The sequence below is a fragment of the Rhea pennata genome, chromosome 23, assembly GCF_028389875.1.
Source record: "Rhea pennata isolate bPtePen1 chromosome 23, bPtePen1.pri, whole genome shotgun sequence".
Taxonomy (NCBI): domain Eukaryota; kingdom Metazoa; phylum Chordata; class Aves; order Rheiformes; family Rheidae; genus Rhea; species Rhea pennata.
Genome location: NC_084685.1, coordinates 6,406,707 through 6,520,830, shown reverse-complemented (window position 1 = coordinate 6,520,830; position 114,124 = coordinate 6,406,707). Strand labels below are relative to the sequence as shown.

General features: G+C 55.0%; 8 protein-coding genes across 27 annotated transcripts; 4 read left to right on the top strand and 4 right to left on the bottom strand.

The window, feature by feature from the left end:
• Positions 1 to 2,316: 2,316 nt before the first annotated feature.
• On the top strand, positions 2,317 to 14,514 carry NHSL3 (NHS like 3). 2 transcript variants are annotated; one of them, XM_062594347.1, is made up of 7 exons: positions 2,317 to 2,517; positions 8,068 to 8,226; positions 8,480 to 8,535; positions 9,603 to 9,720; positions 10,094 to 10,210; positions 10,305 to 13,187; positions 13,504 to 14,514. In XM_062594347.1, the coding sequence occupies exons 1-7, from the start codon at positions 2,430 to 2,432 to the stop codon at positions 13,524 to 13,526; spliced, it is 3,444 nt and encodes a 1,147-aa protein (XP_062450331.1). In that variant the 5' UTR covers positions 2,317 to 2,429; the 3' UTR covers positions 13,527 to 14,514. The 2 variants fall into 2 exon arrangements, with proteins under 2 accessions (XP_062450331.1, XP_062450330.1); XM_062594346.1 differs by lacking the exon at positions 2,317 to 2,517 and adding an exon at positions 4,756 to 6,642.
• A 282-nt stretch (positions 14,515 to 14,796) lies between these two features.
• Positions 14,797 to 21,141, bottom strand: YARS1 (tyrosyl-tRNA synthetase 1). 2 transcript variants are annotated; one of them, XM_062594348.1, is made up of 14 exons: positions 21,081 to 21,141; positions 20,862 to 20,926; positions 20,423 to 20,569; positions 20,122 to 20,297; positions 19,715 to 19,844; positions 19,282 to 19,362; positions 18,857 to 18,949; positions 18,411 to 18,546; positions 18,068 to 18,153; positions 17,137 to 17,272; positions 16,561 to 16,691; positions 16,277 to 16,470; positions 15,983 to 16,124; positions 14,797 to 15,623 (listed from the first exon to the last, which is right to left on the bottom strand). In XM_062594348.1, exons 1-14 carry the CDS (start codon positions 21,094 to 21,096, stop codon positions 15,513 to 15,515), a joined length of 1,644 nt encoding a protein of 547 aa, XP_062450332.1. In that variant the 5' UTR covers positions 21,097 to 21,141; the 3' UTR covers positions 14,797 to 15,512. The 2 variants fall into 2 exon arrangements, with proteins under 2 accessions (XP_062450332.1, XP_062450333.1); XM_062594349.1 differs by having other exon boundaries at positions 16,597 to 16,691.
• Positions 21,142 to 38,847: 17,706 nt separating this feature from the next.
• Positions 38,848 to 57,153, bottom strand: FNDC5 (fibronectin type III domain containing 5). Its single transcript, XM_062594365.1, has 6 exons — positions 57,075 to 57,153; positions 45,625 to 45,740; positions 45,124 to 45,322; positions 43,479 to 43,571; positions 40,249 to 40,382; positions 38,848 to 39,762 (listed from the first exon to the last, which is right to left on the bottom strand). The coding sequence occupies exons 1-6, from the start codon at positions 57,151 to 57,153 to the stop codon at positions 39,721 to 39,723; spliced, it is 663 nt and encodes a 220-aa protein (XP_062450349.1). The 3' UTR covers positions 38,848 to 39,720.
• A 6,679-nt stretch (positions 57,154 to 63,832) lies between these two features.
• HPCA (hippocalcin) lies at positions 63,833 to 65,040 on the top strand. 2 transcript variants are annotated; one of them, XM_062593997.1, is made up of 3 exons: positions 63,833 to 63,992; positions 64,503 to 64,610; positions 64,929 to 65,040. In XM_062593997.1, exons 1-3 carry the CDS (start codon positions 63,833 to 63,835, stop codon positions 65,024 to 65,026), a joined length of 366 nt encoding a protein of 121 aa, XP_062449981.1. In that variant the 3' UTR covers positions 65,027 to 65,040. The 2 variants fall into 2 exon arrangements, with proteins under 2 accessions (XP_062449981.1, XP_062449980.1); XM_062593996.1 differs by having other exon boundaries at positions 63,833 to 64,210; positions 64,505 to 64,610.
• Positions 65,041 to 68,301: 3,261 nt separating this feature from the next.
• RNF19B (ring finger protein 19B) lies at positions 68,302 to 94,311 on the bottom strand. 2 transcript variants are annotated; one of them, XM_062593887.1, is made up of 10 exons: positions 94,239 to 94,311; positions 79,648 to 80,377; positions 74,809 to 75,014; positions 72,986 to 73,130; positions 72,369 to 72,531; positions 71,646 to 71,760; positions 71,001 to 71,141; positions 70,467 to 70,674; positions 69,562 to 69,693; positions 68,302 to 69,068 (listed from the first exon to the last, which is right to left on the bottom strand). In XM_062593887.1, exons 2-10 carry the CDS (start codon positions 80,217 to 80,219, stop codon positions 68,597 to 68,599), a joined length of 2,154 nt encoding a protein of 717 aa, XP_062449871.1. In that variant the 5' UTR covers positions 80,220 to 80,377; positions 94,239 to 94,311; the 3' UTR covers positions 68,302 to 68,596. The 2 variants fall into 2 exon arrangements, with proteins under 2 accessions (XP_062449871.1, XP_062449872.1); XM_062593888.1 differs by having other exon boundaries at positions 72,986 to 73,127.
• AZIN2 (antizyme inhibitor 2) lies at positions 80,567 to 111,736 on the top strand. 11 transcript variants are annotated; one of them, XM_062593895.1, is made up of 15 exons: positions 80,567 to 80,716; positions 85,469 to 85,582; positions 93,624 to 93,729; positions 103,397 to 103,592; positions 105,152 to 105,752; positions 106,430 to 106,544; positions 107,725 to 107,889; positions 107,993 to 108,118; positions 108,968 to 109,140; positions 109,245 to 109,394; positions 109,762 to 109,927; positions 110,070 to 110,232; positions 110,304 to 110,416; positions 110,884 to 111,049; positions 111,443 to 111,736. In XM_062593895.1, the coding sequence occupies exons 7-15, from the start codon at positions 107,791 to 107,793 to the stop codon at positions 111,706 to 111,708; spliced, it is 1,422 nt and encodes a 473-aa protein (XP_062449879.1). In that variant the 5' UTR covers positions 80,567 to 80,716; positions 85,469 to 85,582; positions 93,624 to 93,729; positions 103,397 to 103,592; positions 105,152 to 105,752; positions 106,430 to 106,544; positions 107,725 to 107,790; the 3' UTR covers positions 111,709 to 111,736. The 11 variants fall into 11 exon arrangements, with proteins under 11 accessions (XP_062449879.1, XP_062449882.1, XP_062449875.1 ...); XM_062593891.1 differs by having other exon boundaries at positions 80,568 to 80,716; positions 105,152 to 105,330; positions 107,993 to 108,166; XM_062593890.1 differs by having other exon boundaries at positions 80,568 to 80,716; positions 107,993 to 108,166.
• AK2 (adenylate kinase 2) lies at positions 84,035 to 104,282 on the bottom strand. Of its 6 annotated transcripts, none has more exons than XM_062593901.1 (9): positions 104,148 to 104,275; positions 103,444 to 103,569; positions 101,364 to 101,474; positions 101,162 to 101,256; positions 100,407 to 100,479; positions 99,617 to 99,812; positions 98,785 to 98,936; positions 94,239 to 94,662; positions 84,035 to 87,075 (listed from the first exon to the last, which is right to left on the bottom strand). In XM_062593901.1, the coding sequence occupies exons 1-8, from the start codon at positions 104,259 to 104,261 to the stop codon at positions 94,516 to 94,518; spliced, it is 1,014 nt and encodes a 337-aa protein (XP_062449885.1). In that variant the 5' UTR covers positions 104,262 to 104,275; the 3' UTR covers positions 84,035 to 87,075; positions 94,239 to 94,515. The 6 variants fall into 6 exon arrangements, with proteins under 6 accessions (XP_062449885.1, XP_062449886.1, XP_062449887.1 ...); XM_062593902.1 differs by having other exon boundaries at positions 84,035 to 85,376; XM_062593903.1 differs by having other exon boundaries at positions 84,035 to 84,436.
• Positions 111,737 to 112,584: 848 nt separating the features above from the next.
• NDUFS5 (NADH:ubiquinone oxidoreductase subunit S5) lies at positions 112,585 to 113,751 on the top strand. Its single transcript, XM_062594301.1, has 2 exons — positions 112,585 to 112,912; positions 113,423 to 113,751. The coding sequence occupies exons 1-2, from the start codon at positions 112,697 to 112,699 to the stop codon at positions 113,525 to 113,527; spliced, it is 321 nt and encodes a 106-aa protein (XP_062450285.1). The 5' UTR covers positions 112,585 to 112,696; the 3' UTR covers positions 113,528 to 113,751.
• The last annotated feature ends 373 nt before the right edge of the window (positions 113,752 to 114,124 follow it).

Below are 114,124 nucleotides of genomic sequence, written 5' to 3'. Positions count from 1 at the left end.
ATCTCAAGTGGGGCTTTTGTTACCTTTGCCTCGCCGAGGTTTACTTCCCCGTTACGGGAGCAAGGGCTGAATTCCTTTCTCATGCAGGCAGCTCGGCTCCCGCTCCGCGTTCGCCCAGAGAAGGGATCAGGTTTAGAAAACGCCCGGCCTGACGGCGCGGAGGGACTGATCCTTCCCCCGTGGCGGTGCGGAGGCGTCCTGCCGCCCGGCTGGGGCTTGCTGGCCTGACGGGGGAGCCTGCGACTCCGCGAAGATCAGATGCGTTGGAAGCAGTCCCGAAGCGATGACGAGATCTGTATCTCGTTACCGGCTCCCTTGACCCACCTAGTTCCCTGCTATTATCGGAGCCTTCGCAGTGAATGCCTGGGGGGGGCGCGGGGGCCGGGGCGCTGTGCTCCCCGCCTCTGCCGGCCTCTCTGCAGGGTGGTTTTGCGGCAAGGCGAGCGCGCCGGCTGCTGCAACGCTTTCCGAGGGGGCTGCGGGTGCAGAGCCGTTACACCCGAGTCTGGAGGGCGGGATGGGTGCAGCCCCCGTGGAGGTGGCCGCGGCGGGGTGGTGGGGGGTCTCTGGCAGGGCCCGTCCCAGAGCAGGACCCGAGCGGCGGGCGATGGCACGCTGTCAGCGGGACCCGCAGCCTTCCTGGAGCTAACGGCGCCGTTCGTTCCCGACCCGCATGGAAAACGGCCCCCGGAGGCAGCGAGGGCTGGGACGCGTAACCCCGGAGAGCCTGGCGCGGGGCGGGCTGCGGCTCGGTGGAGCCACTCGGTGTTCGTGGCAAACCTGGACTTTGCTCTTGGGCCCCGGCTCCCTCGCGGGGCCCCCCCGTGGAGCCCCCCCGGCGCGCTGCGAGCCTGCCGGCGGCGGTGGGCTCCGGTGCTGCCGGGGGCCGTGCTCGCCGGCGGCGCGGGAGCGGAGGGGGCAGTTTCTCGCGGTATCTAGGGCAGCGCCGCAGGCTCCGAGCCTCTCCCTTTCCTCTTGGGGAGAGCAGTCAAAAGGCTTTGCTGGAAAAGCTGTTGCACGTGGCTGCAGAGAAGCCCGAGAAGGGGGAAGGAGCGCGGCACGGGCGCCCGCTCCCTGAGCGTCGCCCGCAGCGGCTCCGCCAGCGAGTGCCGCGAGGCACCGAGGGCGGCTGCTGCTCGGCGCTGCCGTAGCCGGAGGCGGCCGCTGCCCCGCGGAGACCGCGCTGCGGGCGGCAAAGCCAAACCAGTGAGGAGCTGGAACGTCCTGAACTCCCCGGCAGAGAAGGGGGGCGAAGCCTAAAGATTAATTTATTGCAGCTCACGCAGGGAGGTCGGGACAGAGCTGCCGGTTGCCTCTCTCTTTTTTTCCGTCGCCTCCCCGGTCTCAGTCCTGCGCCTTTGCTGTAAAACCTTCCTTCCTATTTATCCGAGTCACTGGTGAATCACCAAAGGAACGTAGATGCCGCCGGTAGGAAGTGCCCACCGCCTGGCCAGCTGACCCCTCCCTGCCCTTGCAGCCTTGAATTTTCTAATTAAAAATCAGAAGAGGAAGCTGCACTTCACGCCGGGCCTGCCTCCGCCAGGCCGCTTGCCGGGATTAGCACATCTTGCAAACCTGCAGTCTCCGGGCTTGTCCGTACAGAGCCCGTCTCTGTCGCACCAGCGCTGCTTTGAGCTGCCCTCACACAGACCTCTTTATTTTTATTTTTTTTCCCCTTGTGCCAACTGCAGCTGGCTGCCTGCTTGCAAAACCACGTGCGTTTGGTGCAGGGTCACGAGGTGGGAGAGAAGCCGGGATGCACCCGGCGAGACGGGCGCCGTGCCGCGGCCGTGGCAGAGGGGTGCCGGCGGTGGGAGCCCTGCGCCGCAGCAGCGTCCTCGTGGCTCCCCCCGGCCGTCGCCCGCCCCGCCGGAGTCGGGAGCGTCCGCGTCGAGCGGGGTCGCAGCGACGCGCGGCCACGTGGTTTCTCGCCGTGGCGGCTGGACCCGGCGCGCGTCCGCGCTCGGGCGCCCGCTCCGGGCTCGCCTGCACCGCGTTACCGCTGCTGCGAGGCGGTTTGGGTGGGGGGTCCCTCTGCGGCTGGCTTTGGGGGCCGGGGGGGGGGGTTGTGGGGTTGTTACGGCGCGCCCGAGCTCGCAGGCTGGCAGGGAGCGACGTGAGCGTCGCCCCGAGCGCCGCGGGAATCGGCTGCGCCCCCGGAAAAGTTTGGAGCCGGCATCCCCCTCCGCCCGGCGCGTCCCCGCCGGATGCCGTCGGATCGGACGGGCGATCCCGGCGGCTCCCGGGAGGCCCCTCCTCTCTGCCTGTGCCATTGGCTCCAGCCTGCGAGAGCCGAGCTCGGTGCCGGCGCGATGGGAGCCGGGAGCCGAGCGGCGGCTCGCGGGGGGCCGCGCCGGAGCCCCCCCGGCTCGGCCATGTAGAGCGCCGGCCGCCTCCGCCCGGCGGCGGTGGAGGGCGAGGGCGGCGGCATGGGCAACGCGCACCGCAAGAGGAGCCGCGGCGCCGGCAAGGCCGGCTCCTCCTGGCTCTTCGGCCGTGCCGGGAGGCTCCGGGCCGGTAGGAGCAGGGGTGCCGGGGGAGCGGGCTGCGAGCCGGTGCGCGGCGCTGGCCGCGGGGACCCCGGAGCGCTGCTGGGGGGCAGCTCCGGAGGGGGAAGTCGGTCGCCTGCGCTCTCGCCCCGAGCGCGGGGTGCCAGAGGGGCCGGGGCCGGGAGCTGAGCCCGGGGACGGCGGCTGCCGGCTCCCCAGGGAGGGGGTGCCCGGGGGCCCCGCCGCGGCGCGGGGCCGAAGCAGCCCCAGGGTTGCTGAAGCTGAAAAAAGACCCCGGGGCGCTCGGCCCCGCGGCGCTCCCGCTCCGAGCATCGCGCTTCCGCGGCTCCCCCGTGCTCCGGCTCCGCGGGTGCAGCTGGGAATCCCGGGAGGAGGCAGGGGCAGGGCGAGCTCTTTTTCCCCCGGAGCAGGGAGGAAAGCGCCTGCCTCGGGCGCTCGCGTGCAAAGAGCGGCTTCGTCCGAAACCGCGACGTCGCGGCGGCGGGAGCCGAGCAAAGCGGAGGCGTCCCGGGGAGCCCGCCGGGATCGGCCCTCGGAGCGCCGGCATCCCCCCGTGGAAATTTCTTGCCGGTGGGTGTTTTTCCACCCGGGCTGTTCCGGCGGAGCCGGTCTGGGCCGTTTCTCCGCGACTTCGGTTGCTTCCGTAGGGATTTGGCGCGTGCCGCTGGGCCGGGGCCGTGCTCGCCGCCCGCCGAGGCCGAAGGGCGCGGGGCGGGAGGTGCCGAGAAGAACCACGGGACGAGTCCTGTTTGCTCCCCGCCGCGGCTCCATGGCGACCCGGCGGCGGCCGCAAAGCCGGAGAATTTGCATTGTGTCGCTTCAGCGTTTCGGAGGGCGCAGCCGGGACGGCTGGCGGGGGGCAGGGAGCGGGCGGCCCCGGCTCCCTGCCCCGGACCTCCGCGCTGGGACACGCCGTGCGGTGTTGTTTTTATTATTTTTTTTTTTTGGCTAGGGGGAGGAAGGGTTTTTTCCTCCCCGATTTCTTTCTGCCGGTCCTTGAGCGCCCGCGAGACCCAAGCCGCTTATCGCTTCCTTATCGGCGCGGCTGAGTCAGGGCGCAGGAACGCGGCTCCGGGCCGGCTGCGCCCCGCGGAGACGAGGTGCTGAGCGGAGGCCACGTGCCCGGGGAAGGGCGCGCGGCGGAGGCTCCGGCCGGGGCCGAGCGGGCTCCGGGCGGCCCAGCCCCCGGCGAGCGGATAAGGGCAGCGGCCCGCCCCGGCTCCGCGATTTACCCGGCCGGGGACGGGATTTGCCCAGGCCGAGGTGGACGGGGGCCGTCGTGGAGCTCCGGCCTCCTCGGGGATCCCGCTGCCGCTCTCGGCTCGGCTGCCCTCGCCTCGCCGCCGGACCCTTCCCGCCCGTATTTACCCTCGGACCTGTTCGGTGGCTTCTCCCAGGGGGAGCCGAGCCCTGCAGAGCCGGCGGAGCGGGCTCTTCCCGGCGGGATTTCGCCCCGTGCTGTGCGCGCTGCCTGAGCCGGGGCGCTCGGGGTCGTTGTCTGTTAGAGGAAGAAAAAGACCCAAGTTGCTTTTGCATTTGAAATCAAATTTGGCTCGTGCCCCTGCCTGGGACTGGACTGGAGCTTGGAGCCAGCCGTTCGGCCTGGGTCGTGGTTATTTACTTTGCGGCGCTGTTTTCCTGGCTGGAGCATCAGCCCCGGAGCCAGGATTTGGGCCGGCGGTAACCTGGGGAGGGAGCAGGGGGGCGGCGGGGCTGCGAGGGGCTCCGGGGCCGGAGCCACGGTCAGTGTTACTGCCGGGAGCGGGGCCCGGAGCTGCTCCGCTGCCCCGCGGGCCGGTCGGCCGGGAGCGGGGCAGGATCCCCGCGCTCTCCCCCGGGGCGGCGGAGGAAGCGACGAGCGGCGGCGGCGGCTCCCTGGGCCGCGGCGGAGCCGGGAGCCCCGCAGCATCGCCGTGCGCTCCGCGAGGCCGCGGGCCGGGGCTAGCGGTGCCGCTCCGGGCCGCCTGCTCCGGTTTAATTCGCGTATTTGCAGCTGGCGTTTCTGCAGCGGGCAGTTCGCCCGCGGGGCGCCGCGTGGGGAGGGAGCAGTCCCCAAAGAGCCGCAGCTCACGGCCAGCCGCACGCGAGCCCGTCCGGGTGCTGCTGGTCCCGGTCCCGGTCCCGGTCCCGGCTCGGGGAGGGTGAGAAGGAGGCGAAATCTTGGACCGAGTTTGCAAGAGCCCCGAGAGGCCGCGCGGCAGGGGCGGGCGGGCGGGCGGGTTCCTGCCCCGGGCCCCACGGGCGCCGCGGGGCCCCCCGCGCTCCCGCCCGCCGGCACCCCCCTCCTCCCCATTTTTCTCGGGTGAGTCAGCGGGGGCGCAGGGGAGCCGGGCCGGGCGTTCCTGCCTCCCGTGCGGGTCCCGCTGCCGCCGCGGGAGCAGGCAAGTCGGGGCATCGCCGCGCAGGCGGAGGTGGATGCTTGCAGCCGAGCGCGGCCGAGCCTGCAGGGGTGCAGGCGTCGCGCGGGGGGAGGCGGCAGCGGGCGCCTACCCCCGCGTGTTAGGAGCCGGCTGAAGGTCTATTTTTTTCCCCCCACTCTGGCTGAGCAAAGAGCCGCGTCCCCGGCTCCGGCAGCTCTGGCAGGGAGCTTGCCCGGCCCCTGCAGCGCAGCATCCCACCGGCACCGCGGATCCGGGGCTCTGCGGGCCCCAGCCAGCTTCCTCCGGGGGCTCAGCTCTGCCCCCGCCGCCGTGCAGCTCTTCCCGTTCCCGTCTCCCTGCCGCTGTCCCGGCTCTCTGCCGGCGAGCCGGGGCCGGAGCAGCGTGCCGGCCGGAGCCAAGCGAGCAGGGCTGAAGGCAGCGCGTCCGGGCTGCCCGTCCCCGGCGCCTTCCCGGGGCTGTGCCTCACCGGCAGGTGCTCCTCTGCCCGTCCTGGGCGCCTGCGGCGTACGGTACCGGCTCCGAGCAAGGCGCCCGGCCCAGAGAGGCCTGCGGTTCCTCTCCAGCAGCATCGTGCCGCCGCGTGCGGGAGAGACACGTGTGCTCGAGGGACGCCGGCCCCGCGCGGGCCGCGCGCTGCCGGCACGGGCTGCAGCTGCGCCGGCTTCCCCGGCCGCCTCCGCCGCGGGATCGGGCCTCTCCGTCCGGCTGCCTCTTCTCCAGGCCGTCTTGTAGCCGGCCGAGGCTGCCGGGACGCGGGGAGTTTGGGGAGGAGAGAGCCAAGGTCACAGGGGATGGAGGAGAAGAGGCGGCCTCGGTCCGTGCACTGCCAGCTCCCGGCACGAAGCTCGTCCGGGCTTCGTGGTGCTCTCCTGGGGATCCTGTCCGGATCGCCCCACCGGAGGCATCCTGCCTCCCCGCTTCCCAGTGATACTGAGCTCCGCTGTGCCGCCCGGCGCCTGGGGCTCTCGGCGGGTCGGGGGCTGAACCGCCCCGGAGCCGGCGCGCTCGTCCCTCTTAACCTGCCCCGGGTGCCGGCACGCAGCCGCCTGGCGCTGCAGGGGGATCCCTGGAGCTCCCGCGCCTCGTGCCTGAGCATCCCCGCGGGAAGGGGCTCCGCGGGGCTGAGCCCCGGCGCGGGGCTGGAGGAGGGGTGCAGAGCGCCTTCTGCTCCGGTGCTGGCCTCTCCAGAAAAGAGGCTATGTGGCGTCTTCCCAGTTCGCCACATAGCTGCGGAGGAGAGCAACTGGTTTGCATGGCTGGGGGGGGGGGTGGATTCCCACCCGGACAGCAGCTTCCCTGGGGGCAAGAGGCAGGAGTCCGGGAAACCTGCGGGTCTCTGCCGGTCCCAGCCTTGGATCCAGGCAGGATCGATCCCTCTGGCTGCGTGTGGGGCGGGAGACAGGGGCCCCGGGGGTGCCTGGCCCTCGGGAGCATCCGTGCGGGAGGGGAGGAGAGCTCCGGCTTTCCTCCTCCCGGGAAGGAGGCGCGTGGGGAGGGGGCGGCCGGGGCCGTCCCCCGGTGCCGCCGCGCAGCCTCCCCCCTCGGCTCCCTCCCGCTCCGCCGGCTCAGCCTTCCCCAGCCTCGGCCACGGCCGCGCCGCCGGCAGCGGCTCCGCTCGGCCGAGCATCCTCCCGGCGGCCGGCCGGAGCGGAGCCGCCCCGGCCCTTGGGACCGGAGCCTTTCCCCGGGCAGCATGGTGGTTTTCCTGGGCAGGAACCTCTCCTCGCTCCTGGCCTTCTTCAAGAAGAAGGGTGAGTGGAGGCCGCGGAGGGGGAGGCGGGCAGCGCCTCGTCCTCACGCCACCCCTGCCCGCGAGGACCCCGCACCGCCGCCGGCTCCCGGTGGCCCCCGGCGCGGCGGGGGGGCAGGGGAAGGTCACCCCGCTCGTCGGGACGTTAAGGGCGTAAATCAGCGCGCTCCTCTCGCCCGAAGGCGGCTCCGAGGGGGCTTGGTTGGGGGAGCCGAGGGGGGGGGTTGTGGGATGGAGAAAGGAGCAGCCGAAATTGCGGGAGCGAAGGGCTTCCGGAAAGGGGACGGATAACAGGATGGGAGCGGCGGCGGGGCTGCGGGTGGCCGGGGTGCGCGTGCGGGCGCGCGGCTCCCCGGTGCGGAGGGCAGAGCCCCGGGCTCCCCGCGCCGCTCGCCCGCGCCGGCCGGCTCCATTGTTCCGGCGGCTCCATTGTGCTCTCCCGGCCGGGGCCGGAGCCGGAGCCGGAGCCGCTCGGCCGCCGCCGTCGCCCCCGGCCCTGCCCCGTCGCTCGTGCTCTCCCTTCCCTTCTCCAGTGCAAAGCTGTTTTTCTGCCGGGCTGCTGCAGCCCGGGCGGGAGGAGCGGGAGGCTGCGCTCCGGGAGCAGGCTGGGCTGGCGCCCGCACCGCCGCGGCGCCCCGCTGGGCCTCGGCCACAGGCTCGAGGTGCCCCCCCCGCCCGGGCGTGGGGCGAATCCCGGCTCTTTGCAGCTTTGCAGGCCTGGAGGTGCTGCAAAAACACCCAGAGAGGGAAGTCGTCTGCCCACCCTCGTTTAATCGCCCCCGCTGCCCCCCCGGCGCGCGCTCGCTGGCTCGTTTGCGCCCTAGCGAAGTTGCCGGGGCGGCGGGCGGTGCTGGGCCCCCCGCGCTGCACCGCGCTGCACCGCGCTGCACCGCGCCGCGCTTTCGCAGCGCGAGACAGCCCGGCTCCAGCCCATCGATCAGCCTGGCAATCCCGAGGGACGAGGAGGCCGGCGGGGCCGGCGCTGCGGGGGGGTCCCAGGCCCGGCTCCGGCTCCCGCCAGCGGCCGGGCGGGGGGCAGGAAGGTGGGGAGGGGGCGGCGCGCGGGGCCGTGCCGTGCCGTGCCGTGCCAGGCGCCGCGGAGGCCCCTGTGTCCCTTTGCCCCGCTCCGTGGGAGGTGGTTTCCAGGGCTGGAAGAGCTGTTCCCCATCTAGCTCGGGCTCGGCGGTGCCTCGGTTTCCCTATGCATGGTGGGGCTGGGGGATGCTCCATGGGGGGGGGGGGGATGCTCCACGGGGGGGGGATGCTCCATGGGGGGGCAGATGCTCCATGGGGGGGATGCTCCTTGGGGTGGGATGCTCCATTGGGGGGGGTGCTCCATGGGGGGGACGCTCCATGGGGGGGGATGATCCATGGGGGGGGGGATGCTCCGCAAGGGGCCGGCGCTGACCCCGCTCTGCCTCCCCAGGCGCTGCCAAGCCCGACACCGACAAGCGGCTGAGCGCGCAGTATGCGGCGGCGGACGAATGCCCCGACAACGTCTTCTTCCCCAGCACGCCGCGGCCCCCGCACCTGGAGGAGCTGCACAGCCAGGCGCAGGCGGGGCTCAAATCCCTCCAGCACCAGGGTAGGTGCCGCCGGCCCCCCCGCTCTCGCCCCGCGGCCCCCCCCCGGGCACGTGGCTGCCGCCGCCGGGGCTGTCCGGAGTCCAGCGCCGGCCGCGTTGCCAAAGGTCGGCCACCCTTCGGCTGACTGGCTGCTCCCTCCTCCTCCTCCTCCTCCTCCTCCTCCTCCCCTCGGCCCCGCGGTGCGTCCTGCCCGGCCGGGCTCCCGCCGCCCCTCCGGAGGGATTTATCCCCCCGTTTTTCTTCTTTTTCCAGAAAAGCAGAAACATACCAAAAGTGCCTGGGACCACGGAGACACCAACAGCCTGCAGGTGAGCGAGGCAGCGCTCGCCGCCGGTGCCCCCCACCCCGGCCGCCGCGGCCCCCGGGGCGCGGGGGGCGGGAGACCCGGGGCAGCTCCTCGGCCCCGGCCCGACGGCGGGGCCCCTCTCTGCCGGCTGACGGGCGAAAAGCTCCCGCTCTTTCGGCGGAGGCCGGCTTGGCCGGATCCCGGGGCTCTGAGCCCGCTCCCTGCTCCTCGCCCGGGGTCTGTTTGCTTTAACCGCGGCCTCCTTAACCCTTTGGCAGCGGGAGGCGAGGGGAGCGCGGTGCCGGCGCTCGCCGGGGCGGCCGAGCGGGGCCGAGACGCTCGGGCTCGGCGCTGGGGGTCCGCGGCAGTGATCCGCACGGACGTGTCTGATCCCGACCTCCGGCTGGGCTGGGAGATGGTCCGAATCCCAGGAGGGGGGATTTCGGGGGGCCACGTCCGGAAGCGGAGCCGGCGCGGGCTGCTCCCCTCTGCCTCCGACGGGGAAACCGAGGCACGGAGCAGCACCGCGGCCCGGCCGGATTTCCCCGGGAGCGGCTGGAGAGGGGGCCCAGCTGCTTGGGCCTCGGCCACGCGATGGCTCATCCCGGCCGCGCGTGCGCGCTCCGGCCGGCGGCAATTCCCGCGGCGAGGAAGCGCGGGGGCGGGAGTGGGCGGCCCCCGGCCCTGCTCCCCTCTCCCGCGGCTCGGGGAGGCCGTCGCAGGCCGAGGGGTGGCCGCGCTTGCCGTGGGGCCCCCGGCCCGGCTCCCCTCTCCCGGCCCGCGGCGGTCCCCTCCCCACCCCGGGCCCCGGCGCGGCAGGGCTGGGCGAAGGCGCGGGGCGGTTTTGGGGCTCGGCTGCCTCGCCGGGGGCCGCCGCGGGGTCCCTGGGGCCGTTCCCGGCCCCGCTCCGGGTGGGAGGACTCTGGATGCCGGCGGGGCTGACTCAGCCTTTGGCCCTCGGAGCAGCTTTTGTCTCCGCAGCGCCGGGCTGTGGAGTCAGTCTGCGGCGGAGAAGGGGCCAGGCGGGGGCCGGGGCAGCTCCTTCCCCGCAGCCCGGGGCCCGCCTGACCCCGCTGCCTCCCCCCGCAGTCCGGCGCATCCTCGGAGGATGACGGTGTCTCCTTCCGGAGCCGGGCGGCCTCTTGCGCCACGGACAGCACCTCCGAGGACGCCCTGTCCATCCGCTCCGAGATGATCCAGCGGAAAGGTACCTGGCCGGGGGGGAGGCAGGGGGGTCCAAGGGGGCCAGGGCATCCGGGGCAGCCTGGGGGGGGACCTGGGGGGCTTCTGGGCTGCAAGCTGCTGAGGCCAAGAGCTGGTGTGGGGATTTGGGGGCTCCTGGAGAGAGGAGAGCGACTCTGGCTGAGTCAGAGGCTGCTGCAGGCTGGGTGGGACCGGGTGAGCCGGACAGACGGAGGGACAGACACTGTCTCCTCCCTGCTCAGACCGTGCAGCTGTTTGGCAGCTGCTGGTGCCTTGAACTTGGCCTGTCCCGGAGCATCCCTGGCGGCGTGAGGGGTTTGCTGGGGCTGGGGGCACTGCTGGGGACCCCCCGGCTGGACCCCCCGTGCCTCTCGCAGGTTCCACCTTCCGGCCCCACGATTCCTTCCCCAAATCCTCGGAGAGGGCTGGCAAGAAGAGGAAGGAGAGGAGGACAACGGTGCTGGGCATCCCCCAGCACGTCCAGAAGGAGCTGGGTAAGCATCGTGGGCAAGGAGGGTTTTGGTCCTGCCCCGTGGACGCGGTGCATCGCCCCGGGATCACGCGGGGGTTGTCTCTCCCTGCCCCCAGGTCTCAGGAACAGCCGGGAGCCCAAGGGACATCCTGCTAACGGCCAAGCGCAGGCCGGGCACGGGGGCAGCCGGGTGTCGCAGCCCTTGCTGAACGGCGGCCAGGTCTCCGGTGACTCCATCCGCATCCCCACCATCGACGGGAAGCTGCAGCCGCCGGCTGCCCCCGAGGGAGCCCGCGTCTCCCTGGGAGCCTTGGAGGAGGCGGACACGGCCCTGCAGAAGCACATCGACCGGGTTTACTACGACGACACGTTGCTGGGCAGGAAGACGGCGGCCAAGCTGTCGCCCATGGCGAGGCCCAAGTCGCTGGCCGTGCCGGGCATGACCACCAACGCCAGCCCCCCGGAACTGCTGAGCCCCGTCCTGTCCATCTCGCCCCAGGGCACCTACATGTCCAAGATCATCCCCAACGCCATCCTGCCGCCCATGGTGGACGTGGTGGCCCTGACGCGGAGCAGCGTGCGGACGCTGAGCCGCTGCAGCCTGGTGTCCAGCCCGGCCTCGGTGCGCTCCTTCGCCCGCTTCTCGGAGCGCAGCGCCCGCAGCCGCGAGCCCTCCTCCTCCAGCGACAACTGGAGCCACTCGCAGTCCACGGAGACCATCGTCTCCAACAGCTCCACCATCTCCTCGCAGGGCGGCTCCGACCGCCAGCAGGCCGAGGCGGGCGCCCGCGGCGGGGCCGAGGCGGGGGGCCACGCCGACGCCGACCGGCTCAGCGCCTCCGGCTCCGCGGCTCGCGGCTCGCCCGCGGCGGGACCCGGCGGCAGCGGCCGCGCGTCGCCCGCCTGCAGCGCCGGCAGCCGGGCCGAGGGCTCGGACACCGCCAGCCTGGCGAGCGAGCGCTCCTCCGCCCGCAGCGTCTCCCTCAGGAAGATGAAGAAGCCCCCGGCTCCCCCTCGCCGGACCTACTCGCTGCACCAGAGAGCGGAGGGGGAGCCCGCGGCGCTGGGGCTGCCCCCCAGATGCGAGCGGCGGCCCCCGCGGGACAGCGGCGCGCCGGGGTCCCCGCGCCCGGCGCCCCTCGGCCCGCCGGCCGACGACGAGGTCTTCTCGCCGGGCGACGCCGGGCGCCCCGAGGCCTCGCGGGGCGGCCCGGGGGCTGCGGCGCCGAGGGAGCCCCCGGCCCAGCCCGGGTGGAGCTGCCCCGACGGCTCCGACCGCACCATGTCCCCCTCCAGCGGCTACTCCAGCCAGAGCGGGACGCCCACGCTGCCGGCCAAGGCGCTGGGCGCCCAGCCCCAGAAGCCGGAGCGGGTCTGCTCCCTGCAGTCGCCCGCGCTCTCCGGCTCGTCCTCCCTCACCTCCATCTCCTCCTCGGCCTCGGACCCGGCGCCCGCCGAGACGCCGCCCTGCCCGCAGAGCCGCTCCGACCGCTTCGTCATCCCGCCGCACCCCAAGGTCCCGGCTCCCTTCTCCCCGCCGCCCACCAAGCCCCGGCTGCCCGCCGGCCCCCTCGCCGCCTCCCCGGACCCGCCGGCGCCCGGCCAGCAGCTCCCGACGCCGGCCAAGCCCGGCGGCAAGTCCCCGCCGCCGTCTCCGCCGCCTGCCTACCACCCGCCTCCGCCGCCGGCCAAGAAGGCCGAGGCGAGCCCCGAGCCGGCGTGCGAGGCCCCCGCGGACGCCGCGTGGCCCCCGCCGCCGCCGCCGGCTCCCGAGGAGCAGGACTTGTCCATGGCAGACTTCCCCCCTCCGGATGAGGCTTATTTCTCCAGCTTGCCGCTGCCGGAGCCCCAGCCGGCCGCTCCCCGCAGCGAGGCCCCGCAGCAACCGCCGGCCGCGCAGAAGCGGGCGCCGAGCCCGGGGCACGGCTCGGCGCCGGCTCCGTCTTTCTCGGCCATCGTCTCCTCCCGGATCCAGCAGCAGGGCCCGCCGGGCGGGACGGTGCCGCCGGCTCCCCCCGCGGAGCCGGCTCCCGCCGCGCCGCCCGGGAAAGCCGCGGGCCCGGCCGTGCCCCCCGCTCCGCCTCTGCCGCCGCCCGCGGCTCCGGCTCCGCCGGCCCAAAACGGCCTCAAGAAGGCGGCGAACGGCTCCCGGGCGGAGGCCAAGAAGGAGGCGGCGTCTCGGGCCAAGAGCGGCCCCGTGCCCAAGGAGGACGCCAGCCTGCCCATCGTCACGCCCTCGCTGCTGCAGATGGTGCGGCTGCGCTCCGTGAGCGTGGAGCCGCCGGCCGCGGCGGGCCCCGGCCCGCAGGAGCGGCCGGCCCAGCCGGTGCCGCAGAAGCCCGTCCGCCGGTCCCTGTCCACGCGGCAGCCCTCTCCTCCCAAAGACGCGGTGCCTTCCAGCCGGCTCCACGACGCCGTGCACGGCAAGGCCGCCGGCGCCGCCGCGGAGCTGGCGTCTTCCAGGCCGCCCGAGACGCCCCCGGGCAGCAAGGCGGCTCCGCCGGGGCCCGCGGCTGCCGGCCCCGAGGGGGCCCCCGGGGACGGCCGGGTCTCCCCGCTGCACAAGTCGCCAGCCTCCACCGCCAGCTTCATCTTTGCCAAGAGCGCCAAGAAGCTGGTGCTAGAGCCGCCGTCGTCGCCCGAGGCGCAGGCCGACCTGAAGAGGAACCTGGTTGCCGAGCTGATGAATTTCTCCGGGCAGCGCTCGGCAGCTCCCGCCCCGCAGGGCTCCGGCAAGGCGCAGGCACCCCGGAAGCCCAGCAAGATCCCCCCTCCTGTAGCCAAAAAGCCTTCGCTCGGCCCGGGGCCACTTCCGTCGCCCCTGAGCCCCAAGGTGCCGGGGACGGAGGCGCTGGGCTCGGCCTTGCCGGCCGGGAAGGCGAAGGCGCTCACGGCAGAAGAGACCGGGACTCGGAGCGAGGCGGCTGGGAACGCGGCCCCTGCAGCCGAGGGCGGCCCCGCTGCGGTGGAGACGCCGGCGCAGAGCCTCCCTGCGCGAGGTAGGGGGGGGGCGGCGGGAGCGCTGGGGCCCCTCGGGGCTGCCCGCAGCCTCGGCCCCGCGTGGCTAAAGCCGGCCCGGTTCGGCTGCCGCGGCCGCCCCGGGGGTGCTCTCGCTGTTTGCTTGGGGCTCCTTCGCCGCGGAGCGGTGGGGCCAGGGCTGCTAGCCCCACGGGGGGGACGAGCTGACCCAGCACACGGCCCGTATCGGGGCTGGGGTGACACCGGGACGGCTGGGCGGTGCTGGGCTGGGTGCAAGAGAGGGGCAGCACAGGGATATCCCGGAGCTCTGATGGGATCTTCCCTCTTGCCTTGCAGACGGACGGGGAGAGACAGCTTGAAGGACAAAGCTGCAGGACCGGTGCCCCCGCGGACAGGAATCCAAATCTCTCAGGGACCTGGGCAGGTCAATGGACGAGTGTGGAACTGGCGATTAACTTAATGCAGGAAGCAAACAGCCTTAGCCTCCACGGCCTTGATGATATTTATGCAAAAATGGTGTTGGTTTTACTTTCCTAAGTACTACAGCTTTATTTTGCATTTTTTTTTATTGGACTCGAGGCCTGTGCTCAGAGCCGGCACCTCCTCCCTGCCGGGCTGCAGCTTGGTTTGAGCGTGCGGAGCAGAGCAGCCGCGCAGAGAGGAGCACGGGGGGGCTGAAGACACCTCGCCCTGCCAGCCGGCGAGGCTGCGGGACGACGCGCGGCCCTGCCTGGCCGGGGCTCGGTTTCACACCTGGAGGAGCCGCTCTGCTCCCGGCTAGCCGGGCCTGCGAGGAATCAAAGCACTTTGGATGAGGGAACTGGAAGGCTTCAGCCACAGCAAAGCGGAGGCTCAGCTGGCCCTGGTCGGACTCGGACAGGAGCAGGGAGACGGGACGGAGGAGCCAACTCGAGCAGCGCTGGCTGGGAGGGAGCAGGATCTCTGCCTGGCGCACAGAGCCTGCAGGGGCAGAGGCAGCCGTGGTAAGGGGAGGATTTGGCCAGCACCTGGACCCCAGACACTGCCACAGAGCCAGGCTGAGGCCGCGTTCTCTCCAGGGCAGCTCTGTGCTTGCCCTGCTGCCAGGCAGGGCCAGGGCTCAGCAGCACTGGGAGCTCCCTGCGGTGGGAGCCACCCTGGGTGAAGCGGGAGCCTGGCTGCCCTGCGAGCTGGTGTTGAAGCCCTGGGCTCTGGGGTAGAGTCTCGATTTCTGTTTCTGTAAACTTGGGTCACGTTTTGATTTGATTGTAAAAAAAAAAAAAAGACAAAAAACAAAAAGCAGACAACCCTCTGCTACCGAGTAGCTGCTCAGAGCTCTGTACCTGGCTGGTAAAGATGATGACCAAAGCTTGCTGCCTCCTGTGCTTCCTGGCTTGTAGCCCAGCCTGTGCAAAACATGCTGTGCCAGCTGCAGAAGCTGCTGCTGAGCAGGTCAGAGACCCAGGCCAGCGCCGTTCCCAGCAAACTCGGCTCTGGGGCAGGCACGTCCCTGAGCGGGCCAGGTCCTGGCACCGCTGTCCGCAGGGGGCTGGCAGAGGGCTCGCACTCAGTGTTTGGCTTTTCCCAGCAGCACTGAAATGCAGCAGCGGAGACGGCTGCAGGGAGCACAGACAGAAGGGCACAGCGAGGTACAGTCAGACTGACACTTTATTTGGGTTCATGACAGACAGATGGTTCCGGAGTCAGTGTTTAGGGCTCCTGCCCCTGTGGCCATGCAGAGCCCACATCCCCCGGCCTCCCACGGGCTCGGAGCAAACCTGCTGGCATAGCCTGGGCTCCTGGCTGAAGAGCAGCACAAGCAGCAGCCCTGGCCTCAGGCGGGCTGACACGGAACAGGGGCGCTCGGGCAGAGGGGCTGGGGCCTGCCTGGCTGCCAGGCAGCTGCCCCCAGCCCCGGTAGCAGCAACACAGGTTTGAGTAAGCAGCCTTCCCTTTTAACCCTCACTGCTTCACCCAATTGTGCTGTCCCAGAGACGAGGACCAGCAGGCAGGGCTTCCAGCGTGCGGCACAACCAAGAGCGAGCCTGTGGCCCCAGGGGGAAGCTTGGGGACACGGAGCACATGTCACACAGGTCCCTTAGCCGTGGTGACACCACGAGTCCCCAGAACTGACCCAAGGCACAGGCCCGAGCAGGCCCAGGGTGAGAGGGGTGGCAGAGGCAGCTCTCCAGGAGGCCTCGCACTATTGCAAGGGATGGGGGGGCGTTGCAAATTCAGTCCCCAAACCCTTGGGTCCCTCAGGGCTGAGCCCCCTGCTCAGGGCACAGTGGGAGGAGAGATGGCAGCAGGCTGGGGAGGAGCCTGGCTGGAGTGGTGGAGGAGCCAGGCGGTGGCTCTGATGCTTGTTAGCCAATGCTTCCTCCCTTCAGAGTTTTACACGAGATGCTCCCCAGCTTGGTCAGGAAGTTCCTCTCCTTCCACTGGGCAACACAGTCCTGGGAGATACGGAAGTCGGCCTGGGGAGCAGAGAGGAGGGAGATGGGGGTCACACTTGGGCCATCCAGGTTAGGGTTGCCCCTGAGGGGGCAGTGGCGTCTCCCCCAGCTCACGGAGCCGGGGAGTATTATCTCCCCCCATCTTTGGCCTTCCCAAACCTGCCAGGGTGAGAGGGGAAGCCTTGCCCAAACTGCACCTGGCAGGGCCGGCAGCCCACACTGACGATGGCAAACACAGAGCTGAGTGGGGAATAGCGAGGCTGGGGTCACCCAGAGCTGGGGACACACGAGGGCCTAACTGGCCCAAACTCCTGCCCTGCTCCACTGCCAGAGCCCCTGCTGCTCCATGCCTCAGTTCAGCCTCTCGTGCAGCCCCTCACCTGCAGCTTCTCAAAGACCTTCTTTTTCGGCTTCAGCTCGTCGTCAGGCTCCCCGCCCTCGTAGCCCTCCACGTAGACGCGCTCCCCAGCACAGCAGCCGGCCGGTGGGTCCAGGGGCTCCACCTGCCTCGGCTCCCCCACGCTGTGGAGAGGAACGGAGAAAGCAGAGTCACCTGTACCCACCTGCCCCTCAGTGCATCCAGAGCTGGGGGTTCAGCTGGGATCACTGTGTATTCCTGCACCCTCCTGGCTCCGGGGCAGGGGTCTGGAGTGCGCCCTGGCCCCATCCCTCACCTGGAAGCGCACAGCACCATGCCCTGCGACTCCACACCCCTCATCTTCTGGGGCTTCAGGTTGCAAAGCAGCACCACCAGCCTGTCCTGCAGCTGCTCCTTGGGGACAAACTGCACCAGGCCACTGACCACAGTGCGAGGCTCGGGCTCACCCACATCAATCTTCTGCACGTACAGGCTGTCCGCATCCGGATGCTGCCAAACAGAAGCAAAGGCCCCTCAGCAGGTGAGCAGGGAAGTGGACTCGGGGTAGCAGAGAGGGAGGGGACAACCTTACGCACTCACCGAGTGCCCATGTCCTGCCGCCCGTTGTGCCCCTACCTTTTCCACACTGATCACTTTGCCAACGCGAATGTCCAGCCGGGACGGGACCATGTTCTCCGGCTCTGAGTTCTTGCTGCCTTTCTCTGCAGGCTCTGCAGTGCAAGGGGAAGAGTCAGTCAAGAGTTCAGTGTATACCCGGGCCCCCAGCCAAGCCCCAGGGAGCCCACAGGGAACCCCAAATGCTGAATCTGGGCCCTGCTGAAATCCCTGCTTGTCTCTGGCACAGAGCAGAGAGTCTCTCCTCCATTTTGCCAGCACTCAGGCAGCAAGATGCATGCTGGTATCTGTCCTCTCCAGAGCAGGCAAACAGCCCTTGCGTTGGCCCTTCCTCACCCCTGCTAATGCTCAGCTGTAATCAAATCTGACAGCCACCAGCCAAGGACAGGCAGGCAGAGCCATGCCAGATGCTCTCTGGGGCTACTCCCAGGATTCAAGTTCCTGGATTTCTCTCTAACCTCAGCCCCTGAAGACATCTTCTCTTAGTTTGGCTCTATGTGGCCAAGGCCCCATTTCCCTGAACTCCCAGCACCTCCTTACTGGCTTTGGATGGGTCAGGATATGCTGCATTGGTTAGCTTCTTCAGCTCTGGGTTGTTGAATTTTTCTCTGATGGGGTCAAGTAGCTTGTTTAGGGCTACTTCCACCGAGTTCTTTAGGTCTCCGGGATGTACGACCTGTATCGCGACAAAAAAAAGCTGTATTCCTGGATGGTTTCCTCCAGGGTAGAGGGAGAAACAGAATTTGATTCATTGATCTCAGGCCAGAGAGGTACTGTGATCTCTCGTCTCAGCTCCAACAGGCACAGACCTTGGCATTCTTCCCAGAACAAGATTAAAGCACGTCTTCTGGAAAGACGGCCCTCGCCTGAAGTGATGCAGTTGCCTGTGCCTGGACTCAGTTAGACACACAGGCATCTCAAAGGTGTTAGGAGATACCTTAGCTTAGAAGCTTTGATAAGGGCACTAGCTACAAAGGCCAGGGCTGACCCTATCTGGAGAGGAGACAAACCCCTGTGAAAACTCCTGCTGCAGTGACTCAGGGCTGGTCGAGACAGTCTTGCAGCAAGCACAGCCCAGTGTTGCCATTTCTCAGGAGGGAAGAACGAACACCTGGAGACTGGGTAGGAACAGGAGACCAGGCAGAGCTGGGAGATTAATCCCAGCACCTGGCCTGATTCCCTTTTGGACAAGTGTCCTCTCCTAGATACTTTTGCTCACATGGGGAACAGCTTAAAGTCCTGCAGCATCCACTCACCGCCTGGCTGCTCCAGGCTCTCCCAGCTGAACCGCCCTGGCACCTGCCAGCCACTGGACCACACTCTGCTCCCTGTCTCTCCCCCTCAGTTTTCCATGTCCCATTGCTCTCAGAGCTCTCCCTGAGAGCACTGGGGAGCCTCACAGACACCAGTATTAGGAGGGTTTCCATGTCCACAGCACCTCAGCGAGCATTCAAGCCATCCCTGTGCTCACCTGCTCAGCAAAGTCCTTCTCCAGGGCCTCATAGGCCGTGTAGGTTTTGTTTCCTCCCCATTTTTCTTCTCGCAGAATCACAAACTCTGTTATGTGGAGATTTTAAGGCTCAGATTAAATCAAGCAGAGATGAACTCAGCCAGATAAACCACCCTACTTTGCCCAGGAGCTGAGAGGGAACACAGCAGGACTGCGAAGCCACTGCGCCCCATGCCCAGGCTTTGCCAGCGTGGGCTGGGGAGGGGGCTCTCAGTGGGCAGTCTGCTCTAGGGAAAACAGGCTCCTGTCCCCTCCTCTTACCCTCAGGAAAGACTACGCCCAGTGCCCAAACAGGAAGCCTCACCTGACTTGAGAGGAAAGAGGACGTGTTTGATGAAGGAGAGGATGCCATTGTTCTCCACATTTCCTGGTTCACAGAAAGCCTTCTTTAGCTTCTTCTTCACGTCCTCCTTGCGGTCTAGGAGGTCAATCTTCGACTCCTGGAGGAAGGGATTCCCTGGAGTTGAGCTGTGCATGCACCTCCTCAGAGCACCCAGTTTAACATTCACTGTGAAGCTGAGGGGGTTTTCTTTACTTTTTTTTTTCCTTCCCCTCTCTCATCCACAACAGAGCTACCTCCCAGGTTCCCTGGGGACTGTCACCCTTTTTCCAACCTCTTGCCCAAAAGAGGCAACCATACTGGAGTTCTTAGACCCCAGCACAAGGGAAGAGAGAAGGCGCCTTCTCTCCCAGCCCTAAACCCCTTCGCCTTGCAGGATCCCTGATCACAGCCACCATTTGGGGACCAACCTCTTCCGATGAGCTCATTTTGCTGCCCGTTAGACCAGGAACCATTGGGTTCATCAAATGAACGCGCTTGGCATAGCCCAGAGAAGGAAGGTACTGGGGAAAAACAAGAAGGCAAGTCACAGGAGATCCTCTTCTGATCAGCTTTAACCCACAATCCCTGCCTGCTCCTAGTTCCAGATAACCTCGAGCATGGTAACGGGCCCAGAAAGCCACCACGGGATCACAAGGCCCAAGAGCCACAGCCAGGGCCAACATGGCAGCAAAACAGGTTTCACAAACACCAGAGCTCTGTGGATCGCGAGAGCAGCAGGATGAGCTGTGAAGAGCTCTGTGCTGCTAAGTGAAACCACGGCTGTGCTTGCTGTCCAAGCCCTGCGCCAGACTCCAGCACCCCAGCAGGTTCAGAAACAACCCTCGCTCCTGACCTTCTCTGCAAAAGTGAAAATCTTCCTCTGATCAACTCCTCCAAACTGCGCGTCGACCTTGAGGTACTCCTCATCCAGGGCCTGTGAAGAGACACGCAGAGCTGGCCTTGAGCCTGGCCTCAAGACTCCGCGCTCCAGCTGCGCTCAGCCTTCAGAGATCCTGCCCATCCCACAGGATCTGCCCAGCCTCCACCTGGCCCTCCTGCCTGGGGCAGGACTGCAGCTCTCTAGACTGCCTGCTGGCCGCAGGCCTGCAACCAGCAGGAGCTGCTGTAAAAGCAGGTCTGTGCTAGAGCCGTGCTTTGTGCTGCCGCCAAACAAAATATTGGGGTGGAATATAATGACCTTGGCACAGGCATTCAGCCTCACGCGTCCCTGCTTCACCCGGCACCTCCCACGTGAACGTGCTCTGCTAACCGGCCTCGCTACACACCTGCAGGCCTGGGTAGAGCAAACCACTGAGCAAGGGGTGCTCCACCTGCTTTACCACCTCAGCGCCTGCCTTCTTCGCATCGTGCTGCGTGACCACAGATGAGAGGCGGTACACATCCAGTGTGTACTCCCTGCGGGAAGGCACAGGTGTTAGCACTTTTAGCACCAAGTAGTGTGAAATCTTTTAGAAGCGCCTCATGCAAGAAGTGGTTCTGGCTACACAAAGAGGAACCTAAACTTGGAGACATCTTCACTGTGTTCCTTGAATAACAGAGTGGCAAGACAACAAAACATCACACTTCTGACACACTGCTAGCTCCTCTCAAGAGCAGAGGTGCAATCTCAGACACATCAGAGCACCACGTGAGGCTCTTCCTTCCCAAGAGGACCAAGTACCCTGAGACTCACTTGCTGAGCTGGTAGTCAGTGCCCCGGACAAACTTTAGCTTTTCCAAGGGAACTCCAATGCTCTCCAACATGGCTTTGATCACATTCTCATAGTAGCGGGTGCGCAACTCCAGCAGCTCCCAGGGGGCCTTCATATTGTCTAAGTAAGCGTGGAGATCAGCGAAGAGTATTGTCACCTAGTATAGAGGGGGACACAGACTCTGGAACGTCATGCATGGGGCCGTACCGGTGAGAGGAATTGCACATTTCCACCCAGCCAGCATGACGATGAAGCCCCCGGATTCCCAGTTAGCCCACGTACCTCGCATCCTGCTTTCAGGAAGTCTGCGATCTTGGACATTGGCACAAAGTAGGCCACATGCGGCTTGCCCGTGGTGGCTGTCCCCCAGTAGATCTTCAACTCTCGCTCCTTTAGGATGGACATGAGCTTATCCTCCCCCAGCACCTCCTGCGAAGGGCCCAGACCCACATTTAGTACAGCCATCCCCATGCCACAGAACCGTGTCGAGGGGGACTAGAGAAGGATGAAGGGCAACAACACTCCATGGAGAGGCCAAACCACGCCCGGGCTCGGGCTCACGCTGAGCGCGGCACGTCTCCTGGGCTCATCGCAGCTCCCAGGCAAAAGGGCGGTAGGGAAGGATCCCGCGTTCCGGGCCCAGGCCTCCTCCGCCAGGCCCAGCGGCTGCCCCGGTGCCCCGGCCCGGCCCGGCCCGGCCCGGTCGCCGGTGCCGCCGTACCTGCAGGTTCCGGGTGATGAGGTGATACTTCTCCTGCGGGCCGGGCGCGGCCTCCATGGCGGTGGCTGCGAGCAACGAGACACCGTCACCGGGGGAACCGGCACGGGCCCCTCGGGAGCCCCCTAGGGGCGTCCTGCCAGGGCTGAGAAGTCGGTTACCGAGGAGGTCCCGGAGGATCCCCCGCCTCGCCCGCCTCCCCGGTCCCGGGCCCCCACCGACCGTCTCCCGCTTGCATCAGCTCCGCTCGGCGCTCTCCTCCCCACCCTGGGCGTCACTTCCGCCTGCGGTGGACAGCCGAGCGCCGAGCTGGTGGATGGGGAGCGGGGCGCGCGGCCGGGGCGGGGCGGGGCCCGCGGGCGCGGCCGTTGGGGGCGGGGCCTCACTCCGCCAATGAGCTCGCGCCTCGCGCGGCCACCCGCGCCGGTAAGATGGCGGCGGGTGAGTGGGTGAGGGGGCGCTGCGCAGCTCCGGCCCGGCCCGGCCCGGCCCCGCCCCGCCGCTGGGGAGGCCCCCCCAGCCTGGGGGATCCTGGGGGAACCCCGGCGCTGGGCCAAGCCCTGGGCGCGGCTCCCCGCCCTGAGGTGCCCACCGAGGGGCCGAGCCCTGTGGGGACCTGAGAGGAACCGGCGCTTCCGGCCCGCCGGTGACCTGAGGCGGAGGTTTCGGCGGGCTGAGGCGTTACTCCGGTTTTCTTAAAAAAAAAATGTATATACACACATATGTCTTTATTTTATTCTTCTATTGCTCTGCGGGGTCGAGCCCCTGGCGGGCCCGTTCCCCGGCGTGTGGGCGGTGCGAGGCGCTGCCTTTGGGGCTGCTTTGGCCGCAGGCTGTGCTGAGGGAGCAGCAGCAGGCCTGTGCGGGGGAAACCAGAAGGGAAGCAAGCCTCACTGAAGTAGAGGTAGGCCAGGAAACGGGTACAAATCAGAAGGATGATAAGGTGAAGGAGTTAAAGTATCTCAGGGTTTTGCTTTTCCAAAGATGATGACCCACATGATGGGAATCATGGAGTGGAGGAGGCTGTTACCCTGTATTTTGTGCCTCTGCTCTCTAGCAAGTTCCCCTTACTACTCTTCAAGATACAGTGGAGGAGCAGGTCACAGAGCAGCGCTCCAGTGTGGCACTGCAGGTGTGTGAACTCTGTGCCCGGGAGTGGAAGAGTGCCAGTGCATGCTGCTTGGCAGAACCGCGCCTCCGAGTAGCTTTGTCATTGAACCTTGGTAAACACCGGTCATGTTTACTGAAATGGTACTAGAATTCTCCTGTACAGCTTGTGCAACATTCTTAAGATTGGAGGAAAAAAAGCTATCTTGAAACCTTTCTCAGATAGAAGGTAGTCCCAGTAGTGTGCAGACATAAGGATGCAGGGCAAAGGCTGCTTGTGTTGTGGCTGCTACGAGCCTACCTTGGGCTCCCACAGGAGAACAGCCCAGGCTCCAGTGCTGGTGTTTTGCAGCTGAGGTGAGATGCCTCAGACACGCTCCGGCCACGCAAGTGCCTGTGCTCGAGCAAGGGAGGGGATGAGAAGGTGGGGACAGGCAGCCTTGTCTTGCGTTGTTTTATGAGCCATTTAAACTGCTGTGAAGCATTACCCTAATGTAAATCCTTAAGCAACCCCTGAATTCAACACATTTTCTTCTACTCTATACTTAGTTCTGTCTGTTTTGACTTACAAAACTCTCATTTGGCCCTTACAGAATCAACGCAGCTGTGGGAAGTGGCAGGGGATTCTGTCTGGGCTTGTGCATCACCAGGCACATTGTTACTCTGGAAATTCTGCTTCCAGAGTCAGTTGATGTAAGACAGTACAGACCCAGCAGAGTTCACAGTTAGTAAGGTGAGTTGGGAAGGTCATGGTAGTATAGAAACCATTTCTGATTCTGTAACTGAGCACGTAAACAGCTCTGAATGCACTCCTAAGACTGTTCCAGAAAAAATACTTGAAACTTTTGGTTCTGTGTCAAGTTGTTATTTGTTACGAACTAGAATATCAGACTGTTGTACACGGTGGGATCTAAATAGTGCTTAATTTGTTTTTATTTGCTTTTTGTTTCTCCTTGAAGTACTTGAGCACCTGTAGCTGAATTGCAGAATTCCAGGCAAGTCATAACTACTCAGGACTATTCATGACTCTGTATGTTCTTGTGTAGATTTTTATAGGTTTAGCTGATTCCTACGGTATTTTCTTCCTTCTTTGTGGGTAGAGCATCATTCTGAAAGTGCTGTGTTTCTTATTATTCAGACAGAATGATAGGAGAAAGTAGCAGAGCTGCCTGATTTTCATTTCTAGAGTGTGTAAATCTCATTTTTGAAAGCAGTAAGTGGTCAAACCAATGGAAAGACAAAAGATACTCTTCTAAATCAGTTGATCAAAGCAGAAAGGAAAGTCCTGAGTCCAGATTCTCCTGCTGGTTCAGAGTCAAATGCAGAGCTTTCAAACCAGAAGATTCTTGTTGATGTGAATTTTTGCTAAGATAAAAACAGGTCTTGTTTGTGGATATTTTAAAGTATTGAATTTTACAGGAAGGTTTTTTCTTTTGCCCTTTCCTTATAATATGCATTTTGTATGAATGTTTTTATGACTTATGTTACTGAATATCCTTTTAGCTCCTTGGCAGAGTTAGTCTTCCATTGCTCAGTTTTTCCTAACCAGAAAAAAGACTTTTTAATTTCTTTAGTTTCTTTGAAAGATGGAAGGTGGGGGGTTGGGACAAAGGAAGGGTTTGTGAGGCTATACTTACTAACTAAAATATGCTCTGTTACTTAAATGTGAGATGGTAAAAAGTGTAATTAGTGAATACTGTTTTCAGGTGTTGCAATGATTGATATACAGTAGCTTCAGAGGAGATGGTACAGTCTGTGTTGGTAACAGGTGCTTGTATTAATCCTGCTTGATAAAGCATTCTGAACAACCTCATGTATGAGAACTTATGAAATAAGAAACTAGTTGTTGTTATATACTGTTAAGAGCTATAAGGATCAGGAATAGAGGTAATGGAGACTGGATAGTGTTAATGTTGGAGCACTTACTCAGTAAACAGATAAGTATTTGTCCGGTTCTTCCTTATTTTTGTGTGAGAAAGACTTTAAGTGAACAGTGGAGATACTGTAATGAGTGTTTATATTTTGTTATTTAGTTGTGAAACCTTGTTGGATGATGGCTGGTGACTCTAGTTGTGCTTGTAGTTTGTTAGCTGAAGATTGGACTTCTTTAGTAGCTATTGCTGTTTTGCAAGCAAACAGGTAATTATGTCTTTAGGCTACAGAATCCATTAATTTCTCGGGTAACTGGTGTCGGTAATGCTAAGGTGCCTTGTTCCAGAGGAATTCTGGGTATCCTACATCAAAGGAAAGTTGAGCATTTATCTTATATAGCCAAGCGAGTGGTTTGTCTACTTTTGCCTGAGATAATACTGCTATCCCAGTTATGTTGCTGTTGCTTCAGAAAACAGCTGAGTCTTTTATTTAAGATGTTATCTTTTGCTGGCAGGTTGAAGCGGACTCTGTTGCTGATTTCCTTTCTGAAAGGGCTGATCAAAGTGACACCAGGATCAGCTGAGCTTCAGAAGGTGCTTCTGGAGCTGCAAGCAGAAGGCACAGGGGTCACTTAAATACAGGGATGAACAGCAACATGGATGACAATTCCCCTCACACCTTTGGGCTTTGTCATTTTCATGAATTTAAGCCTACGCTTAATAATACAGTTCCCAGGGCCAAAAGACCCTTAGATTCCCCTGGGGAGGCTCAGGTCCTGCAGGCAGCTAAGAAAGCTTGTGTGTTGAGTCATCACTGTAGCATTCCATGTCCAGCAGAGAAGCTGTTGCTCTGTTCCCCAGATTCTGCCTGCTTTCAAGGATCCTCTCATTTTCTGGACAATACTGGCCATGATGAGCTTGTTGCCAGTTCTTCTGAGTCAAAGTACAATGATGTAGCCATTTCTCTAGATACAACCAGATGTTTTGATGATAGCGAGCCAGACGACTCCTTGTTGGAACTGTCAGACAGTGAACAAGGGAATTCTCCTTTCAATTACACTGAGGAAGAGATCCAGGAAATCTTGGCAGATGATTGCTTGGGATCTGAGCACTATACAACTACAAAAAGAACTGTGAGCCAAAATGTAAATGGAGAGAGTGAAAAGGACGTGAGCAGCAGCTGCACTGGGGCATCAGTCATCAGTGAAGATGTAAAAGTAGCATCAAAGATCACAGAGAAACCAAATGTACCTCTGTCTAGGTTGTGTTCTTCAGTTGATTCTGAATGTTATCCTGATCTTGCAAATGAAACGACTAATTCAAATGTGAACAATCTGCAGTCAGCCCAAATAACTGGCCTATTGTTTGACCTTGATATTCAAGAGCTTCTAAATCTTAGCCCAATTGATGCTGGCTATGTAGATCATCCTCTGGAGGACGATCATTTGGAGGAAACCAAAAGAGAAACTTCACAAGCAATGATAAATGATTGCCTAGAATATGATAAAATTAATACTAATAACTTGGTTCTCAGGGAATCTTTAGAATGGTTGATGTTTAAAGGGCAGTATAGCCTGGGCATGGATCACATGGGAAAAGCTCTATTTACAAGCAGGGATGTGACTAACTTCCATGATGGTCCTGCGGAAACTTCCATGCTCTCTTCTGACCTTCTCTGTGACCAGAGTAAAGCTGATGAGAGTTCAGCGCCTATGCTGCTGATGTGTCTCAAGCCGTCTCCTGGGTCCCGACACCAAGATCTTTCCAAAGCAACAAACAACAATTTTTCAGGGAAATTTGACCCCTCAAGGGATGATGGGGGGCAGGAATCTTCAGAAGCTGAACAGCCGTCAGACAGCATTAAAGTAAACACAAATCTTAATTCTTCTAACTAAAACTTTTTTAATTCTAATACTTTCGATTTGTATGTGAGGGCTTGGTAGTAGTGTCTATATGTACCCAAGTGTACACTTTTACACAAGAAATGAAGGCTTTTAAAGCAGTGGAAAGTATGATTTTTGTGTAAGTGTATAAGCAAGACTTAGATGGAATGTACTTTTATTTGATGTTAATCCTCTTTTTTTTCCCCCCTTATCTTTCTAGTTAAGTGAAACAGCTGCAGGCCAGATTGGGCAGAAAGAGACAACAGGTGGGAAGAAGCCAGGCAAGGTTATTCCTGTGCCACAGGTGAAGGAAAGGTAATGTCTTAGTCTCTGAATGCCTTTGCATTCTGAAAAAAGACCCAGCAGTCCCCCAAAACAATTTAGTTGGTTGTGTGCTGCTATATTTCTCTTCCTTTTGTTAAGGTATGCTGAAATAGAGGGGAAAGTGTTTAATGTTTTGCCTTGTGGGATACCGTGACGGGGGAGGAATATAAGACTGGTCCAAATGAGAAAGAAGGTTGCGAAGACAGTTCTGAGCAGAAGTCTGCGGTTCAGAGATGGGGATGCTCAGGTTGGCTTGGTCTAGTTACAGATCTCCTTTTCAGCGTGGTTTCCGGCAGATGGCAGTAGCAGTGCGGCTGCTGGCTGCTGCAGAGTGTTGCTTTTTGCTCTCCAGCACTGCTGTGCCTGGAGTTGTAAATTCAGTTTTTCTTCCCTCTGGCCACTGCATACCTGATGCATTATGTTCTGTGCATTGTCATTCCCAGTGTGGCCTTGAATAACATGAAAAATCTGTTACTCTTCAGAGCTTACTGCAGGTTTCTGGCTTGTTAATCAAGACAGTGACTTGCTGGTTCCCTTGGCTGACATCTTCTGTCCTGCTTTGCTCTCAGTATGTTACCTTGCAGCTTTATTTGAATAAACACTTCTACTTTTATAATCACAGTGTCCAGAAGAATAGTGCTATGAGGAAGATCCTATTGGTACTAGTTCTGTAGGGCACTTCGTCCTCTTTGTCAACCTAATTTGACAGGTATTTTCAAAAAATTAACACCACATCTTTTATTTTAAAGTCAAAAACAAAGGGCGTACATTTCCGAAGCTGTGCTTGAGCAAAAGAAACATTTGTATCCAGTATGTGCCTGCCCATGTGAAGATCTGTAGATCCCACCCCAGGTAACCCACAGATAAGATTGGGATAAGTCTATACTGGCACAGAGGGCAGAGCAAAGGATATGTCCTATTGGGAGGCTGGACTTGCTTAACTTGCATTCTGAATGCCTTTGTTTTTCAAGAGGGAAAAAAAAAAATGCTTGCTGTACATGCTAGGAGAACCATGCATAGAGTTCCCATACAGTCAACCAGTCTTGTATCAGGGCTGGTTCAGATGAGCTTCGTAGGTTGTAACAGCTGGAAAATGTGATATTGGGGGGGTGTTATGATAAATACAGGGATATTATCAAAATGAGGCTGTTGTTCTCTGGGAGGAGCTCTGCTCCTCTGGCTTGTAGCAGTGTTGGGAGGGTACTTGTTTTTGTCCATCTGTAGCTGTCAACCCAGACTGAGGGAATCTTTAGCTTAAATGCTGAGGTTTGGGTTTACTATCAATATCTTCTTTACTATGTTCCACTCAGCTATGTCATCTCGGAGCTTTTACCAACAGAGATTTAAAAGAAAGTGTCTGTGTAAAGAGCAGCTATGGATGTTAACTGAAGAGTAGTATCTAAAGGGTTGATTAGTAGAATTGAGATTTTTCTGAAGGGCAGAAAGCATTCTGGTAGTTTCCAGTGATGGCCTCCCACTGTGGTTATTCCGACTGTTCATGGGTGCAATAACTGTCATTTCTGGAGAGTTATAAGAAACTGACAGTTGTGCGGCTCATCGCATGGAGCCTGCACTTATCTGGGCAGCACAAACAGCTGCATAGCCACAGGGCTGCTTTCCAGTATATGAATACAGCATAAGTAATGTGGAGGGGACTATGCAAGGAAAGCTAAAATGGCCTGTTTTCTCTTCCTTTCAAATTAAAAATGCAAGACGTATGTTCTGAGTCATGGAAAATCAGGCAGGAGCTGCAAATGAACAAGGCTAGTGAGTGAAATAGAGATTTGTTTTTCTGGGGAAGAACACTGTCTGTGATGCACACAATTTTTTTTTTTATTATTATTGCAAACCTCTCTTATTGCAGATAGCCGTAGGCTTGGAATTTAGCCCAATAAACAGAATAGGTTTTCCCAGTTGTCACAGAAGAACTTTCTCAGTGGACTGAATTTGACCTTGTGTGGTACCTCTTTTGTTCACCTGCACCTGCAGTAGTCTTGTGTATCCCTTGCCTAGGAGCTGCAGAATGCAGAATTATCCCTAAAGGAAAACTAGCAGATTTCAGAGCCAGCCAGGGAATTCCCTTTGGGAAGTGGTAACTGATCAGGTGACTCTGAAATTTTAATCTATGGCTGCTACAAATTTTCATATCTGTTTTGTATTGCAAGTCTCCTGGCAGTTGTAGTAGTGTTTGACTTCGTTATTCCATCCTCTGCCTGATCTGTGTATACTTCCTTGCATCCCGTTTCCCACTCCTTGTTCATATGTTGTCTGGGTGGATTCCCCAGGCTAGTTATTGTAAGGGCTTTGTCTTTGCACTTGTCTAGTATCTTGCATTTGCAAATGCTCTACAAATATAACCTTCTCATATCCATTTTGGGGGAGACTGTGCACTAGAAGCTGCGCCGGCTACCACCTGTGCAGTCTGAACATAGACTATTTGGAAGAAACCCTCTTTGTATTCTGAGTAAACCTTTCAAATCTGACCATCTCTAGTGAATTGGTAGTACAGAATAACCTGTGATTCTAGTTGTTCTTCCTCTAATTATAGTTTCTAGAGGACATTCAGTATGAATAGATACATTTATTTGCGGCTTCCCGTAGGAATCTAAATACTGCTGAGCCTGCATTGTAGCAGATGTAAAAATTAGATGTGATTTGAACATCTGCGTGAAAATGAGTGGCTAAAACTGATAATTGACCACAAAAGATTTCTGCCAGCTGACCGTTTGTTAGGATTCATGCTTCATTATTGCCCCTTATTCAACAGTAAATAGAATCATCTCCTTCTTGATGAGATCCTCCTCAGCAATTCTGGGTTGGTTCTATATCAGCCTACAGAAGAAATAAGGCCTCTACTTTTATGATTGTGACTTTTGGCACTAAATGTTAGTACACTGCTGCTTATTCTTGTCCTCTGCAATGTATGTATTCTATAGGCCTATTTTTTTAAAGGACAAGGGAAAGGTGAACTTAATGGAAAAAGTAGCTCTCTAAATGTAACCTTCTCTTGTTTTCTACCCAAACATCTGTACTTCAGGAGATCTGCTTTCACAGGTCATTAACTTTGCAGTTGTGCATATGGGATAGTGCTGTCACCACCTGCTGCTCAGACAGCTATCCTCATGTCATTTGGAGGATCACTCTCAGCGGTCATGCACCACCTGGTAGCTGGAAAGCTGTACTAGCTCCCGTCTGACCTCCAGCCACTGCTTTCTCTCAGAGAACTTCTGCTAGCAGGACTCCACTAGGAGTTCTCTGTGAGGGCTGGTTTGTTTAACGGAGGTTTAATTATTGTTATTTTGGAGAACTCTTTTTAATGATGCCCCCTAATTTGATCAGACCTCTTAGAGCCTAAGAGGGACCTGATAGATTATTTTCTTGTGTCCCTCTTGAATCAAAGGGAGATGAGGAGGAAATACGTTATAAAGAGCCATAGATATCTGACTATCTGATCTTGGAATAATGAAGATAATAACTTTAATAAACAGACATCCCAGGTTTAAGAAGATGGAAAGGTAAACTGAAATAAGGGAATCTATGAGGAAGCAAACCTGTGAAATACAAATGAACACTATGCCGGCAGCCTCTGCCTTGAAACAGTCTGATCTGTTGACTGGTGCTGGGCTTGCTGAGGGAAAGAAACTGTAACCTCGGAACAATTCTTACCTGCTAAGGCTCATTTTCCTTGAACAGAAAGCACACGGGGAAAGTACAGCACACTTGGGCTAAGCTGTCATGAAGGAGGAATTAGCAGTTATGGCTGAGCCTAGGAAGGAGATTTGAACTAACTCTTCAAAGCAAATGAAATCCACCTACAAACTCCAAATTTCAGGAGCAATGTGAGATGGAGTTTGGAGTGAGGGAGGGTGTAGGAGTTGATAAAGCAGGTTGGAAAGAGACTAACAGTGAGGGGCAGGCAGTGTTTTGGGGACTAGTAGGAGAAGTTAGCTGCTCTTAGCAGTGTGGTGCTTGCCAGTCTTCACCAGTGTGGTCCAGGGACTTCTGTAGGAAACCACATGGCTTCAGTATGCAGGTATTTTTGTTGAGAATAATCAGAGCTCCTGGCATCTAAATCGGAGTGGAATTTGTCTGGAAATCTCATTCTAAATCTGTAGTTTGATCTTAACTGTTCTGGAAGGATGGAGGATGGACTATGCCTGAGGAGAAAGGAAACGGTTTGGTGTGTTAAATTCTGTTCCATGGTAGTTCACTTAATCTAAGGTCTCATTGTCCCCTTCCCTTATGTGTCATGGCCATAAGGATACTTGTTCTCGGACCCTTCTGTTAGATGGTTAGATAAGGCACTGTGATAACAGCACTCTCCAAATGTTTGTTGGTGTTGCACTCTGCTCCTGGGACACTGCCTCTTGTAGAAGGGCTGAAACCTCTTGCTAGTGTGAAGTACTAGTGAGTCAACTGATGTTTAGTCTCACTTTCTGTTGCTGAATTAATTTGTGGACTTTAAGTATTTGCTTTCTCCTTTAGGAAAGGACAACAGGAAACATTTAGTAGATGGGAATGTCAGACACTTTTGGTGGTGGTTTGTCTTTTTAATAATTAATACCTTGGAAGTAGTTCCCCTAACCCAAATTCTCTCTTAATTTTCTTTCGGGATGGAATTTTACTTCTGTGGCAATCTGCTGTAAAAGAAAATTCTGACTAACTCCTCAGAGGTGGGAGTGAGAAGGTAGCCATAAAACTTGCAGAAAAGATCCACTCCTAGTTTCTTTTATTTTAGGAATGAAACTGTTGGCTAGGTTATGACCTTGATTCTTTTTTGGGTAAAGGTAAAATGAGCTTAAAGGTCAGAAAAAGGAAACTTTGATTAATAGACTATTCCAGCATTTCTCCATTCCTGGGAGTTCTCGAGTAGCATAGGAACAGAAGTGACAATTTTACATCCATCTTTTACTGTCGCTAAGTTCTAGTATTAGTAAAGCGATCCTATTTGTGCTTCTCCCTGCTGACCTAAATGCTAGTAGTTTTGACAAATTCTTGTCTTTCCTCAGGTACAGGGGTTGAGGGTGGAGCCCCAATAGCAGCATGTCCTTGTTTCTGGGACCCATCTTGACTGTGGTTCAGAATGGGAAGGAAGGGGAACTTCTGTGTAGGAGGACTAAGAATTTGTGAAAAGTTGTGATTTCTTTTAGTCACGCACACATTTTGCATCAACTTACTGCTGCCAACATTAACTGTTGTGTAATGTGGCACCGAGAGTTTTGCCTTTTGTAAGCTGTCGTGGACTGCCTCCCTTCTTGCTCAACAGCACAGCCTGAAAAGGTGGATTTTCAAGAGCACTTTGAAAATCCTTTCTAGAAGTGTCTTTTTGACAAGAAGTTACTCCTTTGGCCAAATAAAAACTGATACTGCAGTTTATGAAGGAGACCTGGATTTGCCCAAGAGTCATTATGTTCCCTTGAAAGGAAGAAGTGTTATGCAGAACCATGATTCACATTAATCACATGGCTGCAGTGGCAGGGTGGAAGAACCTTTACCTTTCTACCGGACAAGGCACCGACTGCTCTGTGCTGAGAGCACCTTTAGAGAACAGACTTGAACAATGGCAGAATTCCAGTAGAATTAACTTTCAGTTGGTCTGTAGTACCTGTTTTGAGTGAACCAAAGGACAAACACTACAGGCAAGGTTGGAGCTACTGGTCATTTCATAGTTTGTGACATGAATACAGAGATTCTTGCATTTTGCTGAACTGTCCCTTGCCAAGGAGTCAGTGCGAGGCCTTCGGGATGGCTCTCTGTATTTGTAGAGGGACTGGTTCTTGTAGCCGCGTAGCACTTCTATGCGATCAATAATACCAAGACGTTCGGTGGTTGTAGCTGAAGATGTCTCACTACCCTTGGATTGTGTTTACACATGCAAATGGATTGTTGCAGTAAGCCATCACAGCAGAGAGGCACTCAGTCATGGAAAAGAAATTATATCCTATCCACTGTCTCAATTGTAAATACTGTTTCTGGAGTCCAGGGAACTGTTGCTCAAGTGTCTTTGAAAGTGGGAATCCTCCTTTAAATCTTCCGACTTGGTCTGCTGGTTGCGTAGTGCAGGACCAGCCTTGAAGACCAGGAACAGCATTATGAGTCAGACTGCTATATCCAGTCTCTTGTAATATGTTTGGTCTCCCATTAATGCCTTGCTTTGCTGAGCTGCAGATGTTCTATATGAGTTGTACACACTCATGAATAAGGTTATCAGCTTGGAGTACCAGACCCCTGACCGAAAGCGGCAGCACCCATCAGACCTCATCATGAGGTATGGTACCAATGTCTCTTGGAAAAGATAACCCTTCATTTCCTCACAAATATTGTCCAGTTGCTCTTTTTTATCCATTAGTCTGTTGGGGTTTTTAGTTCATTTTAAAGAATTTTAAATTCTAACTATGCTCCGGAGGAGGGAAATTAGAGAAAAAAAAAAAAAAAAAAGATTCAGGAGTCATCAGAAGTACCCAGTATTCCTGGAAGTGATTTAAACTGGAGAACTGATGGTTTCAGTAATTAATAAAAGCCTAGTACTCTGTCATCCGTGTAACCCTGATTTGAAAGGACCTTTAGGGAGCAGACCTGATCTCCTAGTCTGTATGATCTAGTCAGGACTTAGCTATTCTGAACTTAACAATAAACTAGTATGTTAGGTTGACTGTAATACAGGTATTTCTCCCCAGCTGTTGGCATGATCAGCTTGCTTTCCTGGCTTGAGACCTATTTGGTTGCTGGCTGCTCTTGCTGAGCCACTGCTGTAGAAATGAAATACTCTGTGTTGGGAATGTGACTTCCATGCGTCAGCCCAGCTGCTTCTCCAGACCAACTGTTTTTACAGTATTTTTGTAGGAGTTACCCCTGTGGTTGTTAATGCTCCCTCTGATGGGTCTGCAGTTTATAAATGCTATTTCCTGACTTATGATGTCTCTGCACAAATGAGGGGGAAAAAAAGATAACTGAGCTAGCTCTTTCCAAAGTGCACAAGAGGCAAAGCAACATCTAATGATGTGGAAAAGCTTTGTAACTCTCTCTGAGGCCTGGAGATAACCAAGTTCCTTGAAATGTAATTCATTCTTTAACGTTGCTCCTGTAAGCTATTTGAAGTTTGCAGAATTCTGTCTTGTTATTTGAGAATGTGCTTAGATGTAGGAAATGAGCGTGCTTATGTGCATATGACACTTGGATTGCCTTTTGTTTAAACTGCTATATAGTGGAGTCTTCAACCTTCTGTGTTTGGGTCAGGGAGAAAGAGGCCTTTCCAATGAATGTAACAGAGCTTTAGACAGTGTTCCTGAAAGGGGACTTTAAAAAGTGGGCAAAGTTTACCATTGTCCTAGATGTGCAGTGACTGAGGCACAGAGAATATAAGTCCAAAGGATAAACAGTGAAGCTTGGAATAGAGCTTGGAATGCCCAACTGCAAGAACTCCTAGATGGTGCTACATCCATTAATGAAAGGTTCCATACAGGGCAGTGTGCGTCTTTTCTGATGGGTTGCACAGGCGTAGGTGGGGCATGCCCAAGGCTAGGGCTTTAGGTCAACAACTGATCTTCTCCAGCTTAAAAAAATAATAACAGCATCTCTGACTTTCAACACTGTAAATTTTGCTAGCAGACAACCTTGCATAAAAAAAGGTAATAAACCTTGGCAGCTATTGTCTGGCTATTGTGGGGGTTATTAGCATGTGGTGATTGTCTTTTGAGTATGTGAATCCTACTTATTAACTTGATAAGACATCTTTGAGAAAGGAATAATTTACATGAGATCCTCAAGGCAGATTCACATATTATCCAGGTGGATGTTAGATCTGTAAACTCTACCTACTTCTAATACATATAGTAAAGACAAGAAGTAGTTTGCTTCCAATCATATTGTTCTAGGTGTCTGAAAATAAAATGAGATAGCAGGATTCTGGCTACAGAGCCTGTTCCTGACTCCCCCCCCCCCCCTCTTTCATAAACAAACTGGAGCTTGACTGCTTGGAGAGTTTCTGATGTTAAACTAGTAACATGCTGGCCCTTTCAAAGCCAAGAAGTAATGTAGGCCTGGCAGCAGCTGTTGCTACGGTCGGATGCTGCTGGAATAGCGAAGCTGTGCCTTAACCAGTGATCGATGGTTGCTGGTGATCAGCAGTGATGTAACGGAGCAGGGGCAGAGGGGTAGGAAGAGCACAGGCAATCTGCTCCCTTTGCTGTGTATGTTCGGTGCTGGCTTTTACATATTCAAGATATTACATATCTTGATTTTTATGTCTGTTTAGGAGGTTAGTATTAAATGATGTGTAGTAGTCAATGTTATTTATGTTGATCTTTTCTTAAAGCAAGTGCTTTGTTGCCAGTTCAGCTATGCTGAGAAAATGAAATTATTCTGAACAGGCAGCACCTTGTGAGGACAGAAATGATGGTGTCTGTATGTGTGCTGGATCTCAGACCAGCTTCCCGGTACTGCAGGGCTGCAGGTGAAAGCAGTGCCTCCTCTTGAAGTGTGTTTTGTGGTCTTTGCAAATAGGAATCTCTCACATGAATTAACACTGCCATGGAGCAACTTAGTGCTTTGTGAAGGCTCTTGGTTTCTGGGCAGCATTGTTGCTGAAGATCTTGTTCTTTGGTGTTGTGGCTGTGATTTATAGATGCTGAACTGTAGAGATACTACAAGGGAGGAGAAAGAGGTTGTGTGTTGCATGTTCATGGAAGGACATAATACATGTTTACTGCTAGAGTATAGCCAAGGGCTCCGACTTCTGCTGTAGCAGAATCTGGCAACATCAGATGAGTCTGGAGGAGATTGCTTTGTGCAAGGCACTATGCTTGCACATAGAAACTTGGTGAGCCCTGTGATGGTATGTCTTACAGTTCAAAATCTAATGTCATTCAACAATATATTTCACTCAAATAATAGCAGCTAGAAAACAAATGAACCAAAATTCAGCTAGTGCACATAACTTCTGGGAGGACAGCAGAAAAAGCTATCTATTCACTACTTTTTTTTTGCTGTAAGGTAATTCTGAGTAGACAGGAAGAAATTATACCATGAAACCTGAAGCAATAGTGGAAAATGATTAAAAACAAAAAAACCCTAATCTGTGGTTGCAGTAAGTCACCATTTAAAAGTTAGAAGGATCTGCTCTGGTTTGAGAGTATATTCAGAACTATGCTGGTTGCGTCCTCTGAGAAACAGGTCTGTATGGCATAAATAGATTATATTTAGCAGTTGGTAACACTAAATGAGGGTTTTTTTTGTCAGTTAAAAAGGACAGTGATGTGCTGGAAAGTGTCAAATGGCATCGTGGAGCTGTGTCATTATTGCCACTCAATGATTCCACATCCAATGTGTTCAGATCACAAGCAAAAAGATGGCTTTTGTGGCTGCCAACTTTGCTGACTCCATCTGGGATCTAAAATTCAAGCTGTGTCTTTCCTGGCTCTGTCACTAATAATAAAGATTCTTCATTTGGAACTTAGTTAAACAAAATTGATGCTGATACATGAGCTGAAATAGATTCTATCTCACTCTCCCCAAGACGTGGGCTAAGAGCACTAACAAGTAGGAACATAATCATTTTAATCTATAGGATCATCAAGTGATTTAATAGACACCAGATTTGTGGAGAAAACAGAGGACATTGTAGCATAACAAGCATATTGGTCATAACACTTTTAGCAAATGCTAGAATACTGATGGAATTTGGTCATTTTGCCTGCTTGTTAGGGCTCTCCTTCCAGACTAGGCAATAATAGCTCATTAAATGTAGTTAGGAAGCTTTTTGCAAATCTAGGGACATTAAATTTGGTATAACATATGGTATATTCTTCAGTTCTCTCTGTTGGAAAGCAAAGTCAGACTACTCAGTCAATAAATTGCCATATTTTTATCAGTGAAATGAGCGTGCAGCTGTGATACATGCTTTTGAGTGATGTAACCTTTAATGTCTTTGGCAAATGCTGGCATTAGCAGGCTGTGCCTCTCCATTTACATCTCCTCCAGAAAGTCATTACCAGCTGAGATTATACTAACACTTTCTGTCATGTAGGTGTTTCCTCCTCTGATGCTATTGAACTGTCAGTGGAGAAAATGCCTAATGTTCTCATTTTCCTCAAAGGAGACAGAGAACAGACTTTGTGCTGTTTCTTATTGTACAGGGGGAGGTGATGGGAAATGTGTGGCACTATGTTGTGAATTGGAAGGACATGCTGTGCAAGATTGTTTGCTCTACACCGCCTCCTGTGGTTCAATTTCCCTAAACTTGTGGGGGAGGAATATATTGGCTAAATTGTACATGTAGGCATAAGATTACTGTGCTTGAAAGGATGAAGGCAAGTGGTGCTCAACTTTAAACATGCACTGCATCTATTGGTGAAGCGTTCTGTTTTCTGTTTCTTGCTCCTTATTGTGCTCATAGGCTCTGCTCAATTGGTTCCTGAAAATCAACAGAATCAGTCCCCAGGGGCTGCATGCCATCAGCAAAGCCAGCTGGATGTTTGCTTTCCTTTGGTTCAGAGTTCAATGGGAAATCAGTTCTTACAGGGCTCTTTGGAATCCCTGTCATTCAAGTCCACTCCCACTCGCTGCTTTTTAGTATTCATTGAAACCTCCTTTTTTCTAGGCTCTGCTTCCAATAACCAGCAGTCAGGCAAAAACATGCAGGGAACCGTGGGTGGCCTTTAGGGTGAGTTTTTTGTGGCCCAATATTTTTTTTTCTCAGCCCCCTTTTCTTCTTTTTTTTTTCCCTGATATTGACCAAAAAAGTCTCTTAAAGGAGTATCTTTTGGCAAATGTTGATGAGAGTCTGGTGTTTCTCCCACAGGTGGGCTTAGGCTTGAAGCTGTGCAGTTTCAGAGCCTTAATGGTATCTGACTCTCATGGGTTACAGTAGAAGTTGATACCTAAACATCAGTTAAGGCTGTGATGCCTATGACCTTTAGAAAATAATACCTTAAGTCACCTTACTTAAGGTGACTCTCATTAGGACTCTTTCACCTCCTAATGAGAGATACCTTTTCCTGAAGTGTAAACTTACTACATCGATTCATAGTTGCTGAAAACATTTCCTTTAAGAGAATCACTTGAATTTGATAGCTTGGAACCCTTCTCTGATAAGTCAAGGTGCTGCCAGCCTACATTTGTTTCTTTTCACTGATAGCATTATTACCTTACCTCTAAAGCCTGCAGATATAGAACATAATGATAATAAGCCTTTTACCTCCTGCCGCATCATGGTGTGAGTAGTTAGTTCCGAGCAAACACTGATGTTTTACACCTTTAATTCCTCTCTTCTACTGCTCAAGGAGTGAGCATGTTTCTGCTAGGAAAGAAATGGTTTAAACCTGTCACTAGGGAGCAACAGCAGATACTATAAAAAATGGGCTATAGTCTGAATTCTCTAGGACTACTTTCCTTAAACATACACACAGGCATGCATGTGCATGCACTCCCCCCACCCCCCCAAACCTGCCAAATTACCAAGGCTGGATTTCCTTATTAGCAGGCTGCTGAGGGCTGCTTGCTTGGCTGTCTGCTCTAGGATTACGAGAGAGCATCTCCCTTATCATTTTGCACATGCTGCACCATCTGTCCTAAATCTCCCCTTATAGGGCTATGGATTCCAAATGCCATTTCTTTCTTAGGAGAGATCAGACATGTCTGAAGAGTCTTGCTAGGTAGGGCTGCAGTGCTATTTATGTTGCAGTTATTTTTTCCTCCCCTCATCCCACAGCCAGAGTGAACTCTGGTAAACCTTTCTGGTTTTCTCCAGACACTGAGAAAACAGTTTATGTCATAATCCCTGGGAAATACAGGGAAAGTCCCCCTATACTGTTGTATGCATGGTGTTCAAAACAGATGAAGATAAAATGGTACTAAATTCATATGTTAAGAGGACACAGGATAATGTCTTTAGTCTTTTATTGTACATTATAAAATGTTTATTGCTCTATCTGTATCAGAGATGTTGACCTCTCCCTCTTGGTGATGGAGAAATATTTTCTGGCAAAGGATCCAATGATGAGCCTTTTGTTTGGGAATGGCCTGTCTTCTGGAACTGGCACAAAGGAAGACCTTACTTGTTTACAAATTGTATTTGATCTGCAGGCAAGCTTCCTAGTGCCCTTCTCCCTAATCAACTATTTTGGAAAGGCTGGTGACTATGGAAGTGGGGAGATGGCTAAACTCAACTACTGCCAGTCTTTCTTTGCATTGACTTTTAAAAGAGGCTTATCTGGGTGCAAGTTTGTTATAATGAGATATAAATCCTATTCAGACCAACCTCTCTTAGTATTTGATGGAACAAATAAGATCTTGCCTTATCCCCTAGTGTGTATGAAGTAGTCTTGTGGAGTAATTAAATATCGATACCCCATGGCACACTACAAAGAATATATCTTTTCCATGTGATGGACTTGCGTCTACCAGCTTCCAGAGCACCAGCATTCCCAGGGATTGTCAGCTTACAAACATCAGCACTTAGAGAGAGAGAGAGGAGAGAACCCTATCCCCTTTCCCATTTGTCATCGTCCTTTTAATGGAGGACTGACTCAAACAAATACCTGGCATTACAACGTCACAAAAAATAGTGCAGACAAGACGTGTAAGGAGAACCAGACCTTCCCATGGGAACCCTACTAAAAGAAGCAACTTGTTAAGAACTTAAGCCCTCAGAAAAAAAGGTCCTTTAGACAAGTCTTTTGCAATAAATAGCTATCGCCACTGGAGACCTTGCATAGCAACCGATATCACGAGTTTTTTTTTCTTTTTCTTTTCTTTTTTTCTTTTTCTTTTTCTTTTCTTTTTTCTTTTTTTTTTTTTTTTGCTGACTGGCTACATTTTTATGGACCTTTTATCACACTGTTGGTGGACTTGGGCCCAGCTGAAAATACCATGAAGAAAATGGTTGAAATTATCCTGGAAGCAAAACAACAGCTTCAGGTGTTCTGTCACATTGGTTGTGCCTCAGTGTTCAGTGCGCCCCGATTGTCCAAGGTGAAGTACACCAGTGCAAGCCAGGAGAGAGCAACAGTGGAGTCGTGCTGCAGCCTGACTGGAGAACAACCAGCAAAGTTCTTGCAGTTTGGATGGAAACTGGGATATACCTTCCCCCCCACCTTTCGTTTGTTTTAAAAACCCATCTGCAAGACATGTTATACAACAAACATCGATGGAACAAAGCAAGCGAGAGCATGTAGCAGCCAAAATCTGGTTGCTGGTTGCGTCTGTGATGAGCTTTTCTTTCTTGCTTGAAGAGGAGTGACAGTGACTGATGCCTGAGCTCATGTTAATACTGTCAAGACGTAGTGACAGTGAGACAAAATAAAGATACAATAAAACTGTATACATTTCCAGAGACAGGAAAATTGTTCCAGAAGATGGAGTGGGAGGGTGGAGAGGAGTGTGTGAGAAGTCGTTCCAGCCTAGGTGATTCATGAGTCCAGGACAGGATCGCTGGCAGCAGCTGTCTCACTGACGCTTTTCCATCTTAATTGTTTGTGTTTTGGGGGTGGGGAGTTGCAGGATCTTTCTTTCTGGCCAGATGCTTTGCAGAACAAAGACAAGGAGGTCTGTGCCAACAAGTGACAATCACGAGGTCTCTTTCCAAATTGCTCCAACAATATTTCACCTCCCTTAGTCATCAAGGCTCAGAGGCAAAAAGTGAGAGTGAGAAATGGAGTCCATCTATCAGATGGTAGGCTGTCACGCTTCAATGATATTCACTGAGGGCTTGTTTTTTGGAAACTAGAAGAGAAGACAAAGGAAGAGAGAATGTATAGGAATCAGTAGGGAGAAAAGAAATAAACACCGGAGATCAATGCAGTGTGCTGGAGAATTTTGTTTTTGGAAAAGTTCTTGTTCCCATCCCCCCAGGATAATGAAAAAGGGCCAGAACTGAGGCTGGTCTTAGCTGCGGCTACAACAGCTGTGCAAAGAAGTAGGCTCACCAGATGGATTGAAATCTCCCTTTTATTGGTGGGGACACAGAGGCTAACCTGGAGCTGAGAGTGAAACACTAGTGTTTGGATGTGTTTGGGAGGCTCAGACTGCTCATGGAGCTGTGGCGCTGGCATGTGTGAGGGTGAAGGAGTCTCCCCTTACTACCGCTGGGCTTGGCAGAGGCTGCAGTGAGGATGTGGACCGGAGGCTGCTTTTTGGTTAATTTAGCTGAGGCCCAGCTGCAAGTAGGTTGGCTGCCACATTCCCCACTGTGTGCCAGCAGCATCTCACCTTGCTGCGGAGCAGTCCTCCGCTCTGGTGCTCGGGAGTGCTGTTCTCGGAGGCGCTCTTGACTTTCTCCTTGCTGTTATTTGGTTCGTTATCTTTGATGATATCGTACTGTCTGCAAAAGAGGGCGATCACCCCTAACAGGAAAAAACATTAGTGATCACACAAATGAGCTTGGGCTGCAGAGCCTGAGGTGATCAGAGATCCCTTACTTGCCAGCCTGCTTTGTGCCTTGGCAGAGATCTCAGCAGCATCCACAATTGCTCCTAAAGATCGTTTTCTAACACAGCTAGTCAGTCCTCTGTTGTTTGATTCTCAGTGCCAAATTCCATGCTAAACCAGTTAGGACAGAAGATGAGTTATATTCTGACTTCCCTGTCATTAATTGGGACAAGTGTTTTGAGCCCTACATTTGGATAGGCATTAACACTAACCATGTGGTTAAATGGGATCTTTGCTTTGCAAACACAGGCGCTCCTGATATTTCTGGCTAGTGGAAATGTGTCCTCTGATCTACCTCCTCTGAGATGGAGAGAAGGAGCTGAAGCTGGGAGATGAGAGGCAGGTACTGTACCTGCCTGCATATGAAACAAGCCGAGGTCTCTTGAGCAGCAGGGTGACGTCTGTAAATATGCAACAGTGACGACAGCAAAAACCGCCGGTGGAAATTTCCTCCCACACACAGAGGCCCATGAAGAGCAAAGCAGGTGCTGCCATGACGAATAAGAAGACTGAAAATGTCTTTGTCACAAGCCTTTACATGACATTTTGACCAAATAACTTCTCTGCCTGCAGATTCCAAAGAGTGTTAAAGTAGAACTGGGCAGATACTGCTTCTCCCTTACTCGAAAATATTCCAGCTCCCCTGACAGTACAACATATGTAGAGCTTTCTTCAGTTCATCACAAAGTGCCTTACAAAGTGAGGTGTTGTTACGGCAGCAGTCCCCAGGTGTTCCTGATAAACATAGTGGTCCAAATTCTTCCTTGTGTGTGAGCAAATGGTTGGTCCTAGGAGAATAAGTTAACGTCTGCCATAATCACACCTTCTGTCATTTCTGATGGCAAAAGTGAGGCACAGAGAAGCAAAACAGTGAACAATATCAGAAGTATAGTCAGTACAAGCGCCCAGGTCTTGTCTCTTGAGTTCAGAGCCCTGGGCACAGACTGGTTGCAGTCTGCATTTGCTAAAACATAGTGGTAGATTGAGGTTATCAGGCCAGATTAAAGGCTAGAAAGAAGTTATTTGTATATTGAAACTTTGTAAAGAGTCCATGAGGTGTAGATACATTTTTCCCCACCCACTTTCCTTCATAAATATGTCATCTACCTAGAAGGGAAATCGTGGTATTAGCAAATTCTTCGTTCAGACGTGATCTGAGTTTTAGGTCATAATACAATGAATCAATCAGTTGCTGAGTTACTTTGTGTAATTATTCATGACAGTTTTTACAGGCAGGACATTTAAATTTGAATGTGCAGAGGTAAAACTTGACATGAACACTGAAAAGACCGTGGACACCTTGTATCCTTAGTTTAGATTTTCACTTGGATATCGTGTTTAGCAATAATTCTAACTGAGGAGGATTTTCTGTGAGATGTTTTATACACTCTGTGTGTGGAAAAATGGTTTGGCTGGGACAAGAGGAGTAAATACCGCCTGGCAAAGGTTGTCTTTTATGGATTACAAGATTTACCACAGTGTTAATTTGCCAGCCTGCCAATTTCCTAGGGTCACCTGAACCATTTCTCTTATGGGCAGCATGTTCTGGGCTCATAGGGAACAAACTCATCATGCTGTTTCATTAATGTTTTATGTTGCAGCAGGAGCAGCAGCTGAGTGGCAGCCAGGGGAGGCTGTGGCTCTAAATAGAAAACAAACGTGCAAACTTTATTTCCTCTTAACTCATGCATAAAATTTCCAACCTGAACTAGCTGAAGTGCTGGCTGTAGCCACTCCAGATACCGTAAGTGGACAGAGCAGAACTTGGGCATTTTCCTCTCTGTGTTTGCTAGCTTAAAATGTATGAACCAGATCTGTCCTAGTTACGATTTGGTATAGGGGCCTCTTGAAATGACCTAAACTCATGCCAGAAAACTCTTGTTTCTCTTTGGACATTTTTTTTTACATCTTTGTATTTCTTAAAAAAAAGCTGTAGTGAAGGATCTTCATTTGGAAGGAATGTGTTTATTTGATGGTCTGCTTGTTAGAGGCTGTGTTAGTGTATGTGCCCATAGCTATACCCAACCCATTCCACAGCAAAGTGGCCCTAGGACAGCTTTATTCACCTCCCACAGCATCAGGTACTTGCAGCCATGTGTGTGGCCTTACTCATAAAAAAAAATACGCTGCAGTAGCCCTCTTGTAACAGAATCTCTACTTGGATTAAAAGGATTAGTGGCTCCAGGGTGTAAGAAAGACCAAGGCAGATTTCAAACATTGCCAAAAGCTGGGCTTCAACGCACAGTTTTGGATACCTAGACGTGGTCCAACTTTCGGCTAATGCTAGTCATGTTCCTTTTGCCTCCATTCTAAGCTTGTGTAGACTTTTCTTTCCTTTTGGTTAATGTGTTTCTTGTAATATTCATCCTCTTCCTGTTAAATACTATTCTTTGTATTAATACTGCATTTTGAGAGGATCTGGTTTTCTTGGTGTTTTGATATTTGAGCTATTTGTTGTTTCGGTACTTCTGTTATTTTAATGAATTTTAAAGTGGGTTTTAGTAAATATGTAATAGTGGATATTGAGAGTAAGACAATCATAACTCTCTCTTGGATATCTCATGTCTGTTTGGCAGAACTCTTGCAGAAATTTCTGTTTTGCATGAAACTTGGAGTCGTATAGTAAGCCAGATAATGACAGTGACCTGTATCATTTGAAGGGCTTGAGGCATCCTTGTGGATGGCTGAGGGCATTATCATCAGTGCTTTCTGGAAAAATTGAGATTACAGGATTAGCCATGGTGAATTAGAAAAGTGGTTCATCAAGTCCATTATTCTACTTCCTGCTATACCAGATCAGACCACTGATTGACCCCGTCCCTGTCCTACTTCTGGCACTGCCCAACTTCTGATGCTACAGAGAGAAATGAAGTGCCCTTACTGCTGAATATGCAATACACTTAATGGGAGGGAGGATTTCTTGTCAGGTCTTACATGATTACACGTGCAAACCAAGCAAGCAAGTAGGCTTTTGGGATATTATGTGCTTTTGACAGAAAGGCTGAACTGACCTGCCCACATAAACAACACCACAACAATGATGAGAATTTCCCCTGCTCGCAGCTGTTGGTTTTTCTTCGCCATCTCCTTCATTGTCACCTCATCTGCACAAGGGGAAAGAGAGACCATGAAATCTAACCACCCAGCACAGTCAGGCTGCACTAGACACCAATTTAACAGTGCCCTTGACTCAAATCATCAGTGCATCAGGGTCAAAGCTAGCAAAGAGCAAGTCCTCACCCGTCAGTCACACAAAGAGCGTAAATTGCACTGTGAACTTACAGTGCATCAGCTGCTGTGTGGTAACTGCCCCACGCTCTTCCCCAACAACCTGCAGGACAGGAGGATGAGCAAGGAGCAGTACACAGGCTTAACAGGCAGTTACCACATTGGAGCTGCTGTGGATAAAGTCCGCACGGTATCTGGCCCTGTGGTGATTTGCACTGCTCTGTCTCTGGTCTCTGTTAGAGCTGCTGTGCCTGTCACAAAGCCCTGCGTGCTTCAGCAGTTCCTCTCCCGGCTCAGAAGTGTGGAGCCTGGCGTGGTATTTTTCAGTGGAGCCATGGGATTCGGAAATGAGTAGAACCTTTTTGCAGGGCGTAATGTGCCTCCTTGGCCTCAAAGCACTAAGATTACAGTTCAGGCCTCCAGGGAGGGAAGCAGTGCTCCTCTTAGTGCTTTCAGATGAACAACAATTCAGTATTTACAGACACCAAATCATTTTAGCAGAAGGAGTAAAGAACTTGCAGCATCCTAGGAACCATGGCCAAAAGCCCCTGCAACAGGCTGGGTTCTTTGGTAGGTTATATACTAGACCCCTACACTCCCCAGTGCTTTTCCAGCAGAGATCCTCACTGACATAAAATGTTCACACTGTCTGGTCTGGCTCAAGAAGGACAAATGCCGGGGCTGCCAATCAGGAAGTGCCTGATTTGACAAAATCATTTGAAGTCTAAGAAAAGTGTGAGTCTCTGAGTATCTTTTTCCTGCTCTCCTGGAATCCAAGCACAGGAGGCTCAGTCTCTCCGAGTGCCCTCTCAGCACAGGCTGCTCAGGAATTTCCCTTGGCAGTCTCCACTTGCAAGGATGCTGAACACAAGATCCCAGGCTGTAAACCTTCTTTTCATCATTGTGCATGTTATACATCATCTGAAACGGGGGAAAAAATGAAGAACCAGGCTTTGGCAGCAATGACTACTGAGCTGTTGGTACTATTTTGCTGAGGCACCCTGCGCCTGCTTGGTTAGCGTGATACAGTCAAAGTCGTCGTAACTTGTGGAAGTGTCCTACGCTCAATATTAGATGTACTCTGTTCAGTGTTGAGGTGTAACCCTTCCAGCGAAGCTCACATAGAAGTATATTGATACTGCAGACACTGTGATGACAGTCCCTGCAAGTGCAAACTCACAGGGCTCAGCCCTGATAGCAGCTGTAACCTCAGCATTTCCCTAGTGCTTTGCACACGCATCTGCCTTGCCCACTAATACGCTCATGGCATCCTGCTTGTTCAAGTGGGGCTGTGAGAGAAAAACTCAGCTCTGCCTGTGTTTAGCTCCGCTGTTCTCATTGCATAGGACACTGCTTTCCTCTCTGTGGAGCCCTCTGCCTACACTGCCTGGGCTTCCCGGGGCCACACAGGAACTCACCCACACTTGCCTTTATTTTTAGAGGCTAGTTTCTCAGCTTCTCTGGGGGTCTTGAAGAGGACTGGCTCACTGGCAGGGCTCTGGCCTTGGATGCTGATGGACTGGACATGCACTATGTACTCAGTGTCCTCCTCTAGGTCCCAGAGGGCGCAGGAGCGGGTGGTGGTGTTCACCTCCTGGATGAAGCGCAGCATCCGCACGTCCTTCTTCTGGAAGCCGAGAGAGGAGAGCACAGAGTGGTGGAGAGGCCTCCTGTGTGCACTGCTGTGACCTAAGACTGCTGATTCCTGCCCTATCCACCATGGATGTGGAGACTATCGGACCCTTTCCTCTCTGCAGCTACCAATACGTGAAGGGCTGCTGCAAAGAGGACGGGAAGCAAGTCCCCTTCCAGACCATGAGGGATAGGGCAGAAGGAATGGGCTTAAACTGCAGCAAGAGAGTGTGGAAACTGAGGGAACCTGGGGTGAAGATGAGCATGACTGAAACTGAGTAACTATAGACACTGTACCTGTTGGGAAATTGCAAATCCAATGACAACTTCATCCTCCAGAACATCCCAAGTCACAACGGCTGAGTTGGCTTTCAGGTGTTTGACTGTGACATTTACTGGAGCCGATGGGCTGTCTGCAGAGAGGGAAAGCAGAGCCTTTACTGAGGCAAAGTCACAGCTGCAAACAAGACAGAGCAAAGGCGAGGGAGTGGGAAAGGACCTTGCTCATGGGCACTAAAAGAAAACAGGATTTAGCTGGGGTCCAAGGCATGAGAAACTGAGTGGCAAATGGACTTTCCTGTAGGTGGCTCTGGGCGTCTGGCATGAAAATCGCAACTATTCCAGGTTTTAATTAATAGTGAGGTTCTAGGAGATCTCTACTGAGAATGTGAAGTTGTATTAGACATGTGAAATACTTACTGTTAGAAACAACTTCTGTTGATACCTCAGTACACCACTGATTATCTTACTCATTTCATCGTTCTCAACCATGTGCCACTTTTTCTCTGGTGCCTCCTGTTATAGTGTGACAGTGACATCTGGGAGGAAAAGCAAAAACTGCCTTGGAAGTGTGGAAAGGTGAATGCTTTAATGAGCTCTGATGAGATTTGAAATTCAGGTGTAGTAAACAGTGGAGTGCTCGTTCTTTCCTTGTTAGTTTGATAGAATTTTGCAGGCAGTGCCAGTGAGGTAGGTGGGGTGGCAATGATTTCCTTCTTAGTCCCTGCATTTTTAATGGGCAGGCTGTGAGACTGAAAGGCTGTCTCTTAAATGGCCTGTTGTTGGTCTGTGAACTTCAACAACTGTCCACTTAAGCTATCAGGGTAAACATGCTGTAATGGCACCGACAACCATTGTAATGTGAAAAGGGCTAACTGTGAAAGCAGTAACCTGAGGCTCTGTGTTTAGTGTTTGTTTCCAACTCAAGAGCACAGCTACTGAGTTCCCAACTGCACGGCTGATCTGTGTAGTTGCTAGCCTTGCCAAGGCAAGCTGACCACTGGTGTACAAGCTGGGCTCATGCCCTCCTTCCTGCACACCCTCATCGGGAACCTCTTCCTGGAGGGGCTGCACAATGCAAAGCCTTTCTCTGTATCTCAGGAAAAGCTTTTCTTTCGTAAGCTTGGCACAGTTCTTCCAGTGCTGAGTGCAGCAGGTTGGGCTCTTGCTCCCTTTCCATTGGTAAAATTTAATTCATAATCTCTAATTCTTGCTCCTAACCAAAAGCAGTAATCTCAGCTAACCAGGCTGTTGGGATTCCAGCTTCCCTAGAGAGGTCAGTAGGGTGAGAAGGGGTAATTTTTTTCTGATTCTTTACTAAAGAATAGTAAGTACTTCTATTGCTTTGTAACCATTGCACAACACTGCACTTCTGGGGCTGAGATTGAGGTCAACAGTAAAAGAATGCATTTGTGCACATCTCCAGTAGCACTTGTTGGATTTATAGTCAGTCACAGCTGCCTGGATATGGCCAAAAATATTCTAGCTCTAGTGTCAGTATCTCCTAACAACTGACTTCACTCCTGGTGAATGTTCCCGAGGGAACAGGGAAAGCATGGGAGCACAAAATTCCCCTGCTGAAGGTCAGTCCTGTTGTGCAGTTAGCAGAGCAATGACTTTATTCCCTTCTCTCCTCCCTAAACAATACCCAGTGTCTAGATTCCCTTTCTGGCAGATAGGAGACCCACATCTACCAGGCCTGTTAGCGAGGCCCTTAAGAATAGGACATCTGGACAAATCATTTGGACCCAGACTCATTCTAGTGAGTTAGCGAGCTAAAGGGTCAGTGAAAGGTGCATGGCCCAGTTTGCACAAATTTGGGATTTTAGAAGCAGCAGTCAACCAGGGAGTCCAGGATTTCATAGAGAGAGATATCCTTCTTCTTTGGAATATATGATCAAGTCAGTATTGATCCAGAGCATTATCTCTTAGGGCCTTCAGGAAATGAGTCAGTGGTCTCTACCCAGCTTTAAGAGAACATAAACCCTTATTGTCCCCAGTATCACTGCATGCACTGTCTGCTGCCGGCTGCAGCAGCAGGCCCAAGGACAAGCTGAGCCAGGGAGACAGATCGCCCTTCTCAGCCAGAGCACTGGTCCCTTTTGGACTCAGCTCCCTGCTGTGACATGAGGAAGGGATGTGGGTCTGCAGTTCCTCACCTTTCCCTGCGACTGAACCCACATGCCAATTAGAGTAAGGTCTAATTTTAGTAAGGGGCAGTCAGCAGATGGGAATGTGCACCGGGAAGGTCTGTGAGTCATGCCTAATGAATTTGCTAGAACATGGGGAGGACATGACGGAGTTGAGAGATGGGAGACAAAACAGTCTCCAGCTGCAGCTAGGCACTTCACCCTTCTCAGAGTACCACAGTACAGTTAAATCCCAGCATGATTGTCTTTTCTGAATATTTTTAGGAAAAGCTACCACTGATTTACCGAGCTTAGGTCAAGGAGGCCTTTGAAAACAGATGAATTAACCTCACAGAAACAGAGAGCAAAGTATCAGTGAAAAGGCTTTGGGCTGGGAAAAGAGAGCATACCGTGTGCCACGGTTGGTGCCTGAGTCCCTTTTGAAATTTGTGACCTTGAGGGAGGCATACCGTAAGAAATGTCTTAAGTTTTCTGATGACATAAAATGTGTAGGAGTAGGAAGGATATAGCAGAGCTGGAGGAGGAAAACAAACAGCCTCTCTGGGAATTGGTGAGAGAGGGCAGAGGGCTGCAAGGTGGAAGGGAAGCACTCGGCAAAGCTGCAACCCAGAGCTTGGAGGCTGTAACACGAGGAGAGATCAGCTGGCATGGATGGGCGAAAGCACTTTACAAAGCCCCCTTGATAGTAAGACCTGAGAGAAAGACAGGGATAGTTGAAGTCAGCAGATAATACACTAAAATTTAGGACAACAGATCTGGCTGCATTTCTCCTTCACTACTATAGATTAGGAGTAGCTACACATAAATCAGTGATGTCAAACCAGTATAAAAGCTATATGAAAAGAGAATTACACACAGCATTTGACAGAAGTACAAAGCCAGGAAAATGAGTTCCCTGCTCCTAGAGTTGAGTGAATAATTTAGAACCAAATTTTAATCCATGAGGATGCTTTTCTCTGAGCACCCAGGAGATGCATGATGAGATCATGACTTCCTAAAATCTAATCACTGTTCCAAGATATTCCACACTGCTTTTGGCTCCCTGGGTCAGTTGCAGTTCTTTGTAGTGCCAGTTGGACTGAGGTCAGGTAGAGAAGACATAATTTCTGTTTCCCAGCTGGTTCTAGGGAGTCAGCATCTCCAGCAGGGCCTTGAGGTGCCAAATCCAAATGTTTGGTTCCTTTCAGAGTCATATGCAACTCCTCGAAACTTTGCTTCTTTGTCTATGGCAGCCAGTGAAGCTCATGATGTTCTAGGGAGCAGGTCTAGAGGGTGGGAGGCCCCAGAGGGAATTAATTCCCTCCTTTAGGCAAGATAGCATAGAACAGGCTATGAACATGAAGCCTTTCTCGTGCATGTTTACTCCAGAGACACTGAGGACAATGTATCCCCTGTCTGGTCTGTAAGGAACCCATATGGTACAAGGTTTGTGATTTAGCAGTTTAGTTTCATCTCAGCTCAGAGGCTGCAATGCCAGCCTGAGCAAATTACACATTGCAAACTGGCAGAGGATCTGGCTGGCCAAATTTGAGTTTTGTGCTGTATGCTCATATGAAAAGATGCTGTCTTTTTCATGCCAGCAGAACTTGAAGCCCCCTGTTTGATTAATTAAGATAAACTCTTGACGATTTCTAACTGGGAGTGGCTACGTCAATACAGATCATGCTTAAACTATGTCTCATTTTCTTTTCACAGGGACCTTTCATCAGGTGAGTTGCAGCCCTACATCCCCCAAGGATGTGTGTCTCAGCCCTGCCTCACTCCTACCCACCCTGGGCCCTTTTGGCAGGAGCAGGTCAGGGCCTCTTCCACACAGCAAGGAGGCGTAAGCAGTGAAGATTACCCTTAATCCCCTCTTAATGCTGAGAACTCCTTCTAGCCTCTCATTAAACGCTCTGCTGATTATTAATGGACTTTCATTTGAGAGAGAGAGAGAGGGGAAAAAAGCACTTTACAGCTTTGGGCTGATTCCTCCCCGGCTTTTCATTGTCGACACAGCAGCTGCTGGCACAAGGAACAGGAAACCACCCACCTGCCCCTTATGTTGACTACATCATTGGAGCTGTGGCATGGACAGGATGAGGAGGGGAGAAGAGAAGGGAGAAGGTATGTCCCCAACCCACTGCTGCTGCCACCTGTGAAGGAGAGGCTGCTGATGGAGAGCAGTAGGGTGAGCACAGGGGGCAGCAACTGACAGGAGGCTGGGGAGAAGGCGTGTGGGAACAGTGTGTCTGAGACACCAGGATATCTTGCCACAGCCCTGGCTATCTGAGGGCTTGAGATCGCCGCTGCTGCTACCTAGCATGTTGGCTGAGCCCACCTGGCACATCTGCTAGCAGGGAGGAACGGCACGGGCATGAGCTCCATGGCAAGGGCAGAGCCAGAGCACTTCCATGGCAGTACTGCCGGGCTAAGAGCCATCCCTCTACTCCAAGCCATCAGCTCCCAACAGCTGGTGCACAGCTACTGCTTGCTCATACCTAGTACTTTCCATACTGTGTACCCAAACCATTATGTATCACTGTATGTGTCCAATAGCTTCTATCTAGTAGAACTTAGGGGTATCAAATAGCCAGTACATAGCTAACTTCAAAGAAGTATTTAATATCACAAAGATCATAAAGTATAGCTTTTTATGTTTTTATACCTTCCTAATACCTTTAAGTAGAGACAACATATAAATTGACACTGGAAAGCCAACATGAGACCCCTTGTTAATTGACATCTTGTTCAAAGATCTTTAATGAAGTGGAAACAATTCTGTACCATCAAACTCATTTTGCTTGTTCTCCAGGGAAGTGGTGAGAGAAAGACACCTGGCCCAGTGCCCTGGGCATGAAGTCCAGAGAGGGAGCTGTTCCTAGCGTGGCTATGCTGCATGTCTTCCACGTGCTCATCACTTTTCTACACTGACAAAGGAGGCCCCTTTTCCCCACTTTGGCTCTCTCTGTAGGACTAGTTTCCTGAAAGCTGTTTCCTTTCCAAGGCTGAGTCTGTGGACTGAGTCCCAGGCAGTTTCCATTCTACCTTGCTCCACCATTAGCTTTTTGTGAAGCCCACAGCACATCCTTGAGCCCTGGATGCTGAAGTCAACGGGCTTGTGCTATTTAACTCACTCAAAACCTACTGCGACAGAAGGTTTCATAGAGAGGCATCAGGCATGCTTTGCCTCACACTAGAGGCCACAAGTGGGATGCTCAGCTAGCTCCTTGTGGCATTAGATAAGAAAAACACAAGAGGAGAACTGTTGACTAGCAAGAAGCTAGACATGCTTGCTAAGTCAGGACTTTTTAAAATCAAGATGTTTGATCTTGGACATTAAAATTCTTCCTCTAAGTTTCATGACAGGTGTAGAAAAACTCACACACAGGGAAGAGCGTTGGGTTTTTTTCTGGGATCATATGACAGATCTTAAACAGGTTGTAAGCTCCTCTGGGATCTATGAGAAGGAGAGAACAGGCTACCAGAGAGTTAAATGGAAATGAACTAATGAGTCCCTGAAAGCACCCTGAAGTATACTGGGCTGTTTTTATCCTAGTTGTACGGATGGAGAGGTTGAGGCTGAAAAGTCAGTGAGGTACCTAGGCCTCAAAGGTGCTGATGTGAAGAGTTCAGAGATCTTGGCTCCTCTGCCACTGGCCCTCTCCTTACTGTCACAGCTCTCCCTGTTGAGGCCACTCTGAATTTGCAGTTTCTGCTGTCCAGCCCTGAGCTGTTACGACGTGGGTGGGAGTGGGAGCCAGCTTGCTGCCTTTGCCATGCAAGCTACTGGGGAGACCATCCGCATAGAGTAAAACGAAGGCTCCGTGCTAATATCACACCCTTTGAGGTCAGCTCTGATAGCGGAGTCATCTACCCCAGCCACAGATTTGTCATTAGAGTGTGTTTCCAGGTTTATCTCCACAGTCAAGGGATCCAGCCTCCTCATAAATCTGCTCCCTTTGAATTCAGCTTTCTTGGAAACTGCGAACAGGCCTAGAGCTGTACTTGAAAGTGGCTGGAGTAAAATGCAGTTGCTTCCTACACAGGCAATACTACGCTGTAATCATGGCATTTTCCAATTCAGTTAGCTCCAGCAGCCAGACTGCCTGCCAGGGCTCTGAAGTGGATCGTTCAGTGCTCTCCTTCCATTCCCTGGGCCCCGGCAGCACCTGCAAGCTGCATGCCCTTTCCTGTGGGAAGCAGTAAATGTCAACCTTAAATCACAATTACTCTTTGTTCCTGCACTGCGACCTTTTCTGTGGACACGGGAGGTAGAAGAACATGACCTGCAAGGGGAAGGAGCGTCTGGTAAGGTCCCATGTGATGTTCTACCCAAAACTCTGCTGTACAGTCGCTCCTGCCCTGGGGCATGGGGTCCTTTCTTTCCTCAGCATATGAGTAAATGTGAAAAGACCTGCTTTTGCTGTCTTTCAGAGCTTTTCTTTGCTCTCCCAGCAGGGCTCTCTTCAGTGGATATAATTGCTTGTCAACTTTATGGGGTATTTAGCGAGGGCTGGAGCACTGTTCAGCTTCCCTGAGTGTTTTAATGAAGAGAGCCTGCAGGGGAGTGGGAGGAAGCAGGGACCCACCACTGCCATTCCTGCTCCCAGTCGCATGGGAAACAGGGCTATGTGCTATGCTCTATTTCAAAGAGCAGAAAGACCAACTGGCAGTTCTTTAGTATGAGAAAGAGTCAGTTATTTCCTGCTGGCCACCCCCTCCTTTGTACAAGTGCTATACTGATAGGCCTTGCCCTCCCTGGGCCCTATTGCTGTTTCCCCAGTGAGAAGGTGTCTGAACCTGCAGGTGGAAATACAGATTGTCAGGGAGGCTGGAGCCCTTCCAGGGAGCACAGAGATACTCTTCAGGCCCAGCCCTGGCCACCCACCGGAGGTCAGGAGGAAGCAGGGAGAAGAGTCAGCTTAGCTAGTCAACAGCAGCAAAACAACATTTAGATTAGGTGTGTGCCCGTCACAGTACTTTGGATGAGTACGCGTGCCTCCAGGCTTCCTGCGGCGTGAGGCCTGGGGCTGTGTGGGATTGCCTTGGGTCTTGTCAGTGCCATGACTTGGGTTTTAACAGTGCCAACCCAGAGGCGAGGCACTGCCGTGGCACGTTTTGTCGAGGATGAGGCCTGGGTACCATGGTCTTTTATATAGCTCTTCTCAGCCCGCAGCTGTAGAGTGTTGTAGATGTGTAAGAAAAGTTTGTCAGAGGCAGCATGGGGTGAGCAAGTCTTGGAGTTCCCTGGTCAGCCACTGGACGCCAGTACCCGCTTCTCTCCAGAGAGCTTGCTCTCCAGTCCCAAACCAGGTCTGCTCCTGTATCACTCACTCACATTTTTACTGTTCACATAAAGATTTTCGTGCTTCAGTGCACAATACATTTATGCTTTTAACTGAATTATACTTGTGTCAGGCCTTAATTTGGCCTCTGGGTACTTTATAAAACAGGAGGGGTTTATTTAACAATAAGTGCTGAAAGGACTGAGTCATACTGAGTACCAGTAGAAGTGGGCTTAAGTCCATCAAAAGCTGCTTTTAATTCTGTCCACTGTGCCTGTGCATGGTTAATGTGTGTGTGAGCTTGTCCCTGTCTGGGAGGGATCTCTGTTTTTCACATGTATGTTCTCAGCAGGAGGTGGTGTTTGGAATAGGATAGCACAACCTTGGCCGCTTTGCACAACAGCTTCCCTGCTGAGAGGTTGACACTGAGGTTAGAAACCTCCATATTTCAATTAAATCTCTCTTGTGCCGAATGCAGAAATCAATAAAATGCTTATGTCATTCATCAGCTGGCCAGGAATCTCCGTGGCCTGAGTGGGAGGGGAAGGGGCCGGCGTGGGTTGTTGTGCCAGCTGCGGACAGCTGTCAGACCGATCACCGCTTTGGCGTGCAGAGCGCTGCTTGTTCCTTGCTTCGGGTTTTGATCACACGCATGATCCTGCCAGACGATGGGGACCTCGGTTCCCATGGCTTGGAGGAAGAGGTCAAGAGGCTCGATAAGATACAGGTCTGGGGACAGTGTCTGCAGTTGAACTTGTACTTTCGGCTTGCTCTTCTCTACCCCCCACAGTCAGTGGAGCTGTCTGGGGAGAACGTGAGAGTAGAGATTCACCTCAGCAGAGACAGAAAAAAAGCAGAAGAGTAGTGAATTGCTATAAAGCTGATTAACAATCAGACAGATGTTTAGGACCGTTTTTGGACAGTAGAGGTGAGTGAGGTGTTAATGTGCCTGACTCCTTGAATTGGAGACCTGTCCAGATCCTACTGAAGATTAAGATAAGGTTGAGAGCAGGATGCAGCCCAGAGTTGTGCTGGAGGATAAATTTTTGCCTAACCCTGTAAAGAGTTTTATATCTCCCCTCCATCTTCCAGGAATAAATCTGACTTCAGTCGCTCTATGTCTGCATACTTTGCAGGGATGCTGTTTGCCCTAGGAAGCTGCGGAGGCCTTGGCCTATTTCGAGGTCTTTCATCATCTTTGCACAACATCCCCCTGCTGCTCTTACGGTCCTTAATAGCAGCCCCGCGACTCCGCATTCTGCACAGCTCACTTCCCTCTTTCATTACCTCTGCGTAATGGGGAGTGGGCCATTGGCAGCTCGGGGCCTTGCATGCTGGGCAGAGTGGGCCAGCCAGCTTCCAGAACAAATGCTATTACAAAATTAAATTGTATTGCAGATCTACTAAACAACTTAAACATTTTTCTCAATGATCCCCTTGAGCGACAGCAGTAGGAATGGGTTGGAGGGCCTTGCTAATGCAGTCACTGGTGTGATGCTGAGAGCTATCAAAGAATTAAGAGTGGAGGCTCCCTTGTCCCCTTGGTCCGGCTTCCCCTTCTCATCCACCTTGGCATCGTCTTGCAATAAATAGTCCTGACTGGGCTTTCGGAGCAGACCCCAGTGTGTGTGCGGGGCCAGTGTCCTGCCATTCACTTGTCAGCCCTAACGCTGAATTAATGGAAAATTTGCAATGTTCCTCTCCAGTCCTTTGCCAGGGACAGTAACTCTAACCTTTCACAACAGGTATTTAAAAATTGTCTGCATGAGCTCTGGATCCAAAGAGGAAGGCCTGCTGAGCCTCCCTCCCCTGCCTGCACCTGCTGGGGCCGGTCTCCTCTCCATGGGCCTTTCTGAAGACTTCTGACTTGTGCACCGGGGCAGCTACCCCGGGCCCCACCAGTCACAGACACACAGATGCTCTACCCTCTCAGCAGCAGGGACCTCAGCGCCGTCGGCAGCATCGGGGGTCGTTCATGGCCCTTCTGCAGGACAGCATTGTGCTGCCGTCTCAGTGTTCAGAGGAAGAGCGAGACTAGCAGGGGTCTGCTCTCGCGGCCACGTTGGATAGGGCTGGGACACACTGCTGGCAGTGCTGCTGTCACACCCTCTCCGTGTGACCTTGGGAAAATCACTCAATACCCTTGTTCTTCTCTCTATCTGAAAAATGGGTTTAGTACAAGTTTACTAGCTAGCCAGGCTGCTGGAGAGCACATCCACAATCATTTGCAAGGCAGCAACACAAACGGGAGGCAGCAGGGTTGTGTGGCACAACACCAAGGTCACACAGCTTTTTCAGAGCTGAGAACAAGCCAGGACTCCAGCCTCCCCACTGGATGCTGTAACCACTACACGGTGCTGCCGTACGTATATTTATATACCTGCCCAGTGAGTAGAATCTCATGGACACTTCCTAGCCCACAAACACTGTCTAAAATACATAAGCAAATGGCAATTATGGGCAGGGACACAGCTCCATGTTTACTCTCAGTTACTGACTGAGGTGATTCAAGGATAAGGAAGAGCAGGGAGAGTGTCCTAGTTTGAGCAGACTTGGGAAGGCTCTTACAATTGCAGATGCCTCCATTGTGCTCGATTATTTTCCCCTTCCTTCAGGAATGTTTATTTAATCACCCCGTGTCTGTCAGTTGTGAAATGGCAACTTCAGCATGCCAATGTCTGGTGAAGGACAAGTGTGTCGAAGCCGAAGGCATTTGGGGGGTTTCTGCAGCCCCAGTGCAGGCAGGACAAGGGCTAGCATAACTCCAGCAACTCGCTGGGCTGGCTCAGACGTAGGAATTTCCACTCCCTAGCTGTGCATCGCTAATAGCCATCTCCAGTCCTCTGGAATGCGAGATATTCTGGCAATCAGCGTTTTGCAAATCAAAGCAGCTGTTCCAACAACATCTTGCAGCCACCCTGCCCGCACTCAGTGAATGAGGGAGACAGGCCTTGGTATGAGTAAACAGAGCCCAAGGAGGGCGTCTGCTCAGGCCGGCTCCGCGAGGCGAAGGCGAGGGGCCGGGGGAAGCACCTGCCGGCCTCCACGGGGATGCGGTGCCCGTGCACGGGCTGCTCGGTGAGAACTCGGTTGGCCTGATGCAGAGATGGGATCTGAGTGCGTTCCGGTCGTTTCACTGTAAGCATTAACTATGTGGGGACCTTTGCCCTTCAGAAAGGGGTTTCCTCTGAGCAGGTCAGTCAAAGGGGCCTGGTTTTACCAAGCCAGTGTGTGTTGTGCCCTCGGGAAGAGGCAACATGCTCCTCCGGGGCAGCTGTGCTCGTCCTCCGGAGCTCAGAAGGCCTTTGGCAGCTACAGGACCTTGGTAGCCCCCTGACAGCCTGGTGGGTGGACGGGGAAAGGGGAGGGGGGTGCTAAGGTTAAAGCACCATGGTGTGAGCAGAGCAGACCTGGTTCTGTCTTCCCTGTTCCAGTTCAGACTCTCGATGCGGGCAGGAGACGTTGCACAGGGACACGAGAACCTTTGCCTTTCCGGTGCCCAGGGCTGGAAAACGGTTTCTGCTCGCTCGCCCTGGGCTGTTGTTTTCATGCCACGTTTCTACGAGCTGCCTTTTCGAGAGACGACCCACCGTAAGCCCCCGCGCTGGGACCTGATGGGGCTCTGCCTTTGTGGACACCAGGGTGAGCGCTCGACACATCCCAAAAGCCCGGACCCTGGGGCTTCTCCAGGGCTTTGTGTCCAAAATCACCAGCCTCCTCCGAACGTGCCGGCCAGGCACCCATGACCGGCAAAGTCGCAGCCAGTGATGCCTGAAAACTCCTTTCGCCTCGGCAGAGCCCCGCTTGGCCGTGCGCCCCGCAGCACCCGCGCCGTGCCCGCTGCTCCCACCCCGGTGCACCGGCATGCTCTCGCCAGGGCTCGGTTCCCCCCCTCCCCGACCGAGCCCACCCCCATACGGGCAGCCCCGCGGCCACCGAGACCGGGACCGGGACCGGGATGGGGACCGGGACCGGCCGTCTCGCAGCGGGAGGCTCGGCCCGGGGCCGCGGGGAGCGCCCGGCCGGGGGCGGCGGTGCCGGCGGCCCTTACCTGCCTCCACCGGGACCAGGCTGGCGTAGCTGAAGCAGAGCAGGAGCGCGGCGCCGGTGCAGCCGGGGAAGGGCTCCATCCCCCGCGGCCGCCGCACCGCGCCGCGCCGCGCTGCGCCGGGGCCCGGCGGCGGCGCCTTCAGCACCGCGGAGAGCGCCGCGGCCCGGTTCCGCCCGGGGCGGCCCGGTTCGGCCGCTCGGCGCCGCCCGGGGAGGCCCCGGCCGCTGCTCGGCGCCGCTCGCTTCGGCCCGGGGCCAGCCGGTACCGCTGGGTTCGGCTCGGCGCGGCACCAGCTCCGCACGCCTCGGCACGGCTCGGTACAGCGCGGCTCGGTACGGTTCGGTACGGCTCGGCCGGGAGGCGGGGGCAGGCGCGGCCCCGCCGAGCCCCGGCTCCGCCCGCTGCAGCGCCGGGCAGCCCCGCTCCGGTCCCTCCCCCGGCCCCGGGGGCGGCGGGGCTCCGCGTCCCGGCTCGGCCCCGGCGGCTCCCGCCTGCCGGCCTCAGTTTCCCCGTCCCGCGCCCCCCCCCCCCCCCTCCCCGTGGCACCTGTGACCCCCCCCCGCCCCGGGGCGCTCAGGCAGCACCGGCCCGGCCTCTCCTCGCCTCCGCCGCCCCCGGGGCTCCGAGCTCCCCGCGCCCCCGGGACGGGGTGCTCGGTGCCTGTGACATTTTACTCCTGGGTTTAATGTAGCCCCTGCGAGTCGCCAGGCTCTAAATTCCGAGGTAATGAGTATTAGATGAGCTTCTCGAATTAGCTGTGCATTTAGGTTAATTAAGCCAGCGCACTCTGATTTACGGTAACTAGTCGAAGGCAACAGAAGCAATTTCACCAACTTGGCTACGGGCTGCCAAGCAGCGATCCCGCAACGGGGGGCCCTGCCCTGGCCGCCACAGAGATGCTGCCCCACGCCGCCCCACAGGACCCCATCGAGCTCCCCGAGGGGGCTGCCCGGCCCCGCGGCGGCTGCGGTTCCCGGGCATCGCTAGCTCGCTGCTCCTCTCCAGCGTGGGTATTTATTTCACGCTGCTCGCCGCAGTCTGTCAGCAGCTGAGACAGGGCCGGCGGGCTCCCGGGGAGCAGTCAGGGTGGTCCTTTCGGCCACGCTGAATTTGGCCCCTACAGGTTCATTTTACGGCCTGGTGGTTTTTCTTTGCTATGCACCAATGACTTCAACAGCATCACGCAGGGATGAACGTGGAGCGCAACCGGCGTGACCGCTGCGGGGCTGACGGTCCTTGCTCCCTCCTCCGTCTCCTCCCGGAGCGGTGCTGGGCGCCTGCTGCCCCCGCGGCCCCTGCAACGCAGCCAGGCCGAGAGGGGCCGATCCTGGCGGAGCGACGGGCGCTCGCAGCCCCGGCGGAGCCGGGCGACGGCCCCAGCCTCCCCGGGCCCAGCCCCGCGTCTTTCCTCCTCGCCTGGAGACGGCTGCTCGCGGCGCGGCGGCCGCGCTGCCACGCCAGAGCCCTGTTCACGCTGTGCCCCGCGGAGCTGCAGTGGGTGCAGCCACCCCGGGGGGCGGCGAAGGAGCCCGGCCCCCCCATCGCCACTGCCGTGGGGCGCTGGGCTGCACAGCGGGCCCACGGGTGGCTGCTTTCCCCCGGGAACGCCGCCGGTTCCTCCCTTTCATCTCCTGGCTGGCAACGGATTAAAATTTTATCGCTTGAGAGGCAGAGAAGGTGCAAAGGAGGAGAGCGAGCGCGAGGCAAGGCGGCGGGAGCCCCCGCCTTGTGCGCCCCACGCGCCCCGCTCCGAGGGCCGAGCCCCGCTGCGGCCGCTCAGCCGCCCGCCGGAGCAGCCCCACGAGCTCGCTGCCGCCTGCGAACGGCGCGGCGCATGGCCCGGGCGGCGTGCACCCGGCCGCCGGGGCTGGGCGCTCGGAGGCAGCCGGGCAGAGGCTGCCGCGGGACAGACGCCTGCTTCCCGGGGGGAGGCTCCCCGCGTCGGGGCGCGAGGCTGCGCAGGGCCCCGCCGCCCCCGCCAGGCTCCGGCCGGCCGTGTCCTCCGGGCGCCGGCTCAAACGCGAGGTCTGCCGAGGTCCCCAGGGCGATGCCTCGCCGTCTCCCCAGCAGCAGCATTTCGCTGCCTCCGCACGGGAGCCCGAAAGGCACGTTCGTGCCCTTCCGGCCTCGCCGCATCTGCCGGCCTCAGCAGGCTCCCGGGCGCGCTGAGATCCCGCTCGGGGCCCGGTGGGCGGATGCCCCCGTGGTGGGGGCAGCTGGGGCCTCCCTCAGCCCCTTCCTGCCTTCCCCCCCTCCCACCGCCGTGGAGAGGCCCTTTCGGGCAGGCCTGGCTCCCCGTGGCCCCGCGCGGAGCGGAGCCTCCTCCGCCTTCCCTGCCCGAGCCCCCGCATCGCTGTTCAAGGCACGCGATGCGCCCGCGCGTCCCCCCGGTGCCAGCTAAGCCACAGCTCTAATCACACATTTAGGCGAGCAAGCTGTCGCTCGTCCTCCTCGCATGGCAGGGCAGACGCCTGGGAGGGGGTCGCACGAAGCCCCCGCTCTGCCGCGGCCCAGCCCCGGGGGGAGCTGTGCTCCCGGCTGCCGCCTCCCCGGGAGCCCCCGACCTGCCGGGCCCCTCGCTCCCGGCCCGCTTCGCCTCCGGCAGGCGCCGCGGGAGAGCGCTCCTAAATCAGCGCTGCAGGCTGGGGCCACGGCGAGCGTCCCCTCCCGGCACGGGCTGCCTCGCGTGCAGCCCGGTAAGGAGGCGGATGCGGCGTGCGGAGATGCTGCGGTTATTAATAGCGGCGCTCCGGCGCTGGGGACGTAATTCCCAGGTGCAGCCGGCACGGCGGAGAGCAGCGGGCACGGGAAGGGAGGCCGGGGGCTGGCCGGGACCGAGACGTGCACGCAGCAGCTCTGCTTCTCCTCCCAGCAGCAATTTCGGTATAATTGGATGGAGAAACTGCAGTAATTAGCAGGTGCCCGACGTGGCGAGAATTAAGCAGCTGTGGCTCTGCTTCCGAGGGCCCGGCAGCGCGGCCGTCCCGGGGCAGGGAAGGGCCGCGCGCACCTGACCGCGTGCCCTGCCCCTGCCGGCCACCGGCCACGTGCCCCGTCCCGTCCCGAGCAGCAGCTCCCCGCGCCCCGGCGCCGGGTCCAGCCCCGTCCTGCTTCAGCTGGGTGCCAGGACGCCCCCCCGGCCCGGCTCCTGCACCCTGTGCGGCAGGGCTGCCCCCCGAGCGGCTCGGTGCCCCCATCGCCGCGGACCCCTGCGGCGCCCCGAGCCCAAACCGGGGCCGGTGTCACAGTGCAAGGTGACACCTGTGTCCCGCCAGGGACCTGCCGGAGCTGCACTCGCCCCCCCAGCGGTGTCGGCTCCCCTGCCCGGATCAGGGCCGCCGGCTGGGCTGGGGGGCCCCAGGGGCCGGGGGGCTCCTCTGGGGGCTCCCCTGGGGCTCGGCGCAGCCTGGGAGGCAGCTGGCGAAGGGACCCGTCGCGGGTCCCTTGCGAAGGGGAGCTGGGCTGAGGGAGGGCAGGGGAGCTGGGCGAGCCAGGCGGGCACCGCAGGGCGCTGTGCAGGGGGCAGCCGGGGTGCTCTGCGGTGCAGAGGGCGCTTCCAGGGTGCTGGGCGGTGCAGGGAGCTGTGCAAGGTGCAACGTACAGTCCCGTGCAAGGGGTGCCGGGCAGGGCGCTGCACGGAGGTGCAGCCGGGGTGCTGGCGGCGCAGGGGTGCTGGCAGGGTGCTGTATCCTGCGCTGCCAGGGTGCCTGTGCCAGGCCCGCTGGGCCGGCGCGGCGCGGCGCGGCGCGGGGAAGGGCCTTGCTGCCATCTGCCGACATCCCGCGCCCAGAACAGCCCCGCGCGGCACCGCGCTGGGGGCCGCGGCCGGACCCCCGGCCCGCCGGCACCCCGCAGCGCAGCGCCCGGCCCCTCCCCGGCTGCCGCGGGCCCGGCCGCGGCCCCCAGCCCCAGCGTGGCCCCATCCCAGGCCCCGGCCGAGGGACCCCCCCCCCCCAACCCCGCGCAACGCTGCCCCTTGCTCGGGGGGCTGGATGCCTACGGTGCCCCCGGCCGTGCCCGTGCGAACGGGGCCGCCGGCGCCCCGGACCCCCCAACCCCCCGCCCGGCCGGGGGCTGCTGCAGGGACCAGAGAGGCCCCCGGCGCCGAGCCAGCCCGGGGCCCCCGGCGCCCCGCGCTCGGGCTGCGGCGAGGCTGCCGGCAGCCGGCGGCCCCGGCACGGGCGGCCCGCGGGGGCCCTGGCTTTTCCCGGCGGGCTCCGGCAGGGAGGGCGGCCTGGCAACCGGGGCCGCGCCAGCCTGGTCTTTACCTGCCCGAAGCCTCCGCCAAAGGCACCTCGCAGCAGTATTTACGCCGCCGGCGCCCGAAGCACCCCCAAAACCCGCCGCGGCCCCCGTCGCCGCACGGCCTTAGGGACGCAGCCGGGCACCGCACGGGGCTCCGGGTTCCCGGAAGCCTGTCGGAGGCTGGAATTACACAAACGGGTCTGTGCCCGAGCTCCTCGTTAGCCGGGCATTCGCGTTTAATCCCTGGCTGTTCCCGCAGCCCCGGCTCTGCTCCCCCCCCCCCCCCAAACGGGCGACCGCGGCCGGGGGCTGCTGCGGGGATGCGGCACGGGGGCGGCTGCGGCTGCAGGCGCTGAGCCCTTCCCACCCTCTTGCCCCCATGGGGGGGCACCGTGAAGGCCCCGGTGAGCACGGTGCGGGGTGCGAGCAGCCCCACGCCCAGCCCGGCGTGCACACGTGTGTGCGAAGCTGCGTGCGCCCCTGGGACACGCAGCCTGGCTGCCTGCCCCGTGTGCATGCGTGTGCATGTGCCTCTCTGTGTGCGCGCTTGTGCAAGCGTGTGTGTCCCTGCACATGTGTGTGTGCCTGTGCATGTGCTTGTGCATGTGTGCATCCCTGTGCACGTGTGCGTGCCCCTGTGCACGCTCACCGCCTGCAAAGGGTGGGGTGGCTGCTGCCCCACAGCTCCAGCAGCACCGCTGCGTACGGGCAGCACGGAGCAGGAAAAACCTGCTGAAATCCCAGCCGAGGAGGAGAAGGAGGAGGAGGAGGAGGAGGAGGAGGAAGCTCCCGGCCGCAGGCAGCGCTGAGCAGAGCCGGCGGCCGCTTCGGCGTCGCCCTGCCCTGCCCTCGCCGCGGTCCGGCGCAGCGGCCGGGAGAACCTCCCGCTCCTGCGGGCCCGGCCGACGGCGGCGCGGGAGCACGGGCCGGGGCTGGCGGCTGCCCGAGCGGGCCCGGCGCGGCGCGGCACGGCGCGGCCGCCCCCCGTATTATCCTCTCCCTCCTGAAAGCCATTCCGGCGCGGGGGATTAGGGGGCTTTAGGGCAGGGCTGGAGTCGGAAATGGGATGCTTTCAAATCATCCTGCGTCAGTTGTGCCCTCTAGCACTCATGCAGCGGGGGATTAAAACAGATACGAAGCTTATCGGTGGGGAAGCAGGGAGGGGAAGAGCCCCCCCCCAACCCCGGGGAGGCCCCTCTGCCCCCCCGGCCTCGCCGGCAGCGCTGCTGCTCCCTCCGGGCACCGCTTCCAGGGGCCGGAGGTGCCGCCCGGCTCCGGCCCCAGGCACCGATCCCTCCCTGGCTATCGCCTGCCCTTCGGCTCGGGACGACCGTCCCTGGTCCCGGCCGGAGCTGGGGGCCGCGGGGCTCCGCACCCGGCAGCTCGGGGGGGGGGGGGGAATTAGCGCCAGCCGCAGCCTTCCCGCAGCGCCCCGGGCTGCAGCGGGCGCCCCGGACCCTGCCGCTGCGCCGGTCCCCCCAGCCGGCGTGGGGCTGGGACGGGGGGGGGTGGGGGTCTAATCACTTTCTGCGTGTTTATTTGCGTTATTCGGAGGCGAGCGCCTCGTCCTCCCATCTGCCCCTGCCATCTGCTCCCGCCGGTGTTTCTGCGCAACCCTGAGCTCGGCTGAACGGATGGGGTCGGTGCAGGCCCGCAGGAAAGCCCGCGGGGGACAGCACCTTCTCCGGGCTCCGGGACGCGCGGCCACCGCTGGGCTCTGCCCGGCTCCAGCCCCGTAACGCCCGCGGCGGCCGGCTCCGAAGCCTGCTCCGGGCTGCGCCGCGGGGACGCCGGCACCCCGAAACGCCCCTGCGGGCGCGTGACCCGGGCCCGAGAGCAGCTCTGTTTCCCCAAGGGCTCCCCGCTCGCTCCCGAGCCCACGTCCTGTATGACGGGGGCTGCCGGAGGAGCCCCCGGGCGTGGGAGAGCAGCTCTGCGGGTGGGGAGGGAGCAGCCAGGCGCGGAGCCCCCCCCGGCCGGGCAGCACCCAGAGGAAACAGCCTCCGGGCGGCCAAACGTCCCGGAGGCGCTGGGAGCCCCTGGCCAAGCTCTGCCGGGGCGGCGGGGCTGCAACCCCGGTGGCACGTGCGGGGCACCTGTGCACACGTGTGTGCATGCATGTGCACGCGTGCAAGTGGGCACGTGCCCGCAGCCCCAGGGTCCCCAGCGCGTCCCCGGCCGGAGCGGGGCTCCGCGCGCCCAGCGCCCAGGCTCCGCCGCCCGGCTCGGCCCCGCTGCTGCGCCGCTATATAGCGCCTAGATATTATGCAAATGAGCTGTAAGGGGTTATTATGCAAATGAGAGGGGGCCGTCGCTGCCTGGCGCTGGGTTGTCCCCAGACCCGGCCCCGGCAGCGCAGAGGGGACGGCGGGGATGGAGGGGGCCGCATCGCCGGCCACGTCCGCCCTGGCGTCCGGGGGCTGCCGGGGAGCGCCGGCTCGTCTCGCTCCTCTCCTGTAGCGCGGAGAAACCCCCCGGGAGCTCTGCCGGGAGCCCGCGGTGCCCGCGGCGCCATGGGGAAGCAGAACAGCAAGCTGCGCCCGGAGATGCTCCAGGACCTGCGGGAGAACACCGAGTTCTCCGACCTGGAGCTGCAGGGCTGGTACAAGGGGTTCCTCAAGGACTGTCCCTCCGGCATCCTCAACGTGGAGGAGTTCAAGAAGATCTACGCCAACTTCTTCCCCTACGGCGACGCCTCCAAGTTCGCCGAGCACGTCTTCCGCACCTTCGACACCAACGGCGACGGCACCATCGACTTCCGAGAGTTCATCATCGCCCTGAGCGTCACCTCCCGCGGCAAGCTGGAGCAGAAGCTCATGTGGGCCTTCAGCATGTACGACCTGGACGGCAACGGCTACATCAGCCGGGAGGAGATGCTGGAGATCGTGCAGGTACCCGGCCTCCCTCGCCCTGCTCGCGGCCCTCGGCACAGCCCGGCGCGTCCCACCGCCCCGGCGTGGCGGCCGGCTCCTCCTCGGACCCCCAGCTCCCAGGCGCGCCGGGAGTTAATCCCCCACCCCAGCCCATCGGCGGCCCCGGGGTGGGCAGAGCCCAGACCCGCTCCGTCCCGCCGCCCCCCGCACGGCGCCGGGCTGGCGTCCCGCGCGCCCGTCCCGTCCCGTCCCGGCGGGAGCCGGCTCGGCCGGCCGCGGGGCCGCGCTCAGCCCCGGCTCCCTCTCCCCCAGGCCATCTACAAAATGGTCTCCTCCGTGATGAAGATGCCCGACGATGAATCGACTCCGGAGAAACGAACGGAAAAAATCTTCCGACAGATGGATACTAATAACGATGGTAAATGAGAGGAGGGGATTAAGGCAACGGTCTCCTGGTTAAATCCGGGGCTCTTGGAAAGAGCCGCACGCGCGCTGATTAAACGGCAGCCGGGGCGGGCGCCGGGGCTGGGGGTGCCCCCGTGGCCGGGGTGCTCAACGCAGGTCCTGGGGTGCTCGGTGCGGAGTGGGTCCCGGGGTGCTTGGCACAGAGCGGGTCCTGGGGCCAGCTGGTGGAGCGGGTCCCGGGGTGCTCAGCACGGGTCCCGGGGTGCTCGGAGTGGGTCCCGGGGCGCGGGTGTCCTTCACGGCGGCGCTGAGCCCCGCATCCTCCCCGCAGGGAAGCTCTCGCTGGAGGAGTTCATCAAAGGTGCCAAGAGCGACCCGTCCATCGTGCGCCTGCTGCAGTGCGACCCCGGCGGCGCCCTGCAGCTCTGAGCCCCGGCACGCGCCCCGGCCCCGCGCGCCCTCCCCGCGCTGCCGGCGGCGAAGGGGCGACCTCCGGGATTTTAACACCCGCAGAATAAAGTTTGTCTCAGTGCAGCCGCTGGTGGGAAAGGGGCCGTCGGCGCCGAGGGGGAAGTCCAGCTGCGGGCGGCCTGAGGCTGCGGGGATGGGCTCGCGCGGCATGGCGGGCGGCACCCCGGGGGGGGATGCACGGCCACCCCAAAGCCGGGCCGAGGGGAGGCTGGGCAGGCGCGGGGGGGTTCGAAGGGGCGCACGTCGGAGAAGGGGCAGCGGCGTCCGGCCCCGGCTGCCCGGCGTGAGCCCGACGGAGACGCGGCGGGCCGGCGAGCCCAGGCTGCTCCGGGCACTCACTGCCCATTTCTGCAAGAAACGGAGACAAAACGCAGCGCAGCAAGTCGGGGGCGCCCGCGGCTGCCCCGGCCGGGGTCCCCAGGACCGGTCCCCGAGAGCCGGTGCCGGAGGGGACCGAGTGGCGCAGGGCTCAAAGGTGCTCGCGAGGGCCGCTGGGGCGAGGAAGCGGGACGGCGCGATGGCAGCTGTTCCACGGGAGACGGTCTGCAAGGAAGCACGGGGAGGTCAGCAACACGCGGTACCTGCCCCGCGGGCATCGGCCCGTTTCCCCCTTGGCGTTGTCCCTAAAGCCTCCGGCTCCCTTTGGAGGGAGTGCTGCCATGCCGGAGCTCAGCTGTCTCCACCGCACGTCCAGCTCATGCGTGTCCTGTGTCCACCTCGCATCCATACTCCATCCACCCTGCATCCCTGCCACATCCAGCCGGCAGCCGCCGCACATCCGCCCAGCATCCACGCCGTGTCCAGCCTGTGTGCGCCCTGCATCCATCCCCATCCATGCCGTGTCCATCCTGCATCCGCCCTGCGTCCCCACCGCATTCGTCCCCTACATGCGCCCATGCACCCGTGCCCCATGGTGCCAGCAGCACAGGGACAGCCAAGGTGACCCTGGAGACCAAGTACTGCAGGGAGGTGGTGTCCTGGGGTTTGCCATGATATGGAGAATGATGCCACGGATGAGGGCTCCAGCGATGAAGTTGAGGTGCCCAATGACAGCGGGGACGAAGCCTGTCTTCACGAGGAGCCTTTGGTAGCTTCTGGGATTGAGGTGGCCTGAGAGGTGATGAGTACAGGAGAGCAGAGGTGTCCCCATGCTGAGGACAGGGATGGGGCTCTGGGGACAGCCCTGGAGAGGACGCCGCATCCCGATGGGGGGACGCCCTGGTGAGACAGGAGGCAACATGGTCTTTGCTGCAGGCAACCCAGGTATGTGACCGGCCACTTCAGCCACGGCTTGCTGGGGACAGCCAGGCGGGAGCAGGGCACGGCCACCCCGGAGCTGCTCTCCTCCGAGAGCTTGCCTCCCTCCTCCCCTGCCCGGCGCGGTGGGATGGGAAGCCCTCGCCACCCTCGTGCCCCAGGACACGCACACCCCACCACAACCTGCCTGCTCTTCCCAGCTCTGTCTTTGACCCCATCTGCTCCAGGAAAGGGGCCCCCGTTGTGCCTCAGTTTCCCCCAGAGGAGGGGATGGGAGCTGTGGGGCACAGCCAAGGTGTCCTCCTGTTGTGACCACCCCGGAGGGGGCACTGGGGCCAGACTCACCCTCCTGACACATCTTTGCTGCTCGCGGATCAGGCCATCAGAGCGCCTTGGTGCCGGGACCGTGCCGGGGCTGGCAGCCGTCCTGCTGCGCCTCGCTGCCGGCGCCGCCTCCCGCCGGACCAGGCGAAGGGAGATCTCCACGTTCGCCCGCCGCCGCGGAGGGGGAGCACGGCCCATCCCCAGCCCTGCGCTCGCCTTGCTGCCGAGCCGTGCCGCGCCGCGCCACGCAGGCGGGCTCTGCTCTGCCGTACCATGCCAAGCCCCGCGCCCCATGGCCGGGAGCCCTGCGCCCCGTGGGGCAGGTCCCTCTGGCCACATCCTGCGCCCAGCCCCATGCACCATTCCCAGCTCTTACCTGGGAAGCACCGAGTCCTCCGCAAGCATCTGCTGCTGCCTCAGGGCAGGGTTTCACCTGGTGAAGAGCCCACCCCGGCCACAGAGGATCCCTGCTCATCCCGGTCCCCACAGCAGGATGGGTGCCGGCTGCAAGCCCTGCACGGGGCACCCAGGGTGCTGCCACCCTTACCTCCACGGTGAGGCCATCGCGGGGCAGGGCTCGCACCCTGCCGGAGCCAAGTCCGGGAGGGACCAGCCCCACAGGGAGGGTTCCTGCCAGGCCGCCTGGGGCAGAGACGAGCATCTTCAGGCACCGGGGATCAACCTGCAGACAGAGGGGAAAGGAGAGGGGTCAGAACTGACACAGACTTTCCCAAAAGGTGTCTAAGAGGAGCTCACTTGGTGGCAATCACCGCAGCGGAGCTTCCAGGGGCCCCAAGCCCCACTCGGAAGACCTTGGGGGAAGATGCTGCAGGCTACTGATCACAAGGGAGCAAGAACAACTGTAGCAACGACGAGGGCTTGTGTAGGGTGCTGACACAAGCAGAGGGGCTGCGGAAAGAGCAGGCCTGAACCCCAGCACCCATCCTGCATACGCAGGAGCCTGTTTTCCCTCTAGCCCTCTCGGAGCCCAGCTCCAGCCTCCCCAGCTCAGCCCTGTTCATCCGAGGGGCTTCTTTCAGGGTGGTCCTTCCCCGCTCTCGGGAGGTCTTTGCTAAGCGATGCTCTCCGCAAAGCGCATCGCAGGCGCAAGGTGCCAATGTTTTTATTGCAGGGACAGCAACACTAGTCTGCGCTCCCGGGATTGCTCTAGGGAAGGGCCTGGCTCACAGCCAAAACACCGTGCCTCTTGCCAGGCACGTCGGCCTCTCACCATGCCGGGTGGCTCAGGCAGAGGGCGCAAAGGCTTTACACTCACCTCTCCCCAAGGTCCTGCCCATAGGCCTCCTCCGATCCCTTGCTCACAACCAGCAGGGCTGGCAGCACACGGTTAGCCCCATCTTTCCTCTCTTTTAACCTGTACACAGCCCCGCTGCACAGGGCAGAGCAAGAAAAGATGTTACTGCCCAGGAAAAGGAAGGTCCGGTCACGGCAGTCCCTGTCCCTGCTGCAGACAGGAGAACAAGGCTGTAACACCCCACTTTCTAGAGGCGAAAGAGGAGGTGCGTCCACTTCTCCTAAGGATGTGCCTTTGGCTAGGATGGTCCTTACAGACGCTTGAGGAACGGGCAGAAGCAATCAGTGAGGGAGAGGATTTCACCGTACATCTTTGGAAAGGATGAGCTGGATGCGAGTCGAATGACAACCAGAGTCTTTATTCAAACAGTCCTTTAGGATGCTTGCAGACATACAGACACACATACATATTTACACTCTTACACACCTCACAGAGCACTATCAAGCGCTTGAACCAATAAATTAAAACAATAAGAGGGTGGGGGATGTTTTTTTTTGTCATGTATGAAACAGCATCTCCCCAAGGCGAGACTGGGGAGCCAACTGGAGAATTGCGAACAGAAGCCAACATGGACACAACCCTGCCCCAAAAGATGCAATGACAGCGAGTGTGCTTCTCAGCAAGAGGCCACTTCATACTCTGGCTTCGATGCATTCCAGTTTGACTATTTCCTCTAGCCTGTACCCTTCTGCCTGGGCACAGTGACTCAGGGGGGCACTTGGGCTCTCGGCACCTCTAGCTTTGGGGGTCTGTGGGCAGGCTGCTGCAGTCTGAGAGTGGGGGGAGTCGCACTCATCTGACGTAATGTCTGGTACGTCGTCTGACTGACTGTCGGAGCTCTCCAGGTCGCTCCGTATGCTCTCAGGCTGGGCCAGGGTGATGTCCCAGGTTTTGCTGGCAACGCAGTCCTTTTGCTCACAGCTTTGGTGTTTGCATGTCTGCTCCTGCTCACCATCCTCTTCCTCCTCCTCCTCCTCCTCTTCCTCATTCTCTGCCATTTGGGTGTGGACATGCAGAGAATCCTCTGTACTGCTGCCACTGGCCAGCTGGTAGTGACTTGGTTTGGCCTCGATGTCCACCTGGATCTCCATGTTATTGCACTCCCTGCAGAAACAAGCACCACTGTGTCACCAGGCACACTTACCGGGGGCCTGGCTAGGGTCACCGCCTGACACTGCAGCGCTGTACCAACAGCACATTGCACAGACATAAGCAAGATGCTGCTCATCACCCCATGGCATTTAGGGAATAAGAAGATTCCCTGCTCTGTTTGAATTACTCCTAATGACAGCCAAGATTATCCCTGTACTGTGAGCCAGGAAATGAGCTGAGAAAGTACCGAGAGCCTGTGAGCAACTGGGAACAGTTCTCATGACTCCTGGACATCTGATCCCTTTCTCAGGCTCTGTGTTACACATGAAGGCTATGTCCAAATAGTCCCAGTCCTCCTTCTGTGTGAGTAAGAGGATCACTCCACCTGCTAGCTACAGAGAGCAGGCCAGTGCACCTACAATCATCTCACCCCCGACAGCAGCACCTCACAGAGCACAGATTTTTCCATGACACCCACCCCTTTCCTCACCATTGCCTATCCTACCTGTCCTGTGGGTTGTAAGAGCTGATGATGGAGCCAGCCATGGCTCGAGTGCTGGCGTTGTCGCTGATAGCCCCCAAGCTAACGGAGTCTTTGGGGAAAATCTCCTTCTGGACATCTGCCTGCACTTCCAGCCTGTAGGAAAGAAGAGAATTGCTCAGAATGACTTAGCTGGTCCCTGAGGGCACCAAACAGTCATTGTTTGCTGTGGGAAATCAGGTGGCCCTCTGTGCTGGCCCAGCTTGGCACCAAGGAGTTTTAACTCCAATGGTTCTCTTCATTTAATCTCATTCTTGGCTCTATTTAGGTAAACTCATTCTGTTTTCCATGACGAAGGCGAAGTTGTGTTTATATCTATGACTCATGCAATTCCTGCGAAGAACAGATTTCCACAGATCTAGCACCGAGTCATGATTATATCCTGGCTACTAGATCAACACGTGTCTCCAATTATCCAGCAGACTGACTCACAGGCAAGTTTGGAGGAAAACTGTGGTGTTACCTCCTGACTTGGAAAGCAGCAATCCTGCTTGCTATAAGCCACTAGGGAACAGGAAGCATTTAAACCTCTAGGCTGGGATCAGAAGACTGGAAGAACTTTAAGCAGGCCACGCAGGCAGCTCTGTGCTGTTTCCAATTAACCTGAAGCATCAGCTTTCCACTTTAAAGGAGCTCAGCAAGGACAGAAACTTGTTTCTACATCTTTGTCCTCTTTGCAAGAAGCTGCCTAACACTGACTCCAGAAGTAACCTGGTCTGCCACAAACCAAGAAGTGAAAATACTAGGACAGGACAGGACTCCAGAGTACACAGAGGGTCACCCACACTCCTAGACAGACTCCCAAACTAAGTCCGTCCTGTTAGACCCGTCCTTTACCCCTTTCTTGCTGTGACCAGCAGTTCAATTACCTGCTGTACTTCCCCTTGCCTCCGGAGAGGACACCACCACTCAGGGTACCGCCTGAGAGGGCAGCGAAGCTGGCTGTCTCACTGTAGTTGCCCTGCATCACGCTGAGCCCATCGGTGGGGCTCCCGCTGGTGCTCAGCACACTGGTCAGCCCCTCAATGCTGCTTTCACCAATGCTGGGGTTCTTCAGGGCTCGCCAGGCATCAGCCACTGAGGGAAAGAACAAGTGTTTCAGAGGAACTGTTTGCCCGTGATGGCACTGGCAGAGCTGCGGATCAGACACTAGGCAGCATGTTTTTCATCTCAGACTCTCCTTGCCTCCAGCAGCCAAAGGAAGAGCTGAGATTTTGCTACAAGAGCTACCCAGCTGATCACCAGCAAAAGACTGAAGCAAATCACTGCTTCTAGCCAAACCCAAGTAAAGGCTAAAAAACAGATGTTCAGATTTGGGAAACATAAGTCTCCTACCATTTCATTACAAAAAGCAATGATAGGATCATACTTTAGTCTCTTCCCTTCACTAGTTACCATATTACCTGTAATTGGTCCATCATCTTCATCAAACTCTATCTTCACACCCTTTCCATTGGCCGTGCTAACTCCACAGCCACCGCCTCGGCACAGAGAGATCGGCACAACACCATACACATAAGCCAGCATGATGGGGACTCCAATACCTGGAAAAGAGGATGCACTGAGCTAAGAGGAGCTTAAGGCTGAACTGTGCTGACCAGGCAGAGAAGACCCTGGAAAGAGTCTCCCAAAGCTATGTTTATGCTGCCTTTAACACAAAAGGATCCTAGAATCCACCAGCAAGGGACCCCTTGGTTCATACTGCTACAGTGCAGGATGAGGGAACCCCAAGGGCACAGAGATTCTCAGATGAATCCCCAAGGCATCAGCCAGTAAACCAGCCCATGGGTAAGAGAAAGACACATGTCAAGGGACTCCACTGCAGGCTGTGGCACAGGTGACCAGTGCTCTAGACAAGCCTTTGCAGGGCTCCAGGCCAATTCTAGTACATGAGGCTGTGCAACCTGCATGCAAAATGGAAGGAAGTGTTCAGGAAAGCACACAGGACAAGTCTACAAACTGCCCGTTGGCCACCCCTCACAGGGCTCAGCTAGTCATTTGTCTCTGACTACTGGCCCGTGGAAGGGAAATGCACAGTACCAACTTACCAACGCTGACCGCAGCAATGACTGGGGAGGCAATGACAGACAAGGTGACCCCACCGGTAATGGCCAAGTTCCTCTTGTGCTTAGATGTTTTCTTTCCCTCATACCTACTGTGGATCTGAGGGAAGGAGAAGCACCAGGTAAGAACACAGCCTGGCCAGGAACAAACATCAGCAGAAGATATTAATAAGCTTGTGATTTTACAGTCCTGTCAGCTACATTAGCCTATGAAGAACCTCATCCTGACCACAGATCTCACAGATCAGATCTGGCAGGTAGGTCAGTGTTTAAGAAAAAGAAGCTACAAATAGAGTACTGACATGCCATTTCCTCCCTCTCATTGCTTCCTTATCAGCACAGACATGCAACAGCATCATGCAGTTCAAGGCAGCTGGAATCAGCCAATAGCCTGGCAACAGGTCAGCATCAAAACACATCAGTGACTTATGCTAGGCAAGGTGTGATGGCCAGGGTCCAGCCACTGTCCCATAGAGGCCATCTCACTATGTCAAAAGGGGCCAGGACTCTTCTTGGGTGCACCACCTTCCCTCTCCCCATACAAAGCTCAAGAGATAAGACAAGCTCTAGAAGAGACAACTGAATTTCAGTTTTATGAAAAGATCCACCCCTCGTATCAGGGATAAATTTCTGGGCGGATGCCTTGGCTACAGAGAACACCTCAAGCAGCACAGTCCCCAGTTCCAGTGTTGCACTCTCCACACTTACCTTTCTACCAACATACACAGGGATGCCAATGACCATAGCGGGAATGGCAATGCCAGCAATGAGAGAGATGCCTACAGGAGCCCCAATCAATGTGCCCAGCTGCCAGAGAATCTTCTTTTTACGGCTCCATGGCTTTTTGCCCCAGAACGTACAGCCAGAGGGGCTATAATGGAAGGAAAAAAGTTACATGTTAAAAACACATGGAACTCCACAATTCCCAAGAACTCCAAGCTCAACATCCACATAAACAAAAAATAAAACTTAGGAAATGGATAGGCAACATGTAAAACAGGTCCCTTCTTCTCCACCAAGATTAATTTGTTCATCAAGGTGATTATCACATGACTGGGACAATGTTTAATATCCAGTGTGTTAAGAGCTCTCACATACAATTCTATCAGGCATCTGAGCCTTTCCTGGTGTGGAAGAGTCTCCTTATTTTAATGCAGGAAGAAAGCTCCAATCTTTAGGTCAGAAAGAAGAAAGTTCTGCTGACTGATTCTGGACAGACAAGAGGATGAAAAGCAACTGCATGCAATTAAACTCCTCCCAACAGTGTTAGAGAAGTTGGTGCTACCACAGTGACAGGAACCCGTGTGTGTTGCTTTCCTTCCCACCTGAGGTAATGCAGATCCGAGATCTCCTTCATACACAGCCAGCAGAACTCACAGCCACACACCGCGCAGGTCATGTGGTTACAGCTCCCATCATTCATCTTGATGATATAAGCACTGCAACGTGGACACGGTTTGATGTCATCTGCTGTGGGAAGGAAGCAAGAGATTGTGTTGGACTCTGTGTTCCTGGGGTATCAATAACCTGTGAGGGGGTTCTCATTATGTTCAGAAACCCTTGTGTTCTGTGCTGGCAAAGACAAAGTGGGAATGGATACAACCAGCTATTTCTGTCTTTAGTTTATCTTCAGAGCAAGAAGATAGTACTGAAGAGCCAGATCCTACCAAAGCTATTTGCCTAGACAGCAGAGACTGAGAACAACAGTCATTTTAAAAGCTTATTCTAGGTTTGAATGGGATCTATTCCAGAACATGCTTAAATGCTGGGAACAAGTTATACCTGCCCTGTGCTAGCCAAGACAACAGTGTCAGCAAGAACCATTATTAAATTGCTCCACTAAGGTGATTCATGGCCAAGAATGACAGAACAATTGGGAGAACAAAGCATCAGAGAAACTCTGAACCTGGCCTTCAAAAGCAGCCTACAGCAGGGGGAAATGAGCCTGCAGCCACACACACGAGTCTGGTGCACATGCTGCGTAGTCCCCAATTTGCTGCTGGCAGAATAGGAAAAAGGGTCCTTCATCTCTTCTTTAATTCAAGTGTCATCTGATCACAGTTATGCAATGGCTGTCTGTGCAGTTCAGGGCTTTGCTGGCAGTGTCTGTAACTCCTGACAATATGAAATCCAGCTGCTGAGAGACCAGCTTGCACCTTATTAATCATTGCATTGAATTCAGCAAGGATGGGGTGGGGAAAAAACACTGTCTCAAGAATCTCCCTCTCGGAGGCTAAGCTCCAAGCCCTCTCTGGCAGAGATCTCCTTTGACAGGGTGAAAAGCTCAGAGGCTACTTCTTTGCTTGCTGGTTTGTAGCACAGCCTGTGGCAGTCTCTATGCTGTCTGTTATCAGGGCCCTCTAAATGAGGCTCATTGAACCTTGATGTACAGCTGAGCCACCTTTGAACCACTCACGGTAGCTGCATTCTGAGTAAACATAATAACATTAACATTTTCATTCCTGATGTGCTAAGAAAAGTAATGTGTTTTATTTGGGGGTGAGGAGGGACTTTATGAAATGGCCTTACTGTCCACTTTCAAAATAATTCAGCTATTTTTAAAGAATGTTAACTCAGTAGACACAGCAGCTCCTACTAGGCAGCGTAGGAGTCTGTGGGTTGGCACTTTTCCTGAAGTTGACATTACTAACACCTACCAGCACACAAAGCAAGGCTCCTCACACTGGGCTAGGCTACTTTTGTCTGCTCTAGCAGGCAGACTTGGAGTTGAAGTTGCAAGGTTAAAAGTGCCTAATTGTTTGAAGTTTAGATCAGCAAGAAATGAGAACATCTGAGATCAAAAGAGCCACAAGCATAGCTGGGGCAGATGAGGAGAGATTGAGTGCTGAGGAAGCACTCAAACGCTCGTCATCACCTATAACTGTTGTGTTTCACATTCTGACTTCTTGTAGGAGCCGCCAGATTTGTTCTCTTACATATGAGAAGTGGAAATGACTCTCAGCTTCACAGCTGTTCTCACCCACTGCTGCTGGAGACCCTCATCTGTGCCATGTGGCAGTGTTCCCCACAGGGCACTAACCTCCCCGCCCTGCTTTGATCAGAGGAAGCTCTGCACAACAGGTGGCTCCTTCTCAGCTTCACAGGCATAACTGCAGCACTGAGTAACCAGAAACGCAGGAATCCATACCTGGCCCAGATTCCTGTCCGTAACTGAGGCCTGATGTGTGCTTGGTCCGTACTCGGAGCGTCTGTGCCCTTTGCTGGCGGGCCATATCGCAGGTTTGGTTGGGATGCCATATCTGTTTGCAGTGATAGCAGAACTCTGTCTGGCAACCGTCCCTCTCGCAGGTCAGCTTGGGGCAGCTGGCACAACCATAGGCGATAACTGCATAACTGGAGAAAGAAAACACCAGATGAATTAGCAAAACCCAGAAAGTTACCTTAGGAACACACAACTCTCTGCACAAGGGTTATCAGCTGCCAGTACCATCAAGAACCACCAATGGACAGACAGACTCCTACTCCAGAGGTAGCTGAATTTCAGCAACAGGTCATGGCCCATGCTCCTCTTCCAAACTCTGCAGCATTTTCAGGAGAGTTATGTTATTTTTTTGACAAATTACACACATAGCCCCAAAGCAGGTTTTATTAAGTCCAGCAGCCTGATGAAGACACTGCATGTTGCCGATGTTCTTAGCAAAAGTAGGTGTCTGTGACAATACCCTGGCCATCCATTTTGGCAGAGCTGCCTCTGGCACTGGATTGCTTCCAACACCTGACCACAATTCATCTGACCTGTTGGGCAACCCTACAATGGACTTGCAAGATACACAAACAAAAATGCAGTTCTTCTCTCCAGCCTCAGGTGAGGCTAAGGTTATTCCCCCACGCCACAGGCCAGCGATCCCTTTAATTCAATCTGCCTAGAGGCAGCAAGTAAGGCTATCACTTTCTGAGCTGTTCTATTTAAGCCAGCTGTTTCAACAGTTTGCTGCAATGAGTTTCACAGGCTAGACAGGATGATACTCGCTTTTATCCTCTGGAGACTGCAGCGATGTGGTACTAAGGGGCAGGTCAGCCAGAGCAGCCAGTCAGCCTGCCTCTTCCATTTCAGCATTTCTGATCACGGTCTCTATAGCAGCCTACACTCCAGATAAATTCCTGCTTTCTCCAGCCCCGTGTCTTTCACTGCAGGGCCTGAAATTAAGTAGTGCTAATTAAGTTACCTGGGGCAGATACCTTTTATACAGACAGCTTACGATATTGAATTCTCCCCTCAGTAACTGCTGGGAGTTCTCACTGTCAATTCACACAGACCAGATTTGTCTTGCCCAGTTTGCCATGATAACAGCCTGCTGTTCCACAGCCAGTTCAGGCTCACACTGCTCTCTGCAAGCACCTGTGGCTAAACACGCACACATCAGTTCCTGAGGAAATCAGGTCTATGGAGGGATGAAACACGGCCCGGAGGGGCCTAGGAAAGCCAAAGTTGTACTGGACGCTTCCATCAACTGAATGATTCTAAACAAATGAAGCAGCAGGAGCTTCAACGTGCATCTATTTCAAGAAGCAAGTTCTTGTTGATTTCCACAGAATTGATCTTTTTCAAGAATAGTGAAAAAAATGCTCCACTTCTGGATTAAGGCCAGACTTAAGTAAAAACAATTGAAAGTGTAGGAAGCAAAAGGAAGCAAACCTGGGTCAGGATACTGAACTGGCTCACTTCTTCTGATAGTACTGTTGTGTCTCCACAAAGAAGTGTGCACGCAGAAGCCTAAATAGCACCACCACACACCACTATAGGAAAGCTGACTTACAGTCATCTAGGATGTGGTTGTTCCCGCAGGCAGCGGCTGAGTAGAGCAATTCCAGAAGCACCTTCCGGTTCTATGGCATCAGGACAAGAGAGGCATTTTTTGTTGACAACCTTCAGCATTTTTGTTACAGGTCAGAGGAGAATAACTCCTTTCTAAGGTTTTATATTTAGAGATTGTATAGCTCTAGTTGTATTGCTTCTTCTCAAAGGCAGCAGCGTGAGAACCACTGAATGTGTCATACCACAATGATTCATATCCCGTGGGAGTTTGAGCAACTTCATCCTGCCTGGGTACAACATAATTGCCAAAGAAACAATGTCTCCGTGCTGAGCGGCAGGGCTGAGAGGCACAACTGCAGGGTCTCCGCACACATCAGCGGCTGCATGCTCCTTGCATGCGAAACCAGTGTTGGAGGAGAGACAGGATATAGACATCCTGGGGAGGGACAAACTTGAACCATATTGACTCCTACACATATTATTTAGTGAAGATCCGGCTAAGCATCCTCACCTTGCCACTATGATGCAGCCACAGACTAACCCTGGCAGAAAAGCTTCACCTGAGCAGCCGTTTTACAACACACGGCTATTTCAAATCATATTAACAAGAGGTCAGGAAAGTTCAGTATAATATATTAAGCAATTTCATGTTCTGAATTAACCCTCAATAGGGACTTTAGGTTTTTCTGGCCAACTCAAGCAAATCCTTATTATTTATATTTTATTCCTGGAGCTGAAACGACAAATACCAAGAGCAAGCCCACAACTATATGGAAAAATCTACACGCCTTTCCACTATAAGGGGAAGAAGTAACACATCTCCAAATTCAAGGTCAACTAGAAAAAAGCCGTTCACATGGTGTGCCCAGAATTAGCCACTGTGGGACTGGAACAGCTAACACATGCCTCCATCTTCACCTGGCCTCTGACACATGGCTTCATTAAATGGATACTTCCTGGCGCAATCTTAACTGTGACTAAAAGGGAAATTTTGACTCTTTTCCATGCAGCAATGATGGCGAGCATCTTCCCGAGACCCCAGCAAGGCCAAGGAACAGTAGAGCACTGTTTCCAGCCCACTCTACTTGAGCAGCCAGGAGTTGCCCACTGCCCCTCCTCCTGTTGCTCTGAGGGAGTCAGTCTCGCCATGGCTGCCTTCAGCCTCATTCACTGAGCTCAGCCTACACAATTTGCTTTGTTTAAAGGTTCTGTTATTCTCCAAGCCTCTTAGAGACATACAGCGTGACATACATCAGGAAGCAATATTAGCTCATTGTAGCAAGAAAAAAAAAAAAGCTCAAAACATGGAAAATGATTCATATTAGGATTGATGTGCATCAAATGACCAGTGTTTCCATGGCAACACACTCCAGTGTTGGTACTCCTCCTCCCTAAGCAGCACAGCAAAGCTCTTTCATTTAGGAAAGACTGCAGTGCATGGGGAAGGCACAGAATGCCACATGCCACACGCCTGGGGTTTCGCCCGCCGTCGACCAGAAGCCCCCCGCTGCAGTTGCCGCGGACCTGTGCTCCTCAGCTCCGGAGCGGTGTGGGGACATCCAGCAGAACTGCTGAGCACCAGCACGCCGCAGCCCCAGTGCTCCTGATCCAGCTTGGTACTCTGCCACTACTACAGAGGGAAAACCCACTGTAAATAATTCATACCCTGACTTTACATAAACACAACCAAACAAGCTTGCTGGGAAGAATGAAAAGGGAGATTAATTTCTCTCGCTGCCGGAGCGCTGACTCCACCAGCCTTTGTTCAAGTGCTACTGGCATAGTAATGGTACTGGCCCACAGTGACCCACTAGAGCTGCCTGGTTTCCAACAGCCAGGACCACTTCTTGGTTCCTGCTGTGCAGCTTAGATGAGGATGCCCACTGGCTCGCCTTGCTAACAGGAGAGGATGCTTTTGATTGCACAAAGAGCTGTATGTGACACCGGTGTGCACAAACCCACCAAAGCAGCGGCTGTATCAGATTCGTGCTGGGTTACTCCCAAAGAGGCAACGCCCTCTGGGCCATGCTGAGGCCAGCTTTTCCCCACTAGGCAATCTCAGCTACAGAGATGACATTTACACCTTACCCTGAACACAGATAAATATCACAGCAGCCAAAGAGCAGAAATTCAGTAAACAGTAACCAGATTTTCTCTAGCTGATTAATAGAGTAGAAAACAGAGGCATTCCCTCTGCCATTACTCTGTGGGCAGCATAACCTGCTCTACCTCACTGATCTTACCCCCAGCACTATCAAAACATCAAGATCTAGCATGTGATCTGGTTTCAGAAACTAACACAGTTGTTGCTCACTATTAACACTGCCTTCTAAAGAAACAAGTTCTTACACAGCAATGCTCAGGGGCTGTGAAACAGGTAACCCGAGACAGGTTAACTGATTTGCATAGACAGTCTATTACAATGCTCTGATTAAATCTTCACAACCCTCCCACCGTGCTTTCCACTCTACTAGGTCAGACTTTCCTTTAGTGTTCGTACTACCCAGCACTGCAATTTAAGCTCTCTGTATTCTTGCTGAACTTTGCAGCGCCGTCTCTAAGCACTCCGAGCAAACCCCTTTTCCAAGCAGCTTTGGCTTATGTGCAAAGAGAAGCCTAACTGAGTTCATTTAGAGGAAAAGAGAAGAGAAAATGAAAGCAAAGAGCAGATAATTACAGAGTCATCAGACGTGGGCAGACGGACTTCTGGACAGACAGACATTTCCGCACTTAGGCAATGGACAGTGAGTCAACACTCCCCTGTGCCATGCATTCACGTCCTCACTACGAAAAAGTGACTGCTTACATTTTTCCCCAGATGGGAAACCTGCAGGGAGTCCCAATGCTGAGCTCCACCTCAGCAGCGAGGGCAACCCCACGCTTCCCATTTGTGCGGAAAAAGTTTGCTTTTAAACGAGGGGGATGAGAGCTCAGCCAAAACTCCCTTTGAGCCTCTTTACAAGCATCTAGCTTGCCTGCACTTCCACAATCCCCACAGTCAAATCTTGGAGCTGAAGCGAGGCAGCGGCAAGTGACGGGAGCGTCACTTTGGTCCCAAAGGCCTTTTTATTAACCACCCCGAACAGGCTGTGGGCTAGTTATCAACAACAGCTCGCAATTACGGCTTTTCGTTGGACTTTGCACGGGCAGAGGTGCGCCTCAGCCCCCTCCCCCGGGGCCTGGCCCTCCCCGAGGGGTCCCGGGACTCACCCGCAGTCGGGGGCCGGGCACCAGCGGCAGTCGGGGTCGGCGGCGAGGCAGCGGCGCAGCATGAACTCCTCGTACTTGGCGACGAGGTGCGGGGAGTCGCGGAGCAGGCGGCGGATGTCGGCGGGGTTGAGGCGCTCGCTGCACTCGGGGCAGCAGATGTTGACGCGGGACTCGGTGATCTCGATGCGCAGGTACTGCCGCAGGCAGGCGCCGCACGACCGGTGCGGGCACGACAGCAGCCGCGGCGCGTTCTCGGCCGGCTGCCGCACCAGGCACAGCGGGCACTCCAGCTCCTCCTCGCCGCCCGCCTCCGAGCCCGCCGCCGGCTCCTCGGGGGGCGGCGGCGGCGGCGGCGGCGGCGGCGGGGCCGGCGGGGCCGCGGGCGGCGGCGGCGGCGCGGCGGGCGGCGGCTCGGCTTTGGCCCGGCGGCGGCCGCCCGCAGCGGAGGCGGCGGCGGCGGAGAAGACGCTCTGGAAGGAGAGGCGGCGGCGGCGGCCCGGCTTGGGGCACTTGGCGGCGGCGGAGTGGATGGAGGAGGAGCGCGGCGACTCGGAGTCCCGCTCGGAGCCCATGGCCGCGCCGGGGCCGGGGCGGCGGGGGCGCCGGTTGCCAGGCGACGGCGTCCGCTGGCGGCGGGGGTCCGGGCGCCGCCGGCGCCGCGCGACGAGGGGTTCCGGGCGCGAAGCGGGTTCCGGGGCGCCGCGTCCCGCCGGGCGCTGCCTCCGCCGCGCTGCAACGACAGCGACCGGCGGACGCGAGTGAGCGCGGCGCCGCCGCGTGCCCGCCCACTGCGCACGCGCCCCGCCCGGCCCCGCCCCCCGGCCCCGCCCCGCCGCCGCGTGACGGGCCGCGCCGCCATTTTGTCAGCGGGCGGCGCCCGCGGGCCGGTCTGAGGCGACGGGCGGCGGCCGCCCACCGCCCCGCGGCAGCCTCGAAGCGCTGCAGCGGCGCGGGACGAGGCGGCCGCTCCCTGCGACCCGGCCGCCCTCGGCCTCGCCAGCACCGCCGGGCGGCCCGGGCCCCCTCACCCCCCGCCCCGTGTAACCGGTGCCTACCCGGGCCGCTAACGGTGAGTCGCAAGGGAGGCGGCGGCGCCCCGGGGCCTCCCGCGTCTCGGCCCGGACGCTGGAGCTGCGGCCCTTGGTCGGAGTGGGTCCCTCCGAATTCACGCTGGGGCCTGCCGGCCTCCCCCGCCCGGCCCCCCTCGTGAAGGGCCCCGCCCGTGTTCGCCCGTCCGGCGGCTCTGCCCGGCGCGCAGCCCTCGGCCGGTGCTCTCTGCGGAGTTACGGCCCGCCGCCGCCGCAGCAGCGCACAGGCGGAAGAGCCCCCACCTCCTTTGAAGGCTGGGAGCAGGTTCCCCGGTGCCTGCGGGTGTCTGCCAGCCTTGTCTCCCGCCTGAAAGCAGCTGAGCTACCGGGAAGGATGCTGTCTCTTACTGTGCTGGTGAGGCGAAGCAGAAAGATCTGCTGTGCCTGTGAAGTGTGTGTTAAATCAGGCACAGGAGGAGCTGCTTTCCCTGTAGACTGTCAGGTTCTAACTGGGTGGACTGTAGTTATTGATGTGATGAGGAAATGCAGCTTCATCAGTGTCTTCCAGCTACTGTCACCCCTGAAATCGTTTCTCTCAGTAAAGCCTATTTGCATAGTGATTACCAGGCTCCTTTCCTGCTGCAGAGGGCCTCCCTCACTGCCTCTGGGATGAAGAACAAGGTTTAGTGAACCAGACCCAGGCCAGGAGTGAGAAGCACCTGTGTTTCAGTACTGATGGTGTTTGACTAGCTGCAGGCGAAGACCTTGTACCTGTCTGTATGGCAGGGATAATGATGATGCTTCCTCATTTTATGGATGAATGAAGGTGCAGGGGGCATCTATCACCTACATAAGAGCATGCAAATGAAGCCTCCTCCCCTCCTATTACTCTTCCAGCTCTGTTACTACTTTCCCCATGCTTTTCTAAATTAATTCTTTGCCTGCCATATGCCCTTGCTTAGTGGTAATCCAAGACTGCCTACTGCACCTAAGTCTGTCTCTAGAGTTTGTGTTCCTCAACCATTTGCCTGTTCTCTCTCATCTCTGCCGTGCTCTGGCATTGCTGCCACAAGATGCATGGATTTGGCCCAGCTAGAAGCTTTGGACCACATTTAGAATTGGCCTCAGACTGTTCAGTTCCTCCCTAGGATTGAGAACCCTGTTATTAACAACCTAATTTAGCAAGAAAGCCAAACAGTTCTGTCCCAAGAGAGGCAGTGATTTTACCAGGGTGTCTGTGGAGCACTTTACCCTTAAGCAGTGGTAATTACTGAGCTCTGGTACCTAGCAGACTACCCGGTCATAATAACTTGTTGTGGTTAGTAATGAAGGTTCTTAATATTTCTGTGATGCTTATGATGCAAAGCCCCCACAGTGTACCGACACATGAGAGCATGCTCTCCCCATTTCACTGTTAGGGAATGAAGGCCAGAGAAAGAAAGGAGAGATGTTATACTGGTGTAAGGTGAGATTTTAGTGAAAGTAGCTGTTCTTATCTGAAATGGGCCAGGTACGAGGCATCTTTAAATGGCTGTTGCTACCCATCTGTAGCAGACTGTCTTGGTTTGATGATTTCACTAGAAAAATCACACTCCTGACTGAAACAGAGAAACCTGAACAGGACTTGTGTGGGGGACGGATCTCTCAGACTGTGCTCTGACAGCTCAGCCTGTGTCCTTTGCAGTACAAGAGCACAGACTGTAACTAATTGTGGGAAGGTTTCATCTCAAAAGCTAATGTGAGACAGGCCTGAATTACCAGTAGTGCAGACAGAGAGACAAAGAGCAAAACCATCTGGAGTCCCTTGGAAATGCATCAGCTCGTGATGTGCTGACGGGGCAGAAATGACTCTTCATTCCCTTAGATGAGGAATCAGGGTACAAACAGGGCTGGGAGAGGCCAGGGTAAATATGAGGGGCTCACGCAGGCTTCAGAACCATCTTTTGCCTTCCCAGCTCCCAAGCTGTTTAGGCCTTTTGCCAGTCTTTGCACAGCTGAGTGAATTTAGCACTTTTCTGATTCTAGTGGGTGCAGGTTTCTTCTAATTGTTGTGACCCTGCGGTGGTCCAGACATACCAGCTACTCAAAAACAAGTTATCCACTGCTAAGGTGTTTCTCTGTGGAGAGTTTCCCTAGCTCTTGCCAGGAGCAGAGGCTCCTGCTCAGCATGTTTCTGACCAGGGAGCAGTTTCAACATGGTAGTTCGTTTTGATTCAAACTGAAAAAAAAACAATGAAAAACGGAAGGAGAGCGCACATGGAAGCATGCTGCCAGGAAGGAGGGGGGAGTGACTGACTGGAAAGTCACCGGATTGGGAGTGAGATCAGAGTAGCTGTTCCCTGAGGCTGCAGGGAAGTTGTCAGTAGTCTGACCGTTTGACTGAGGGACATTTGAAAAGATTAAAAAAAAAAAAAGAAGAAGAAAAGAGTGAGATTTCAAATGCTTCACTGAACCACTCAGCAAATCCCAGCTCAGGCAAATTTGCTCTTGCTTACACTGGCAGAAAGCTGGAACGCTGCTGACTTCTGACCCCACTGCTTAAATCAGAGCAGGATTTGGCACAGGCGACTTTTAAAGCTGCCTGAAAGTGCTGTATCTCCCAGGAAGGCTTCCAGCAGCAATACAGGGAATGCTTTGTCCAGGTACCAGTTGCAGCCTACTCTTGCTGCCTGGTGCCGTTCTTTGTCTGGATAAGAGAAGCAGGGGAGGTTAGGCTGGTCTGAACCTGCCTTTGGGAGGCCCAGTGCTGCTTTCCAGGGAACTGCCTGAGCCACCCACACCCCAAAAGCCCCTGCAAAGCAGAGTGAAAGATCTGTCTCTGGCTTCAAGGAGGAAGAACCTCTGGTGATGTAATGAAAACTCCCCTTTGTAATTCAGAGAGTGAAAGCAGAGGCTGGCTACCGGGAAGGGATTGCAAAACTCTGCTTTCAGACTAGGAGCGTTTGCGTGGAGGGAGCGGGGTGTGCCGGGGCTGGGAATATTGCTGTGGTGGGGCACTGGCAGACAGGCGCGCCGACTTTGGTTTGTGGCTGATAAAATAGAAACTCCAGCTCTTGCCACGTCCCCATCACCCCCGCTTTCCTGGTTACCCATATATCACAGGTATGGTAAATAGCTGCCTGGTGCGCTCATCTTTGGCTTGCAGGACACACAGGGATGTTGAAAGAGCTATTTCAGGGCACACTAAGATTCAATTTGCCTGAAACCTCCAGGTCATTTTGGCACTGAAGTGTGAACCCCTCCCTGGAGCAGACTTTTCTCTAGAATTGCATAGGTCTTCTCAGGGTTTCTCCCTCCTTAACCAAGCAGGGATGGGCAGCTATTCATGGGTCACACAGTGCATTACAGAACAGATGGAGTTTAGAGAATATCTAGCTCATGTTGCTGGTTTCCGAAATAGCCACAGACAAGGTAAAATGAGGGAAAGAGGAGAATAGCTTTAAACTGAGAGCTTTGAGGAATTCTTCCTTCTTGCCAGACAGGATAGCTGGGATGACTCAACTGCAGTCTATCTGGGCAGGTTGAAATCTTGACCGTTCTTGGGTGAGACTGCCGGTACTGTCGAAGGCATCTAGATGCATTGGGATTCACCAGTGTCAAAATGCAGGTGACGGCTCAAAGGGCTGTCTTCTGAGGACCTGCCTACAAACCCTGTCATAGGGTACAGATACGGCCAGATACGTGCTGTGACACCCTGCAGGCAAACCTGGGAGGTTGCTGTCATCTCGGGCTCTAGACGATGGCAAAAGGACGCCACAGACCTAAGTAGCACAAAGGTAATTTTAAACCTGTTCATGATGCAGTGTGGGCATCTTATCCAGGCTCCCTGTTCTGAACAGCTGTGCCAAGAACACATTGGCCTCCCTGATTCCTCCTCTGTTCTCCCATGTGCAAAGCAGGGTTGGCAGGCTCGGTCTGTTGAGAGGGGTTCAGCGAAGCTTAGCCGTGAGAGCTTTGAGATCTGTGGTAAGGGATGCTTTGCATACATGAGGTAGCAGCTGTGTATTCAAGAACTAAAGCTCATTGGGGTCATTTTCTGCAGCCCTGGGGAAACACTGGTTTGTAATGATGTGCACTCTGATCATTTCTCAGGTGGAGATGTCATTAACGGCCATTCATTTTTCTCCAGGGAAGACACCAGCGACTGGAGAGAGATCTCCCTGGTGTGCAACTCTGCACACACTTTCAGGGTTCATCTAGTTAGTTTGTGTTCTGTTTGCTTCTTGTGGTCCCATGAGATATGTACAGGAAAGGAAGAGATGGTTCTGCTTTATTCCCTTTTTCTCCTTTAACAAGGATTGACATTCTTCTAAATGAAGAAAAGAAGGCAGGAGATGGGAGCCCTGAGATCAGAAATTCAAGGCTCTTCCAAGAGGATTGCTCTGCTTCACTTTGTGGTTACACCTCCTCTCCCATCACACACTGCTCCCTCCTAACACCCACACAGAGAGCACAGCGATCTTCCCACTCGCTGCTATGACTTTCCATGGAATATGCTGTCATGTGAAATCCTGGGAGAGACTTTTCACATGGAGCACTCTGAAAGTATTGTGTGTCCTTTGCAAAACAGGCTTGCAGACAGAGGAACACTGTATTCCCCCTCCTTGAAATCCTGAATGCTCTCGCGGGTGGAGATATGGGGAGCAGGGAATCATCTCATAAGCTTGGGAGCCACCTACACGTTGCAAGTCTTGTCAGCAGCTGATAAAAGAGGTGGGAGGCAGGGAGATTTCGAGGGGGAAGAACTTAAAGGCTCAAATGCTTATGTTGCCCACCATCCTATTTCCCCTCAGGTCTCAGCCAGCTAGGTGGGCCATGGGCTTGGCACCATCACTGATACACACGGAAAGGAGAACATGAAAAGGGACTCGGAGATAACTACCTTCTACTTCAGCAATGACGTAAAGGTAGGGAGCTCTAACCAACTACTTGTAATAGTAATCTGATACGCTTTTCCCCTCTACAAAATAAGCATTTCCTTCTGTGATAAAAGTACAGGCTGTTCTGATTTGTTTGTACACCTGCTATCCTGCACTGTACAGCTTTGGGGATAGAAGTAACAATGATCCCCACTCTCGATTCACTCTTACCAGTGACCTGCTCTCCCTAATCATGTGGGATTTATAACTGAGAAGATTTAGCACAGTAGGGGCTGCCATCAGGAAAGTGCTGGTCTGATCCCTTCAGTAAGAGGGAACAGCCAGACTCCCTCCTCACTCGAGGTCTTAAACAGACTATTGTGTTTGGTGTTGGCATAAACATAGGCAAATTAGTCACTAGAGAAAACCGTGGTGCCTGTAACAGCTGGTTGTGGCTAGAAGATGGGGGTGACAAACACCTCTGACAGCTGGAGCCAGCTGCCTGTCCAGGGCACACCATGTGCCAGGATGGTGGTGGTTGGGCACTCCCTGGGGAGAGCCAGGTGCCAGCAGCAAGCACAAGAGAGAGAGAGATGGTGTGACAGTGCAGGAGTCTAGTGCCAGCTCTGGATGTTTTTCTCCTTCTGGATGGCAGCTGTTGTTCAGGGCACTCAGCATCTTTCAGGATGTGACCAGATTTTGCTACAGGAGAGGCAGTATGGATCAACATGAATTTTTCAGGAGAATCATTCATGAAGGACTAGGGAAGGGTTTGGTCTGCCCTCAGACAGCAGATGCTGAGAAGCTACAGCACTCGTACAGAGCTTGACTTCTGCAATGAGAACAGACTGAGGCACTGGCCTGATTTCCAGGAAAGGAGAACAGTGTGTCACAGAGAAGGCATTGAAAGACCTGAGGCTTCTGCTTCAGCGTTGTATCTCACTCCTGCAGACATGTGGATGCTTGGGAGTTCAAAAGGCTGACCTGGAGGCTTGCCCCCTGCTGGCACATGGCAGGAAACTGTGGGCTTCTCCTGCACGGAGATTATCAGTGAGCGGGCCTCAAACGCTGTCCCTGCCTCTGCTGAGGGTCCCTGCATGGCTCGGTGTCTGTCTCCCTATGGTGTTGACATTTGCAGAGGGAGTGTGACAACTAGAGCTAGATGGGAAGGCTTGGTACTAGATACCAACTCTAGTGCCCAGACCCAAGCAGAGAAACTGGCAGGCCTTAAGCAGCTCTCAAAACCTCGCAACATCTCTGACATCCTTTCCAGACAGTGCATCCTACAAACACAGGTGGGGCTGGGCACACCACACATTTCCTCCATCCGGCCCACCCATTTCCTGTCTTCTGCAGGCATGACAACTAGTGGGTTAATCCTGCAGGCCATAAACTAAGCTGTATTAGCAGGCACCATCTGTCCTTTTTCATTTGCTGATGCACGACCTATTTTGCTTTGTAGTAGAGCAGGCGCCGCAATTCTGGGGCTTGCATTTCGCTGCGTCCCTGCTGCCTTGGTAGAATCCACTCCTTGCAGTGACCTGCTAATGGGAGAAGGTCCCATCAGACTGAGCACTAGGGAGCTCCTCTCGTGGGCAGGTGTTGGCCAAGGCCAGGTCCTAGGGCTACTTGGCTGCAAAAGAGGTTTGAGCCCTGATCCCCCAAAGCATTACCAGTTAACACCCGGTAAGAGAAAGTTGTTAGAGGGACAAAAATAGGGCTTGCCCTAGCAGGGCCTCTCCTTACAAGGAGCCCTTTTGGCCATGGCCCTGGGAAGGTCACTGTGAAATAGCATCCTCCAAGAGCCACCACTCAACCTTCGTAGCCCTGTGCTGGCAATTGTGAAAGAGAAGGAACAAAAGCAAAAATCACTGTTTTCCCCTTGGTAGGGGAAAGGACATGCCCACACTCCTTTACCCACCAGGAGGTCACTGCCCTGCTGGGGAGAGACCTGAACCCCTCAGGTCTCTTCAGGAGCTTTCAGGCAAACCAGGCTCAAACCCTGCTGTCTGTTCCTGAGGACGGAGATAAAGTACTGCTTTCCCCTGAGTCACAACCCTGTGCTGCTCTGTCTCAGAGACAAACAGTTTCCAAAACAAGCACACCTCAATATCTCCTGAAGACCCATATTCTAGAGATCATTCTCATACCCAAAGCGGGGTTCATGGGAACTGGTCACATGGTGTACTCAGCACTTCAGGCCACACTACTCTGGCTGCAGGTTATTCCTGTGCTTTACAGAAACAAGCTGAGCAGTGCTAATCACAAAAGGACAGGGAAAGAAAGGAAGAGAATTCTTTCCTGATCTCTCTAAGGGGATCTGGACATGTCTCGGAGCAATCTGGCAGGACTTATCTTGGTGCAGAAGTACAAACATTGTTAAAGGTCATAAAACCATCAGGATATTTTCAAATCCAGTTACAATATTTGACTCAACAAACTGTCAAAGCAATTCCAAAGGTTAACTCCTTGATGTATGAAGCAGCATTTCCTCCTAAATTTACCAACTATTTAACACTGGTGGCAAAAATTTTCCCAGCTGTAACATAAAGAGCGAGGGAAATTTGTCTTCAAGTGCAGTTGGGAGTCAGGAAGGGAACTGAGTGCAGGGGAGCTTGGTGCTAACACACTCATCTGCCAGTTAGAACAGAGGCTGTTGCCCGCTCGCTGACTTCTGCCTGGGGTCCCAAAACCAGCTTCCTGCCTCACCACACAGCAAAAGTGGAAGAGAGAGTGGAAGGAGTTACTCAGACTGACACCTCAGCATTAGCCAAACAACTTCTTTCTGAATTAGCTCAGATACACCATTTGGGCTTTCCAGTGGAACACCCAACCTGCTGAATAGGATGTGGCCTGAATCCGCCTACTTCTGTGCCATCAGTGTCCTCTGAGTAGCCAACACTGAGTGCTGCAAAAGACAGTGCAAGTAGGCTGAGGTGGAGTCATTTCCCTTTCTTGCTAGATCTGCTCCTTTCTCTCAGAAACTGGCTTAAGCTTTCAGCCCTGGGGTCTGCTATCCTGCTGAAGCTGTAGTCAACAGTAATTTCTGTACAATCTTGCTATCTACAGAAATGCTTGATTCCTTTGTGAGTCTTCCTAAACTTTGAATATCCACAGCTTATAGTAGCAATAAGTCTGGCTGTTTCATTGCTGTCTTTGTTATGCTCTGTCCAATGTTCTCTTGTCTGTACTGCAGTCACATGCTCAAGGTCTGCTAAGCTAGCATCAGATGTAACAAGAAATAATGAATTTCCTGAAAGATGCCATGATATTGTACTTGCAGCTCTCCTGTGAGGTGTGGTCTTCCTCACATACTGTAAAGAGAGAGGATGGTAACCGGTGTAAGAGAATCTCTATGTTGCTAAGAACAAATTACTTGCAGACTGACAGCTTGGGAAATAAATCCCGACAGCAGGACTGATCTCAGCATTTCTTATTTCTTTCTCTGTGCTTTGGGAAGAGAATTGGCTGAAGAATTTTATTGATCTAAGGCCAAAGAATAAATACTTTCCCCTCACAAGCCAGATCCACAGGCCTCTCCTATGCGCCATCTGAGGATCAAAACAGAGAAAAATAGGGAGCAGAGAAGGACAGTGCTTGGACAAGACTAGAACATACCCAGATCTGCAACAGTGAGGAGGAGGGAAGAAGAAATGGCCTATGTGGTCAGCCCTGGAAAGGGCAGTTCCTGCTGAGAAATGGCTGGGGAATGTTCCCATTTTCATAACCAGCAACAGCTGTGAAAAGGGGAAAGAAGAGTGATTCTGGAACCCACCAGCAGCACCTCCCGTCTGTAGCCGGGATGGGGAAAGCAACACAGTGCTCCCAGCATACACTCCTCTGGCCCCGCAGCAAGGAAAACTTGTCTCATTTTCCAGAGGACTAAGCCAGCATTTACCAGGTGGGAAATGTATGAGCTTTTCACTTTGAAAATCAGCTTGATTAGCGTCCCCCTGTCTCATGTTATTTCCCCAGCCTGACACTTGGCTGCCAGGCCCCTGCCCTGAGCCCACTTCAGTCCAGAGCTGCTCCCTCAGGAGCCTTGTGCTCTGTTTTCTGCTGTTGCTCTGTGGCAGAACAGGGTGGGCGGGGGGAGAGGGAAGCTGTAGTTTGGAGCATCCTTCATGCCTGGACTGGCATGGAAAGGTGAACAGGGCTTGTTCTTTTGGGGTTTGTCACTGACCCACCCTTTCCCTCTCCTTGCCTGATGCCAAGACCGCAAGCCTGTTCTCTCTGACTTCCCTTCAAACAGAGCCCATGGGTACCGCAGCCAGGAAATTCCTCTTATCCCTCCCTCTGCTCCCAGCTCCCTGCACCACCATAAGAACCCCTTTCCTCTCCAGGGCTGGTCTCATCCATGGGCTGCTTTAGTCAGAACGAGGGCTAGCTTGCTTAAACACTCTCTGATAAGGCTGGACTGTCCACAGTGGAGAACTGAGCAGGAGGTTTACAGGGTGGTCAGTGCACGCTTGGACCTCAGCCCCCGCTTGGACCTCAGCCCCCGCTTAGAAACTAGGCCCTGCTGTAGCTCCATAGCATCTATTGGGGAGGCTCCAGCTACGGCCATCTCTCATCTGTCCAGACCTGGCCTCTCTGCTCCAGGCTGCCATCCTAGTTGCCTTGAGTGCTAGGAGAGATCCCATGCTGTTAAAACCCAAGCAGCTGCCAAGTGCCTCCCAGCCATCTCCAAGTCACAGGATCCCTCCCCCTGCAGTCTCTCAGGGGGCAACCGTTGGCAGCAGCAGCACTATGTAAGCAAAACAGAAACAGCCTCACTTTACACAGCCTCCTTTGCTGCAGTCACGCAGATTTGGGGAAAAGCCTCTCAGTGCAGCACTGTGACTCCTGTGCTTCCTGCTGGAACATGCAGCTCAGCCACAGCGACATGCTGGGGTTTGCATAGCTCTGGTTCCTGCTCCAACTATTCCCACTCCCTCTCCATGGATTCCCTGCAGGATTCAGAGTCTAGCACCCAGGAGTGGGTGCCACTTGGCTCCAGATGTGTAAGAACAGTGCTGTCAGCATGGGATAAGCAACAGAATCACAGCTGGAGAGGCTGGCAGTGGACATGGAGCAGAGCCCTATCCCTGGGCTGAGGACCAAGAACGCCTCTTTCCCATCCTACAAGCCAAGACCTCAAGACCTGCCAAACCCCAGTGTTTGTTCCTGCATTTGGCATGCAAGAGATGGCAACAAAAGCATGTATGAGGTAGAAAGAAGAGTGCCACTGAAGAGAAGTGCGTTTTTCTTGGGTCTCCATGATCTTTTCTGGTTTGGAAGTGACAGAGGTGCTAACAATACACAGCAAGGATGTTCCAACTGTCCCAAAGGCAAAACAAACCTCACAGTGTTCTCCACTGAGAGGAAACTCCAAAGCCCAGAGCCATGGTCCAGCCTTTGGATGTCTGTGATGGAACCAGCAGAAATCAGGCTCCAGGGAGAGAGTGCCTATGCCTATTTGCAAGGGAAATTTATTTGCAGCCATGGAGCCTTACTATGGGTGTCTTGTCTTCCAGCTCGGATTCTGCCTGACCTAAGATGCAGGTCCTGCTGCGTGAAAGGAGCAGCTTTTCTTTTGCTAGAAGTGGCTGAACCAAGTTCTCCTGGAGCCTGTGGATCAGGATTTATATTAGCAATGCACTTGGCTATGTAAATCCCATTGACTGCTCTCAGAGCAGCAAGCAAAGAGAATGAGCTGCTGGTGGAAAGCCAGGAGAGAGGCTGAGACTGAAGAGAGTCAGACAGCTTTGGCAATTTCTCAGTATGCTTCCAGCCCTTCTCAGTTAGCTCCAAAGAGAAAAGGTGATATTGGTAGGAATTAAAAAGAAGCAACAGGGTAGGGCCCTAGCAGCTCATCCCTGTAGATCCCCTCAGAGTTAATGACAGCTAAGGCCAGGCTTCCAGCAAAAATGTGAATGCTGATTTGGCCCAGCAGGGGGATAATATTTCCATTAGGAACCAGGGAACTATTGATTGCTCAGGTGACCTTGGCTATTATACAAACAGCCACCTCAGCAGTGAGAAATTCCAGCTGAGGTTTAGGGAGACTCCAGAGTGGCCCAGGCAGTAGCAGAAACACACCCATCCGCTCTCCCTGACGCACCTTTCAACATACCAGATAAGGAGTGAAAACAAACACAAGATACACTTCTGTGAGTGCCTGCGTGTGTCCCTGCCAAAGGAACTGGAAAACAGTCACTGCAGTGGAGTCACAGCTAAGATAGACCATGGAACAGGAGGGATTAAAACATCACGCAGGACCTGGCTTAGCTGATGGGGCCCTCTCTGGACACTGGTACAAAAGGTAGCAAGCCTCTGCAGCAGCTCCCAGGTCTGTAGTCCTCTCTTCCTAGGCAGGCAAGTGTTAGGGGCCAAGTATCAGCAGATCACAAATTCCCAGTGTATCTATGCTGTATCTCTGGCAAGTGAAATCACCTGCCATCCTTCCTCCTGCACCAAAGGGCAAAAGAAGCAGTAAAGAAAGGTCCCACATCTGCCCAGTGGTTGCCAGTAGAGACCAGATGTGGAGAATACAGCATGGCTGTGGAATGCATGAAAGCACTAGAAGCACGTTATAGGCTCAACTGCTTTGCTGATGTGGAGCCACAGACTATGTAATATTCACGTGATCGTTCCCTTCACAATGCAGGCAAGTTATAAGGGGAACAGCAAGGAGAAACAGCTGAGCAGTGGAGAAGGTCAGAGACTAGGAGGTTTAGCATGGGGCTTTCTGTTTGTAAAAGGTCTTGGTCCCATGTCCCCACTAAATTTTGAATAGCCTTGAAAAATCAAGTTGAAATATGACTTAGGAACAGTCCTTACTATGTTTGCCATTCTGCATGGCCAGCAACTAACGTCAGGGAAGGAAACTGCAGGAGGACAGCGTTAACTCCTCCCTATCTCCTTTACAAACCGTAAACTGGAGCCCAGTTTGGGCAGTGCCAGGCAGGGGCATTTGTGACTGCTTGGGCCTATCCACAGCAGGTCCCTGCTGGCTCCCTCCCACTGAAAGGCAGCACATAGCTGCTAGCAGAGCCTCTCCTCTCATGTGCCCATGTCAGAGACACCAAATGCAGCTGGCCACAGAGCCCCCTGGGTGATAACACTGCAACCTCCCCTCAACCAGCCTGTTCCTGAAAGTCTCCAGCTGTGGGGTCTCTGACTCAACACTACCATGTTTAAGTCACACACAGCAGCACAAGCTGTTCCTGTTTGCAGACTTACCATAAAGTAAGCTGCAGCATAGCTACCCCAGGCTATTCCCAAATGCTCTACGTAGACCCAGCATTTGTGCCTTCATGAGGGAGCGTCATGCACCTTGTATCAACAGCCTTGCCTAATTAAGGCATATTTATTCTCATTATTGCACTTCTACTCTCTCATATACACTCAAGCATTCTTTGCTGCATCTCTCCATGGCCCCGCTGCTGTCCCCAATCATTTAGATGATTTCTTGTGGTCTGCAGACATGGTTAACATGTGAAAGTTACTTTAACAAAACTGTTGTGACAAGGGCATTGGTTCCTTTCTGCTCTTGGATTTCAAACAGGGTTTCTTCAGCCCAGCTGAGACTCTGCTCTTTTCCTTATCCATCTCCACCCCGGTAACTGGTTTATGACACCCACAGAGGACTGCCAGCAATGGGTTTGTAAACCCAGATGCACTTTCCTCAGTCATACGCACTGTGGGTTCTGGTGGAAGAAAGTCAGGTTAGCATAGATTGAGCTGATGCTAATGAACTCACTTTCTAGCCTGCTAACGTGCTGCGGGGCCCTGCTCTCCAGCCTGCTTGTAGGTGTAGAATCTGTATGCCTCTCTGCCATGAAATCAGAGCTGTAAGATCACCAGCTTTTTCAAGCATTAGAGTGAAAGAACGAGCCCAGCTTTTGGATTAGAGGGAGATGAAGTTCACCCCCTGGCCATTGGCCAGGACAGTGCTTAGGTACCACTGGGATGCTGCAGGGCGCAAAGGTGACCATCAGCCCGTGTTCTCTCTGCTAGCAGATTGGATCCCGTTATGCAACCATTATGCTAAAAGGCAACATGACATCCAGGACAGTTTCAAGGACTTCATTATTCTGCATTCCAGGTCTGCAGATCCCCAGGATCAACATCCAGAGAGCTCCTGGCAATAAACACACACCTGATCGCCTGGTCCAGCCTTCCCCAGAACTACTGCTTCCTGCATTGGCAGGGTAAGTGTTGAGGTTATTGGAGATGTGTAGTTCAGGATATCAACCCCAAATGCACACTGCTGGGCTGTGTCCCAGTGCACTAGTCCTGCTTACAGCCCTCTGTTAGCTAGATGCAGACTGGGCAGACTGGGATTCCAAACTTCTGACTTGTTTGTTCAATGATTTGTGGCTTAGTCCTGAGAGGGAACTCTGATCCCCCTCTCCCGATAGACCAGAGATGCTCTCCAGTCCCTTTAGACCATCCAGGAGTTTCAGCTGCTCCTGGTACAAACTGGTGTCCTGGGGGACATGTTTGCAGCTTCAGCACCAGCCATCTATGCTCTGACCTGGTCCAGCTGTCCAAAAGGCAAGCCCTGCTGTGCCAAGTATTAGGGCATTGTACAGTATTGCTGCTACCAAAGAGCCAGCTTCACATCAGCATGTTAGCCAGAAAGATGCTGAGGAAGGCTCTGACCCTGCACCCACCCATGGAGTCTGCCCTGACCCGTTGCCCCCAGAGGGTCTCTTACCTCGCCCTGGAGCTCACTCGTGATGCAGCTCCCTTCCTTCTGCAGTCTCCCTCGCTCTCCCTTTCCCACTCGCCTTTGCTCTGCACCACCTCCCCGGCGTGATGTCACTGCAGCCCTGCCTCCACGGCCACAGAGCCTCCCCATCGCACTCCTCTGCAGCCAGGCAGCCTCCCCATCACACCTCTCCAGTCTCGGGGGTTTGCCACTTCCCTTCGCAACAGTTGCCACAGCAACAGAAGGGGGAATCCCATCTCCTGGTCCTCCACCTCCCAGGGCCTCACTTGGTCTCATCCACTGCAGTTCTTCTTAAAGAGATACTGGAAACCATGGAAAGGGACAGGACAGGGTAGGAGTGGAGAACAGCAGCAGGCAAAGGCCAGCGATAGCAGTAGTGCCATGGTGGAGGAGGCATGGCTTGACATTCCTAGGGAAAGGGAAGGGAGAGCAGAGACACAATCACATGAGGTGGGCTCAGAAAAAAACAGGCACTCACCTTCTCTGTAGCAGTTACTGCATGCATCCCTGGAACAGTGCTGTGCAGCACCAGCCTAAAGTGCATTCTCTTCACCTTTCCAACCTCTACATTCATTGCTCTCAGCCAGTTCTTTGTTCCTCAATCCCACGTGCTCTTTCTGCATCAGGGCTGTGCACATACACATACTGCGATCACCCTTCGTATAAGCCCTGTGCAGGCCAGAGATTTGTGCTACTTTTCCACAGCAGACACTCTTTGCAATGACTGCCCTTGCTCCCAGCCCAAGGTCAGCAATCAGGTATTGATCACAAACTTAAGACCAGTTCCATATAAGACCATCACAAGTCACCAGGCTCATCATTACTCACCACAAATCCACAATGAAAGGTTTTTCTACAATATATTTTTCACAGATGGTTTCATCTGGAAGGGAGAAGGGCATACATTTTTAGGACTGCAGCACATCTTTAATGGAAAGAGATGGCCCAGGGCTTTTCATCCCTTCCCCCCATCCAAGATACTGCTGCTTTTCAGCAGAAGTATTGCTGCATTAGAGAACAGGTCACTCTTCTATCAGAGAGAATTCAGTGTCCTATTTGATGTTAGTCCTTGTGCTATAAATAGGAATTTTTTCCTTTTATGGTTGCTGAATAATTGTTTGTATGAAATATGAACACATTTTTTAAAAGAATGCCTGATAAGCAGCTTGCTAGAGTGAAATCATTGAACAGAAGGAATTTACAGCACCTGCAGAGCATCCCATGCTGTGAAAACATTCAAGGTCAATGTGACAGAGACAGGTCACAAAACAGATCCAAGCAGAGAGGACATGGGCTTGCTTGAGCTAAATAGCCTCCCCACAGCACCCATTCCCACAGCAACCCAATAATTCATTTCATATTCTACACTTGGATAAATTGGGGGTCAAATGGAAGAAGCCCAACTCAGAGGAGCCAGGTCTCCCGTCCCATGTACTAGAAACTTCGGAAGAGCAGGCAGAACAGGTTTTTAAAACAACAGTAGGCATGCAGTGAAAAGACACAATCATGAATAGTGACGAAGAGCATAGTTTAACATCCATCATCAAAAGAAATGAGGGAAGAATACCACAAATGCCAGAGAAGCACAAGCTTGCCTTCAAAGGAAAGAAAACGTTAATCAAAGAGGTAAGGAAAACACTAGAGCACAGGGAGACTGAATGACTGAGGAGCAAGAAAGCCTAACAACACTGGAGAAATCAGTCATTTCTGGAGGAAATGGGCGTATGCAACCTGACACTTTCTGATGTCTTGTCTACAGTGCCTAAATCAAAGCACCAAACAGAAGTAGGGCTGCAACTGTGGCACAAAGGGCATTGTGGAGAAACAGAGAGCCTTCATCAGCACATCAAGAACAGCCTTTCTCTGGGATACCTCAGAGAGCCAGTCACAGGGTGGCAGGATAAAGGGAGACAAGAAAATGCTTTCAAAGCCTGTGTTAGAGCAGATTTTGTGTGTTTAGCTAGAGAGACTACACACGGGGGTGGGGGGAAGGGGCAAAAGGATGCAACATGATATGAAAGGCACAGGGTAAATCAGTAGAAACAGAAGATGCTATCTGGCTTGCCATTGCGGCAGGAGGAGAGGAAGAAAAAGAACATCAGCTGCTCCACACACTAGCAATGCAAAGGGAGGGGGAAAAAATGGCTCGGAATTATGTCAGCTATAAAAATAGCTGAAAGCAGCTCTGACCAGGAAAGGATCAGGACACACAGGGGTTCAGTGATTTCAGCTCCATACATCAAGAAACAGACACAAAAATCAGCAAGAGACCACATTGCTACGGTGATAATACAGCATTGGAACACACTCAGCAAGGAAAAGAAATAAGAGGAATTAAAAGACATTTTTCAGTGCACAGAATAACATCCTTGAGATAAGATCAGATAAAAAGATCCACCCTGCTCAAGTGTTAGTAGGCTGTCGTCTGCTCCCCGTCTTCTTCCACGCTGTCTGCAGGTCAAAGAAGACACAGCGACAGATACAAAATGTAAAGGGGTTATTTTATTATTCATTCAGAGTTTAGACAAGGCACCAGTTGATCTATAAAGAAATGACCAATTAAGTGTCATTTTTGAAATAAGAAAGTCTCTTTTTGCATTTCTTCAGCATTATGTGAATTCCTGTTTGCTCAAGATCACAGAAAAGTCACCCTATCGCCAAGTAAGGCATGCTTGGACTAGAGCTATGGCCCCTCCGTTCAGCAGCGGAAAAACCTTGGGAAGTAAGTGCTGGGGTTTAGGAATGCAGTGGAACAAGAGAAAACAAAAATTCCAGGAAAAGACCATGGCATCTCTTTTCCCTTTCCATTTCAGAGCTAATGAGTCACTTGTTCATTTTGGTCCTTAATGACGAGAATCGAGTTTAGTAAGTCCAATAAACCTTACAATAGCCGCAGAATACTAGAGGCGCATGAGACAAACACTGCAAGTCCTGAAGAAGCCTGAAATGGCATCTAGCCCTATCCTCCTAGCAGGTCAAAGACCTGGGTCTGATCATTGGCATAGTTGTTTCCCTCTACAATTGTTTTGCCTCCCTAAACATTGATTTCTAAGGAGAAAACCATCTCCTCTTCAAAATGATTCTGAAGAATAAAAAATAAAAAAGAAATCCCCAAACCTCCCCCCCCCCAAAAAAAAAGCCAACCAAATCAAGCCCACCTCCCCTTGTCTGCCACCTCCTTTTCCCCTCTTATCAATCATTCCCCTTCCCAGTTGCCACCCTGCCTCCCCCGTGTCCCAAGGAGGAATGCAATGGGTGATGTAGCAGAGTGTGCAGCATTTGGTGGTGTCTCATCTGGTTCACGGAGTCACTCAGCTGGAATAAATGGGAACAGAAAAAAATAGATTTAGGGAAAAAAAACAAAATGAATCATGGTTTATGGCTGAAAAAGACCAGTGAGCTGGATACAAAGCGAACATGAGGGGGAAAGGAGCAGAGACTGGAAGAACATGTTCTTACTGTAGAATAAAACCTCAACCAAATCCAGGAGCATGAACTGGCCACAAAATGCCAAGATAAAAGCTACTTCTTGTAGTTTCTTTATAATCACTGAGATGAAGAGGCGGCTTTAACGTACGCTCTCCTCTCTGCTACCTGGAACACGATAGTTCTGCTGCTACTATTCTGACCTCCTAGCACACTGACTCTGTGTGCTGGGGCTGCCCTTTCACAGGGAAGCGAGACACGATCAACAAGGCAACGACCATCTGGGAAATCTCAGAGGACCATGGGCTGCTGACGAAATCAGAACTGCTGGTTACTTTCAGACCCATATCCACGCAGTCATATGCTTTCCAGAGCAACAAGACAACTGCTTTCAGTTTCTAGGGTTATTTTCAGTTCGCTGAAAGGGAAGAGGTTGTTTCCCTGGAAAGGATGTAAAAGGACAGTGAGTGATTTTTCTGACAAAAGAGAAATTACCAAGGGGAAAAAAAAAAAGTAAAGGATTCCTGAGGGTTGGACATCTGCCCTGGACATACCACCCACAGCAGCTTGCCTCACAGCAGAGGGAGGCATGTCATCTCCCCTAAAAGAAGGGTACTCAGTAACACTAAGTCAGCAAACACGTATGGAAAGCTAAAGGACACCAATCTGTGTTTACAGCAGGGGCCTCTAGATAGAGCTGAATTCTTACATGAGCAAAGGTCATTGCTAGCTTATAGGGTTACTATATGGCAGCGTAAGGCTGAGGCACTAACCGTAATGCACAGTGTCTTCAAATGGAGAGCCAGACTGAGCTATTTGGTTTTCTTAAGAGACATTTCCATGATCTCATAAGGAAGGTTGCTGGCTCAAGGGCACACGAAAGCAGTGGTTAATAACTGTCTCTCTGGCCTTGAAAGACTATGCATTTTGAAATAATGCTTTATTTAGACTTTGGGATCAGGAGAGGCTTAAGACATCTTCATCTCCTTGGCCAAAGCCACAGAAAGAGCACAGAGGGAAAAATGACTCCCAAGTCCTGTTCTTATCCTCAGGAGATCCCAAGCAGCTGCACTATCTTGTTAAGAGGAAACAGCATCTCACTAACATTTGTTGTATTGGAGGTCCACATCTCAACTGGAAAAGGTTTAGGGGTCCTGAGACGACGAGTCTGAAAAGCCCCATCTCTCACCCGCTCTTTCTCTGCCCCATGAGTGTCATCAGAATGGGGAGGAAAACAGACTGCTCCAGGGAAACTTGCTGTCACACAGAGAACGAAACACAAAGTAAGAACAAGTTCTCACCCAGCCCTGAACAGCAGCAAGCTGCACTCACATACGCAGTTAAGCTCTCTCCCCCACAGCAGCTCCCCGAGCCAACTCGCACAGCCTTTCACATGCTTCCCACAAGCAACCCTCGTGTTATTTCTTGCAGTCAGAGAGTATCACCTGTTGGGCACCCTGTGAAGATCTGTACCCCCTCTGCTCAGTCCTGACCTCCACTCTCCTGCTAGTTCCCTGCAGAGCAGCCAGGAATAGCAGAAAGTGCATCTCTTTCTCCTCAGGAGAAACCTCTACAGGGAAACAAAAGCCTTTTGACCCAAACGGGTGCAAACCCCATTTCTGGCAGCAGATGGCTGGAGGTTGGGCTTGCTGCGACCTCTAGGGGCCAAATCACCAGCATCTGCAGACAGACTGACATGTACATATACTGAGATAGAGACCGTTAACAGCTTGTTTAATAGAGAATTTGCACAGCCCTGCCTTGGGCTGCATCATCCCCTTCTCTTCTACTCTGCTTAGCTCTTCACCCTCCCTGGCCCCAAACAGACAGAGAGAGACAGAGAGAGATGGAGAGAGAGAGAAAGAGGAAAAAAAAACCCAAACAAGGAGAACTCCATCCTAGCATGGAGCCCTAAATGAACATAACCAGGTCTTTACATGTTGCTCTCGAGAAGGCTGCCAGGATGCTAGCAAACACCACGTCGGGAGACTGGGAGGCGTCCACAGCTGTGTGGATCCCTCGCTTGCTGTAGTAGGAGACCAGCGGGGAGGTCTGCGTGTGATAGGCCTTCAGGCGGGTTTTCAAGGCTGTTTCATTATCATCTGAACGGCGGATCAGAGGCTCTCCAGTGACCTGGGAGAAGCAAGGGGACAGTCTCTAGCTAGCTGCAGCCTGGCGCGCTCCCCCCTTCTCTGTGCAGTTACGACAACCCCTGTTCCCTTCCTCCAAGTCAGGCTACAATATGGAGCCGCAGAGGCAAGTCCCCACTCAGCACAAGAGAGCGGAGCGAATGCAGGGCAGCCAAACCAAGTCCCAGAGCAGTTCACCAAAGAGAGGAGGATTCGGCATCACGGCCTTTCCCTCACATACCACTCTGCTTGCTAAAGGGAGCCCAAGGAGCATTGAGAACAAACGCCAGCTACATTTGCTCCCCAGGAGGAAAGTCAGTCGCAGCCCACTGCAGCGTGAACTATGGACAGGGTCGAATGAGTTCTGAGGCTAGCAGAGCCCGGGCTGGCTCTGCCGAACACCATGCCCTTCGCTCATCCCTGCAGGCCTCGCGCTCCCTGAGCTGTGGTTGGCCCAGGCTTCCCAGGCAGTTCCCCATGCTCCCCAGAAAGGCAGGACAGAAGATATGAGAGAATGAAAACAGTTTTTTCCAGGGATGCTGCAAAGCACCAGCTAAACCCAAAGCAACATAAGCTCTGGCCTCAGGAGCTCACATACATCATCCTTCATGTGCTCTTTCGGGGGTCTGAACTCCTCATGATAAGAACGGCCACTTGCCGGATGAATCAGCCTAAGACAGAAAGCAAGTGTCAGCAAAGTACCCTTGTGCGAGGACAAGGTCTCCCAAACCTGCCGTTCATCAGCATGGAAACATCTGCGACAGCAAGACAATTAGTCTCTATTAAGAAAAACTCTTTTAGCTATTTCTGTACCAAGGACCTCTTCAAACACTTTTTTTTGGGGGGAGGGGGGGAAGCAGCTGCATTAGGATGGAGAAGGGGTGGTTCACTGGGAAAGGGGGGTTGGCTCAGGAAGATGCGAGGGCAATGCAGTCCACCAGGGAACAGTGGGAGATGTCTCTGTCCCTGCAGGATCACAGCTGACCCTGGACAGGATGTTCAGTAGTGCCCTGTCTCACATAAGGGAGCATAATAGCACCAGAGAAGCAACAGCATGAAGGCATTAGCTGTCAGACACCAGGCTTAAAATCTGAGCTGGGTCACCCAGTACACTGATTCCTATCAGCATTTATAGGGCAACAAAGGGGCTCTGCTGAAGGCTGGCTCAGGCCAGGGAGAGCAGGTGATGGATCAGGGCAGGAAGGCTCAAACAGAGCAGAAATCTAATACAGACCAGGACTGCAGCTAGCCCTAAGCATTGTGAGAACGACTCGAGAATCCAAAACAAGGATGTTCTCCCACAAAATAGAGAATCCCTTCCCATCCACCAGATTTTTGGGAGAGAAGAGTTACCGTCCAGTGATTCTCCGGATAAGTAAGGAGTCGGGGATGCTGAACTCGATGACAGAATCCAGCTTCTCTCTCCTCTTCTCCAGGAGCTCATCCAGCTACAACAGAAAACACTTGACTTAGGAGGCAGACCCATGGCCAAGGGGTTCCCATCTCCAGAGAGGAAGACGATGCCGGAGCAGTCCCCAGATGGGAGCTCATGTACCATTTCTGCCTGCTTCACAGTGCGTGGGAAGCCATCCAGAAGGAAGCCATTTTTGCAAGGAGGGGAGTCAAGGTTATTCTCAATCAGCTCCACCACCATCTCGTCGCTCACCTGCGGAGGGCAGAGATACGTGCATGGTTAGGACATGCAGGAGGCAGGACTGGCCCAGCTCTGCGCAGGGCACACCCTGATTTTACATGCAGCTGCCCGCAGAGCTACCATCATCGCATCAGTGCCTAGCCAGCATCAGAGCCTTTTTACAGCTGTCCTAAGCCTGAGGCAGCAGTAACAGCACAGGACTGTTGTAACAGGGCGAACGCTGCATGTTCAGACGTGCCCCCGTCAGGGAAGCACTCCCTGCGAGTGTCAACATTAAGACATGGCTAATGAGATGTTTCAAGCCAGGGATGCTCTGGCCTGTGCAGGGACTCAGAGGAGAGCTTTAACCTCAGCATTACATTAACAAGGCTTGCCCTATTTCAAACAAGACTGTCAGCCTGAAGACAAACTATCTACAAATTACTTTTAAACCAATTCATGATACAGCCAACACTGATATCAACGTAAACTTTAATTCCTGTTACTTTGTACCCTTCATGCACAAATCTCCTTGGGTAGGCAGGTGCAGCCAGGAAGGGTAAAGCCCTTGAGCTGTTCATTGACTCGTAAACCTAGTGTGAAGGTAAACGCCCAAATAGTTGCTGACAAGCTCTGCCTGCTGCTTAGTTTTTCCCATGCCATGATCTCAGCATACCACTGGGATTAGTTCCTTTTCTATGCTGCAGCATTTCGAGAACACTAAATAGATACTGCAGCCCCAACAATAGCAGTTTATTTGAGAATAGCTTTCTCCACCAGCAGCAATGCAGTTTTCTCCAGCTAGGACCTAGCAGGATTTGGGACCAGACTATCACGCAGAGAAACAAGAGCCCTGGACAGGTGTATGGGTAGAGGGTGGTTTGGGTGAAGCAACAAGTTACTTCTGTGCTTTTCTGATTATTGCGGCCCTCCCTTTTGGGGAAAGGTGTCCTGCTTTGTAATCAAGCATGAATAACCATCCTGGGCTCTGAACACTGTTACGCTCCCTTCAACTAATTTATCTCAAAGCCAGAATATGCTGCTCGGATATACATGTGGAGCAGCCTGGTGTCCTCTGCAACACATGCACGACAGATAGCACTAGTCTTCCTAGATAACGTCCCTATCTTTCATAACCAGCTGGCGTATTGCATATTCAGTGTTGCAACGCAAGCTTCAAGCAGAGGCTGAAGATAAGCCACGTCACTCTTCTATCCCAGAGACTGCAAACTCTGTTTTGCCTTGAGGTGTTAGGAGCCTGTGACAGCCAGCAGAATGATGCCCAAAATCCACCTCACACTACATAGTTTGGGGGCCATTCACTGCTATTTGCCATCCCTCGGTCTTCCCCAAGAGATTTCAGGCATTTTGCAAGATGATGAATCCTCAGAAGGTTAATGTGTTTGAGATCCTAAGTGCTGTCTCTTTGTGATCCCAAGCGAGTCTCTTTCACACAGCATTGCACAGCACCACTGTAACTACCACAGTAACACTCTCAAATCTCTATTTTCACCTTAACAGTTGCAGTCACACAGTCATGTGAGAGCTGGGATGTAGATGAAACCTCTCAGCAGTTTTTCACCCAACAGGAGTCTAGACATTATGTGAGGAGACAAAGAAACCTCAAAGCATGGGCATAACATCCTGCAGCTCCAAGGAAGTAAGGTTTGCATCATGAGCATTCACAAGCCAGAACCCAGACTGCACCCAATGCCCACAACTGGGCAAAACCCTCATGAGAAAAAAAAAAACAACGCAGGGACCTGCAAGTTGCTAGCATCTGGGAACTTTGAAGAGAAAGGATTTTTTTTTTAATAGGATGTTTCTTCTGCAGGAGAGAGGGAAGAACCTCACACTCCTGCCTTCACCCTGCATCCTGTCCTTCCTCCTCTCTAATTAGGCTTTGTCACACAGGCTTCTCATTAGAGGGTGAGTTTTGATTGCTGTTATTACAGGTGCTGCCAGGCTGTCTCCCCTACCAGCACATCCTACCGCTACCCACCAGCTTCCCTGAATCCATCGTCTCTTTGAGCCGCTTGCCCAGCTCGGACCCCGAGGCCACCATGGCCCGCAGCATGTCCCCGGTGGCCAGGTGGCAGACGCAGTAGGTCTCAGCCAGCTTCGGTGCCTAAGGGAAAGAGCAAGTGTAAGGTGAGCTTGCTGCGAGGCAGGGCCATTGCGGGCACGGGAGCCGCTCGCAGGCAGGACCCGGGGGTGGGCCGAGGCGCGGCTCGGGCCGGCCGCGCCACCCCGGCAGAGCTCGGCCGCAGGCGGTGCCAGGGAGCAGGGCACCCCCGCTGCCCTGCTCGGGCCTTGTCCCGCTCTGCCGGCCGGCACGTGGCGGGGCTGGGCGCACCTGGGCCCCGCGGGGCGACCCGGCAGCGGGGCCGGGACACCCGGCCGTATACAGGGCCCGGACGCCTGGGCCCCTCGGGGTGGGGGAGGCTGGACCGCTGGGGCCCGTCTGGGCTGGGGGGATGGGAGAGATGATCCTTGAGCCCCGGGGGGGGGGGGGGCAGAGAGCTGAGCCGCTCAGAGCGAGGGAGCCCGGACACCTGGGTCTCTCCAGGAGAGAGGCCCGGACGCCTGGGCCCCTGCGGGTGGGGGAGGGCCGGGCGCCTGCGGCCGGCGGTAGGGAAAGGGCTCGGGACGAAGGGCCCGGGCACCTCTTGGGACAGGGCCCCGGGTCTCCGCCGCCCCCCTCACCTGGGTGCCCTTGCCGGCGCCGGGCGGCCCCAGCAACACGGCGCGGATGCCCTGGCGGAGCCCCGAGCCCGGGGCCTGCCCGCGGCCGCCGCCGGCCTGCGCGCTCGGAGCCATGGCCGCCGCCGACTGCGCGCCGCTCGCTCGCCCCGCCCTCGCCACGGACTGACGGCGCCCGCGGCCAATGGGAGGCGGCGGCGGGGCTGCGCGGCCGGCCGGGGGGCGGGGCTGCGCGGGCCGGCCGGGGGGCGGGGCTGCGCGGGCCGGCCGGGGGGCGGGGCTGCGCGGGCCGGCCGGGGGGCGGGGCTGCGCGGGCCGGCCGGGGGGCGGGGCTGCGCGGCCGGCCGGGGGGCGGGGCTGCGCGGGCCGGCCGGGGGGCGGGGCTGCGCGGGCCGGCCGGGGGGCGGGGCTGCGCGGCCTGGCCGGGGGGCGGGGCTGCGCGGCCCGGCCCGGCTCGGCCCGACCCGGCCCGGCACACAGCATGGGCTCCAGGGCACGGCATGGCTTTGCTCGGCATTGCATTGCCTGCTTTGTGTTGGGCAGGGCACTACGCAGCGCTGCGTGGGCTGCAAGGAGTGGCATGGCACTGCACGGCCCAGCGCGGCAGGGCGTTGCATGGCCTGGGTTGCACCGCGTGGCGCTGCTTGGCATGGCACTGTCTGGCACAGTGTGGTCTGTTGGCTGCTCCATGGGCTGGGCTTCACTGCATGGCTGTGTACTACAGTGCATGGCACTGCACTGTATTGCATGAGTGGTGCTGTGTGGCACTGGACTCATGCTGCACTACGCTAAGTTCGTCTGTGCTGCACTGCATGACGCTGCACTGCATTGGTTTGGACTGCATTGCCAAGAGCTGTTTGCACTGCAATGCATGGACTGCACTGCACAGCACTACGAGGAACTACTGCATCACCCTGTACTTCTGCTTGCACCACACTGCACCTCACTGCATTTTCTCCCCACTGTAGGTGGGGACTCGGGGTGACTCTGTGCTCTGCTCACTGCAGGGAGTGTGTCGTACAGCACGTATGCAGGAGAGCATGCTGGCAGCTTCTGCTGGCACCTCGTTGCCAATAAAACAGACCAGGATCTTGCAGGAGACAAGAGCTTGCTTGGCCCTGGCTGCAAGGAGAGTCAGCAGCAAAGGCAAGATCAGAGTGAACACAGGAACCCAGGAATGGCCAGAGTTAAGTAACGCATAGGTCCTTCATCCCCTCCTGTGTGGGGTCAGCAACCCCTGCACAGAGCATCGACTCCTCAGTGACACAAGGAAGGGTATTGCAAATGAACAAGGAGAGGAAAAGACAGGTCCCCTGTCCAGCTTCAGATATGTGGGGGATGGAGTAGTGCAGCCATTTGCAAATGCATAAATGCAGGCAAGGCTGAAATGTGAAACAAGACTCAGCAGCCAGACAGGTTGTCTGCACATACAGCGGGGCCGGATCCACTGCTGGGGGGACCCACCAAACTGGCAGCAGTGCAACAAGGGCAGAATCCGTCCTTGACAACTTGCCTGACTACCTTCCCCAGCTGGTTTCACAGCCAAACACGCTGCTCAGCCTTTAAGCTGCATGAAGCGTTGTTTCCCTGGAAGCAGCATTTCAGAAGGTATTTTTGGCCTGGCTCCCTCTCGAGGGTCCCTGCGCACGCGATGCATACGCAGCCATGAGCACTCCCCCACCGGGGCCAGGCTGTGTGCAGGCTTGCAGCGCCCTGCGCCAGCGGGCTGGCAACGAGCTGCCTACGTTGCGGGGATGCGATGAGACCCAGGGTGACTGCCGAGGTGGGGAAGAGGCAGCTGCAGCTCTGGGAGGGGGCGGGTAAGGGGGGGGCATCCTCACTCAGCAGTTGCTGGGAGGGGAAGAAGGAGGGGATGAAGGATGCTCGGAGGCGGCTCAGCCAATGGGGTGGCCTGGCTCGGTTGCCATGGCCACGGTTGTGAGGCGGAGCAGGGGGGATATAAGGGGGTCTGAGCCCCCCCACAGGATAAGCTGGTCCAGGGGCCCCAGGCAGGCAGGGGACCGGGGCAGGAGGAACAGCTGCCGCTGAGGCCAATTCACTCTCTTGGGAGACCCATGGGCATAATCTGTTTAAATGCTTTTTAAGGTAACGGGGCTGGGGCCCCTGCGCCGGGTGTGGAGGGGTGCTGGGGAAGGTGGCTTGCCTGACACAGTGAGGAGGGGGCCTCAGGGAGATGCTTGCGCAGGCTGAGTTTGGGGAATGAGGTGGAGAGCCTGCCATCATTTCCCTCTCCCTTGCTGACCCCTTGCACCGCTTCTCCCCAGAGATCTTGGACCCCCAGCAACAGCCAAGCCTCGGGGTGCTGCGGGAGCTCGGCGTTCCTTGGAGGGCCCCCCTGGCATAACACCTAGTCACCCACGAGGGAGGCTTTGGACCTTGGTAAGGACGGGATATCTGAGGCAGCAGGGAGCAGCATGGGGCATGTCTGCACAAGGCTGACAGGAGTGACCCACTTAATTGCTCATTGTTGCTGTGCCCAAGCTGGGCTGGCTGCTGGGTGATGGTCGGCGATGGCTTTGGGGAGTGAAAGGAAGGGCCAGAGGAATGGCTCTCCTTTCCTAAGTACAGAGCTCTGAGAACTTCATAGCGCAGTGTTCTCCCCGTTCCCCATCTTTGGGGTTTGCTGTTGGTGCTTGCTCAATGGATTACAACAAACTACCACTCTGGGGTCAGTGTGGTCCTCTAGTCTATCTGAAATATCGTAAGTAGGTCTCTGCAGAGGAGGGGTCAGCGTGCAGCTCTGAGAAACACAACCTCTTGTTTCCCAGGCATTTCAAATCAGAGGGGCCATGTTTCTGTAAAAGCCTTGGAGTTAGAATTGAATTACTGGGGTGGAAATGTTTCCTGCAAGCTCATGCTGGGCCTTCAGCTCCCTGGGTTACGGGATGGGCTGGATCCAAGGGAAGAGATTGTTAAAGCTGCACTGCTAAGTGTGTGAGCCAGGAAATAACCCTGTGTAGCTTTAGCTTGTCCCCTTGTTGCACACACTGTCATGGGAGGGATGTGCACCTGCTTGAACTAGAACCACAACGTGAATCCAGACCATTCCAGGTTGGCTGGTGTGAGTGAGCTCTTTAATGATGCCTCCCCTTTTGTTGTACTTGAGTGTCTGGGAAAGTGGGACTGCGAGACTTCATCTGTTTGGAAATCGCAAGGGAATTTTACCCTGCTCAACGTGCTGCAGGTCTAACTCCAAGCTGGAGCATGACAGATGAAGGAACATGTTCTGGCATATATAGGCCATTCACTTTCCAATGAAGTTGTCTTTGTTGTTAATTATGTTGGTGCCTGAACTGCTGCTAAAGAAGACAGGGCTCCTAGATGCGAAGGCAAAGCTCTGAGCTGCTGAGAAATATCCCTCCTCCCCCTGGAGAAAATGCTTTAGCCCACAGTAGGTGTCTTAGCTGAGCTGCTGGTCCGGAGGAGAGCATGCCAACAGCTCTACCAGGGCAGTGCTGCTCCATGCAGCCTGCACAGGGAGCACTTTGCAGTTCAGGTAGTGGTGTCTGCTGGTGCAGTCCCTGGGGCCCTGCCTCTAATACTCCTTTTCTCTTTCCAGTGTTGCATACTTAGAAACTACATCCTGCTCGAGGAGGCTCTAAAATAGTGTTATCGTATCTTGGCCATGAATGGATACTTGGATGAATCCGACTTCATGATGGTGGAGGAAGGCTTCACCACTAGAGACCTCCTAGAGAACCTCCTTGTGGAGCTGTGCCAGACGGTAAGGGCCGGGGGCTCTACTGTCCCCAGGGCCTGCAGCCATCACTCCCTTCACAGAGCTGGTTGTGGAGAGGTGACTGCTGTCCACTCTGGCCTTGTTCTAGAGCGACCAGGGAGCCTTCTTTATGGCAGACCTTGGCGACATTGTGAAGAAACATCTGTGCTTCCTGAAGGCCTTGCCCCGGGTGAAAACTTACTTCCCTGTTAAGTGCAACAGCAGCAGAGGAGTGGTACGGCTGCTGGCTGAGCTGGGGGCAGGCTTTGCCTGTGCCAGTAAGGTAGGGTTGTGGGAGGACAACTCTGGCTGAGCATCCTTTGGGCATTTGTGAGAAAGTGGCTGAACTCACCCTTGTTTTCTAGGTTTCCACTCCCACTTCCTAGCAGACGTTTACAATGGCAGGAGTCTCCCCCTGCTGTCAAAACTCTCCCGACACAGCCGAGAAATCCCCGTCCTTCTGTGTGGTGACTCAGGCACTTGTCCCCTTTGACCGACATTTCCTCCCTGTGTAAACGGTGGCCTAGCTGGCAGGCTTGGCTAGTGGCAGGGCACATCCCTGTGCTACCACTGCTGCAGCTGTCGCCTCTTGGTCGCTTTAGAGCTGAGCGTAAAGCTCCCCAATCCCCTTTGCTTGTCATTAGCTCACAGCCGGGAAGAATCCAAAGTTAAACCACTTACTTGTATGTAATTAAATAGGAGGTGTTACCAGGGGGAGAAAGTGCAAGGGAAGAGCGAGGGGTCATTAGAACTCAGGCCGGTGTTGCAGCCTTAACCCTTTCACTGCAGCTTGCAGGGTAGACATGCACCAAATTCACACCTGCTAACTTGTTCCATTGGTTTCCTCTCCTTTTGCTCTTGTGCTGCTTGTAAACATCTTCCTGCTGCCTGCTCCAGCCAGGACAAAATCCATCATGATCCCTTTGAGCGCTTGTGATTTGACCTGGAAAAGGCCAGGCTGTAATCCTGGCTGTTTGCCTTTTGCAATGCTGCAAGCTGGCTGATGTCTGGAGCCAATCATGGCTGAGCAGGGGCAGTGTTGGGCCCAGGGATGGGCCTACAAATATGTGCCATTTCTCCACAGGCAGAGATTGCCCAGATTCGAAGCATTGGGGTTCCAGCTGACAAGATCTTCTACAGCAGCCCCTGCAAGCAGGTTGCCCACATCAAATACGCAGCCAACCACGGTGTGCGGCTGATGACCTTTGATAATGAGGTGGAGCTAAACAAGGTGGCCAGGAGCCACCCTCGTGCCAGGTAGGTGTTGATGCAGGACCTGGTAGCACCATTGGAGTGGGGTGTTAGTGGGAGCTGGGAAGGCGTGTGGGGTTAATAAAGGGTGCAAAGATATCTCAGTGTAGCATCCCTTCACTCTGCAGGATGTTGTTGGGTATTGCTACTGACTTCAGCCCCTCTCCTTGTCGAAGTGTGACGTTTGGGGCCACCCTCACGTCCTGCCGGCACCTGCTAGAGATGGCAAAGGAGCAGGCTGTGGAAGTTGTTGGCATCAGGTATGGCACTTGTCCTTTTGCTGTAGGGGTGGTTGGCCCCTGTTGCACAGGACCAAGGGAAGCTCTGCCCCTCTGGAGCAGATCAGGGGTCCATGGAGCCTTACAGAGGAGTAGTGGCTGAGAGTGAGGTGGAGGCTGGGATCTGGAGGGATTGACCTGGTTGGGGCCAATTTGGAGTGGGTTTGGCTTGCAGGCAGGGTCTGAGGGGCCCCTGGGGTTGGTCTGGCAGCCTCACCCTGGATGGCAGGAGGGAAGCACAGAGCTGCCTAGCTGGAAAGCTGACATGTGAGTATCCCCCGGTGCCATGTCCCCTTGCTGCTCTCCCCGAGGATGGGCAAGCCCTGCTGAATGGGGACTCTACCTTCAGCTTTCACCTTGGGAGCCACTGTCTGGACCCCCAGGCCTTCGCTCAGTCTGTAGCTGAAGCCCAGCTGGCATTTGAGATGGGCATGGAGCTGGGCTACCAGATGCGCATCCTGGATATCGGTGGGGGATTCCCTAGTCCTGAGGACACCAGAGCCCAGTTCGAAGAGGTATTTGGCTCCTGATGCCTGCACTTGGCACATAAAGAGTGAGGCTGGAGGCGCCTTGGTGTCTGCACTGGGCCTGGCTCCTTGCCCTGCGCTATGTGGAGAGGTTGAGCTAACCAAGAGGGAACATCTTCTCCCCATCCAGATTGCTGCTGCGATAAACTCTGCCTTGGACTTGTATTTCCCAGAAGGCTGTGGGGTGGAGGTTGTGGCAAGGCCAGGGCGATACTACGTCACCTCAGCCTTCACCTTTGCAGCCAGTGTCACTGCCAAGGAAGAGTTTCCCCCAGGCCAGCCTGGCTCAGAGGGTAGGTGGGACAGTGGGACGGGTCTGCCTGTGTGTCCGTGCCCCCCTGAGCTTTCTCCCTGCTACCTGCAGAGGAAGAGTCTGGCAGCAAGAAGAGCATCGTGTATCACCTCAGTGATGGCATCTATGGCTCCTTTAACTGCGTCCTGTTTGACAGCCCCTGCCCCCAGCCACTTCTGTACAAGGTGAGGAACTGGCTTAGTTTGGGAAGAGCCCAGCAGGTCCCTCACAAACTTACTCACCCTTGCACCGTGGCTGGTTCCAGGCTCCGCAACAGAGGAGAGCGGAGGCTGTGAGGAATGAAGCTGTATGGGAAGGTTGTTAGTCTTTAGCTTGAGGAACATCGCAGATGAAACCTTGGGCTGTAGCCAGCGGCTCTTGGGATCAGACATTTCAGAAGGTGGTCTCTGGGCCTTGTCCTTTTTTGATCTGCTTCTCCTGTGCCATCCCTGGCTGATACTTGGCATTAATGTGACCCAAACAGACCCATCCTGTTCTACTGTCTTGTTTTTCTGCCTTCTGTTCAAGTCATACTGCTTCAAGGCAGGCTCTAGCCCCCCAGGTTTGGGTCCAGATTCTTATCTTGTATAAAGCAGCACAGCTCTGTGGTGGAGGTGCCCTCATCTGTGTCCACTCAATCTCTCCCCTGTAGAAGCCCTGCCCAGATCACCCCTCGTACAGCAGCAGCCTCCGGGGCCCCCCAGGGCATGCAGAGGACCGGATTGCTGATGGCTTGGAGCTGCCCGAGCTGCAGGTCGGGGACTGGCTGATTTTCGAGGACATGGGTGCCTACACCATCACAGCTTCATCCCTGCTTGGTGGGTGTCCCCAGCCACAGATCAACTATGCCATGTCCCGCATGGCCTGGTAAGAGACAGTCCTGTGACTCCACAGCAAGGGCGAGTGGGGAGAGGGGACTGAGCTGTCTCCCATGAAAGATACTAACTTTGCCTCGAGCTGGGCTCTCTGATCCAGGAAGAAGGTCCGTTCTGATTCCCTGGCACCTGGAGATTCAGGGTAAAAGCATTGTCTCAAAGGCAAAACCCACAGTGTCTAAATACTGGCAGACTTGAAATATTTTTTCACTGGCGATGCCACGGGCAGCTCAGCTGTAGCCACGCAGACAGGGCTGTTGTGCTGGGAGAGCCTCTCAGTTCCCTGCTTCCCGGTTGAATCCTGCAGTGCTTTTCATGGGTGTTTTGTACTTACAGGGAAGCCATCCAGCTCTTTCAGGGGAAGCCACCGCAAGCAGAAGAGGATCGTGAGAGCGTCTGCACTCCCCTGTCCTGTGGCTGGGAGATTGCGGAGACGCTGTGTGTCCCCCCCGTCTTCACTCCCACTGGTATCATCTGAACAGCACCAGGAACAAGGGGGAAAGGTGCTGCACCGCCAGCGCTCCGGCAGCATCTCCTGGGCTGCCTGCCACCAACCTCTCCCTTTTCTGCTCTTATGTGGGACCTACAGGGTAGATTTTTAAGTATGCAACATAAATCCTGTTCCTCCTGCTTGTGCAGTATTGTGTGCTCTAGTAAAGAGGTTTGTCTGGTGGGTGGGGGATCCTGGACAGGCTTGGGTTCTTTTTAAGAGTAATTGTAATAAATAGCTGGGGTGGTTTGGGTTTTAGTGTGAAGAACCCTCTGGTTCTTCATCCCTTGTGCAGAAGGTGGTGGAGTATCTGACTGTGATCAGCAGTTAACTGTGTATTAACGGAGTTTTCATCGTTAGGTTCACCCGAAGACGTGCCGTGTGGCCCTGGACTGCGGTGTGCCCAGGGGTCCAGGGGGACCCCTGGGCTTCCAAGTGGCTACGGAAATAGGGAGACCAGGAGGGAGGCGGTTTCTGGGTGTGGGTATTACTGGTGGGAAGATGGCATTCCCCCCACTCCCCCACGCCTCAGCCCTAACGCCCCCCCCCCGCCTTGCCCACTGGGGTGCTGGGGATGGGGGCACTGGGGGGATGTGAAACACTGGGGGCAGGGACACTGGGGATCCTGGGGTGGGGGCACTGGGGGCACTGGAGACCCTGGGGCAGGGACACTGGGGATCCTGCGGTGGGAGCACTGGGGCCACTGGAGACCCTGGGGCAGGGGCTCTGGAGACCGTGGGGTGGGGGCACTGGGGGTTCTGGGGTGGGGCCGCTGGGGCCACTGGAGACCGCGGGGCGGGGGCACTGGGGGCTCTGGGGCGCGGGACGGGGCCCTGGCTGCAGAGCGGCCGGCAGGGGCCGCCGGGGCGCGGCGGCGCCGCCTCCCCCCCGGGCCGCCAGGGGGCGGCGCCGTGGCGGCGCGCAGGGCCGCTCGTGCCGCGCGTCTCGCTGGCTCCGCGGCGGACGCCGAGCCGTAAAGCGCGGCGCGGGTGTCGCCGCGGTGTCAGTGGTTGACGGCAGACGGTGTCGCGAGCGGCCGGTGAAGGACGACGACGACCGCGGCGGCCGGGCCGGGCCGTGCGGCGGCGGCGGCGGGCGCCATGCCGTTCTGGGACCTGCAGCGGCAGCTGGGCATCGACGTGGACCGCTGGCTGCTGCGGCAGAGCACGACGCAGCCCTACGGCGCGGCCGCGGCCTGCCACGCCTTCGAGCGCGAGTGGGTGGCGTGCGGGCACGGCCTGGGCCAGACCCGCGCCCGGCGCGAGTGCCAGCTCGAGTACGAGGACTTCCTGGAGTGCATGCACCGCACCAAGCTGGTGAGCGGCGGGCGAGGGGCCGGGGGGCGAGAGAGGCCTCGGGAGGCCCCCTCGAATTGCACTGAAGAGAGGCAGAAAATGCATCAGAGCTCTGTGCCTGAGAGGGCTGCGAGCGCCGCGGTCCCGGCAGAGGTGCGAAGCCCTCGGGAGAGGGGTGAAAATGACTGAGTTTTACAAGAGACTTAGGTGATGCAGCTTAACCAAAGATTAGTAGATAGCTGAAGCAGGTTAACTCTCCCTTTTCACTGTGCTTTCTGTTGAAAGCAGTTCTCAAACTCTGTCATTAGTAATAAAAACTTTCTGTGATATCCTGAAAACTCAGCGTTGGCAGAAGGTACAAAGGCGTGTAGGTGTATGAGGAGTCCTGCCAAGTGTTAGCACAGGCATGGTATGAACGCAGCTTCCTTGGGTTTTTGCGCTGGGGCTTTCGCTGGAGATGTGTAAGTACCTCTGTAGCTGTTGTGACTCCTCCCGTGTGTTCTCTATTAATTCTCTTGTGTGTTTTATCAGGCTGCTCGTCTCAAAACAATTCTTGACCAGAGGAACAAGTTAATAAAGGAAGGGAAGTACACGCCGCCCGATTACCATAAGGGCACAGAGGAGCCCAGGCCTTGATTTGCTGGGGACGTGCAGAGTACCTAACCGTCCATCGCTTGTAGACATGTGGAACTTAAACTGCTCTGGAACAGATAACGTTGTGGTGCAGCCAGTGTGTGCTGACACTGTCCCGTGTGCCCGTGATGTTGGGGTGGGGGCGAGGTTCTGTGCAAAGCTCTCACCCCTTCTAAAAGGGCTGTGTCAGTAACTATCATTTCTGCTAGTAAATGTCTCTGATGGAATGCTGTTTGCCTCTGTCTTGTCTTTCTTTCTGAATAAAATGTGGCTCAGGGTTCTCTGTGTGTAGCAGTACTGCTCACGTAACTTTTGAACTGCCCTGAAACACTGCGCTGATTCTTGGGGCAGCACCTCAGAGAGGCCAGACACTCACAGTGCGGGAGGAGGCCGGCGGGAGCTGGGGGAGCCGAGCGCCTCCGAAGAGCTCTCTGTAGCTGACCCCTTCCTGCTTCTGAGCCTGTACAGCTCTCCTCCTGTCTGCCTAGAGAGTAGTTAGTTCTTCCAGGGTAATCACTGCTGAGATGAGAGGAATAACCCAAAAGAGTAAAAGCCTGTCTAAGCTTGTCTCGAAAAACTTTCTCTTAAATGTATTCAGTG

What these genes read in the sequence shown, in the direction of transcription:
- AZIN2 (XM_062593891.1), top strand. Translation starts at nt 107,791, where the DNA reads ATGAATGGATACTTGGATGAATCCGACTTCATGATGGTGGAGGAAGGC. An exon ending in GTGGAAGTTGTTGGCATCAG is followed by an intron (nt 109,395 to 109,761) that starts GTATGGCACTTG and finishes CTCTACCTTCAG; the next exon opens with CTTTCACCTTGGGAGCCACT. An exon ending in CCCAGCCACTTCTGTACAAG is followed by an intron (nt 110,417 to 110,883) that starts GTGAGGAACTGG and finishes TCTCCCCTGTAG; the next exon opens with AAGCCCTGCCCAGATCACCC.
- YARS1 (XM_062594348.1), bottom strand. An exon ending in ACTGACTACCAGCTCAGCAA is followed by an intron (nt 19,845 to 20,121) that starts GTGAGTCTCAGG and finishes GCCTTCCCGCAG; the next exon opens with GGAGTACACACTGGATGTGT. An exon ending in TCCTGACCCATCCAAAGCCA is followed by an intron (nt 16,692 to 17,136) that starts GTAAGGAGGTGC and finishes CTTGCACTGCAG; the next exon opens with AGCCTGCAGAGAAAGGCAGC.
- HPCA (XM_062593996.1), top strand. Translation starts at nt 63,833, where the DNA reads ATGGGGAAGCAGAACAGCAAGCTGCGCCCGGAGATGCTCCAGGACCTG. An exon ending in AGATGCTGGAGATCGTGCAG is followed by an intron (nt 64,211 to 64,504) that starts GTACCCGGCCTC and finishes CCTCTCCCCCAG; the next exon opens with GCCATCTACAAAATGGTCTC. An exon ending in GATGGATACTAATAACGATG is followed by an intron (nt 64,611 to 64,928) that starts GTAAATGAGAGG and finishes TCCTCCCCGCAG; the next exon opens with GGAAGCTCTCGCTGGAGGAG.
- RNF19B (XM_062593887.1), bottom strand. Translation starts at nt 80,219, where the DNA reads ATGGGCTCCGAGCGGGACTCCGAGTCGCCGCGCTCCTCCTCCATCCAC. An exon ending in TGCCCGGCCCCCGACTGCGG is followed by an intron (nt 75,015 to 79,647) that starts GTGAGTCCCGGG and finishes TTCTTTCTCCAG; the next exon opens with TTATGCAGTTATCGCCTATG. An exon ending in TCTTACAACCCACAGGACAG is followed by an intron (nt 69,069 to 69,561) that starts GTAGGATAGGCA and finishes TTGTTTCTGCAG; the next exon opens with GGAGTGCAATAACATGGAGA.
- NHSL3 (XM_062594346.1), top strand. Translation starts at nt 6,090, where the DNA reads ATGTGGCGTCTTCCCAGTTCGCCACATAGCTGCGGAGGAGAGCAACTG. An exon ending in CGAGATGATCCAGCGGAAAG is followed by an intron (nt 9,721 to 10,093) that starts GTACCTGGCCGG and finishes TGCCTCTCGCAG; the next exon opens with GTTCCACCTTCCGGCCCCAC. An exon ending in GCACGTCCAGAAGGAGCTGG is followed by an intron (nt 10,211 to 10,304) that starts GTAAGCATCGTG and finishes CCCTGCCCCCAG; the next exon opens with GTCTCAGGAACAGCCGGGAG.
- FNDC5 (XM_062594365.1), bottom strand. Translation starts at nt 57,153, where the DNA reads ATGGAGCCCTTCCCCGGCTGCACCGGCGCCGCGCTCCTGCTCTGCTTC. An exon ending in CCTGGTCCCGGTGGAGGCAG is followed by an intron (nt 45,741 to 57,074) that starts GTAAGGGCCGCC and finishes CCCTCTCTGCAG; the next exon opens with ACAGCCCATCGGCTCCAGTA. An exon ending in ACTAGCCTCTAAAAATAAAG is followed by an intron (nt 43,572 to 45,123) that starts GCAAGTGTGGGT and finishes CCCCTTGTGCAG; the next exon opens with ATGAGGTGACAATGAAGGAG.
- NDUFS5 (XM_062594301.1), top strand. Translation starts at nt 112,697, where the DNA reads ATGCCGTTCTGGGACCTGCAGCGGCAGCTGGGCATCGACGTGGACCGC. An exon ending in GCATGCACCGCACCAAGCTG is followed by an intron (nt 112,913 to 113,422) that starts GTGAGCGGCGGG and finishes GTGTTTTATCAG; the next exon opens with GCTGCTCGTCTCAAAACAAT.
- AK2 (XM_062593901.1), bottom strand. Translation starts at nt 104,261, where the DNA reads ATGGCTCCGAGCGCGCAGGCCGGCGGCGGCCGCGGGCAGGCCCCGGGC. An exon ending in ATCCGGAGAATCACTGGACG is followed by an intron (nt 100,480 to 101,161) that starts GTAACTCTTCTC and finishes TTTCTGTCTTAG; the next exon opens with GCTGATTCATCCGGCAAGTG. An exon ending in GGACCTCCAATACAACAAAT is followed by an intron (nt 94,663 to 98,784) that starts GTTAGTGAGATG and finishes CCCTTTCCCTAG; the next exon opens with GAATGTCAAGCCATGCCTCC.